This window comes from the organism of the source record quoted next, unplaced genomic scaffold (genome assembly GCF_019419815.1).
Source record: "Pyrus x bretschneideri cultivar Hongxiangsu unplaced genomic scaffold, Pyrus_bretschneideri_v1 Contig23, whole genome shotgun sequence".
Classification (NCBI taxonomy): domain Eukaryota; kingdom Viridiplantae; phylum Streptophyta; class Magnoliopsida; order Rosales; family Rosaceae; genus Pyrus; species Pyrus x bretschneideri.
Window position 1 is genome coordinate 869677 of NW_025999535.1, and position 128307 is coordinate 997983.

The 128307-nt window shown below is 37.0% G+C and overlaps 11 protein-coding genes, 2 non-coding genes and 2 pseudogenes across 17 annotated transcripts; 10 read left to right on the forward strand and 5 right to left on the reverse strand.

The window, feature by feature from the left end:
- The first annotated feature begins 9190 nt into the window (after positions 1–9190).
- On the forward strand, positions 9191–10530 carry LOC125477951 (glutathione S-transferase-like). The gene is made up of 3 exons (XM_048585488.1): positions 9191–9410; positions 9484–9532; positions 9887–10530. Exons 1-3 carry the CDS (start codon positions 9261–9263, stop codon positions 10324–10326), a joined length of 639 nt encoding a protein of 212 aa, XP_048441445.1. The 5' UTR covers positions 9191–9260; the 3' UTR covers positions 10327–10530.
- A 21302-nt stretch (positions 10531–31832) lies between these two features.
- Positions 31833–33185, forward strand: LOC125477983 (glutathione S-transferase-like). The gene is made up of 3 exons (XM_048585562.1): positions 31833–32054; positions 32128–32176; positions 32533–33185. Exons 1-3 carry the CDS (start codon positions 31905–31907, stop codon positions 32973–32975), a joined length of 642 nt encoding a protein of 213 aa, XP_048441519.1. The 5' UTR covers positions 31833–31904; the 3' UTR covers positions 32976–33185.
- Positions 33186–33616: 431 nt separating this feature from the next.
- On the forward strand, positions 33617–34982 carry LOC125477984 (annotated as a pseudogene).
- A 10550-nt stretch (positions 34983–45532) lies between these two features.
- Positions 45533–46899, forward strand: LOC125477987 (glutathione S-transferase-like). The gene is made up of 3 exons (XM_048585564.1): positions 45533–45789; positions 45887–45935; positions 46323–46899. The coding sequence occupies exons 1-3, from the start codon at positions 45640–45642 to the stop codon at positions 46763–46765; spliced, it is 642 nt and encodes a 213-aa protein (XP_048441521.1). The 5' UTR covers positions 45533–45639; the 3' UTR covers positions 46766–46899.
- Positions 46900–49317: 2418 nt separating this feature from the next.
- Positions 49318–49388, reverse strand: TRNAG-CCC. The gene has a single exon. It is a non-coding gene; the product is annotated as a tRNA-Gly (tRNA).
- A 168-nt stretch (positions 49389–49556) lies between these two features.
- LOC103942708 (dephospho-CoA kinase) lies at positions 49557–51374 on the forward strand. Of its 3 annotated transcripts, none has more exons than XM_048585640.1 (4): positions 49557–49699; positions 49893–50038; positions 50152–50297; positions 50799–51374. In XM_048585640.1, exons 2-4 carry the CDS (start codon positions 49931–49933, stop codon positions 51232–51234), a joined length of 690 nt encoding a protein of 229 aa, XP_048441597.1. In that variant the 5' UTR covers positions 49557–49699; positions 49893–49930; the 3' UTR covers positions 51235–51374. The 3 variants fall into 3 exon arrangements, with proteins under 3 accessions (XP_048441597.1, XP_048441598.1, XP_048441600.1); XM_048585641.1 differs by having other exon boundaries at positions 49558–49699; positions 49898–50038; XM_048585643.1 differs by having other exon boundaries at positions 49565–49699; positions 49901–50038.
- LOC125468017 (dephospho-CoA kinase-like) lies at positions 49593–69577 on the forward strand. Of its 3 annotated transcripts, none has more exons than XM_048585644.1 (4): positions 49593–49699; positions 68103–68248; positions 68361–68506; positions 69008–69577. In XM_048585644.1, exons 2-4 carry the CDS (start codon positions 68141–68143, stop codon positions 69441–69443), a joined length of 690 nt encoding a protein of 229 aa, XP_048441601.1. In that variant the 5' UTR covers positions 49593–49699; positions 68103–68140; the 3' UTR covers positions 69444–69577. The 3 variants fall into 3 exon arrangements, with proteins under 3 accessions (XP_048441601.1, XP_009351169.2, XP_009351170.2); XM_009352894.3 differs by lacking the exon at positions 49593–49699 and adding an exon at positions 67675–67909; XM_009352895.3 differs by lacking the exon at positions 49593–49699 and adding an exon at positions 67675–67909 and having other exon boundaries at positions 68108–68248.
- On the forward strand, positions 58335–59848 carry LOC125478012 (glutathione S-transferase-like). Its single transcript, XM_048585645.1, has 3 exons — positions 58335–58596; positions 58692–58740; positions 59139–59848. The coding sequence occupies exons 1-3, from the start codon at positions 58447–58449 to the stop codon at positions 59585–59587; spliced, it is 648 nt and encodes a 215-aa protein (XP_048441602.1). The 5' UTR covers positions 58335–58446; the 3' UTR covers positions 59588–59848.
- TRNAG-CCC lies at positions 67524–67594 on the reverse strand. Its single transcript has one exon. It is a non-coding gene; the product is annotated as a tRNA-Gly (tRNA).
- Positions 69578–72421: 2844 nt separating the features above from the next.
- Positions 72422–74293, forward strand: LOC125478045 (annotated as a pseudogene).
- A 6856-nt stretch (positions 74294–81149) lies between these two features.
- LOC125477937 (cullin-1-like) lies at positions 81150–88342 on the forward strand. The gene is made up of 20 exons (XM_048585455.1): positions 81150–81343; positions 81976–82146; positions 82255–82354; positions 82478–82663; positions 82791–82838; positions 82918–83121; positions 83199–83276; positions 83812–83901; positions 83989–84069; positions 84156–84215; positions 85355–85384; positions 85466–85552; positions 85634–85783; positions 85911–85966; positions 86271–86373; positions 86867–87028; positions 87115–87258; positions 87371–87589; positions 87675–87842; positions 87983–88342. Exons 2-20 carry the CDS (start codon positions 82016–82018, stop codon positions 88082–88084), a joined length of 2199 nt encoding a protein of 732 aa, XP_048441412.1. The 5' UTR covers positions 81150–81343; positions 81976–82015; the 3' UTR covers positions 88085–88342.
- An 8914-nt stretch (positions 88343–97256) lies between these two features.
- On the reverse strand, positions 97257–99068 carry LOC125478028 (MLO-like protein 1). The gene has a single exon (XM_048585699.1). It carries the CDS (start codon positions 98947–98949, stop codon positions 97447–97449), a length of 1503 nt encoding a protein of 500 aa, XP_048441656.1. The 5' UTR covers positions 98950–99068; the 3' UTR covers positions 97257–97446.
- Positions 99069–100465: 1397 nt separating this feature from the next.
- On the reverse strand, positions 100466–100984 carry LOC125478103 (MLO-like protein 1). The gene has a single exon (XM_048585893.1). It carries the CDS (start codon positions 100982–100984, stop codon positions 100466–100468), a length of 519 nt encoding a protein of 172 aa, XP_048441850.1.
- An 8732-nt stretch (positions 100985–109716) lies between these two features.
- On the forward strand, positions 109717–116990 carry LOC103967396 (cullin-1). The gene is made up of 20 exons (XM_048585620.1): positions 109717–109920; positions 110552–110722; positions 110831–110930; positions 111054–111239; positions 111367–111414; positions 111494–111697; positions 111775–111852; positions 112388–112477; positions 112565–112645; positions 112732–112791; positions 113941–113970; positions 114052–114138; positions 114220–114369; positions 114497–114552; positions 114857–114977; positions 115474–115635; positions 115756–115899; positions 116012–116230; positions 116316–116483; positions 116624–116990. The coding sequence occupies exons 2-20, from the start codon at positions 110592–110594 to the stop codon at positions 116723–116725; spliced, it is 2217 nt and encodes a 738-aa protein (XP_048441577.1). The 5' UTR covers positions 109717–109920; positions 110552–110591; the 3' UTR covers positions 116726–116990.
- Positions 116991–119287: 2297 nt separating this feature from the next.
- Positions 119288–127662, reverse strand: LOC103967395 (cysteine-tryptophan domain-containing zinc finger protein 3). The gene is given in 13 exon segments (XM_009380646.3): positions 119288–119346; positions 119466–120277; positions 120504–120664; positions 120780–120794; positions 120797–120939; positions 121424–121578; positions 121660–123542; positions 123639–124096; positions 124279–125510; positions 125603–125965; positions 126092–126222; positions 126327–126399; positions 127298–127662. Coding segments are annotated over 12 exon segments (4962 nt in total). The 5' UTR covers positions 127451–127662; the 3' UTR covers positions 119288–119346; positions 119466–120082.
- Positions 127663–128307: the final 645 nt, after the last annotated feature.

Below are 128307 nucleotides of genomic sequence, written 5' to 3' on the forward strand. Positions count from 1 at the left end.
AAAATTATTATTCTTACAACAAAACCGAAGACTTGGCGTTTGATATGTGTTTATAGCTCACGGAAGTTTTGGCACAAAACCAAGTGCAATGATAATTTAGGTGGTTGCATCAAAATTAATTTTTCTATATAAACCTAGCTATTATTCTTTGGGGGAAAAATATCCTCATTCAGCTATTCTTTTCTCTTCCAAACTCTCTACGAGTGTTTCCCAACCTCCTCAACTATCATTCGAGGATCATCAAATTCTCTAAGATTTTTATCCAAAAGAATAACAAAGTTGTTCATCAAGAGAATTATTACAAGTGTAGCGTAATCCGCCATAACATGTTACGTTAATTATCTCCAAGTAACAAATTTACACTTAAGGGCGGATTTCTCACACATTACCTGGAAATCATTTCTCTTCAATCAAGCAGCAATCAACGTAAGTTTCCAACGAGGTAATATAAAAGTTAACTTTTTTTTTTCTTTCAAATAAAGAAAAGCTAATGACATTAATGTTAGACAAATAAGGAATATGGTTGGAGTCCTTGTGCAATTGTATATAATATTATTCACTAGCCGTCCTACAGCCGTCAAGCCGTCCTACAGCCGTCCTACCTTGTCCTACCTACACACTAGCCGTCCTACAGCCGTCAAGTCGTCCTACAGCCGTCCTACCTTGTCCGACCTACACACTAGGACGGCTACCTTGTCCTACCTACACACTTGTATCATGTATATATATCCTTGTAATCTTGTAGAGAAAGATAATGAGAAAAAAAGCATTCTCTTCCATTTTTCCACATTCACGTATCAATAACAAATATATTTTTTAGCCTACATACCTTTTTCTACATGGTATACAGAGCAGGTTTATAACCCTAGCCCTAATTTTTTTTTCGGCAGCTTTCTCTGCCGTTCCCATGGCTGACTCTTCTTCTTCCGATGGTGTTTTTTCCCTTCATCATTCCGACCACCCGAATCTTGTCCTTGTATCCAAGAAGTTGAATGGTGATAACTACACATCCTGGGCCCGTGGCATGCAGCTTTCCTTGAGTGCCAAGAATAAACTTGGTTTCATCACTGGCGATATCTAAGAACCTTCTTCCTCCGACGACCCTGATGCTCACGCGGCTTGGCGTCGTTGCAATGACATGATTCTCTCTTGGCTTCTGCATTCCTTGGAACCTGACCTTCAAGAATCTGTGCTTTTTTCCACCTCTGTCCAAGCTGTATGGGATGATCTTCGCGAACGCTTCTCTCAAAGTAATGCTCCACGCATCTTCCAACTCAACCGGGAACTTGCTACAATTTCTCAAGGTTCTTCTTCTATCTCCGCCTATTTTACTCGCCTGAAAGCTCTCTGGGATGAGCTTGCTTCTTATAATGATGGCTGCACGTGCTCTTGCAACGCCAAGCATGACCGTCAACAACTCATGCAATTTTTAATGGGCCTCAACGAATCCTTTGCTGCTGTTCGTGACCAGATTCTTTTAATGAATCCCCTTCCCACTGTTCGTCAGGCCTGTTCCTCGGTGTCTCAAGCTGAAAAACAACGCTCTCTGGGCATCCTCCGCTCTGTCGATCAACCTGCTGCCATGGCTGTTCGTGGCCCGTCCCGTCCCTCCTCTGCTCGTCCTCCCCTCCACTGCACCTATTGCAATTTTGATTATCATACCCGAGACACCTGCCATAAATTTCATGGCTATCCTGTTGGCCATCCCCTCCATGGCCAACCGTGGCGACCATCGCGCCGTGCCACTGCTTCCAGTTCTTCCCGCAGCCATGCACCTTCCAGTCCTCCCCGGCAACCACGGTTTTCTGCTTCCCGGCCCCATAATTTCACCCAGGCCCATCACGTGCAAGGCACCCAGGCCCCCGCCTCCTCTTCTACTCCAGCGACCCACCAAGTGCACGGGGCCCAGCCCACTTTGCATTACTTGCAGCTTGCCATGCCTGACCTCTCTGCCGAGCAGCACTTCCGTGTTCTAGCTGCTCTATGTGACACCACCACCCCTCCTCAGGCCAATGCCGTGTCACTACTGATTTTGCCCAAGGTTTGTTACCTGTCACCTCTCGTCATGGTCAATGGATTCTTGACAGTGGTGCTACGGATCATATTACTTCTTCCACCTCATGTTTGGTTAATCGTTCTCCTTCACATTTGCCGCCTGTTTCTTTGCCTAGTGGTGCTTCTGCTCCCATTACTTTTACCGGCACTCTTCCTTTAAATTCATCAGTTACTTTGAAGGATGTTTTATGTGTCCCTAATTTCCGAGTGGACCTTTTATCGGTTGGTAAACTTACAGATGGATTATCGTGTTCCATAACCTTCTTTCCTTCTTGGTGTGTTTTGCAGGACTTGGTTTCGAAGGCGATGATTGGTGTGGGTAAGCGACGTGGCGATCTGTATTACCTTGTGGCCCTTACCTCTTCTCTCCCCACCCGTCAACCTCTCTGCAACATCATTACCATCCCCTCCTCCCTCTGGCATAGGCGTCTTGGTCACCCCTCCTCCACTCGTTTGCAAGCTTTAGCATCTAGCTCTCTTAATTGTACTTTTGATTCTAGTCATCTTTGTGATGTTTGTCCGTTGGCAAAACAAACTCGTCAACCTTTTCTTTTGAGTTCAATTTCATCAACTTTCCCTTTTGCTTTAATTCATTGTGATATTTGGGGTCCGAATCGTCAATCTTCTCTTTCTGGTGCTCATTATTTCTTAACCATTGTGGATGATTTTTCTCGCTTTACGTGGGTCTTCCTCATGAAACATAAATCCGACACTCAACAATTAATTAAGGATTTTTTTGCTTATGTCATTACCCAATTCCGCACTACCATCCAATGCATTCGTACTGACAATGGTGGTGAATTTTTATCTCTTCGTAGTTTTTTCTCTGATCATGGGGTGCTTTTACAAACTTCTTGTGTTTATACCCCCCAACAAAATGGCGTTGTTGAAAGAAAACATCGTCATCTTCTTGAAACCGCTCGCGCCCTTCGTTTTCAATCCCATCTTCCTATCAAGTTTTGGGGGGAATGTGTTCTTACCACTACTTATCTCATCAATAGTCTCCCTACCCGTCTTCTCCATCATAAATCCCCATTTGAGGTTCTCTTTTCGAAAACCCCATCTTATGACCACTTCCGCGTCTTTGGTTGTCTGGCATATGCCACCTCTGTCACTCTCACCACCAAATTTTCCCCTCGGGCTCATCGTTGCATTTTTCTCGGTTATCCTCATGGACAAAAGGCCTATACCCTTTACGATCTCGACAATCACCGCATTTTCACTAGTCGAGACGTCATCTTTCACGAAACTACTTTCCCTTATGCCGTTTCTCACCCTCCTATCCCATCCTCTTCGCCTACCCTACCCATCCTACCCCCTCTGGACTTTACATATAACCCACCCCTTCCTGCCCCGACGCCTCACCCTCCTCCACCTTTCTCCCCTTCCACGCCTCCCACAGATTCCCTTGCTGCCCCATTACCCGTTCCTCCCCATGCCCCTTTACCCACGGACATCCCTAACCCCCCCCCCACTACCTACCAATCCTCCCCTTCCCCGCACCTCTTCCCGTGCCCATAAACCTCCATCCTATTTAAAAGACTACGTTTGCTCGCAGGTGATTCTGCCATCCCACCCATCTTCGACTTCGCAACCCGGTTCTACACAAGGTACGCGATATCCACTTTGTAATTTTCTCTCTTATCACCGTTACTCTCCCATGCATTTTTCTTACATTAACTCTGTCAGTCGGACTGTGGAGCCTTCCTCCTTTGTCGAGGCTGCCACTGACCCCAATTGGCAACGTGCTGTGACTGAGGAGCTTCAAGCTTTACATGCTAATGGTACTTGGACTTTAACTTCCTTGCCCCCTGGCAAAATTCCCATTGGTTGTAAGTGGGTGTACAAACTCAAACACAATTCCGACGGCTCTATTGACCGCTACAAAACTCGTTTGGTTGCTAAAGGCTTCACTCAGGCTGAAGGTATTGATTATCATGACACTTTTTCTCCTACTGCTAAGATGATTACGGTGCGTTGTCTTCTTGCTCTTGCTGCTAGTCAATCTTGGTCTCTTCATCAGCTTGATGTTAATAATGCTTTCTTACATGGACTACATGAAGAATCTATATGTCTCCTCCTCCTGGTCTTCCGCGACAGGGGGAGAATCTTGTGTGTCGCCTTCACAAGTCACTTTATGGTCTTAAGCAGGCTTCTCGCCAATGGTTTGCCAAATTCACTAGTGCCATCATTTCTGCCGGTTTTCAACAATCCAAAGCTGACTATTCATTGTTCACTAAAAAGTCTGGTATTTCTTTCACAGCTTTGCTAATTTATGTGGATGATATTGTGATTACAGGCAATGATGCTAGTGCCATTAATTCTCTGAAGTCTTTTCTCCGTGATCATTTTCGGATAAAAGACCTTGGTGATTTAAAATATTTTTTGGGTATTGAGGTTTCTCGTTCCAAACAAGGGATTTATATTTCTCAACGCAAGTATGCATTAGAGATTCTCAAGGACTATGGTTTTTTGGGAGCACGACCCATTGCTTTTCCTATGGATGACACAAAATTATCTGATAAAGGAGAACTTCTCAAGGATCCTGAAAAGTATCGACGATTAGTAGGTCGGTTAATATATCTCACTATCACTCGGCCGGATATCACCTATTTTGTGCATGTTCTAAGCCGTTTTATGCACGAGCCAAGGATATCTCATATGGATGCTGCGCTTCGTATTGTTCTTTATTTGAAGGCTACTCCAGGTCAAGGTTTATTATTTCGTTCTGACAACCAGATCAAGTTAACTGCGTTTTGTGATTCTGATTGGGTAGGTTGCCCTATCACTCGCCGTTCGACTACTGGGTATTGTGTATTCTTGGGCGGTTCTTTAATTTCTTGGCGGACGAAACGACAGAAAACCGTTTCGCTCTCTTCAGCAGAGGCGGAATATAGGGCCATGGCAGGTGCTTGTTGCGAGATAGTTTGGCTTCGTTTTTTGTTGAAGGATTTGAACATTCCTTTGGATGGTCCTTCCATTTTATTTTGTGATAATCAAGCAGCGTTACATATAGCTGCCAATCCTGTTTTTCATGAACGAACTCGTCACATTGAGATGAATTGTCACTTTATATGAGATAAGATTGTAGATGGCACAATAGAGACCAAGCATGTGGGTACAGCACAACAGTTGGCAGACTTGTTTACCAAACCTTTTGGGAAAGAAAAGTTTTCGGGTATGTTACGCAAGTTGGGAGTTCTTGACATCCACTCTCCAACTTGAGGGGGAGTGTTAGACAAATAAGGAATATGGTTGGAGTCCTTGTGTAATTGTATATAATATTATTCACTAGCCGTCCTACAGTCGTCAAGCCGTCCTACAGCCGTCCTACCTTGTCCTACCTACACACTAGCCGTCCTACAGCCGTCAAGTCGTTCTACAGCCGTCCTACCTTGTCCTACCTACACACTAGCCGTCCTACAGCCGTCCTACCTTATCCTACCTACACACTAGGACGGCTACCTTGTCCTACCTACACACTTGTATCATGTATATATATCCTTGTAATATTGTAGAGAAAGATAATGAGAAAAAAAGCATTCTCTTCCATTTTTCCACATTCACGTATCAATAACAAATATATTTTTTAGCCTACATACCTTTTTCTACAATTAAGGGAGGCCACCAAGCCCAAATGCGTTTAAATGTGCTCATAGTCTAAGAAAGTGATTCTCACACATTATTTTTCTTTGATGAAAAGACATAAATAAACAATATGCGCGGAAACCATATCTCATAGTTTTTTCCGTTTAGAAATTAGGCATGTCCTAAACAATAATTTTTTGTGTATGGAGGAGCGTGACCAGCTCCACTATCTACCTGCTTCAGGAGAAATTTTTCAATCTGCGGAACAGGAGCACATATCATTATACAAGTGGAGGGAGACTTGAAAAATTAAAATTCTCTCCCCTTATATGATTACATATGTAGTACCACTCCATGTTCTTGACATATTGAAAAATCTTTCCTACTACTTATGCTTGCTTTTTACAAAAGTCGTATTTTGACTTCAGTTGTGTGCCTAACAATTGGTCTCCTTATAGTCCAGACCTATCTCTTGATTGTAGCCTTGTGCAACTTTCTCAACCTTAAGGAAGTTAAAGGGCAGTACTAAAGGAAAGAAAGATATATTACATCCTCCGCTTTTGGCTTAGCATACAGATTTAGTTAGCTACATCATTGGCACAATGATCTCCTCATAGCAGATGCAGCCTCAATTCCTCTCTCACTCCCGATGAAAGCTAAGAGCTTGTTGGAAGACAACCGTTACTTGATAGGAAGAACCTTCACAACAATGACAAACTATTGGCTAAACGAAACAGAAAATTATGAAGTACTGAATTTGCATATAGAAGACGATGGATCCGTGTCTTACACCAACGTACAGATAAATGCTAGAAGTAGCCACAAGTAGAAGAAGAGGAAAGATTGAGACTTTCGTGGATAGCTAATGAAAGATAGAACATTTATTAGAAGGGAGAATTCCTATTGATTTCCGAATTGATTCCTAGCAGGGGCAATCATTTGAACAACTCCTAATTCTATTGATTCGGACTAGCGGATCTGAATACGGAAAGTATGGAAAAACATCTCGTAATGTATTTAACCAGCAAATAGATTATGCTCCTGCGAAAGTAATATCTTGTTCATTCACACCAAAAATATTTCTTCGTGCAGCGGTAAAAAGAAAAAAAAGTCTTTTTTTTTGGAAAAAAATACTATTTAACAATCGAGTTACAGGTCTTTAACATATTCATACTTAAAGAACGCAAAACTCGGCTTGGATCAAGGATGGGCACTTGGTCACAAAAGGGAATCTACTATTTCCACTTGCCTAAAAAGGCTACCAAGCCCAATTGCATTCAAACATGCTCATGGTTTAAGAAAGTTTCACACAATTTTTTTTCGATAAAAAAAACATATAAAAAACTTCATTTTAATCTTTGGTAAAAATGACTTTTAGATTAAAATTATGATTAAGATCAAAATCTAATTTTAGTCACTTGATACATTAATAACCTCATTTATTAATTATATATTAATTTTTTAATTATTTCTCTTTTTCTTCCTAATTTTTAATATATGAATTTTATTTCATTATACTTTTCATTTTCATTTCATTTATAGTAATATATTTTGTTGTAAACATTTAGATAAACTAATTTTTTGTTATACAATATATTTCGATGTACTTTATCTTTTTTATTTAGGAACATTATATTCATTATAATACATTTAGGTACACACATTTTGATACAAACATTTAATTACATTAATTCAATATAATACATTTCGGTACTAACATTTCAGTGCATAGATTTTTGTACATTAAATAAATTAGTTCAATATAATACATTTCGATACACACATTTAGGTACATTAATTGAATCTTTCAAGTTTGAAGAATGTTAAATAAAATTGGGAAGTGTTATTAGCACTCCAAAAATCTCATTCTACACTCATCACAAGTGTATTTTTCTTTCTAAATATAGAAAGATTGGAGTGTAGAATGAGAATTTTGAAGTGCTAATAATAATTCCCATAAAATTAATGAATTAAAAAACTCTTTTTGGTAAAAATTAAAATTAAAATTTGTATGTTAATAAATTTAAATATTTAATGGGAGACATTAATAAAATGCACATTAAGTATTTTGAATTAAGGACACATCAAGGGATTATAATCAATATGTAATTTAATACTAAATTTATTTTAAATTTCAATCTTCTTGAATGATTAAAGTTAAAAAACCCCAAAAACATAAATAAATAACATTCACAAAAATTTTATCTCGTAATTTATTCAGTATAAAATTTCGCCATATCCTAAACAATTACATGTGCAATATCTGACATAAAAATAACTTTTTGGGCATGGAGGAGCATGAGAGAGGATCATCTTTGTAGATATCATGCAGTCATAAATCATTATAAGTTTTTTTATTTAAGATTGAATATAAACAGTATCTGATAAAAACTGATCGCATGATTTACGATAAACGGATGTAATTAGAAAATTTCAGGATTCTCACGTAGAAGATCCGATAAAAATAATCTTTCCATGACCAGCTCCACTGTCCACCCTTATCGTAAAATAAATTATATTATCTGAATCCAGATATCAAGTTCTTGGAAGCACTGCTACAAACTTGCTTTTTCAGAAAGCCGTATTTTGACTGGCATTTGCTTGTTCTGAAAGTCGTATTGTTACATCCTTTTCTAAATTAAGATAACTTGACCGTAGTTAGTGACATGGGTGCATATGAAAGCCCCTTGGAACTTTTGCCCTTGACCGTAGTTAGTGACATGGGTGCATATGTAAGCGGAACTTTTGCCCTTGAATGAAAAATATAAAGATGTGATATTCAAACATTTCTTTTTATTTTTTCTATATTTTTTTGGTTTTCGATCGTCAAATTAAATGAATTGAAGAAGATTAATGGACATAAATTAATAAGAGGTATACGAAAAGTAAAAAAAAAAATGTAAATAGCACACCTCAAAATATAACCATGTTAAATTTTACATTTTATCTAATTGAATAAATTAAACACAAATAATGAATAAAAAATATATTATTCTTGAAGAGCCAACCCAAATGACATATGAGCTTACGTCAAAAGCCCTTTTTTTTTTTTTTTTCAGAAAAGCCAATCCAAATTACATATGAGTTTTTACCCTATATTTAGTGAAAAATATAACCATCCTAAATTTTACACTTCATCGAATTGAATAAATTATACACAAATAACAATAAAAAATATTGTTCTGGAAGAGCCAGCCCAAATTGCGTATGAGCTTATGTCAAAAGCTACTTTTTTCCAAAGAGCCAACCCAAATTACGTATGAGCTTTTACCCAATATTTAATGAAAAATATAACCAATAGCGTTCTAAATTTCATGCTTCATCAAATTGAACAAATTAAACATAAATAATGAATAAAAAATAGAGAATTATTTTTAGCGTTTCAAACTTTCCATATTAGAAAAATAAAATGAGATTTTTAAAGGGCCAATAACACTTTAAAAAAAATATTATTCTTGAAGAGCCAACCCAAAGCTTACGCCACCAGCCACTTTTTTCGGAAGCAGTTGGTCACCTCGATGGTCATTGGCTTATAAATACTAGGCCATATCCGGATCCAAATCACAACACATCTGTTCCTCAGTTGCTCAAACTTACTTTTCACTTCCTCCAGAGTCATGGCTGCCATCAGGGTCCACGGAAACGTTTTCTCGGCCTGTACAATGCGAGTTTTTGCTGCTCTCTATGAGAAAGACGTCAAATTCGAGCTTGTTCCAATCGACTTGGGAGCTGGTGAACACAAAAAGGAGCCCTTCATTTCCCTCAATGTAAGTATATGATTACTATGAGAACATGAAGAACAAAACTAAATCTCACATTTCTTTTCTTCATTTGATGCAGCCATTTGGTCAAATTCCAGCTTTCGAACACGGAGATATTAAGCTCTTTGGTAAGTTGTGTTTAGCTCTCTCACTCGTGATAAACTTATCTGTAAATCGGATGCTGTTGTGACAGTATCCAAATCAATCAATCACTGTCACATTCGAAGCATATTTGAATTTGTTTATTTAAGATAAAATTGTATTTAGTTCATTCACATTGAGAAAAATTTACCTATAACCGAAATGCGGGGTATCACAAACCCGTAGAGGACATTCATTTGAAAAAAAGTGAAAATACGTTGTCCGTTCTTGATTGGCTTGGAATTTGGCATCAGTTGTAGTCGTGACATCAAATTCACACACAACGTACATGAATATGAATTTGTGCATATAAGTTAAGCTGTGCACCTTCTGATGTGCAGAATCAAGGGCAATTACACAATACATTGCCCACGAGTATGCTGACAAGGGAACCCCGCTGGTGACCCGAGACAAGAAGATGGCAATTATAGCATTGGGGTGTGAGGTGGAGAGCCAAAAGTTCGACCCGGCGGCCTCAAAACTGACCTTTGAGCTAGTTATAAAGCCTATGCTTAAAATGACCACAGATGCGGCGGTTGTGGAGGAATATGAAACCAAGTTGGCTGTGGTTCTGGATGTATATGAGATTCGTCTGTCTCAGTCGAAATACGTGGCAGGCGAAAGCTTCACTTTGGCTGATCTTCACCACCTTCCCACCATACATTACTTGATGGGAACACAATCGAAGAAGCTGTTCGAGTCCCGCCCCCATGTTAAAGCATGGGTAGCGGATATCACAGCAAGGCCAGCTTGGAAAAAAGTCATTGCCCTGCAAAAGTGAAACAAGTACTAAAGATTTCTGTTGCTGCTGCTTACACAGAGTCATATATCTACAATAATAACATGTGTGTTAGTTTTCAAACGTTCGTTTGATTTTCTGTTTCCCCGAAGTAGTTGGAGGACGAGACTCTGCTACTGCTGCTGTTGTATGCTGTTGGAAGACTATAAATAAATTTAAAACGAGATGTGTACCTTTTATGCGGAAGCTTGAATCTCAACATGCTCCTACAAACACACATTGAGAAATGATTTCATTTCATTCATTGAATTATAATTAGTTACACGTGTATTTATATAAACTAGATTTACACAGGTAAAGAAAATAGTTACAATGGTAACTATTCTAACAACTAACCAACTTTTACTAAAGCTAACTTTTACTTTTACTAGATTCTTTTACAACAATAACTTGCTCTTCACACCCCCTCAAGCTGAACGAAAAAGGTTGAAGTGAAAACTTGGATCTAAGTTGGAGAAATCTTGGTCTTACAGAGATTTAGTGTGAATGTCCGCTAGTTGATCCACACTATATACAAATTGAACAGTAAGAAGCTTAGCCAAAACAAGCTCTCGGATGTAATGATAATCGATTTCAACATTCTTTGTTCGAGTGTGAAAAACCGGATTTGAAGTTAAGGCAATAGCAGAAACATTGTCACACCAAATTTGTGGCAAGGAGGACAATTTGAATCCAATATCAGTAAAGAGTTGACATATCCAAGTAATTTCAGCAGTGGTATGTGCAAGTGATTGGTACTCAGCTTTAGTAGAGGATCTTGCAACTGTGTGTTGTTTCTTTGCACTCCAACTAACAATGTAAGGACCAAGAAAGATGCAAAAACCACCCGTGGATCGTCTATCCCAAGAACAGCCTGCCTAGTCAGCATCTGAAAAGGCTTTGAGAAGTAGGGGTGATGTAGTTTTGGGAAACCATGATCCATAACCAGGTGTCCCTTTTAGATACCTGAGTATGCGTTTCATTGCTTGAAGATGAGGTTTTCTGGGAGAGTGCATGAATTGGCACACCAAGTTAACAGCAAAAGACAAATCAGGTTGGGTCCATGTAAGGTATTGTAGGGCTCCAACAATGGATCGATAGTCCTCTGGATTTGATAACAAAGAACCTGTGTGATCAAGCTTGGCTGAACTAAGTAGAGTTGCACATGGCTTTGCCCCATCCATTTTGGTTCGCTTGAGAAGGTCTAGTATGTATTTGGATTGATGAATGAAAGCTTTTGAGGTTGATATCTGAACTTCCAGACCAAGAAAGTAATGAAGATCTCCGAGATCCTTGACTGGAAATTGAAAACTCAACTGAGAAATGATGTTGTTGCAAACACTAGAAGAAAGTCATGTCACTATGATCTCATCCACATAAACAAGAACCAAAACCAAAGTAGGTTTGTGCAGCACAAAAAGACTATGATCAGAGTGTGAAGCTTTAAATCCCATGGAGAAAAGTGCAGATTGAAGTTTTTCATACCAAGCACAAGGTGCTTGCTTTAAGCCATATAAGGATTTCTTCAAGTGACAAACATGAGTGGGATTATCTTGATCAATGAACCCGGGTGGCTAAGCCATATATACATTCTCTTTCAAATAACCATGTGGAAATGCATTACTTACATCCAACTGGTGTAAAAACCAATTTGATTGTATTGCAAGAGTGATAATTATTCTTATAGTCACATGTTTAGCAACCGGGCTAAAAGTATTACTATAATCAATGCCCTCTTGTTGATTGTAACATTTAGCAACTAGCTGAGCCTTGTATCGATCCATAGAGCCATCTGGTTTCCTCTTAATCCGGAAAACCTATTTACATCCAACCAAATTATGAGTGGAGGTAGAGGGAACAAGCTGCCAAGTGCCTATATTTTGAAAAGCATTAAATCCATCCTACATTGTAGCCCTCCAGTGAGGATGTTTTGAAGCTTGAAGATATGTAGTAGGAATAAACTCAATGTCTAAAAGAGATGGCACATGATGTTTTGTGGCAGTAAATGCCTTAGGTTTGTATATCCCTGACTTGGAGCGTGTTTGCATCGGGTGAACAGATGAAACAAGAGGTACATGATGTGGTTTAGGGTTTAGAGAATGAAGGACTTGTATATGAGAAGAGTGAGGTGAGGAAGGTTGAGTAGGTGCAGTACAAGATGCAGGAGAAGAAACTGGTTCAAGTTGAGTAGGTGAGGAAGGTATGGGTGTTGGAACAAGGGGATTGGTAGGATTAGGAGAATAAAGATTGGGGAATGTAAGGTAAAAAGGTGAGTAAATTTCTGTGGTATTTGGAATGGAGGATTTAAGAAGATGTGGATCATGAAAGGGAAAAGTTTGTTCATCAAAATGGACATGTCTAGATAGATAAACCCGATGAGTGAAGGGATCTAGACATCTATAACCCTTGTGAGCTAAACTATAGCCAATGAAAACACACATCTTGCTCTTAGGTTCTAATTTGGAGTTGGTGTATGGTTTTAGCCAGGGAAAACATTGACATCCAAAGACCCGAAGGGAATTGTGATTTGGAACTTTTCTGAAAAAAATTGTTCCCAAGGAGAAGACTTGTTGACTGGAGGTAGGTGATTGATAAGATACACTGTAGTAAGAAAAGCTTCAACCCAGAATTTATGAGGAACCTGTGATGCAATGAGAAGAGTTCGAGCAGTCTCAACAATATGTTTGTGCTTTCTTTCAGCACAACCGTTTTGTTGAAAAGTGTAAGGACAACTTAATTACTGCTGAATGCCATGTAAAGACAGATGATGCTTGAATTGAGAACTGATAAACACACCCCCTGAGTCTGATCTTAAAGTGCCAATTTTATGTCCAGAAAGATTCTTAACAAGATCTTGGAATTGCACAAAAATGTGAAATACTTCTGATTTATGTTTGAGATGATACAACCAAGTATATTTGGTAAAATCATCTACAAATATGACATAAAATCGATAGCCACTAACAGAGCATACTGGAGCTGGCCCCCAAACATCCGCACGAACTAATTCTAGAGATCGAGAAGTAGTACAGAGAGATTCTTGAAATGGTAACTTGCCACATTTGCCTAAAACACAATTTGAGCAGAAAAATTGGTGAACAGTATTAGAAATAGGCAGTGTAGATTTTGATAGTAGTGATCGAAAAGTCTTGAACGTTGGATGACCCAAACGTTGATGCCAAACATGAGAGGATGTCCTTATTGCAGAATGAGCATGAACCTTCGTTGCAATAGAAGAAGAAGCATAAAATGGATAGAGACCACAGCTGACATGAGCTCTAAAAAGCATCCTCCCCGTAGTAAGATCCTTGACATTGAAGTCAAAGGGATTGAGTGTTAATGAACACCAATTGTCACGCAAAAACATATTGGCAGAAAGAAGATCATGCTTCAATTGTGGAACATGTAACACATTCTTTAATTGAAAATTTGCAGAACGTGTTTTAAGTAAAGTAGAACCAGTATGGAGAATTGGCAAACCTTGGCCATATCCAATATAGACTTTATCTGGACCAATATAGGGCTGCGGATTCTAAAGATTTTGAATATTGTTGGTCATTTGAGAGCTTGCTCCGGAATCAAGTAGCCATGGTGGAGGAGAAGAAGTGGTAGAAGATGCATATATTGCAAGTTTAGCTGGCGGAACACGTCTTTGAAAATTTAGATTCATACGGTTGGAACAATCAATAGCAAGATGTCCAATGTCTTCACAAATTTGACATGAAGAGACTGTAGAGTTGAAAGATCTGAAGCCACAATTTCCACCTCGATTGGTTGAGGTATTATTGAATCGATTGTAACAATTACGATTGTTGTAGCTTCTCTGAGAGTTGTTTATCTGAAAATTACCTCGATTATTGCTATTGTAAGAATTCTGAGAAGCATTAGACTGAGCATTGTACGCTTGAGGCTGTTAAGGTGTAGAAAGCAAAGGAGGAGCATTTGAAGCTGCTGGAATAAAGGTAAATGCCTGATACGGTTCAAAGGAACCTTAAATTTTCTTTTGGCGAGCAAGAGCTATTTCTTTGTTGAGAAGAAATCCATGTAGATCATCAATAGTAGTATTAGTAAGATGAAATTGAATTGAATCCATGAAGGAATCATATTCATCAGGCAAGCCATTAAGAATGAGGTGAAGGAGATCTGAATCATCAACTGGTGCACCGGCAACAGCGAGAGCATCAGAAATTTCGTTGATGCGTTACAAATATTTAGAGATTACGAAAGTTCCTTTCGACATCAATTGCAAATTCGATCTCAACTGTTGAATGTGAGAATGCGAGACTCCACCAAATCGCTTCTCAAGATTTTGCCAAAGTTCATGCGCTGATTGAACACCAACAGTAAAGGGAATCAAATCCTCAGAGAGAGTGGAATTGATCCAAATGACGATGTTTTGATCCTTTTCATACCAAATCTCAAAGGCTGGATTTGGAATTGAGGACAAATTTCCAGAAATATCAACAAGAAATTGAGGCGGTGGCGGTTCAGATCCATCAACAATGCCAGTGAACTTGTAGCAGCGGAAGATCGGCTCGAACAGAGAACGCCAAACAAGGTAATTATGACGCTTAAGTTTTGTTTGAATCATGCTCCCAATGTTTTGGACCCTCGTGGAGTTGATTGAAGCTTGAAAATAGGAGTTAGGGTTTGTGTTCATCAGAGAAGAATTGAGATTGGGAGGCAACGAAGAAGAAGGATTTGCGATCACCGGAGAAGAAGCAGCATGTGCGGCCACTGGAGATGAAGAATTAGAAGAATTTGCTGCCATTGATGAACAAGATTGAAGGTTTGTAGACGGAAGCTATGGTGTTTGGTAGGTAGGAAAATAAGCAAGAAAATAGCTAAAGAGGATCGAAGTCGGTGGACTTCGGTGAGAGATACTATATTGTGAAATGATTTCATTTCATTCATTGAATTATAATTAGTTACACTAGGGTATTTATATAAACTAGACTTACACAGGTAAAGAAAATAGTTACAGTGGTAACTATTCTAACAACTAACCAACTTTTACTAAAGCTAACTTTTACTTTTACTAGATTCTTTTACAACATTAACTTGCTCATCAACGCGAACAATTGCTCTGACTCTCGGTGCACGTCTAGAACCTCGCAAGTCGTTTGGTTGGTTACGGTATGTCGAGTTGCCCCTTGGTTTTCGCCTCCCAAGACCTAGAGCCGAAAGTGATAGCTCTAAAGACCTAACTAAAATATTTTATCTGTGGAAAAACTTGTGTTTTTTGTGTTTTCTTTCTTCCCCAAAGCCTCCTTATATAGTGGTTGGGAAGAGTGTACAAAGACTTAAAAACCTATGAAAATCCCAAGTATATTCTAATATGAATATCTCTTGATTTTCATCTAATTATCACATAGATAATTAGGAGGTTAACATCCTCATGTGGGTGGAATATCTTTTGATATTTATTTATCCCATAAGATAAATCCTACATATGCCTTTGAGATTATTCTTGCATTTTCATTACGAAGATTGATGCCTTTTGGTGTTTGAAGTTTGTGATCCACCAAACCAGTAATTTGTGTTAGAAATATATGGTAATATAATTAAAACACAAACGAAGGAGTAGGCCGACCTGATTCACATGGCAACCATGGAAGTCGGACAAGACTAACCTAACTGTAACAAGAAGAGCCTTCAAGTCACCCAGAACCGGAAAGGTACCAACTAGTGATAGTCCTATTGCCTTAAAGACAAAAAGCATCTTCAACATCCATAGCATAGACTATAGAGCTTGTTCATAAAAAGGGAAGTCTCATCCTCTCCATCTATCACTCCCACGCTAGCCATAACGACACCATCTCCTCCAGATATCAAGTATCCCAGCTAAGCAAATCAATCATTGGCTTTTACATAATCTCGAATTGTTCATTTGTATATATAGCTGCTGCTAATTACATGTTTTCATTTATTACTTTTCGTGTAAAATCACTTCTAGACTAGTATGTAATCTTGTATTATTCCTTGTAAAGAAATCAATGAAAGCTATTCAGCCAGACTCAAAACATTATAGATCATCCCCACGTAGCTCTCTACTGGCCTAGAAATGGTGCTGAAGCTGCATGGATTTCCTGTGTCGCCCTGCACAGTCTGTCTTCACGAAAAAAATGTTGATTTCGAGTTTGTCTCCATCGACATTTTGGGCTCGAAAACAAGCAGCCTTCTTTCTTGCCAAGAACGTAAATTTCATCACCCATAAGTTACCAAAAGTTTAACATTATATTTGGATGAATGAAATAAACTTGAAAATTGGATAAAAGTCAGAATTTGTAAATTGACATGCATCAACTCCCTTATTTGAATTCATAAATATAGATATTGAATTTCTGGATGGAAAAAAACTTAGAATTTGGGACCTTTAATTCTCAAATTTAAATTCCATGTAAATAGGTGTTATTTCTCAATTTTTATGATTAAGAGTTTAAAAACAACAAAGTCCATATTCATTTTCATTGTTCGCTTAAGTTAACCAAACAAGAAAATTCATAAATTCTAGAAAATAAAATCCCGTTATTTTAAAATTCTTTAGTAATCCTAAATTTCTTCATCCAAACATAGTGTGAATCTTTAATTTTGTATGTATAAGCTAATTGCTTTGGTTGTAGCATTTTTTTTAGGATATTTCTCTCCCCATCACATGTTGCCCTTTGGCCAGATTCCAGCGTTTGAAGATGGTGACATCACACTTTTGGGTAAGCTTCTCAAATCCTGCATTGGATATTCACTAATTTGACAATACTTATATATTTTAATTGGCTTTCATTTGTAACACCAAAATCAAGGGCGTATCGTTCATCAGACCATGTGCCCGTATACTCCTCAACAGAATGGGGTTGCCAAACACGAAAATAGACACTTGTTAGAGATGGTTTGTGCTTCGCTCATTGAAGCACATCTGCCTCTACATTATTGGGGTGAAGCATTTACGGTCTATGGCCTATCTTATTAATCGTCTTCCTTCTTGTACCATCAACTTCCATACGCCATTCAGGCTCTCATGTCTCAAACAAGCTATCCACCGACTCCAAATCTTCTCACGCGGATCTTCGAGTGTGTCGTTTTTGTTCACCTTCATCCTCCTCAACGGAGTAATAAACTTAAGCCTTGAGCCCTCCGTTGTGTGTTTTTGGGTTATGCTACTACCCAGAAAGGATATCGTTGTTATCATCCTCCGAGTAAGAAAATGTTTATCACTCAGGATGTGATTTTCCATGAACATGACATGTTTATTGGATCCTCCGCGTCCTCACTTTAGGGGGAGTACAGAGATGGTGAAGTTCTGACCTGAGATAGTGACGTTCTGACCTTTGATTACTTTCCTGTGGCTAGAAATGAGCTGCACAAAGAGCAGCCTTTGCAGTTTTCACGGTTGGAGTCCACGGAGTAACCTTTGCAGTCCATATAGCAGCAGCGCACGTTTGGTGATCAGCAGGCCAACAGACAATGGCCCAGGCCCACTAAACCGCAGCCAACAATTCAAGAGGAGCATCAGCCACGGGTCTCACGGGTTTTGGGCTTGAAAGTGAACTGCAGCCTACTATTTTTAATCGGGGTTGGCATTTAAAATTGAAAACCGAAACCGAAACACAAACCAAATCGAACGGTTTGGTTTTACGATGTTGAAACGGTTTCGATTTTGAAATCGAACCGCAACATAAAAAACAGTTTAGTTTCAGTTTTGGCTTTTGAAAACCACATCGAAACTGAACCGCACCGCAAATATTAATAAACATTTAATTAAATGTCTATATTAGATTTTATGTTTTAATTGGTTGTTTGTTAGAATCCATACACTTAGTATAGATTCAACCACACTAGAATATCATCATTCATCACTTTCTTTCGTTTGTTTACTTTAAGGACCTTTGTTATTTTATGCCATCACACCACACACACACATATATGTACAAGGGTGGACTAATCTTGTTATCAAGAGTCGAACAATGATCTAATGAAGTCCACTCATTTGAAGCATGATATCATATATTCTAGTATGAAAGTTTCGCTCACCTTTAATGAATTCAAAGTTATTCAACTTGTTTTATGTTATACCTTGTACGGGAAACATGTTTTAACATCACAACTGCATGCAACATGCTAATTGTTTACATAACAAATGTTTTTTACCTATTGTTACTAGGAATTGCTTATTAATATGTTAAATTGCAAATTGTACATTTTTTCTTAAAAATCAAACCGAAACCATTTGAAACTGCACCGAACGGAACTGCAAAAAATTTCGATTTCGGTTTTGGTTTCACTCAAAACCGCACTGAACCAAACCGTGCCCACCCCTAATTTTTAATGGAACCGAGCAACAACAGCCCACTAGTTTTCAATGGAACTGAGCAGCAATTTTCACAGGATCCTTCTCTAGATGTTATATCAGGTCAAAGCATAAACTCGTCTTCTATTAATTCTCATAACCAATCGTCTTCTACACCAAATGCACCTCCACTTTGTCGCCTTCCAGAGCGTATTAACCGAGGTATTCCCAAACCCACTTATGAGGCAAATCCTAAGTGTAAACACAAGTATTCCGTGAGTGAACCAAATTCGAATTCAAGAGTGAGATATCCATTAAACAATTATGTGTCTACCTATCACCTGTTAGAATCAAATAAGTCATTTGTATATCAATTATCTACTTATCTATTCCTAACAGTGTGCAGAAGATCTTAGCAGATTCCCGTTGGAAAGATGCAATGAACGAGGAATTGAGATCGTTGAAGAAGAATACTACTTGGGAAATAACCGACTTACCAACTGGAAAGAAATCTGTGGGATGCAAATGGGTCTATACAGTAAAATACAAAGCAAATGGAACGGTGGATCGCTTTAAAGCAAGATTGGTGGCAAAGGGGTATACATAGAAATATAGCATTGACTATACTGATACATTTGCACTAGTGTCGAAGATCAATACAGTCCGTGTTCCACTATCCATAGCAGCAAACCTAGATTGGCCTTTGCAACAGTTCGACGTAAAAAATGCATTCCTCCATGGAGATATAACCAATGAGATTTACATGGACCTTCCACCAGGGTGTAATGATCCGGATATACAGAAACAAAAGGTATGTAAGCTCAAGAAATCATTGTATGGGTTGAAGCAATCTCCAAGATCCTGGTTTGGTAGATTTACCAAGTCCATGAGAACATTCGGTTATAGGCAAAGTAATTGGGATCACACGTTATTCCTAAAATGTCAGAACGGAAAGGTTACAACTCTCATTGTATATGTAGATGACATGGTGGTTACTGGTAACGACCCAGTAGAGCAAGCAGCCTTGAAAAAGTATTTGTCTTCAGAATTCGAAATGAAAGATCTGGGTTCTTTAAAATATTTCATTGGGGATTAAAGTGTCGAGATGCAAGTCCGGAATATTTCTATCACAAAGGAAGTATGTTCTTAACCTTGTAGAAGAAACCGGCATGTCGGCGTGTAAACCGGTAGCTACTCTGTTGGCCGAAGGAATGAAGTTGGGTATCAATCAGAACCAAGTACCGGTTGAAAAAGGGAGGTACCAAAGGTTAGTAGGAAGATTAATGTACTTGGCCCATACTAGGCCGGATCTTGCTCATGCATTAAGTGTAGTTAGTCAATATATGTATAATCCCGGAGAACAACACATGAGTGCTGTTATGAGAATATTGAGTTACTTGAAAGGAAGCCCTGGTAAAGGAATTTTGTTTCGAAAAAATGGACATTTCAGAATTGAGTGCTATACAGATGCTGACTAGGCAGGATTGACGGATGATAGGAGCTCGACATCCGGGCATTTCACCTTTGTTGGGGGAAATCTAGTAATGTGGAGAAGCAAAAAGCAGAATGTCATAGCAAGGTCAAGCGCAAAAGCCGAATTTAGAGGTATGACACTTGGTATTTGTGAAATCTTAAGGCTTAAGTTTCTATTACAAGACTTGGGGGTCAAACATGGTCAGCTGATTAAGTTATTTTGTGACAATAAAGTTGCTCGTGATATTGCTCATAATCCAGTGCAACATGATAGGACCAAGCATGTAGAGGTTGACAAGTTCTTTATTAAAGAGAAGCTGGAAAGCAAAGTAATTGAGGTTCCTGTAATAGGAACTGAAGACCAAGTAGCAAATATTCTCACTAAGGCGGTTTCTAGTGACAAGTTCTCGAGGTTTCTAGACAAGTTGGGCATATATAATATCTATGCACCAACTTGAGGAGGAGTGTTGACTTGTATTAGGATTCCTACAATTGTGGGATTCCTACCATATTTGGTTTCCTAGTTTAGGATGTAATTATTTTTTCTTGTATTATGATAGGATTGTATATGATTGTATATATACCTTTGAATGAGATGAATGCAATATCATTGGAAAAGCATTCATGAGGGTCAGCTGACCCTCTGAACTCTTGTGAATCTCAATAGATAACTTGGGTGTTGCCCTTTTGAAGATTGGAATTGTCATTCACACATTCGACAAAATCGGCAATTTATCGGTCAAAACAGAATCCAAAGTCTGAAAATCGGAAAAGATTTCCCTTATATTTCGCTGAGATCACGTCAGTTATTGGGTTGCAGTCTTGCAGAGTATGAGGCCTTGTGCGATTTGAAGAGGACAACCTGAAACCCTATTTTTCTATTTTGTGAACGACGTCGTCTTGTATTATTTTGATATGTGGCATAATCTGTTGAGTCTAGGATCCTATTGGCACAATGAGTGCAATTACTTTCTTTTTTATGTAGACTGAATAATAATATTCATCCTTTTTGTAATAAAATTTCAACAAATAATATACACTATGTTTTTTTAGTTGCTTGACTTCATATTTTGTAGCTCCATTTCAATTTGTGTTGATAAATTGATGAAAGTTTTTATCTAGATTATTGAATGAGTTGAGTTTTGTGTGAGGAGTTGGTTTGTATGAGTTTATAATCATGTGTATTTGCTAATTACATTGGCTTTGGTTATACTTGTTGCTATTGCTTCAGCCTTCAATGAAGAATGCATTTTTCACTATGAATACTTTGAAAAGTCCATTGTGATATCAAATGGAAGATCAGTTGTTGAGAGATAACATAGTGGCTTATATCGAGAGCAATGCTTTTTCTTCCATTGATAATGAAGGATAATTGTAACTTGTATTGTTATTTGTTGTATAAATTACGAATGGTGGAAACATAGTTTAATTTTTAAGGTGATATGCCTCAGAAATATTTATGAATTTTTACATGTGACCCTCCAAATATTTTTTCTTGAATCCGCCACTGCCCTTTGGTCTTCGTTGGTCAACGATCGTCCTCACGTGAAGGTATGATGGGAGGAAATTTCAGCTAGGCCTGCCTCGATCAAAGTGGCTGATGGCATAAAAATTATTGGTGAACTTGAAAGCAACACAAATGTAATTTAGCAATTTCCTTGAATTATAAGCCTTCTAGTTCTTGCTAATGTTTTTCTGCCATTTAGTTTTGTCAATTTTAAGGTTATTTTCGTCCACTTGTACTATATATATATATATATGTGTGTGTGTGTGTGTGTGTGCGCGCGCCGTGTGTGTGGTGTGTGTGTTTGAATTTGTTCTATACGTGTTAATTTTCACTTAAATTTCTTTTCATAACTCAATTACATCTCAAAATTTCAAGTATTTATGTGAACAGTGAATGTCACACAATCTTCTAAACTTAAATTTCAAAACTTAAAATGTATTCATAGTTGATAAGAGCATATTTAGGCGACTTAGTTAGCTTGTTTTCTTACATTTATGTTGTTAGTTCTTAGTTATTTTAGTATTTTAAGCTATTTTCGTGTGTTTGTAGGTCCACATGGTTAAAGTGGCAAGAAAGTGCATTTTGGGTGTATTTTGGAGCAGTTTTGGGCATTAAATGGATTGCACATGCTTGGAGCAATGTGGATGGACGAAATTGAAGACCAAAGGAGGCTAGGAATCTGCTAAGGAGATGGAAGAAATTAATTCAAGACTTTGAAGAAAAGGAATCAACTACAAAGAAGGAAACATGAGTCAAACTTCCTTATTTTGACTTAGTCAATCCTAATCTTTTCCTACTTATTTCCCAGCTGCAAGGAGAGGTTCCTAATCAATTTAGGACACTTAAACATAAGTTTTAGAAGCATTAATCCTAGCCAAAGAAGGGTGATGCACTTCCCTTTCCTTTTTCCCTTCCTTGTCGTGCAAGGCAACATCTTTCCATTTCCTATTTCCTATTTTATGTCCTTGCCGCAGGGTTCTTTCCTTTTTCCTCTTGGGATTCTGATTTGTTACCCTTTTCTTGGAGGATTTGGAGTCTTAAAACCTTCCCAGATTAATTAATTAATGCCTTAACCTTTCTCCCTTTATATATACACAATCTGCCACACAAAAAGTTCTCTCCATTCATTTAGCCATCATCCGCCCCTACCACCATCCAACCTATCCATCCATCACCATAATTCATACCCAAACACCCTTGTGCTGCATCAAAGAAGGAGAAAGAAGAGAGGAGAAGCCTTGGACGTTTTGGCCATTCAAGCTTGGATTGTTGGAGCGTTTCTAGGTGTAATCTATCTTAGTTTTTAATGTTTAATTTATATTCTCTTTGTTTTGCTATAAACATGAGGAGCTAAACTTGTTTTAGCTAGAGGAGACTTTGAAACCATGATTATATTTGCAATATGAATTGATTACTTTCAGTTGTGCTTTCATAAATCGTGAATGCAATTTACTCAACTGTTTGATTAAGAACTTATTCTTGTGTGTTGATTAAGGATGCATACTTAGTTTGCATGCATGAATTTGATGCTAGAATATAAGGGAGTTTCACATAATCGTTATGAACTTATATTCATAAGTAGTGGAGGTCGCTTATAAATGATCGCGTTAAGTACATTCATGGCATAAGTATCATGATGTCATAGTTACGAATGCCTTGTCAATGCTTATGATTTTCACGAAGCTTAATGATCTTTGCTTGTGTCTCTATTATGCAGTTCATGTAGGGAACTTAGGAAGAATAATTTGGTTGCCGATGCGTTGTCCATCCAATTCAATGACTTAAGGAAAATTTGAGGGTTAATTAGTGATGTCACAGTTAATCTGGGGTGTTGAGGTTCATGGTTTATTGGAAAAGCAACTGGAAATCAATTTGTATGCAAGTGTGTCATGTGTGGAGAAGGACCCTCTAGCTAGCTTATCACCCATCAATTCACCCAAATTCGTATCCCTTTTACTTAGTTTCTGAATTTGCTTGTTGTTAGTTTAAATTCGTCAAAACCCCAATCCCCTTTACTTTGTTGTGTCAAATTAGTTAGAATCTATCATAATTTGTGTTTTTAAGTGTTTCGAGTCAAGTTAAAGTTAGAATTCGTCCAAATCATCCTTTAGAGTATAGTTTGAGTCTTTTTGATTGTTTTGTGCTGTTTTGAGTCATATAAGCCTAGTTAAGAGTCTTTGAGTTTAGTTAAGTGTTTTTAAACCTAGTTTTGTATTTTTGAGTCAGTTTAGAGTAGATTAACAATCCCTCATAATCCCCGGCCTAGAACGATCCCTACTTACATCTTTACTACAATTGTCAATAAGACGGTTTAATTTGAGTGCTATTATTTATCACATCAATAGTTGTTACTAGTACAAAAAACACTTTGCGTGACGCAGATCTTTCGTTGCACAAAATAAAAAAACGTTGCCTAAAAATTAGCCCAACGAAACCTTCATCGCACCAAGGCAGTGAAAGCGAGGTTTGCGCGACGGATAACCTACGTCGTGCAAACCCTTTTTTTTTTTTTTTATAATTTATGGAAAAAATATTTTTTACTTAATTTTGAATAAATATTGTAATTAAATTCTAAACAATAATTATAAAATGTATGAAAATGTATTACAAGATGTCTGAACAAAAAAGAAAAATTTACAACAAGTAGTCTTCTAGGTTTGATACATCAGGCTACTGGGTATCGACTGGCGAAGTGGCTGGGAGGTCGAAGGTGGAGCAAGATCAGGTGTTGGCATCGAGATTTAGAGGTCGGACATCTGTAAGACACGTACAATAATACTCATATGCTCGTCCTGGGCCCTCATCTACTCGCCCTGGGCCGCAAGCTGACCTTTTAGGGTTGTCACTTTCTCCTTCAAGGCATTGACCTCTCATGTGGTTGATCTGGAAGAGGAGTAGATGCTGATAATGCGGGAGGCACATTGGTCACACTCTGACGACGAGTCATCAACTGCGACATCTATACACTTTTTGAACCATAAAAATATAACATTAGAAACTAATCCTTTCTTGTATTTGAAACTAATCAATTAGCAGCCAAAGTAATATCATATCCTTTCTTGCATTTGTTCACATATATACAAAGCAGCATTGCAAAGGTAGAAACAATACTAGATGCACAGAAAAGTAAGAAATGTTATTTAGCATGAAAAGTAATTAGATTCAAATGCAGTTGCACCATCCTAAAATTCCTTTTAAAAACCATTTGCAATGCATGGCTTTAAACGTCAATACCTCTCAACCACATATATCTACACCTACATGTCAAACCCTCTTAAGTGCCCCCTTGATAGTTGAAGAAATGTTCAGGAATCGGTCGTTGTTCACTAGTAATGTTCGAAGCAAGAAATATGAGAAAGCAGAGCACTAGCAATTTGGAGGGAAATACAACTCAGAGAAGACCAAGTAATAATAAATTAGAGCAATTGAAAACATGAGGACTCCAAGATGTACCAAACTTTTGGATGGGAAAGTATAACTTTGCAACACAAATATCCTTGTGGTAAAGCAAAACCTCTTTATTCTAAACATGAGCTACCATGTGATAAAACGTTAGAAATGAGCCATTTCTTACTTAGACTCCAATAAATTTCCAACCTTTTTTGAATGTTTTTTCTTTCCAATGGATTTATTCTTGGCATAGTAGAAGCTTTCATGTTATGGATTCTCATTCAGCAGCAAATGTCGTGCTTAATGTATATTTAAGTGTCATTGTCTTTTGCTTTGCATTTATATAATTGAGTAGGTAATTAGGTACAGTAACTTATGAACTTTATATAGGATAACGTGGGGGTGAAAATGGCAAAGAGATTTAAGAGAATGGTTCTTGTTTCAACTTTGGTATATAAATCTAATGCATAAATCTTACTGAAGGCCACCTAAGTATTTCATTTGCTCTTATTTGAAAAGTGGGGCTAAGCTTTCTTTTGTTCACTTGCATGTTATGCATGCACTTATGCAGTCAGCAATTTTATGTTACATATGTCGATCACTTTTACCTAGTAAAGTCGTTATATTTGCTATGATTTCACTATGTTGTTAAAAGAAAAAAAAATCTTCAATTTAATCATGGAGTACATAAAAGTGAGGCAAATATATTTCCTGGTTGATTCCGTGTGTATCATGCATATATATATAGACCAATCATGAAACTACATCGAGTCTTCTTAGTGTGTAAGGTAAGTTTTAAGGAACCCGTGTTCAGTAATTTTGCCCATTTTACTGTTTATAGAATCAAAGAACACAACCCTTAACTGGTTGTCTGAATCCCACAAAGCAAAATAGATACATGTCAGTACACGCAAAGATTTCATAATGCTAAGTCCTCATACAAGTGATTCAAGTAAAAAACTTAAAAGATTAACACTGCAAAAATCAATCAAAGCAAAAATCGTATAACCATTCAATTAGCGTTGCTAAAGTTTGTCATATAACCGTTCAATTCACATTATCAAAGTTTATGTAACATTATTCATCTATTTATTCAATAACCACTAAATGAAAAATGTGGTCAATGCAACATAGAGTACAAGTAAGTACTTCTCTTCATTGTTTGACTAGTTAGTCTATAATTTGAGGGATTTTCAGTGTGCTCATGACACACCCGGCCCTAATATTCACCAAACATCAGGGTAGGCACATGATGGCCGACACCTGAAGGTGATGAAGCCATATTTGGATGCATGAGAACTAAGAACAATTTACTGACATAAATCAAACGTATAAATTTAAATACAATGCTTATGCAATTGAGGAACGTGTTAAGCGCATACAACTAATATGAGACACTAAAAAGGAATAATATAAAATTGAATGAACAAAAAGATGGGTCCTACATCGAGAGGACTCGAAGATGCCGATGCGAGAGTGCCTTGACGTCGGGATTGTACACCTCGATTCTAAGTCCTAAGGGGGCGCAAAACAAAATATGAGTGGACCAAGTTGATATATAAGTAGTAATAAAACAATTATTCCATAACGTACTAACCCCCAGGTTTAGAAAACTCATATAGCATAATAAGTAATAGGTTTTTCCAAAAACCCTATCCTGCCATAAAACCTTCATAAAACATATATTGTATATATGTTGCTTAGTAGTAGTAGCACAAGGCATATATATATATATATATATATGTATTTTAATAACTTCATTCGCCCAAAGGCAGTACATCTCCCAGCTGAAGCCACCAACCCACGCCCGGCCAAAGCCATTTCCTATATCTCCCGTCTGTAGGCATCAATCCAAATGCCCGGCCGTAACCAATATAAATATCTTCCGCTCGTAGGCCATCATTCGCCCACATCCACCTGAAGGCATATATATAGTATCAATTGCCCGTAGGTAGGACATACGCCCGTAGGAAGGACATATGCCCGTACGCAGAACATACGAATAACCACTAAGTAAGTACATAAAGACATTAACATAATATTTCTAATATATATATATATAGGGTAAATTACACTTTACCACCTCAAGTTTGGGGTCAACATCTTTAAAATATTTCACTTTCATACCTCAAGTACTATTGTATTTCAATATAATACATTTGTTACATTTTCCATCCATTGGTTCGTTAAGAACTAACGTGGCTGCCATATTTGTGCCACGTGGCTAAACACTTAATAAAAAATTTAAATATTAAAATAATTATTTAAAGAAAAGTTATAAAAATTAAAATAAAAAAAAAAAAAAAAAAAAAGACCAGATCTCCTCCCCATAATCCTCACATGTGCCCACCCTCCCGCCCCCCATCACCCACCCTTCCCCCATCCCCCATCACCCGTAACCATTTCCCTCCCCACTGCGCTTCTATCTCTGATGAAAACCTCCCCATCGCGGTGAGCTTGTGGTTGGGGTTAGCAGTGAAGAGGGTGAAGTCCCAAGTGGCGATGAGCTCAAAGCCTGTGGCGTTGAGTGGGGAGACGGTGGCTGATTCAACCTGGAACTTGGGGAGTTAAGAGGGGAAGGTGAGTCAGGAAATGAAGAAGATGATAGACATGATGGTGAAGACGGCGATGGCAACCATCATGATGCGGCAGATGATGGTAGGTTTGCGCCTGAAGGGCTCATTGGGCTATGGATTGTAGGAGGGAGGTGGTGGGCCCGTGGGTTGTAAGTACTGGGGGAAGAGCTCAGTGAGGAGGTTCTCATCGGAGATGGAGGTGCAGTGGGGAGGGAAGTGGTTGCGGGATGATGGGAGATAAGGAAGGGGTAGGTGATGGAGGGGTGGGATGGTGGGCACAGATGGGGATTCTGGGGAAGGGTATCTGGTTAATTTTTTTTTTTAATACTTTTCTTTAAATTAATTTTTTAATTTTTTTTATTAAGTGTTTAGCCACGTGGCACAAATGTGGTAGCCACGTCAGTAGCAGCTACATTAGCTCTTAACGGATCAATGGATGGAAAATCTAACGGATGTATTATATTAAAATAAAATAGTACTTGAGGTATGAAAGTGAAATGTTTTAAAGATATTGTAAGGAATTGAAATTGACTTCAAACCTAAGTTGGTAAAATGTCATATCGTATAACCTATTCGTAGTATATAGTCATCAATCATATATACTACAAAGAATGTAAAATCGATATAGCATGAAACTAATTTACTCATAAAACGTGGTCATAAAATCATGTTTTTCATGTATGCATTTCTAATAGTAAAATATACATTTTAGAAAGGGTCAACTCACAGATACTTCGTCGTCGAAGAGCCATGCAAACTAGCAAAGATGGAAACGCTACAATAAATGCACCTAAGCACATAAGGGACTCAATTAATAAAACTTTACTATAATGATTGAATTTGGGAAAACGGACGTCGGAAACGAATTCAAAACGTCGAATTACCTAAGAGGAGTCCTGAGCAAATTTCGTAAAAGTAAAAGTCAACACAGAGAATATTCCAAAGAATATTCTAGAGGATATTCTAGAGAATATTCCCTAATGGAATATTCCATCATCTAGATCTAGGTTGGGCCCATGTTAAGAGGTTGGGCCTGGAGCTGGGTTTAAGGCTGGGTTATAATGGGTTTGGGCTTGGTAACCGGCCCAAAGCTTTAGGCTAGAAGACCTGGGTATTCGGGTTTAGGTCAGGTTGACCCGGTTTCAACGAGGACGAAGGCTGGAGCTTCCCGAGCTCTGTTCAACTCAATTCTCCACCCTAGCATGCGATCTACCCACCAAAATGAAGACCACCAAGAGTAGATTAGATTTTACCCTTTTCAAGTCCAGGCGTGGCTGGGAATTGGCTCGAAGCCGTCAGACTCGCTAGAAAGGGTTAGGTAGCCTATGTGCTTCCCAGAGAAGAAAGGATGGAGAGAAAGCCATTGCGGTAGTGATGCAGTCGTCGTTGATTTGTGGGTGGGTGTGGTGTGTATGTTGGTCCTCGGGGAGAGGGAGAAGAGGTTAGTGCGAGAGAGAGAAAAAGGGAATGAAAAATATAAAAGGTGTGGCCGCTACTACTAATGGCTAGGGTTTTGTTGATTTCTAATTCCACAAAAGACTATAGATTTCAAACTTTATAAATAGTTTAGTCTTACAATCATAACAAAAGAAAACCTATTGCCAAGTTGCTTTTAGTGAACTTTTCGAGCTAGAGCGCATGGGTTTGAAGTTGAACCCTCATGCCTCTAGGATTTTGGAGAATTTTGATAATTTTTATGATTTTATAATTAAAATATTATAAAAAAATAATTAAATATATATGTATCGGTTCAATTCGATTTTTTTCAATCCGATTATTTTTAGTTTTCAATTTTTCAAACCCACCCCTACTCTTCCGCTTTCTGCTCGCTCCCTTTTGCTCTGTCTTCTCCTCCTTCTTGTCTTGCTCTTCTCATTTCACTTTTCTTCTGCTTTCTTTTTAGTCTGTCTCTTCTGTTTTCTTCTCCTTCTTCCGTGTATTGACTTTTGAACCCTCATGCCTCTAGGATTTTGGAGAATTTTGATAATTTTTATGATTTTATAATTAAAATATTATAAAAAAATAATTAAATATATATGTATCGGTTCAATTCGATTTTTTTCAATCCGATTGTTTTTAGTTTTCAGTTTTTCAAACTCACCCCTACTCCTCCGCTTTCTGCTCGCTCCCTTTTGCTCTGTCTTCTCCTCCTTCTTGTCTTGCTCTCCTCATTTCACTTTTCTTCTGCTTTCTTTTTAGTCTGTCTCTTCTGTTTTCTTCTCCTTCTTCCGTGTATTGACTTTCAACCAAAAAGTAATAATTGCCAAGTTTTTTCTCCAGCCACTTTCAACAACCCCCTTCTTTTTCTTTTTTTATTTTTCTTTCTTTTCTTCTTGTTTTTATTCTTTTCTTTTTTCTACACCAGAAACCTTTCTTCTAAGGGAAAATTAGAATGCCCTACATCTTTTTTATAGTTGTTAAATTAAACATTCATCTCTTTTAAAGATTTGATTAAAGTGCTTTGATCAATTGCCACCTTTATAATTTTCTATTTATTTAATTTTCATGTCGTTAATTTAAATGCATTTATATAGAAGCATAAGGTAGTCTAGCAACTAATTGCCTATAATATAGGAACTTAATTTTGTCAATCACCTTCTGCGCATTAAATGACATTTTTTAATAAAATAAAATAAAATTTTAATTAACTAATTCCTCATTACCTTATTATTAGTATTTAAAAAAAAATCTCTTTCTATTTAAAATGTCTCAATAAAAAGTCTTCAATACATATTTTTTGACGTATAGATATATAAAAAATATACTTAAAACTTATGTTTTGTATCGGCTTTTGGTACGCTTAGATTTCAAATGTACCGAGAAACCAAATGTATCAAAAATTCAAATGTACCATAAAATCAAATGTACCCATTGTTATGTAACCCTTTTGGTACGTTTAGATTTCAAATGTATAGAGAAACCAAATATACCATAAAACCAAATGTGCCCATTGTTAGGTAACCCATTTGGTACGTAGATTCCAAATATACCAAAAGACCAAATAAACAAAAAATTACAAATGTACCACAAAACCAAATGTCTCTATCAGATAACCCTTTTGGTACATTTATATTCCAAATGTACTGAGAAATACAAAAAATCAAATTCATTATAAAACTAAATGTGTCCATATTATAGGTAACTATACGTAGCTATATAATAAAACAAATCTTCATTATCTGTTGGGTCTTCTACATAATGAAATTTGACAAATTTTTTTTATAAATATTCTACTATATTCAGAAGAAAAAAAGAGTAAAATTATAACAAACAATAAAAAAATGCATAGAGATGGATAATAAACGCATATATATATAGGGATAAGAGGAAAAGAAAAAAAAACGAAATGTCCAGGAAAAGTCGTGAAAAACTAAAATTCTAAACAAAATTGAACTTATGTGAAAAATTGAAATTAGGAAAATGTTTGATTAAATTTTCAAAAGAAGTGTATGTTTAGTCTAAAAAATTAAAAAACGAGGCGTCTATATCAAAACGCCCCTTCCTCCAAACTTTTATTTATTTTTTATTATTTTTTCATTATTTTTTCTTTTCTTTTTCCACACCAGAACCTTTCCTCCGACTTTTCTTTTCTTTTTCTTTTTCTTTTTTAATTATTTTTTCTTTTCCTTTTTCCGCACCAGAAACCTTGCCCGTTCATTTTTTCACCCTTTGACCTTTCTTCTACCTTTCTTTCACCTTTTGTCGTTTTGACGGTTTTTTTATTCGCATTCCTTCTTTTTCAGTTAGAGATCGAAAAGGACGGAAAAAGAATGGGAATGCTGAACAACACAAACAAAAGAGGGGCATACACGTAATTTAACTGTGCAACAAAGAAAAGAAAGCTGAAAATTGAAGCGCAGATTCGTCATTTTAATAAACAGTATTCTCGCTCACATGATGTAACCAAATTTCACACTTCATCTAATTGAATAAATTAAAAAGAAGATGTAACCAAATTTCACACTTCATCTAATTGAATAAATTAAAAAGAAAATTAATGAAATGATCTGAAAACTTTGAGTTTTAACGATAAGGACAAAATAAAAGGTAAAGTGAATAATACCAAGATTGACTTTTTAATGTAAAAATATGATTTTTCGTTAAAATAAACAGTAACATAAACTTTTCGTTAAAATTCTCTAAATTAAACCCAATAACGAATAAAAAAATATATTATTCTTGAACCCAAAATATGTAGGTGCTTGCGCCAAAAGCTACTTTTTCAGAAGCAGGTGGTCCTTCTCCTCGATAGTCATTGGCTTATAAATACTAGGCCGTATCCGGATCCAAATCACAACACATCTGTTTCTCAGTTGCTCAAACTTCTTACTTTTTCACTTCCTCCAGAGTCATGGCTGCCATCAAGGTCCACGGAAGCGTTATCTCAACCGCTGCAATGCGAGTTTTTGCTACTCTCTACGAGAAAGACATCGAATTCGAGCTTGTTCCAATCGACTTGGGTGCTGGTGAACACAAAAAGGAGCCCTTCATTTCCCTCAATGTAAGTATATGATTACTATAAGAACATGAAGAACAAAACTAAATCTCACATTTCTTTTCTTCATTTGATGCAGCCATTTGGTCAAGTTCCAGCTTTCGAAGACGGAGATCTTAAGCTCTTTGGTAAGTCCGTGTTTAGCTCGCTCACTCGTGATAAACCTATCTGTAAATCGGATGCAGTTGTGACGGTATCCAAATCAATCAATTACTGTCACACTCGGAGCATATATGAATTTGTTTATATAAGATAAAATTGTATTTAGTTCATTCACATCGAGAAAATTTACCTATAACTGGGATGCGGGGTATCACAAACCCGTAGAGGACATTCATGTGAAAAAAAGTTAAAATACGTTGTCCGTTCTTGATTGGCTTGGAATATGGCATCGCAGTTGTAGTCGTGACATCAAATTCACACACAACGTACATGAATATGAATTTGTGCATATAAGTTAAGCTGTGCACCTTCTGATGTGCAGAATCAAGGGCAATTACACAATACATTGCCCACGAGTATGCTGACAAGGGAACCCCGCTGGTGATCCGAGACACTAAGAAGATGGCAATTATATCATTGGGGTGTGAGGTGGAGGGCCAAAAGTTCGACCCGGCGGCCTCAAAACTGATCCTTGAGCTAGTTAAAAAGCCTATGCTTAAAATGACTACAGATGCGGCAGTTGTGGAGGAATATGAAGCCAAGTTGGCTGTGGTTCTGGATGTATATGAGATTCGTCTGGCTCAGTCGAAGTACTTGGCAGGCGAAAGCTTCACTTTGGCTGATCTTCACCACCTTCCCACCATACATTACTTGATGGGAACACGATCGAAGAAGCTGTTCGAGTCCCGGCCCCATGTTAGCGCATGGGTAGCGGATATCACAGCAAGGCCAGCTTGGAACAAAGTCATTGCCCTGCAAAAGTGAAACAAGTACTAAAGATTGCTGCTGCTGCTTACTCAACAGAGTGGCATATCTACAATAATAACATGTACCTTAGTTATCAAACGTTCGTTTGATTTTCTGTTTCCCCGAAATAATTGGAGGACAAGACGTCTCTGCTACTGCTGCTGTTGTATGCCCTTGAGATTATTCTTCCATTTTCATTACAAAGATCGATGCCCTTTGGTGTTTGAAGTTTGTGATCCACCAAACCAGTAATTTGTGTTAGAAATATGTCGTAATATAATTAAAACACAAACGAAGGAGTGGGCTAACCTGATTCACATGGCAACCATGGAAGTCGGACAAGACTAACCTAACTGTAACAAGAAGAGCCTTCCAGTCACCTAGAACCGGAAGTTTACCAATTAGTAAGTCCTATTGCCTTAAAGACAAAGAGCATCTTCAACATCCATAGCATAGACTATAGAGCTTGTTCATAAAAGGGAAGTCTCATCCTCTCCATCCATCACTCCCACGCCAGCCATGACGACACCATCTCCTCCAGATATCAAGCATCCCAGCTAGGCAAATCAACCGTTGACTTATACATAATCTCTAATTGTTCATTTGTATATATAGCTTCTGCTAATTACATATTTTCATTTATTACTTTTCGCGTAAAGTCACTCCTAGACTAGTTATAATCTTGTATTATTCCTTGTAAAGAAATCAATGAAAGCTATTCAGCCAGACTCAAAACATTATAGATCATCCCCACTTTGCTCTCTACTGGCCTGGAAATGGTGCTGAAGCTGCATGGATTTCCTGTGTCGCCCTGCACAGCTCGCGTAGAGGTATGTCTACGAAAAAAAGTTGATTTTGAGTTTGTCCCCATCGACATTTTGGGCCTCGAAAACAAGCAGCCTCCTTTCTCGCCAAGAACGTAAATTTCATCGCCTATAAGTTACCAAAAACTTCACATTGTATTTGGACTAGAGAAATAAACTTGAAAATTGGATAAAAGTCAGAATTTATAAATTGGCATACACCAACTCCCTTGTTTGAATTCAGAAACATAGAAATATAGAATTTTTAGATGGAAAGAAACTTAAAATTTGGGACCTCCAATTCCCAAGTTTAAATTTCATGTAAATAGGTGTTATTTCCCAATTTCTATGATTGAGGGTTTGAAAATAACAAATTTCGTATTCATTTCCATTATTCTTTTAGGTTTACCAAATAAGAAAATTCACAAATTCTAGAAAATAAAATCTTGTCATTTCAATTTCCGCGTCATTTTAATATTCTTTAATAATCTTAAATTTCTTCGTACAAACATAATGGGAATCTTCAATTTTGTATGTATAAGCTAATTGCTTTGGGTGTAGCAATTTTTTTATGATATCTCTCTCCCCATCACATGTTGCCCTTTGGCCAGATTCCAGCGTTTGAAGATGGTGACATCACACTTTTTGGTAAGCCTCTCAAATCCTGCATTGGATATTCACTAATTTGACAAAACTTATATATTTTAATTTGCTTTCATTTGTAACACCAGAATCAAGGGCAATTACAGGATATGTAGCGGAAAAATTCAAGGAAACCGGATACGATCTCATTACGTACGAAAACTCAAAAGAAGCTGCATTCGTCAAGGTATGGACTGAAGTGGAATCCCAACATTACCACCCTGCAATCTGTCCTTTGAGTTCTTTGCGAAGCCTACGCTGGGAAGTAAACCGGATCAAGCACTCATCAACGGGAGTTTAGAGAAGCTAGAGAAGGTGCTCGACGTGTATGAGAGAATGCTGAGCAGCAACAAACATGTTGAATACTAAAATAGAAAGGAACGAAGTTACCTGAAAAATATAGAAGTCTTGAGTAGTGAATGATTCTTGGGATGAGTCGCGGACTAAGTCGCTCTCTTTAAGACATTTCGCGGCTCTGCCCAAAAGTGTGCAAGCAGTTCACAAACACCATGTCGTCCCCAGGATAAAACAGCCCATAACCTTCTTTTGATAAAGTTCTTCCTTGCACAGTGGAAGAACCTTCGAACTCGCACCCTCTCAATATGTTGCTTACCAAAACTATATATCAGAACATATAATGTTTTTTTTCAAAAAAAATATATATATTTTTTCATTGATTCTAAGGACTACTATATATACTATAGAAGAAAAAGACGTTGAGAATTTGAGAGATTAATGAGGGCTTGAAAGCAGGACAAAACGGAAAAAAGCAAAACATAAAGTAATTGCAAATAAAAGGTCAAAACGGTTTGAATATTTATTAACATAAATATTAGTCAAAACGTAAAGCAATTTCAAAATGAAAAAGACAAAACGGTTTAAACATGCTTAATAACCTGATCTTCTTCTCTATATAGAAAAGGAATCCCACGTTTCATATTTAAGAGGAGATAACTCCTTATCTAATTGATAAGGCCAAAATAAATTGGCTGTTATGTATATAATATTGGTAATTAAGCAAAACACAAATATATATATATATATATATATTTAAACATTTAAATAAAAACATATTTACTCCAACAATCCCCCACTTGTTTTTGTTTAAAAATTGTAAATCAAGCAACATATCATAAAGCTATGCATAAGTAAAGATGTTTCTCAACTTGAACCTGTACATAGTGTTAGTGATCCAGATTATACTAGAGCAACTTATAGTTTTGAACTCTATCTCTTACAACACCACACACATAACTTTATTAAGGTGAAGTTCAAAAGCCAACACATTACGGCCATGTGCTTGTATCCCAGTATAGTGAACGCTCTAGAAACTTGTCCAAGATTTCATAGGAAGCGGCCTCACTTCCACATTCACATAGGTAAGACTATCAAGGATATTCCTGTAGCTAGATATCCCACTCAACATAGAGTATAGACCTTACTAAGAGAAAAAATAATCTCAACCTTAAACCACTTCAGGATGTCATGCTTCTTAGGGATGGACATGGAATAATATTCCAAATTAAAATTAGCAAGACTTCACTCATATCACTTGTGACTTGTTATTACCCTTTGAACCTATTTCTTGGGATCTCCAGTCTGTAGGTTGGGTTGCTATCACAAATGACTCAATTTTCTACGAGCTTTAGTCTCATCCCTTTCGAGGTTTTCCAAACCTTTTCTCGTGCTAGTCATTTCGTCAAAGGATCGGCCAAGTTTTCTTCAGACCGTATATGATCCACTCTTACAGCTCCATTAGAGAGATAATCTCTTATAGTGTTGTGCTTACGACGTATTTGTCGTCTTTTCCCGTTATAATAACAATTTTGCACTTTAGCTATTGCCGATGTGCTATCACAATGGATCAAAACTGCTGGAATTGATTTCTCCCATAAAGGGGTATCTAATAGTAAGTTTCTCAACCATCCTGCTTCTTTGCTTGCCGTCTCAACCATCCTACTTCTTTGCTTGCCGTAGCTAGCGCTATTAATTCTGACTCCATAGTAAACTGCGCCAAGATAGTCTGTTTCTTTGACTTCCATGACATAGCCCCACCACCAATACTAAAAATATATCCACTAGTGGCTTTAGAGTCATCTGAAAGAGTATTCCAATCAACGTCGATGTAACCTTCTAGGACAGCGGGAAACTTCTCATAGTGTAATCTGAAATTCATCGTTCTTTTAAGATATCTCATAAGCCTCTCTATAGCATGCCAATGCTCCAAACTAGGTCTGCTGGTAAACCTGCATAAAACTCCTACGGCATAAGATATATCATGCCTAGTGCAATCAGTAGCATAACGAAGGCTACCAATAATACTCGCATACTCAGATTGTTTAACACTGTCACCAGTGTTCTTGAACAATTTTACACTAAGATCATAAGGAGTACATGCTAGTTTACAATCAAAATAATTATACTTTCTTAAAAAATTTCTATCTAGTGAGATTGATCTAAAGAAAACCCATGTTCGGACCTAGTTATTTTCAAACCAAGTATTACACTAGCTTCACCCAAGTCTTTCATATCGATATTAACACATAACAAAGATTTGACATTATTCACAACATGAATATTCGAACCAAAAATGAGCAAATCATCTACATATAAGCATAATATAGTACATATATTATTTTCAGACTTATAATAGATGCATTTGTCACTTTCATTTATTTTAAAACCATTCGAAGTAACCAAACTATCAAATTTCGCATGCCATTGTTTAGGAGCTTGTTTCAATCCATAAAGTGACTTATCTAACTTGCAAACTTTATTTTCTTGTCCTGGGATAATAAAACCCTCTGGTTGATCCATATATATTTCTTCCTCTAATTCAGCATTTAAGAAAGCTGTTTTAACATCCATTTGGTGCACAACAAGATCATGAATAGAAGCTAAAGCAAACAATACACGAATAGAAGTTATTCTAGTCACAGGTGAATAAGTATCAAAGAAATCAATATTTTCTCTTTGTCTATAGCCTTTGGCAACAAGTCGGGCTTTAAATTTTTCAACTGATTCGTCAGGTTGTAATTTTCTTTTAAGAATCCATTTGCAACCTATTGTTTTGCAACCAGGTGGAAGATCCACCAAGTGCCAAGTTTGATTTGACTCCAAGGAGTCCATTTCATCATTTATAGCTTCTTGCCACAAATCTGCATCTAAAGAAGTCAAAGCTTCTTGAATTGTATTAGGATCTTCTTGTAAGTTATATACATGAAAATCAGGCCCAAAATCTTTAGCTATTCGAGCTCTTTTACTTTTCCTAGGTTCTAATGCAGATTGACTATGTTCTACAAAAGTAGGTTCATAAATTTTAGAAGAATTAGAACCCCCACTATTTCGAAGATTAAAAAGAAATTTATTCTCATAAAAATCTGCATCAAGTGACTCAATTATAACATGGTTTTTCAAATCATAAAATCTATATGCTTTGCTATTACATGCATAACCAAGAAAAACACATTCATACACTCTACTAGCCAATTTCGATCTTTTTGGATCAGGTTTACGAACATAAGCTAAACAACCCCAAGTTCTGAAATACAACACATTTGGTTTCTTATTTTTCCAAACTTCATAAGGAGAAATATTTGTTTTTGAGTTAGGGATTCTATTTAACACATAACATATAGTCAACACAATTTCACCCCACCAATAAGAAGTAGCTCCAGAACTGAGTAAAGTAGCAACAGTCAATTCACAAAGAGTTCTATTTTTTCTTTCCGCTTTACCATTCATTTCAGGAGAATAAGGAGCAGTAGTTTCATGAATAATTCCATGAGACTTAAACAAATTAACAAATTTAGTAGATTCATATTCTTGTCCTCTATCACTACGAAATCTTTTAATCTTACGATTAAATTGATTTTCAACTTCAGTCAAGAAAGTTTTGAACATGTCAATAGCTTCACTTTTATTTTTCATAAGATAGACAAAATAATAATTCGAACAATCATCAATAAAGGTAATAAAATAATGTTTTCCATTTCTAGTTAACACTCTATCAAATTCGCATATATCAGAATGAATTAAATCAAGTGGTTTAGATTCTCTATTGACAGATTTATGCGAAGTTCTAGTGATTTTAGCTTGACTACAATAGTCACATTTTTCAAAATCATTCAAAGATAAGTTAGGTAAAAAATCTAAGTTACTCATGTTCTTAACCAAGCGTTTGTTAACATGACAAAGTCTAGCATGCCAAGTATTAAAAGAAGACAACATGTAAGCAGAAGTAGACATTTTATCAACATTCAATTTAAACATTCCATCAGTAGCATATCCATTTCCCACAAAAACCTTATTTTTAGTAAAAGTATATGTATCTGCTCTAAACGTTTGAGTGAATCCAGCCTTGTTGAGAAGAAAGCCCGAAACAAGATTCTTCCTTATCATCGGAGCGTGCATCACATCTTTCAGTATGATGATTTTTCCAGAAGTGAGCTTCAACTCCACATCTCCAGTACCAGCAACATTAGTTGAGTGCGAATCACCCAACAACACCTTTCTTCCCTCAGCCACAAAATAGGTCTTGAAAAGGGAACGATCATAGCAAACATGGCGAGAAGCGCCAGTGTCCACCCACCACCCTTCAGATCCATCAACTAGGTTGATTTCTGATATCATCGCAATCAATTGCTCTTCAACAAGATTTTCCTGAGAAGCAGAGTTTTCCTTATGATGCATAACAGATTGAATACGTCTTAAAATTGTTGAATACTGAAATAGAAAGGAACGAAGTTACCCGAAAAATGTAGAAGCCGTGAGTAGTGAATGATTCTTGGGATGAGTCGCGGACTAAGTTGCTCTCTTTAAGACATTTCGCGGCTCTGCCCAAAAGTGTGCAAGCAGTTCACAAACACCACGTCGTCCCAGGATAAAACAGCCCAGAAACTTCTTCTGATAAACGATAACCGCAACAAAGAGATACCAGCAGACACAACGGTCATCGCTAAATAGCGAGGCCACAAAAGGTCATCGCGAAAGTGTGTAACCACATCAAAGTCACCGTTAGCAGACGATACTCACAATACACAACGCACAAAGGCGATGACCAAATTAGCCAAAACCAGCCCCATCGCAGTGCACAAGGGTGAGGGGAACTAAACTACACAGAGAAGGATCCGATGTACAACTCAAAAACGGGGGGAATGAGGCACCCAGGCCTAGGCCTCCTCCAAAATCTGGATAGTGTGATGCCGGCGTCCACACTCAAGCCGAGCCAAGTTGCATCGAGACTAGCATGCCAAGCTCCCAGACCAAGCCGATCATCCAGAGTTGAGAGCATCGAAGTCGTGGAGGGAGACACCACTATGGAACTGAGTTGACGAGGGGGGATCCAAGCCACCTGCAACACATATCACACAAGGAAAATGAGCGCCAAATCGAAGAGAATCTTGAAAGGGCATGGTCCGGGTCAGGGTATAGGGCATAGATCCATGGAAAACTGCACCCAAAATGGTGGGAGAGAAGCAAGGGAAGGAGATGAGGAAAGGAAAGGTCGGGAATGAGGGGTCGGCGTGAGGAGGTGGGAAGAAAAACAAGAATGGAGGGGGGTAGAGGATGGCTAAGATGGGGAAGATTGGGGAAAAGGAAGGGAGGAGGAGCTAGGAAAGGGAGGCGAGAGGCTACCATCGGCCCCTAGTCATAGCCAGAGGGTGGCGGCGAAGGGGTTAACGGCTAGGGTTTTCTAGGAGAGGGAGAGCTTTTTTCTATATATGTGCGTGTGTGTGTGCGTGTTTTTTTTTTTTTTTTTTTTTTTGTATACGTGTTAACTTTCAATTAAATTTCTTTTCATAAATCAATTATATCTCAAAATTTCAAGTATTTATGTGCACAGTGAATGTCACACAATCTTCTAAACTTAAATTTCAAAACTAAAAATGTATTAATAGTTGTAGAATGGCCTTAACCCTAATTTTTATTTTTTTTTGTAACTTTTAGTTATATTATAATTTAATTTTACGAATATTTAAATCTAAACAATTTAAGTTCCAATAAGATTTTTGAAACCAAACAAGTCACACCAACTAATCACCCAACCAACCAAACTTCAATACATACATTAATCAACCAAATTTCAATACTCATAACAAATATTATTTTATTATTTTGGCATTGGACTTAGTTTTCAGCTGTTGGATTTGACAAAAACAAATATATATACCGTTAGATCAGTTTAAAATGGTTGCCCAAAAAAGGAGTTGGATTTGGAGTGTTGATAAGCAACAGTCCAAAAATAAAAATGGCCACAATTACCGTCGGACAACTGGCGTCCTTGTCACTTGGAGCCTAACCGTTGGCCACTAATTCTTGTATTTAGCTGCATTTTAAATGGGACCCATTCAAGAGTTGGGTCAGCCAAATCTGAACCCAATTTGGGTTCAAACTCAAATTTTCAGGTTTGAGTCCTAGTTTTGGGTGACATTTTTTTGGGTTTAAACTCAAATATTTTGATTGGATTCAAAAGTTAGAGTTGGTCTAAATAATGGATGTGATTCAAATGTGTCGGCTATCCTTTGGTAACTGTGTGTCAAAAAAAAAAAAAAGATTTCTTGCGACCCAAACTGGAAATTGGGATTCTCGTCCAAGAAGAAAGACGAAGTCAATCATTAGAAAGCAAGATCATCGTTTGATTTGGTGAGTTTTTTTTTCTCTAATTCTTTTGAAGTATTGCATGGTTATATCTAGTATTTGAAATATTTGTATCGGTGGAAATATTTGTATTCAAATTTGTGAAATATTGATGGATATATTGATATTAATATTGATTACATTAGATGGAAATGATGGAAATTTGCTCAAAAACTTGAAAATTTAAAATGAGATTAATTAGGGAATATCATATGACAATTTGTCAATATTTAACCAATATGAGATGAATTTAGACTTTACCCCCCCCCCCCAACCAACTCCCCTTCCATATCTTTTTCTAATTTTTGTAATATTTGCATAGAAATATCGACCATAGTAAAGAAATTTTAAACCCTAATTATATCACAAATAGGTTGATGTGTATGAAGATCGATCGACCCAGGAGAGGATCCTCACCAGATCCTCCAATCACATCCGTTCATCGTACATCATACAGTCATTTTTTGTCAAATACTATTTATATTCAATTTTAAATAAAGAAATTACAATGATTTTTTATCGTACTATGTATGATGAACGGATGTAATTGAAGAATCTCCAGAATCCACATAAAGAGGATCCGCCTAGGATCAACTAAGCAAATCAAACTAGCTACTAACTTCTAAACCATAATTTAAAAAATAGAAAATTTAGGTTTTCATTCTTATTTTTCCTATTTCATATAGTGTTAGAAACATTACATTTGGTATATTTCTATTTATGGCTAAATTTTTTATCATATATTTTTATTTTTTAATTTGTACCCATTTTTAATTTGCAAGCCATTTTTTTTAAGCTGTACCAATTTTCTTTTCAGCTTTAATTTGTACCCATATATTAATTCTTTTTTGTGCCCATATTTTTTAAACTTTTATTTGTATTTGTACACATATTTTTTTTAATTTATTTGTACCCATTTTTTTTATTTTGCTAAATGTACCCGTGCTAATTATATGTATTTATTTTATGCATTAAAATATATCAATAGTTCTTTTTTAAAATATGTTAATAATTATGTGAGTACAATATTTTTATTTTTGTTATAATTTTTGTGAAAAACAATATTACTCTGGAATTGATTTTGAAGTATTTGTTATATTTTAAAAAATATTATTTGACTTTGTTTAAATTTCATAATTTGTGGGACATTAAATGCATAAATGCATGAGTTCAATCTCGTAAATGAGGTAAAGGACCTCGATCAAAATATTTGAACAAATAAGGTTTCAATCTAATAATTAGGTTGTAACATCCCACATCGCCCAGGGGACTGATCCTTAAATGTATATTCCCATCCTACCTAGCACGAGGCCTTTTGGGAGCTCACTGGCTTCGGGTTCCGTAGGAACTCCGAAGTTAAGCGAGTAGGGGGCTAGAGCACTCCCAGGATGGGTGACCCTCTGGGAAGTTGCTCGTGAGTTCCCAAAAACAAAACCGTACGGGAATGGTAAGCCCAAAGCGGACAATATCGTGCTACGGTAGTGGAAGCGGGCCCGGGAAGTGATCCGCCCCGGGCCGGGATGTGACATTGGTATCAGAGCCTATCCCTGGTCGCGTGTGTGCCGACGAGGACGTCGGGCCCCTAAGGGGGGTGGATTGTGACATCCCACATTGCCCAGGGGTGATCCTTAAATGTATATTCCCATCCCTACCTAGCACGAGGCCTTTTGGGAGCTCACTGGCTTCGGGTTCCGTAGGAACTCCGAAGTTTAGCGAGAAGAGGCTAGAGCACTCCCAGGATGGGTGACCCTCTGGGAAGTTGCTCGTGAGTTCCCAAAAACAAAACCGTGCGGGAATGGTAAGCCCAAAGCGGACAATATCGTGCTACGGTAGTGGAAGCGGGCCCGGGAAGTGATCCGCCCCGGGCCGGGATGTGACATTGGTATCAGAGCCTAACCCTGGCCGCGTGTGTGCCGACGAGGACGTCGGGCCCCTAAGGGGGGTGGATTGTAACATCCCACATCGCCCAGGGGATTGATCCTTAAATGTATATTCCCATCCTACCTAGCACGAGACCTTTTGGGAGCTCACTGGCTTCGGGTTCCGTAGGAACTCCGAAGTTAAGCGAGTAGAGGGCTAAAGCACTCCCAGGATGGGTGACCCTTTGGGAAGTTGCTCGTGAGTTCCCAAAAACAAAACCGTGCGGGAATGGTAAGCCCAAAGCGGACAATATCGTGCTACGGTAGTGGAAGCGGGCCCGGGAAGTGATCCGCCCCGGGCCGGGATGTGACATAGGTTGATTAGAGACTAGAACCAAAATGACCTTTAAAAGATTAACGCTGCAAAAATTGTATAACCGTTCGATTAACGTTGCTAAAGTTTATCGTATAACCGTTCGATTAACATTACCAAAGTTTACGTAACATTATTCGTCTATTTATTGAATAACCACTAAATGAAAAATATGGTCAATGCAACATAGAGTACAAGTAAGTACTTCTTTTCGTTGTTTGACTAGTTACGTCTATAATTCGAGAGATTTTCAATGTGCTTGGAACATAAAGTGGTATGCCACATGTTATTTTATAAGTGAAAGAAAGTTTTTGTTTTTTCAAATATCCCTTCAATTGTATAATGACATATGACGTACCACGCCGTATTACTGGTACATGAAAAAGTCTCTCCTATAATTGTGGGTAACAGCTTCTCTCTTAATTTCATTAAGGATGCTTATTACTATTAGTTAGGCTGTTTTCTTCAGTTGCTTTGATCTTCTGATCCGTTATCTTGGTTTAAAACATCCGTTATGATTTCAATTGTCAATTTATTTTCTGTATAAACTAAGTCATAACACTTGGCGTTTAACAATTGCTTTTTCTTAACATCAAATTAAATTTTCTTACAGTAAAATCGAAGACTTGGTGTTTGATATATAGTGTTTGTAGCTAACGGAAGACTTGACACAAAACAGATTATAATGGCGTTCTAGATTGTTGTATCAAAATTAATTTTCCTATATATACCTATTATTCTTTTGGGGGAAATATCCTCATTCAACCATTCTTTTCTCTTCCGAACTCCCTATGAGTGTTTCCCAAACCTCCTCAAAAATCACTTGAGCATCATCAAATTCTCTAAGATTTTTATCCAAAAGAATAACAAAGCTGTTGTTCATCAATCGGATTATTACAAGTGTAGGGTAATCCGCCCTAACCTGTTACGCTGATTATCTCCAAGTAACGAATTTACGTTTAAGAGCGGCTTTCTCACACATCTTGAAATAATTTCTCTTCAATCAAGCATCCATAAACGTAAGTTTCCATCGAGGTAATTAAAGTTGCTTGCATTTTTTTCTTTCAAATAAAGAAAAGCTAATGACATTAAAGGAGGCCACCAAGCCAAAATGTGTTTATATGCACGTTTATATGTGCTCACTAGTTTAACAAAGTAATTTTCACACATTATTTTTTCTTATAAGAAAACATATATAAACAACATACGCGAAAACCGTATCTCATAGTTTACTCCTTTAGAATTCGGCATTGTCCTAAACAATCATTTTTGTGTGTATGGAGGAGCGTGACCAGCTCTACTATCGACCCTAATCGTGAATTAAATTATGTAATTAGATTAAATTATTTGAATCTAGATGGCCAGTTCTTGGAAGCACACGTCCATCAGAGATTTCCAGTGTTTAGACTACGGGCACATATGTCATTTGTTATTATACAAGTGGATGAACATTTGAAGAAAAAAAAATTTATCCACTTCCATAATAGCATATAGTGTACCACTTTATGTTTCGAACACATTAAAAAATATCTCTTGCTACATATGTTTTCTTAAAAAGTGATTTTCGCACATTATATTTTTTTTAATTAAAAAACATAAAAAAACAACATGCACTAAAACCGTATTTATTCCATACCCTAAACAATTATATGTGCAATATCTGACAAAGAGAAAATAATTTATTCGGTATGGGGGAGGAGCATGACCAGCTCCACTGCCCACCCTAATCGTAAATAAAGGAATTGGATCCACTCCAGATTTTAGTGTCCAGAGCCTAAGGATTAATCTATCTGGATCTCTGATTGATATGTAAAAGAAATCAGAGCTGTTGATTTGTATATAGTGGACCAGAAAAATAAGTTAATGAAGATCGTTGGATTCAATTTGTGCGGTCCGAATTAATTGATCCTTAAGCTCCAGACACTAAAATCAAGAACGGATTCAATTTCGTAAATAAAATTGAATTATATTTTTTTTATCCAATAAATTGAATTATATTATCTGAATCTAGACCTCAAGTTCTTGGAAGCACGGCTACAAACTTTGCCTTTTTTAAAAGTCCTATTTTGACTTGCAGTTGCTTTATAAGAAAGTCGAATTTGGACTTCCTTTTGCATTTTAAGAAGACTGGAGGGTAGTGAGTGACATGGGTGCATACGATATCCCCTTGAGCCAAGTCAAAATCAGTAATTGAAAGCTTCCACCCAAACTACGTATTAGCTTGCACTAAAAGCTACTTTTTTCAGAAGCACTCGATCCTTCTCAGCAATGGTCATTGTCTTATAAATATTAGACCATATCAGGGTCCAAATCACAACGCCTCTTTCTCAGTTGCTCAAATTTCTTACTTCAATTCCTCCAGAGTCATGGTTGCCATCAAGGTCCACGGAAGCGTTATTTCAACCGCTGCAATGCGAGTTTTTGCTACTCTCTACGAGAAAGACATCGAATTCGAGCTTGTTCCAATCGACATGCGAGCTGGTGAACACAAAAAGGAGCCCTTCATTTCCCTCAATGTAAGTATATGATTACTATGAGAACATGAAGAACAAAACTATCAAGTATTCTTTTATGGTCAGTAAATCTCACATTTCTTTGCTTCAATTGATGCAGCCATTTGGTCAAGTTCCAGCTTTTGAAGACGGAGATCTTAAGCTCTTTGGTAAGTCTGTGTTTAGCTCACTCACGTCGTGATAAACTTATCTGTAATTGGAATGAGATATCATTGTGACGGTATCCAAAATCAATCCATCACTGTCACAGTAGGATATATATCAGTTCATTCACATCAAATTCACACAGAGCATATATGAAATATGAATATGTTTATATAAGATAAATTTGTTTTTGATTCATTCACAATGAGAAAAACTTACCTATATCTGGAATGCGGGGTATCACAAATGAAAAAGAGTTAAAATACATGTCCGTTCCTGATTGGCTTGGAATACGGCATCGTTGTTGTAGTCGTGACATCAAATTCACACACAACATATATGAATTATGAATTTGTGCATATAAGATCAGCTATGCACCTTCTGATATGCAGAATCAAGGGCGATTACACAATACATTGCCCACGAGTATGCTGACAAGGGAACCCCTCTAGTGATCCGAGACTCGAAGAAGATGGCAATTATATCATTGTGGTCGGAGGTGGAGGGCCAAAAGTTCGACCCGGCGGCCTCAAAACTGACCTTTGAGCTAGCTTTAAAGCCTATGTTTAAAATGACCACAAACGCGGCAGTTGTGGAGGAAAATGAAGCCAAGTTGGCTGTGGTTCTTGATGTATATGAGACTCGTCTGGCTCAGTCGAAATATTTGGCAGGTGAAAGCTTCACTTTGGCTGATCTTCACCACCTTCCCACCATACATTACTTGATGGGAACACAATCGAAGAAGCTGTTCGAATCCCGCCCCCATGTTCGCGCATGGGTGGCGGATATCACAGCAAGGCCAGCTTGGAACAAAGTCCTTGCCCAGCAAAAGTGAAACAAGTACTAAAGCTTGCTGCTGCAGCTTACTCAACAGAGTCATATATCTACAATAATAACATGTACGTTAGTTATCCAACGTTCGTTTGATTTTCCGTTTCCCCGAAATAATTGGAAGACTAGTCTCTGCTACTGCTGCTGATGCCTTTTTGCATATGCTTTTACAATCTGTTTTTGGTGTTTGAAGTTTGTGTTCCACCAAACCAGTAATTTGATCTCAACTGACTAAAACTGAGATTCGAAAATATAACCGGGCTGCAATCAGAGCAATGCCTATGTTTCGGCATCTAATAAACAGATGAAATTAGGGTTCCATCATAAAACCAATTAGTAATATGGGGAGTAGCCCAAGATCATATATAAGCACATAGCAAACATTGTCCCTCACCAATGTAGGACAACTCTCAACATGCTCCCGCATGTGTGGTCGATTTTCAAGGCTACACGCGGACAACAACTGGGTGGGCTGCAATCAGAGCAATGCCTATCTTTAGGCATCCAATAAACTGATGAAATTGAGCTTCCACCACGTGATGGAGGACCAGCTGAAGAGCCACGTGATGAAATCGGGGTTTCACCATAAAACCAATTGGCAATATAAGAAGTAGTCCAATAGTACCATATAAGCACATAGTAAACCTTATCTCTCACCAATGTAGAACAACTCTCAACATAAACTTGATGCAGTCAGTAAATTGGAGACAACCCAATTCAATAAGATAACCTATATATATTGAAAGAACTGTAAATACAATGCGATATATTGAAAGAACTGTAAATACAATGCGACTTATTGTGCTAAAAGCTGATTAACTTGGTTCGAGGGTTCGAATTCCACGGAACTACACCCCAAGTCTTTCTTCAGATCCCTCTGTTTCATCATCCCCCGCACTTTCTCAACATCATCCCATCTTCCCATCTCTGCATACAAATTAGACAGCAAATACATTTTGTGATCTGCACTTTGGTTCACATAAGTATTGATTGCAGATTGAATATGCAGTGATTGTTGAATTGTTTCTGTAATGTACAGAGTAGATTCTTCAGTCCTTATTTTGAAATGCATAACTATATAGTATGCAAGTATGAATGTGGCTTGAATAAGACTTAGTGATCACTTCTATAAATCTTAAAGACTGGTTATCGTGTTTCATACTCAAGTGGGAGAATGTAAGATTGTGAGTATAAAACATGAGATAGAACCGGTTATAGTGTTTAAGATTGATATGGAAAAGTCTTGGTTAAAGCTATTTGGTTATCCTCAATGTTTTGGGACAATAGAATTGAATGAAGTTCAATTGGTTTGGGAAAAGAACTTAGCATTGGAACTCTATTAGGTTTCATAATTCTTTATGGTTAGTATAGTTTGAATCCTAAACTACTTCTGATAGGGAATAAGTCAGAGTACTACTATATATATATATATATCAAACAACTGCTCTTGCAATTCGCTGGCTTACTTTGTCCAAGACCTAACGATTGGAAGAGCTATTATTTTGCAAATGAGGAGAAGGTTTTGAGCACAAGAAGCTACAATGGCTTCATCATCAGGATTGAATAATGCAGGTATGTTCAGGGAATCGAACCCAAGGAACGTAAAATCTGCCTACCGATATCTACCAACCCCGAGTGACTGCAAGCACTTAGAACTGCAACCAAAGTCACTTCGTCTATTCTGATCCCTTCTCGTTTCATCCTCTTAAACCACCGGATTGTCTCCTTACCATATTTGGCAGAGCTACCATATTTGGCAGAGCTAGCCGTTTAATGAGTGCATTGCAAGTAAAAGTGTTCTTCTCTCTCTTTCATGGTATTGAAAACCGCCAATCCCCCTTCAAGCCTACCACATTTTCCATATATGTCAATCAAAGAAGCTCCCAAGATCACATCTAATTCCCATTCGCTCCTCCTTACAAAGTCATGTATCCAAACCCTATCGTCATCTCATCTGAGAACCGAGAGGGAAGACGACGGCAATTCGGTAAATTCTGAGACTACAGTCCTTAGGGTTTAAGGCTAAAACCCTTTCCTTTTCCTGAGCTTTCTAAAATGCTCATTTCATAAGCACACTTTTACTGAAGACGCATTAGAAATATGTTGAAATTTTGTACTTGATGGAACGGAAGAACTTCCAAGGCCGTGTGTCTAAAATAGTTAAAATTATTACGTCGTTTTATGATGACATGAGCTGGTCTTAAGTTTTTACTTGCTTCTAAAGTAACCCCGCTATTTGATCAAGCTAAGAAACATATAATATAGTTTTGCGATACTCATATTATTTCGCTAAAAAAACTTAAACAATACAGTCTTCCAAATATGTAATGCTTTCAAGTGATTTTCTAAGAATTTCTTGAGTTTCAAGTATCAATTCCGACTGGCATATAGCACTAATGAGCAAAAGTGTTCCTTATAAGCATTTTGAAATGAAAGTAGAAACAGAGGCTTACAAGTATGTGATTAAAAAAGCTTTCAAGTGCTTTTCTAATAATGTATTGGTTTTGAAGTATCAAATTTCAGATGAATGGTCACATAAAAAATAAAAATAAAAAGTGCGCATCCAGGGAATCGAACCCTGGTCAGTACCGTGGGAGGGTACTATGATACCACTACACCAGATGCGCTACTTGTTAAGTGAATCAAACAACAGGCTAATAAACTCTGTTTCTGCTCTTTTTCTTGGGCTGCATCCCGGCAGCAATTGGCAGGTACCGCGTGCCAGACCTGTACTCGTCCCCTCAATATCTCCTTGCGCGAACAGTACCGTGCCTCTGCTCTTCAAGTTTCCGGCGCCATCCGGCCACGTCCAGTTCGCCGCCGACTTGGTTCTCCTCCTCGTCGTCCGATCTTCAAAGGGCAGGCCACCCGCCACCCAGTTGGGCGGATCGAAGTCGGAAAGTCTCATACCACCACCTGTTTCAAGCGCTTTTTCAAGGTAGAAAAGTTCTTGTCTTTTACAGTGAGAACTAAGAAAAAAGCAATCGAAACTATGAAATAATTACAGGGAAGAGCAAAGGCTCTTCATTTCTAGGAACCCAAAATTCCAATCCATTAAAATATCGAGTATTATGCTTAAAGTTTGCTAATTTACTTTAATTTTGTAAGTAATTTTGCTTAAAATGTTGTAGCATAGTAGGATCAATTGCTAACAGAAAGAGCAGAAAGAATGAGGATAGTGGGGTTGACAGGTGGAATTGCTTCCGGGAAGAGTACCGTCTCGAATCTCTTCAAGGAACGTGGCATTCCAGTCGTTGATGCCGATCTTGTTGCTCGAGTGAGTGATGATCAGACTACGAAATTTATGCTTTTGACAATGTCATGGAAGAATTTGATGGCAATGTGTTGTTTTCGGCTGTTTCGCGGACTGAGTAATTTTTTCGGTTTCAGGATGTGTTGAAGAAGGGCACTGGTGGCTGGAAAAACGTTGTTTCAGCATTTGGAGAGGACATTTTGCAACCTGATGGAGAAGTTGATAGGCCTAAACTGGGACAAATTGTGTTCTCTAATCCAGAAAAGCGCCAACTTCTTAACCGGTAGGTACTACCCCTTTGCGAGTAGCTCTAGTTCTTGTTTGCGATTTTATTGAGTACCGCTCTGTTAAACATTTTGCTATATGATTCTACATTATCCCTAGTGCAGTTGAGTAAATCAAACTCGTTTCTTAATTTAGTCACCATTGGATTTCCTGGCTTCTTGTTGGAAAGATAAGTGTTGCATTATATGTAAAACCTAGAGAAGCCAAGGAAAGAAACATCCCTTATGGTTGTGCAATTATACCATATAGGCTCCATAGTACTCCCTCGAGTTTTGACGCGTCAAAGTCAAAATTCACATGTGATTTCTTAAAAACTGCAGAAATAATGCCGATTCCTTTTACTAAAAGGAATCGGCTATAATCTCTAGTTTTGTCCTGTTACATTTTGTCGAATTCAAATTATTTTGGTCCCACTTTATGAGAGATTTAGTTAGGTGTAGTTTACCGCACAAGTTACATCTCATATCAGCTATAATCTCTAGTTTTTATCTTCTTGTAGACTGCTAGCTCCTTATATATCGTCTGGAATCTTTTGGGAAATTTTGAAGCTATGGATGAAGGGATGTAAGGTTATTGTTCTTGATGTTCCTCTGTTGTTCGAGGCCAAGATGGACAAATGGACAAAGCCTATTGTTGTTGTATGGGTTGATCCTGAAACGCAGCTCCGGAGACTCATGTTGAGGGACAGAACAAGTCAGGAGGATGCTGGAAACAGGATAAATGCTCAGATGTCACTCGATATAAAACGGGCCAGGGCAGACATAGTGGTTGATAACACTGGATCACTAGAAGATTTAAGAGTACAGTTCCGCAACGTCTTACTTGAGGTCACAAAGCCCTTGACATGGACCGAATTTGGGCTTTCTAGACAAGGTGCCTCGTCGGTTTTTGTCTCCATTGTCGTAGGTGTTCTTATATTCAAGAAAGTTTTATAAAACTCATAGTTTATAGCAACCTTGGAATTGTACTTGTTGAGAACTTGATCCGTCATTCATAGAACAAGAAGCTTCACCTTTTATTTTGTAGCAACAATGAAGAATGATTCAATGCATTTTCCTAAGACTATTGCACTTGAGGTTCAATTTTTTTAGTTTTTGTAGGTTATATTTCTTTTTAATAACTCGGTACGTGTCCATACCCCAGTTTCACAGACCTTCTATTCCTATCTCTCTCCTGACACAACATAGAGATAGGAGGATAGGAAGAGAGGGTGACGATTGAAATGTTGAGGGTGTCATGTCGAAAAGGAAGTCGAGTCATTTTACGTGATTATATGGACTGCATTAATTAGGATGTTGTAGTGATTAAGTTAATTGATTTCTTTTCTGAGATTGGATGTGTATTATTTGATAAAGCAAGAATGATTGGAGTGCCAAGTTGTGTCACAAATCACTCTGGTGCTCATGACGTAGCTAATCCATTGTTTCATATAAAGTGCAGGTAAGTGAAACCTCTTTACCGTTATTGTCTGCTATGATGACATGGAATTTTTTGTATCGATATGGTGTACGAGTCTTTATGTAGCATCAATGGCAGATCTAGGATTTGAACTTTAAGGGGTTTCAATATTAAACGTTTAAGATTTTTAGATAAAAACAAAGCATAAAGTGGCTACAAAAAAAAAAAAAAAAATGTTTGTTCAAGAAATTTCATCAAACACTTGGAAGGCTTCCTGTTGTCAACCGAACCATGTTGCATGTCAGCAGATATAGACAATTTGATGAGTGCTATTGAAAGTTTTTGTTGAGTGTTGTCAATACAAACTATTGAGATATGTCTATCAAACATTACATTAAGCATTTTGTGGGCACAAAAAGAATCCATACCAAACATTCAAAGGGTTCCCGAAGGACATTCACATGCGTGTTTTTTGGCCTCCGGTTGGTTATGAGACCACCTTGGTCCTAAGTACATCCGCCCTTGTGTAGAATGTTAATTCTTTCAATTGATATTGTGTCAATATTGTTGAAAATGTATTAATAATATGTTGATACTTTTTGTTGGCGATTAAAATGATGTTATAAACACATGACTAATGACATATCGATATTACATTCTTTAATAAAGGATGAACTTTTGTCCTTAGCCGGATTATATATGATATCTCTACTTCTAAAATAATCTCTCATCAGAAGTGCTTCCGCTGTTTAGTGATAACCATTTGATCTTTTTCGATTGTCTCTGAGAATGTTTTTATTGTTATCTTTTGTGTGTGTATATAAGCATGATTCTCTCATCTTCAAATCTTCTCACTTCTCCTCCCCTTCTCTTTTATTTTCTTACTATCTCTATCAACACAAGATGTTCACGTGACTTAATTTCAATCCTTCAAAATCATACTCTGTATACTAATAAGATCCTTTCCATATCCTTTTGGTGACAATCCTGAAGATCCGTGAATCGTATTTGTTCATCGTACATGGTGCGGTCAATTTTTTTCAAGTACTATTTGTTAAATTTCAGGTAGACGAGCCATGGGCCCACTCCAACATCACCGATAATGTCCCCACTTGGCCACCTACTCAATCCGTTAGGTGTGGCGTTTTAATCCAAAAAGCCTCGGTGTTAGTTAGAGTGCAATAATTCTATGAGCTTGTTTCAAGCTTCTAGCCGATGTGGGAACAGAATAATTCTAACACTCCCTCGCACGTGAAACCCTATTTTATGAGTCACATGAAGTTCCACACATCGGCAACCACGTGGAGCCAAGTTGGGGCTCACCCCTTTGCGTGGGACCAATGGAGACCCACCTATTCACGTGGCATCTCTTGGTTTACATGGAGCCAAGTCGGGGCTCACCCATTCACGTGCGATCAAAGGGGACCCACATGTTCACGTGGCAGTATGGGCCTGTCCCCTGGCTCTGATACCATCTTAAATTTCAGGTAGACAGGTCATGGGCTCACTCCAACAACACTGATACTATCTCCACTTGACCACCTGCTCAATCCGTCAGGTGTAGGGTTTTATCAAAAGGCCTCGGTGTTAGTTAGAGTGAGGGTAATTCTATTTAAATGGCTTGTTCTCAAGCCTTTTGGCCGATGTAGACAGAGGAATTCTAACACTCCCTCGCACGTGAGATCCCATTTTATGGGTCACACGTGGAGTTCCACACATCAGCAACCACGTGGAGCCAAGCTAAGGCTTACCCGTTCACGTGGGGTCAAGTGGGACCCACCCGTTCACGTGGATGTACGGGCTCGTCCCCTGGCTCTAATACCATATTAAATTTCAGGTAGACAAGCTACTCCAACAACACCGATATTGTCCCCACTTGACCACCTGCTCAATTTGTTATGTGTGAGATTTTATCACAAAAGGTCTCGGTGTTAGTTAGAGTGGGGTAATTCTATTTAAAGGGCTTGTTCTCAAGCCTTCTGGCCGATGTGGGACAGAGGAATTCTAACACTGTTTGTGTTTAATTTTAAATAAAAATATTTAAAATGATTTATGACCAAACGATATACGATAAACGGACACGTTTCACAAATTCCAGAATCCTCACAAATAGGATCTAACTTGGATCCGGATTCCTCTGTATATATTGCTTTTGCCTTTTGATTTACAGGGACGACATATACAGCTGGCAATCACAATAATTGTTAACTATAGTTATTTGCATTCTTTTCCATACTAAAAGCTGCTTGGCAATTATATGAAAGGAATGCATTTTATTTACTGTAATTGTGTAATATGTACTACACATTTGAAAATTCCACTCATGAAAATCATTTTCTTTGTCTGGATTTTTTCTTTTTAATTTTAATTTTTCTGTATCTTTAAATTGATTGCTTGCACTGAAAACAGTGCTCTAAAAATTGGCCTAGGTGCTGGGCGGTGGAGCTCCGACCCAATTTAGACCAAAACGTTCAGTTAGGCTGGGATGACTAAGGTGGCCACCAAGGCACTCGCTAGGCGCCCTAGGTGGGCTAGGCGACAGTCTAGATGGTTTGAATCTAGCTGCAAATCCCAAACTCGCTACAATTTTCGCAACCGGATCTACAACTTCATATCTCGTATGTAGCAGCAGAGCTCCGACGAATTTCTACAGCTCGTCTCTGTGAAGATAAGGGAAGAAAGAGTGCAAAGAGAGAGAGGGAGAGAGAGAAAGAGAGAGAGTATTAAACATTTCAATCTGTGGCAGCGCAAGTTGGATTTGAGATCCAATTTTAAGGTTTTGAAAGTGAAAGGGCGAAGAAGAAGAACGAAGATGAGGGATGAGAGAGAGAGAGAGAGAGAGAGAGAGAGAGAGAGTATTAAACATTTCAATTTGCGTTGGTGCAAGTTGGATTTGAGATCCAATTTTGAGGTTCTGAAAGTGAAGGGGCGAAGAAGAAGAACAAAGATGATAGAGGAGAAAGTGCCGAGAGAGAGAGACTAAAAGATTCAATTTTGAGTTTCTTAAAGGGCAAAGAAAGAAGAAAAAACGAAATTTTCTTCTTGAGTTTCTGAAAGGTCAAAAGCTGGTGATGGGTCCATCTTGGGTAATGTGAAAAAGGTAAGGTGGACAGCTACTTTCATCAGATGGTTTATTATGAGAACCACCCACTTGCATGGGCGTGGGCTTTTTATATTTTAAAAGTTTGGCATGTACATTATATGTATATAAATGTTATATAAATTATAAATTATTAGATTTTTTTTTTTCTAGGCAAGCATATTAGAAATGTAAACATTCATATATGTATGTTCTTCTATAAGAAATAACATATTATTCAATAATTATTTACATCTGATATGGTAAATTTAATTAATTCATATAATATATAAGAAATTTACCTAAATCCGCCTAGGTGCCCGCCTAGCCACCTAGGCGCTAGGCGCCAGCCCACCGCCCGACTAACGCCTAGTGTTTTTAGAACCTTGCATGAGAATATGAGGACTTCTATCAAACGGATTCACTACTACCCAATACCCCAATTCAAAAATATAATTTCTTTTTGGGTAAGTTTTTCTCTACATGATATTGTATTACTGAGACAGAATGTCACAGAGTACAATAATAAAAAACCTGTTACATATAAGTTGTTTTCCTGAAGATAATCCAAAACCCCAATTAAAATGTTCATTGAAAGCACAATGGCAATGGCCCAGAGCAAAGGAAGTTGCCAATTGCCATAGTCTTTTCCAACTCAATTACTTTTATTTTACAAACCACCAAACTTTGTACAAGTGTTGTTGACGCAATATTGCAGAAGGACATGTTCATTGTGAACAACACAAATACTTTAATGAAATCCTTGCGTCTAGCACACCAGAGACCTCTCGCAAACCCATCGCTTTCGCAACCCAAATGGATTCATATGCGCTTCTAAAAAGGTCATGTTCACACATTATATTCCTTCGATTGAAAAAAACATGAATAAACAACAAGCGCAGAAACCGCGTCTCATATTTTATTCCGTTTAGAAACTCGGCATATCCTAAAAAATATATGTGCACTATCTAACAAAAAAGAAATAATTTTTTGAATGGTGGAGGAGCATGACCAGCTCACTGTCCACCCGGGCCTACTCTTAAATTAAATTAGGAAAAATTAGAGTTATAGTTCCTTACAGTTTTTTTATATTATTTAGATTAAAGATCTATACTTTTTAAAATTTGATTAAAATGCTTTGACCAATAACCATCCTCAAGCTAAATTACATATCATTATTATATTTTTTTAAATTAAAATAATTTTTGAATTTATCATTTTATCTCCATGATGCACTTTTCCTTATTTAGTAGAGATATTAGTAGTTAAACTATATTTTCTTTTATTCGAGATATGTTTTTTCAATGAGTTTTTGTTTTTTTGTTATGCAAACATTTCATATTATTTCATTTTCCAAATGGTTTTTCTCTTTCTTTCAATTAGTTGGTGATCAGCATAAAAACTCTGTGAAATTTTTCAATTTTTTTGTGATTTTTTTTTTTTTTTTGCTATTTTTTTAAGTATAGTTTTTGACAAATTATTATTAGGTACAATACATTACATATATATTATCTGCGGGTACATTTTAATTTACAAAAATCATTAATTGGTACATCTATTTGCAATTTTGGTGTGTTTGTTTTGATACATATTGTTAATGTCACGCCCCAAACCCGAGGTTGGTGGGACCCCACGCCTGGTGCACAAGTAAAAGTAAAACTATAAACGTAAAACAAAGGTTCTCTTATACAAGTAATTATTACAAAATTCTTGCAGAGTGCACAAAAATAAGAAAACTCTTAAATCCCTTGTCTAACCCAAACTCAACTCGTTTAGCACCTGCCTTGTCAAATAACTCATCTGAAAAATAAAAGGGTGAGGGGTGAGCAACAACCACGTCGCTCAGTGAGTAGAATATGTAATATGTTAGTCACGCGATGCCATTTTAGTCACTATAGAAAATACAATAATAATATCAAATCATTATGCACGTAGTGCCATATCATATCATCCATTTATGTGTTCATTATATCCTTCATAAATAGTAACTCATCACGTGACTCCTATTGGCCATTCTGCCCTAATGTCTCTGTGTGCAATTTACATTTATCCCTCGGATTAATACAACACTAAAGTTCTCATGTTCCATGAACAATTCCACATGTCACTATATTAATAATTCCAAAAGCATTTTCACAAATCCAACATCTTTGACTTCAAATAGAGGTATTTGAAAATAGGTATAATTTGCAACACATTACATAAACCACACACCTTGATATTCCTAGCTTTGACAAGATAACCCATCTAACAATCTCCACACACCAAACCCCTAATTTTATCGGATGTTCCTGGATGCTTGCAAAGGATCTCCATTTTTTGATCTTAAAACTTCACAGAAACCTAACCAAAAACGGATTCTCACAGTTAATATTGGTACATTATTTTTATTTTGGTACGTTTTATTTTGTACACATTGTGTTTTGGTACGTTTATGTTATTATCAATTGTCACATCCCGGCCCGGGTGGGACGACTTCCCGGGCTCGCTCCACTACCGTAGTACGATATTGTCCGCTTTGGGCTTACCATTCCCTCACGGTTTTGTTTTTGGGAACTCACGAGCAACTTCCCAGTGGGTCACCCATCCTGGGAGTGCTCTAGCCCTCTTCTCGCTTAACTTCGGAGTTCCTACGGAACCCGAAGCCAGTGAGCTCCCAAAAGGCCTCGTGCTAGGTAGGGATGGGAATATACATTTAAGGATCCCTTCCCTGGGCGATGTGGGATGTCACATCAATCCTATTTTCTCTTAACATACTAAAAGAAAAACTTATTTTGGTACGTTTGATTTTGTGGGATTTAAAAATATTTTAAACTATTTTGGAAAGAAAATATCTTAAATCGTAGATAATTATTGTTAAATTGTAGCATTATTGTGAAAATAAATTGAATCTAACCAACCTTTTTTTTTTTTTTTTATAATTATCTCTCATGGATGAGAGTGTGATTAAAATGTTAGATTATAGGAAATTTGTTACAATATAATGTGCATATAGCACCAAAATTATGGCAAAAAAAAGTTTAATCAAATCACTAAAAGGCATGGATGTTTGATCTAAAAGATTCAAAACTGAGGCTTATATCAAAAGATCCCATTAAATTATGTAATTAAATTAAATTATATTATCTGAATCTAGATCTCAAGTTTTCGGAAGCACGGTTACAAATTTAAGGCTTGTTTGGATGTACTTTTAAAATGACTTAAAACATTTTTAAAGAAAATGTTTTTGAGTTTCAAAAGCACTTGAAGTGCTTTTTACAAGAAGCACCAGTTATGTGCTTCTTCCAGGAAACACTTTAAGTGATTTTCCAGGATTTACAAGCATTTTAACTAAGGATTTTCCAAAAATATTTTCACTAAAAGCATTTTCAATCATTTTAAAAGAATTTATAAACGAGCTCTTAGAGTAGTAACTAGTAAGCAACATGGGCTCATGTGCATCTGAAAACCCCTTGGAGCTTTTGCTCAATACTTCGTGAAAAATAAAACCAATAATATTAATTTCACACACTTTATCGGATTGAATAAATTAAACAAAAATAATGAATAACTCATTCTTTCCCAACCAATCAATTATTTATCTTATAAATACTAGGCAAATCAGGATCCAAATAACACCACCTGTTCCTCAGTTGCTCAAATTTCTTACCTTCTCAATTCCTCCAGAATCATGGCTGCCATCAAGGTCCACGGAAGCGTTTTTTCGACCCCTACAATTCGAGTTTTTGCTACTCTTTATGAGAAAGACATCGAGTTCGAGTTTGTTCCGATCGACATGGGAGCTGGTGAACACAAAAAGGAGCCATTCATTTCCCTGAATGTAAGTATATGATTACTATGAGAACATGAAGAACAAAACTAAGTATTCCTTTCATGGTCAGTAAATCTCACATTTCTTTGCTTGATTTGATGCAGCCATTTGGTCAAATTCCAGCTTTCGAAGACGGAGATCTCAAGCTCTTTGGTAAGTTTGTGGTTAGTTCACTCACGTCTCGATAACCTCATCTGTAACTAGGGATGCCACTCTGACGGTATCCAAATCAATCAGTCACCATCACAGTAGGATGCATGTTAGTTCATTCACATCAAATTCACACAGCGTATATGAATATGAAATTGTTTATATTAAGATAAATTTGCATTTAGTTTGTTCACGTCTAGAGAAATTTATCTGTAATTGGGATACGGGGTATCACAAACCCATAAAGGACATTCGTGTGGATAAAAGTAAAAATACATGTGTCCTCGATTGACCTGGAATACAGCATCGCAATTGTAGTCGTGACCTTCAAATTCACACACAACATATATGAAATACGAATTTGTGCATATAAGATCAGCTGTGCACCTTCTGGTATGCAGAATCAAGGGCAATTACACAATACCTTGCCCACGAGTATGCTGACAAGGGAACCCCGCTGGTGATCCGAGACTCGAAGAAGATGGCAATTATATCATTGTGGTCGGAGGTGGAGGGCCAAAAGTTCGACCCGGTGGCCTCAAAACTGGCCTTTGAGCTAGCTATAAAGCCTCTATTTAAAATGACCACAGACGCGGCAGTTGTGGAGGAAAATGAAGCCAAGTTGGCTGCTGTTCTTGATGTATATGAGACTCGTCTGGCTCAGTCGAAATACTTGGCAGGTGAAAGCTTCACTTTGGCTGATCTTCACCACCTTCCCACTATACATTACTTGATGGGGACACAATCGAAGAAGCTGTTCGAATCCCGCCCCCATGTTAGCGAATGGGTAGCGGATATCACAGCAAGGCCAGCTTGGAACAAAGTCATTGCCCTGCGAAACAAGTACTAAAGATTGCTGCTGCTGCTGCTTCTTACTCATTAGAGTCATTGATCTACAATAATAACGTCTGTTATCAATCAAACATTCGTTTGATTTTCTGTTTCCCCGAAGTAGTTGGAGGACGAGACTCTGCTACTGCTGCTGTTGTATTTCTGAGGTTGTTCTTCCATTGTCATTACGAAGGTTGATGTCTTTTGGTGTTTGAAGTTTGTGTTCCACCAAACCAGTCATTTGTGTTAGAAATATATGGTTATATAATTAAAATACAAACGAATGAGTGGGCTAACCTGTAACAAGAAGAGCCTTCTGTTAGAATATGATCATGACCATAAGTCCAAAGGCCTGCTACTTGTTTGCTTCGTATAGAAAAGTCTCACTCTAAAGAGATATACTTCATCCTTATTTGTGAAGGATTGAATGAAAGTATGAAAACTGGTTTTAACATTTTGTATACATTAAGGTAACTTGTTCAGTATTAATATAAGGATTCTAATAAGAGAATTACATGGGTTGATTTTATATAAATAGTGGTCTCTATTCTCACAAAATCCGTGCTCAATATTGAACTAAGACCTATTGTTAGTTTGAGTATTATTGGTTTTGACTAAGAGGACAAGGTTTGCTACTTGTTTACTCCGTTTAAAAACTCAGCATATCCTAAAAAATAATTTTTTGGGTATGGAGGAGCATGATCAGAAGAGATTTTTCAATACACTCGGAACACATGGTGGAACTCCACATGTTATTATATATTGGAGGAATTTTTTTTTTTCAAGTGTCCATTCAATTATACAATGACACATGGTGTTCTGTTCTTGTCCAAAGCACACCGAAAAATCCTTCCACGAGGAGCTCTAGTGTGTCCATCGACTCCATCCTAATCGTAAATTAAATGACGTAATTAAATTATATTATTTGAATCTCGATAAGATTAACATTAATCCAAAAATTAAACAAAATTGGACTATAACTAATAATGGCTCATAAATTTGGAGTCATATTAAGTCTCTATGGTACAGGTAGATAAACATAATTAATCTTAGATAGATTATCAACAAAATATGTAATAACTAGAAAAAAAAAAGGACAAGTGATATCGGTAGATAAAAACCAAAAAAAATCGTGAAGAAAAATGATATTGGGGGATGAAACACTAGAGAAAATGCTAATTCGATAGAACTTCAAAATTATATATTATATATAAAGGAGAAAGAAGCAAAAAAAAAAAAAAGCTGACTATGCATTCTTTTTTTTAAACCATCAAATGTATATTGATCATCCTTATGGAAGGAGGAGGAGAAGAGGAATATTACGGAAGATTACTAGACAAAATAACACAGGAAGAGAAAGATATTGTGAGGGAGAAACAAGAAAAGAGAATTGAAACAAGAAAAGAGAAATGAACGGTTTGGGGAAGGAAAAGAAAAAAAGAGAGGTAAATCCCTAATTCTATAATTAAGGATAAGATTAACATTAATCACAACTTTAAAAACAAAAACAAAAAACAGTAATTACTTAATTAGTCAATTTAAGGGTAAATTTGGCAAGAGAATACAAATAAGCTTATATGGATAAAAAAATCACTGAACCTAACTCAAAAATTAAACAAAATTGAACTATAACTAATAATAGCTCATAAAATTGAACTCATATTAAGTTTCCCTTCAAAAGTCGTATTTTGACTTGCACTTGCTTCCTCTGAAAGTCGTATTTGGACTTGCTTTTGCATTTTAATAAGACTGGAGGGAGTGAAATGGGTGCATATGGAAACCCCCCAGAAAAAACCTCGGGAAGCTGGTGAAACAGCCGACACCATAAGCTTTTGCCCAAAACTTGAAAAAATAAAACCAATAGCAAGCTGAATTTCACAGTCCATTGAATTAAATAAATTAAACAAAAATAACAAATAAATAAAAATGTATAGGAAGAATAAAATGACAGTTCGCTTATCATTTTTCAACTAACATATTATTCTTGAAGAACAACCTATAAATAATAATTGAAAACTCCCACCCAAACTAATTAGCTTGTGCCAAAAGCCACTTTTGCAGAAGCAGTTGATCCTTCTCAATGATCATTGGTTTATAAAGACTAGGCCATATCAGGATCCAAATCACATCACAGTTGCTCGAATTTCTTACTTTCTCAATTCCTCCAGAGTCATGGCTGCCATCAAGGTCCACGGGAACGTTTTTTCGACCGGTGCAATGCGAGTTTTTGCTACTCTCTATGAGAAAGACATGGAATTAGAGCTTGTTCAGATGGACATGAGAACTGGTGAGCACAAGAAGGAGCCTTCATTTCCCTCAATGTAAGTATCTGATTACTATGATAACAAGAACAACAAAACTATCAAGCATTCTTTCATGGTCAATAAATCTCACATTTCTTTGCTTGAAGTGATGCAGCCATTTGGTCAAGTTCCGGCTTTCGAACACGGAGATCTTAAGCTCTTTGGTAAGTCTGTGTTTAGCTCACTCACATTGAGATAAAACTTATTTGTAATTGTGATGCCATTGTAACGGTATCCAAATCAATCAATCACTGTCACAGGGGAATACATGTCAGTTCATTCACATCAAATTCACATGGAGCATATATGAAATATGAATTTGTTTATATGAGGGGGTGTAATCAATTTGAATTTCAGATGATTTTGGTTTATTAATCCTCCTTGTATTATTAGTGTAATGAATAAACTTGTATTATGATCAACTAATTATGTTGTTAAAAACCATTGAACGAAGATATTGTTATCTTTCTGATTCTTCATATTGGTATTGACTCATTCATTGTTTTATTGTTTTTTGTTTTAATTGAAATTGAAATCTGCATCTACATTGAGAGTTGTCTCTTCACTGATGAGTTGTTTAATCTATATATACTTTTCATTCATGATGAAAAAGCTATATATATGACTAAGTTGGTTCATATCAGTGTGTATTAAGTGAAAGTAGATTGAAATCAAGAACTTTTGGTTCTCCTTTTGAGATTTCAATTGTCTACAGTTTCAGTTAATCTTGCAAGTGTGCTTATTCTCATTGGAGAAGTAATTACAAGAAGTGGAGGCGAGACATTGGTTTATTGCTAACTCTCAATGATATGGGGTCTATGGGAATTTGAAGTGATGGCAATCTGCATGGATGGGTCTCAGGCATTGATAGATAATTTGTTTCGTTGATTTGGAGCCGAGGAATTGCAATCGGGTTAGATGAATATGAATCCAATGATGGTAACTTATTTCACTGTATCATGCATGATTAATTGTTTTCTTATATGCATGATTATATTGTGATGTGTTTGAACATGATGAATTAGGGCTTTTGCTATTTTGATTATGCCTGTTTAATTATTTGTATATATACTATGAGGGCATGATTAAACTCAAAATCCCTATGGATGTCAACTTGTGATTTATGTGGGATGTCTGAAATCATCTTTTGCTGCATAAATAAATTATTGTAACATTTAGTCTATGTATGCTCTTTATTTTTCATTAAAGAGTTTATGGTTCTGATTAAATTAGTCTTGGTGGAGGATAAAACTTGTTCATATACAACACCAATCGTTCTCTTTTGTCTGTTTGGTTTTGGGACATATATGATGAATATCAATTTGGAATGGAATCAATCTGACTGCACGAGTACTCCATGAATTGATGTTGTCTGGGCAAGTATGCTTAATGACCAAGCGATTCTAATATTAAACCAATGGATTTGGATGCCATTGTTTGTATTTATGATACATATAGTTACAATGCATTGGTCTGGTTTGAAATATTATTTTAATATAAAAAATAATAAAAAATAAAAAAAGGCAAAATTAGATTATACAAGTATCCATAATGATGACTTTAAAATTAAGAGTGTAATTCATATCCCCAGTTTAGGTTAGACTACATATAATTTGTTTTGTGGTTTTCCGTACATATGAATGATGGAGTTTGGAATCTTTGGGTTCGATAAATGTTAATCTTTGCAGTGTATAACCGAAAACATGTGCAGGTTCTTGTATTTATTCCTTGTAAGGAATGATATAAATTGTTTTGGTGAAGTCTTGTTGGCAAGAATGCATTCTATTTCGCTGTGATAGTAGAACTCATCGATTGGCAAGATTTGGTCTGGAATTTTCGTTTCTTGTTTGCTTCCGCTGCTCTTAATGAAAATTTGCTAATTAATTGGTATGTATCCTTTAATTCATATCTGATGCAATCTCAAAGTTCATAAGATATTAATTTTGAAATTTTGACAAATTATGGGTTTTCTATTGATTGGAATTGTTTGAGATTTTGAAGCGTCAATTAGTATTTTTGCAATTGATTTTTGGACTAGACTGAATTATGATACATGTCGATCTTGTTAAAGATTTATTATATGTAAATCATATTGTTAAAAAGTTGAGATCTTGATTATCTCGTTTTAATCGAGATAACTTGTGCTTCTATGTCCAAACAGTATCAAATTTTAGTTGATCTTGCTTGATGGATATTAAACTAGTTAGGATCAAATTGAATGCAAAAATATTGTGCTTGCAATTCAGATTTTGATCATTGTTGACACTAGTGAGTTTGGGTTTATGTGAGATAAGTTTTTCCGAATGGATTGTGACTATTTTTTGATACATAGACTGTTTGTATAATGGTTTAGGTGTATATGACTAAACTGAGATTATGCAATTGGTGAGGAATCGGGAACCAATTGGTTCATATCTCCGGTTTCTTTATTGGCTATGCAGTACATTCTGCTTATGCTTAAGTGGGAGAATCATATGTTTGATTGTAAGCATAAGGCTAAGAGTATTTAGGCCGGGCATTATAATTCATTTGGATGCTTAAAAACCAGTTTATGGTTTTATTGAAGCAATTGGTTGAATTATTTGTGTTACTTAATTTGTTAAGTAATGAGAAGGGTCCTATTATGTCGGTTAGCATTCAAAAGGAAATGAATTTGGTTTCCATATGAATTATGATTAGTCATTCATTGTATTGGAATGACTTTTAGTTAATATAGTTGCTATTAACTTGTACTTAACTTGTTTGTGTTAAGTATGGCCTAGATGAGTGGGAGCAAATTTGTTTGGTTTTGCCATATTAGTTCACATAATTACACAGTGCAAATTAAGTATGTTGTGACTTTTGAGTTAATTCTGCGATGTAACAAAAAAGATTCTTAAGTTCAATACTTTAAAATGCATAGGTGTGTTTATTCATACAATTATGAATAATTTTAAGTTGACAGCTTACTGTCAAGAATGTTTGGTATTTTTTATATCAATTTTGGGCTATAAGAGTGGGAGTAGACGTCTTGGTTTACTCTTGAGCTTAGATACATTGCTATGAACATGAACTAGACATTGTGATTTGTAAGTTAAATCTGTATTTTGTGTTGCAGATGCAATTATAAATTCATTGTTTTGGCTTATGTAAGCTGGTTGTGTCTATGTACTAGTGTGTTGATGAATGACTTATGTGATCACCTTTGTAATAATTTGAAATGATTATCTGTTGTGATGAATCATACTCAAGTGCGAGAATGTAAGAGTATGAGTATGATTCTTACAAGTCTTGGGATAATTGATATTATAAAGAAGTCTAAATCATGTTGACAAGAGTTAATCCAATCATATTGGTATATTGAGGACTCATGTGTTTGCTCGTTTATAGGACTCATACTGATATAAGGAATGCAGTCTTGTATTCCTTGTGGGATTGTTATAGAGCGATCCAGTTCTTGTAGTATAAAACCACAAGCCCCTACTCTCACAAAGCACGCTCTTATTGTTCCAATTACCTATAACTTGGAGAGCATTGAGTTTTGCAGAGAGGAGAAGGTTGTGTGCAGGTTTTCATGGCTTCTTCATCCATGAACATTGCTGCAGTTCTTACACTTATATTACATACATAATTTAAGGATTGTGATTTAGTTGATTAATCCTTGTGTTCTTGGCTAGTGTATTAATCTTTTAAGTCTAGTTTATTCTTACATTCAAAGGATTGTAGAATCCTTATAACTTTCAAATACATTTTTAAGAATTCTTATAGACTTTGATTAAAGATTTGAATGAATTTTGAGAGAATTTTTTGTTATTTTAAAAATTATTTTTTTAAACAAAAAAATTAAGAATAAACTTGAAAAAAATAATGGAGAACTGTGGCCAGGTCTCTGAGTAACCCCAATCCTCCATGATCCTCCACCAGTAGAAAAGGATCAAATACAAATTAAGCTTCCCAAAGTCTACCTTCCGCTGTAATCATTCATTCGTAAAAGCGCTTCAGCTTTTGACCTTTTAGAAAAGTGATTCCTCTAATTCACGAGAGAGGAGAGAGACAGAAAGAAAGCGAGAGAGAGAAAGAAAAAGAGAGAAGAATGGATGCTGCAAAGGTAGGAGAAATGAAGGAGTTCATAAGCAAGTGCAAGTCAAACCCTTCAATTATTCACGCCCCCTCTCACCTTCTTCAAGTCCTATCTCCACAGGTATCCACTTTGCTATCTTTGTATACGACAGTATATAATGCTATATTTTTCCCCATATATATAATGATATATTGATTGTATATTGAGAGGATGGGATGGGCGGGTGAAATGGCAGAAGGAATGAAGGATGGGTTTCTCGGAGAAAATTGAGAGTGAAAAAGAAAGCTCGAGGTGCAAAGTGGAAAGAGGGAAAGAAAGCAAGGGGTTGAAAAAAAATTCTACGGATGGAGGTAGGATTTGTTATGCTTAACATTCCTACTCACATCCTTCAAAATCTCTTATTGAACGACATCCTTCAAATTTTATAAATTTTTCAAATACTTACAGATTTGCATGGATTCTACAAAAATCTGTTAAAATTCTAGTTGACTGCACTAGGATTCTAAAAATCTTATAAAATCTAGTCTTTTCAAATCCTTTAATTAGCTACCCTCTATTTGAATGGACTCTTAAAATCTTTTAAAATCTAGTTGACGATTCATTCACATCAAGAGAAACTTACCTATAATTGGATGCGGGGTATTACAAACATGTCTAGACATTCATGTGAAAAAATTAATACACATGTCCATTCTTGATTGACTTGGAATAGGGCATCGCAATTGTAGTCGTGTCATCAAATTCACACACAACATATTGAAATATGAATTTATGCATATAAGATGTGCACCTTCTGATATGCAGAATCAAGGGCAATTACACAATAGATTGCCCACGAGTATGCTGACTAGGGAACCCCGCTGGTGATCCGAGACTCAAAGAAGATGTCAATTATATTTCTTGAGTTTCAAGTATCAATTTCGACTGGCATATAGCACTAATGAGCAAAAGTGTTCCTTATAAGCAGAGTCGATCTTGAGGGTGTGCAAAAGGTGTCACCGCACAAGGCCTCCAATTCGGAAGGACCCCAAATTTTCATTACATGTATACAGATGCATATAAAATAGATTAGATGAAAAAGAAACATTATCCATGGTTCTAGCACTAGCGGTTTATCCCTTCTTCCTTATAGCCCATGTGCTAGGTTTGAATCCCTATGATATTGCTTTGCTATTTTAAGCTTTTGCAAATTTGTAAACTTAAAAAACAAAAACGCATCCAACATGTATCGAACTCAAGACCTTTGAAGGTAAGGGAAAAAACCTAGACGATGAAACAACTTATTTATATTGCAATAACTTGTAATATTTTAGTTTTATAGATGAAAAAAATTGAAAAAATAAATAATAAAGAAATATAACATTAAAAAATAAATAAAGGACCTCCATCTAAGTTTTAGACAGAACTACTAAATACTTAGGACTGGCCCCGCTTATAAGCATTCTGAAATGAAAATAGAAACAGAGGCTTACAAGTACGTGCTTAAAAAGCTTTCAAGTGCTTTTCTAAGAATGTATTGGTTCTGAAGTATCAAATTTCAAATGAATGGTCACAAAAAAAAAATATATATATATATAATAAATAAATAAACGTGCGCATCCAGGGAATCGAACCCTGGTCAGTACCGTGGGAGGGTACTATGATACCACTACACCAGATGCGCTTCTTGCTAAGTGAATCAAGTAAAGGCTGATAAACTGTGTTTCAGCTCTTTTTCTTGGGCTTACCGCTACATGTGTAGCAGCAGCATTTGGCAGGCGTGTCAGACCTGTGCTCGTCCCCTCAATATCTCCTTGCGCGAACAGTACCGCGCCTCTGCTTTTCAAGTCTCCGGCGCCATCCGGCCACGTCCAGTTCGCCGCCGACTTGGTTCTCCTCCTCGTCGTCCGATCTTCAAAGGCCAGGCCACCCGCCATCCCGTTGGGCGGATCGAAGTCGGAAAGTCTCATACACCACCTGTTTCAAGCGCTTTTTCAAGGTAGAAAAGTTCTTGTCTTTTACAGTGAGAACTAAGAAAAAAGCAATCGAAACTATGAAATAATTACAGGGAAGAGCAAAGGCTCTTCATTTCTAGGAACCCAAAATTCCAATCCATTAAACTATCGAGTATTATGTTTAAGGTTTGCTAATTTACTTTAATTTTGTAAGTAATTCTGCTTCAAATGTTGTAGCATAGTAGGATCAATTGCTAACAGAAGGAGCAGAACGAATGAGGATAGTGGGGTTGACAGGTGGAATTGCTTCCGGGAAGAGTACCGTCTCGAATCTCTTCAAGGAACGTGGCATTCCAGTCGCTGATGCCGATCTTGTTGCTCGAGTGAGTGATGATCAGACTATGAAATTTATGCTTTTGACAATGTCATGGAAGAATTTGATGGCAATGTGTTGTTTTCGGCTGTTTCGCGGACTGAGTATTTTTTTGGTTTCAGGATGTGTTGAAGAAGGGCACTGGTGGCTGGAAAAACGTTGTTTCAGCATTTGGAGATGACATTTTGCAACCAGATGGAGAAGTTGATAGGCCTAAACTGGGACAAATTGTGTTCTCTAATCCAGAAAAGCGCCAACTTCTTAACCGGTAGGTACTACCCCTTTGCGAGTAGCTCTAGTTTTTGTTTGCGATTTTATTGAGTACCGCTCTGTTAAACATTTTGCTATATGATTCTACATTATCCCTAGTGCAGTTGAGTAAATCAAACTCGTTTCTTAATTTAGTCACCATTGGATTTCCTGGCTTCTTGTTGGAACTATAGTGTTGCATTATGTGTAAAACCTAGAGAGGCCAAGGAAAGAAACTTCCCTTATGGTTGTGCAATTATACCATATAGGCTCCATAGTACTCCCTCAAGTTTTGACGCGTCAAGGTCAAAATTCACATGTGATTTCTTAAAAACTGCAGAAATAATGCCGATTCCTTTTACTAAAAGGAATTGGCTATAATCTCTAGTTTTGTCCAGTTACATTTTGTTGAATTCAAATTGTTTTCGTCCCACTTTATGAGAGGATTTAGTTAGGTGTAGTTTACCGCACAAGTTACATATCATATCAGCTATAATCTCTAGTTTTTATCTTCTTGTAGACTGCTAGCTCCTTATATATCGTCTGGAATCTTTTGGGAAACTTTGAAGCTATGGATGAAGGGGTGTAAGGTTATTGTTCTTGATGTTCCTCTGTTGTTCGAGGCCAAGATGGACAAATGGACAAAGCCTATTGTTGTTGTATGGGTTGATCCTGAAACGCAGCTCCGGAGACTCATGTCGAGGGACAGAACAAGTGAGGAGGATGCTGGAAACAGGATAAATGCTCAGATGTCACTCGATATAAAACGGACCAGGGCAGACATAGTGGTTGATAACACTGGATCACTAGAAGATTTAAGAGTACAGTTCCGCAACGTCTTACTTGAGGTCACAAAGCCCTTGACATGGACCGAATTTGGGCTTTCTAGACAAGGTGCCTCGTCCGTTCTTGTCTCCATTATCGTAGGTGTTCTTATATTCAAGAAAGTTTTATAAACTTATAGTTCATAGCAACCTTGGAATTGTACTTGTTGAGAACTTGATCTGTCATTCATAGAACAAGAAGCTTAACCTTTTGTTTTGTAGCAGCAGTGAAGAATGATTCAATGCATTTACCTAAGGCTTTTGTACACGAGGTTCCATTTTTTGAGTTTTTGTAGGTTATATTTCTTTTTAATAACTCGGTACGTTTCCATACACCAGTTTCACAGACCCTCTATTCCTATCTCTCTCCTGACACGACATAGAGATAGGAGGACGTCATGAGATAGATAGGAAGAGGGGTGACCATTGAAATGTTGAGGGTGTCGAGTCCTTTTACGTGATTATATGGACTGCAGTAATTAGGATGTTGTTTGATTAAGTTAATTAATTTCTTTTCTGAGATTGGATGAGTATTATTTGATAAAGCAAGAATGATTTGGAGTGCCAAGTTGTGTCACAAATCACTCTAGTGCTCATGACCTGGCTAATCCATTGGTTCATATAAAGTGCAGATAAGTGAAACCCCTTTACCGTATTGTCTGCTATGATGACATGGAATTTTTTGTATCGATATTGTGTAGGAGTCTTTATGTAGCATCAGTTGCAGATCTAGGATTTGAACTTCAAGGGGGTTCAGAGTTAAACGTCTAAGATTTTTAGATAGAAACAGAGCATGAAGTGGCGCATAAAAAAAAAAATCTGTTTATTCAAGAATTTTCGTCAAACACTTGGAAGGCTTCTTGTTGTCAGCCAAACCATGTTGCTTGTCAACAAATATAGATAATCTGATGAGTGCTATTGAGAATCTTTGTCGAGTGTTGTCAACACAACCTACTGAGATATGTCTAGCAAACATTACATTAAGCATTTGGTGGGCACAAAAATGACCCATACCAAACATTCGAAGGGTTTCCAAAAGACCTTCACATCCGTGTTTTTTGGCCTCCAGTTGGTTATAAGACCACCTTGGTCCCAATGACATCCGCTCTTGTGTAGAATGTTAGTTCTTTCAATTGATGTTGTGTCAATATTGTTGAAAATGTATTAATAATATGTTGATACTTTTTGTTGGCGATTAAAATGATATTATAAGACATATCGATATTACATTCTTTAATAAAGGATGAACTTTTGTCCATAGCCGGATTATATATGATATCTCTACTTCTAAAATAATCTCTCATCGAAAGTGCTTCCGCTGTTTAGTGATAACCATTTGATCTTTTTCGATTATCTTTGAATGTTTTCGTTGTTAGGTTTTGTGTGCATATATGAGTAGGATTCTCTCATCTTCAAATCTTCTCACTTCTCCTCCTTTCTCTTTCATTTTCTTTTTATCTCGATCAACACAAGATGTTGACGTAACTTAATTACGATCCTTCAAAATCATACTTCGTATATATCGTTTTTGCCTTTTGATTTACAGAAACGACGTATACTGCTGGCAATCACAATAATTGTTAACTATTAGCTGTTTGTATTCTTTTCCATAGTAAAAGCTGCTTGGCCTGCTCTAGAATTAGACGAAGGGAAGGCATTTTATTTAGTGTAATTGTATAATATGCACTACGCATTTGAAAATTCGACTCGTGAAAATCATTTTCTTTGTCTGGAATTTTCTTTTTTTAATTTTAATTTTTCTGCATCCTTAAATTGATTGCTTGCATGAGAATATGAGGACTTCTATCGAACGGATTCACTGCTACCCGACATCCCGATTCAAAAATATAATGTCTTTTTGAATAAGTTTTTCTTTATATGATATTATATTATTGACATAAAATGTCACGGAGTACAATAATAGTTAACCTGTTACATCCAAGTTGTTTTCCTGAAGACGATCCAAAACCCCCATCTAAAAGTTCATTGAAAGCACAAACGCACAACGGCAATGGCCCAGAGCAAAGGAAGTTGCCAATTGCCTGTTGTCTTTTCTAACTCAATTACTTTTACTTTACACACCACCAAACTTTGTACAATTGTTGTTCTTGAATATTGCAGGAGGACATGTTCACTGTGAACAACGCAGCTTTTTCCGGATCAAAAAACTGTAGAGGGCAGCTTTAAGTCCAGTGGATTCTAGCACTTGCTGGATCAAAATAATTATATGACATGAATGTATACAGCTGGTTACAAGATAGATGTTCCTTCGTATCGTATAGCTCAATCTAGATTAGTCCAAAAATAGTGACGAACATTTGTAACTTTGCTTTCTAGATTACTCACTTGAATCTTTATTCCTATCTCTCTCTCGTTACATGACTTGAAAGTATGCACCTGATTATAAGAAGAATCTCCTCGAGTGCATACACGCTTGTCCATTTGTTACTAGAATCTTCATTCATAGCTCTTCTTCCTGGATTACTTGCAAGGAACTTCTAGGCCTATGAAGTTCTGAGCAGCATCCTTTTGAGGGTAGGTAAGCTTAGGGCCAATCCGAGTCAATTATATCAGTGGCTGTAAAAGTCGAGTACAAATCCTTTTCAGATCTAAAAAAACGGAGTCTAAGGATCAAATGATTCGAACCGTTGAAATTTGATCAAACAGCTACAATTATTATAACTTTTAAAGATGCCCTTATTTGTAACCGTTAGATCAAATTTTAACAGTTCAGATTATTTAATCATTAGGATCCGTTTTAGATCCGGAGAAGATCTGTACTCATAAAAGTCGATGATTAAATCCTTGAAAAAGAATAAAGACCGTCCGATTTTATTTATAATAGCAAAAGATGCAATACAAAGCTGATCATCCATCAAAAGGTTCTCATCCCTCCTCACGGGCAGAGATTAGATTGACATCTGGAACTGTATGTTGTGGGTCAATGGATGTCACTGAGCCGGACTATCTATCATATGAAAAAGTTAAAATGAATATCCATAAGTGATTGATTTGATATATTCCTATACAATGATATTTTCATTTGCCGATTTATAATCATATCGTTAAAAAATGCATATTAGTGCGTGATTGTTTTGCAATCAAGCCTTCTGCGTGACCTTCATAACCTTCAGATAAAAATATGAAATTTAATCAGTAAGCTTGTGAGTTTGTGAAGTTGAATTCAGTTGGTTGAGATGTAGTGGGGTCTTCATGGGAGGGTCACGTGAGTTTGATGACGTGTCAGATCTGCAGTGGTCCATTGGTGTGTGGAAGTTGACGTGGCATCCAGACCATGGCCAAACCAAATGCTTTCTTCCCACTCTTTAAACCTCAGCACACATTCCCTCAAAGCTCCCCACCTTCCTTATTCCCACTTCATCAGTCTCTCTCTCTCTCTCTCTCTCTCTCTCATCAATGGCAACAAAACCAGCTGAAGAAGCTCCTGGAACCTTAAAATACCAGGTAATTAGTACAATATTTTTGTCCTTTTTCTCATTATTTTTCAAGTTTTTTTCATCACAAATTATAAGTTGATCATCTCCTCCGTTCTGCAGACATGGGTTTTGAAAGTCTCAATCCACTGTGAAGGATGCAGGAAGAAGGTCAAGAAAGTCCTTCAAAACATCGAAGGCACGTTTATACATTCTCCTTCACTTCTCCGCTCGTTCCTCTGACCATGCGTTTTTTTTTTCGTTATACTTTTCTTTTATCTCTGGCACAAAGTTTAAAAATTAAACACGAAATGGTATCAAACGTATCGTAAAACGAAATGGTATCAAACGTTTCGTGATATTTTGTCTGGTTGCGGCGCATGTGTTCACTCGTATGCGTTCGTGTTTTGATTAATTGACATGATCAGGGGTTTACACGACGGAGATTGATTCGCAGCAGCACAAGGTGACTGTGACGGGCAACGTGGAGGCGGAGACCCTACTGAAGAAGCTGTGGAAGTCAGGGAAGCATGCTGAGCTTTGGCCAGAAGTTAAGAAAGCGAAAAAGTCCGGGAAATCAAAGAATAATAGTAATAACAATGAGAAGCAGCCTGAAGATCATAACCATGAACAAGATGGTGATCATGATCAACCGGATAAAACCGACGGCGGTGATGATGCTGACGACGGCGGTGAGTCCGACGCAGAGGGTGGCGAGAGTAATGAAGCTGGTGGAGAAAGTGGTATTAGTCCTACTGTTGGTGCTGGTGGTGGAAATAGTGCAAGTACTGGGGCCAAAAAGAAGAAAAAGAAGAAGAAGAAGAAAGCGCAAAATGGTAATTCCCCCACTGGCGGCGGTGCCAACCTCGGCGAGAAAATTTTGGACATGATCCGCCTCCTGCGGGCAGTATTGAGCCGTATATGGCCGGTGGGCCAGACATGACTCAGCCGATGGCCTCCATGAATCTTGGCCCACCAGTTCGGCATACGTACCCCGGCCCGTACCCAACATCAATGTACTATCCACCTCCAACGTACGGGCTAAGTTACAATACGGCGTACCCTAACAGTACAAGTACCTCATACTTTGCTCCTGATCCCATGCATACCACTACGTATTCTCAGCCGGGCATGTCCCTTTTCCTCTGCCGTCCTATTCTATCGATAATGATGATGATAAGTTCGTTGACGATGAAAATGGAAGTGGGTGCTACGTTATGTGAAGATTATTATTACGAGCGGTGTACGTAGAAGTAGCGTATATATACTTAGTATGTACGGTGTGTACTTGGGGGAGGAAGGGAGGATAATTTTGATGTACTTACAGTTCAAAGGGTAAAAGTATGGGAAATAAAAGGGGTTGTAATATGAAGCTTAGCTTTATTTACTAAGTTTGGTTTTGCGTAAGAAGGCCAATAGCTTAATGTTTGGTTATTTGTAGGACCTAAATCCTTCTTTTCACTCAGCCTGATGTGTAAAGTAGATTTTTGCTTTATGAAATCTTTGTTTCTATGGCAATGATAAGCTTTTTCAAGTTGTAATTAGAAATTCTGAGTGCATGATATTCGTCTTTTTAGTTCAAACTCATAGTAAGACTAGATTAGGATTTCAGCAACTTGTTATATTTTATTTGAAGGGGAACATCATGTAGCAATAACAGATCGATATATTTTGACATATTATGAACACCTTGTTGATTCAATAACAATAATTCGTCAGTTTAAAATATGGTAACAAATAAAACGCAAAGGTATAATTCTTAATCAAAATGCATGGTAGCTATCTTCCATGTCTCTTTAATTAGTTAATGTGACAACAAATTAGATGGTTCCAACAATTTGATTTGGTATGTAATGCTTTAGAAAAAGCAACATGCATATCTCCGTCTTTTGGTTAGAAATTAAAGTGTTTATGTAGATAGTACAGATTTTTATTTCTGTTATGCGTGTGATGGATGTAGATGTACATATATATTGTAGTATAATACGAGTCTCCGGCCCACTCACTTTGGATTGATAGCTATCGTGTTCCTGTGTGGTTGTCTTAAGCTTTTTATCTCTTTATTCTTTTGAGTCGCACAACAGGGCAAAAGATTTAAGCATGCATGGCATGGGGACCAAAGACCAAATATCTAACAAATAAACATAATCTAGAGGATATCCAGCATAGAATAAATTGATATCCCTCTCAACTCATGGTGCAATTTGCTCAACCAAAATAATCCTAAGTTGACCAAGGTTTAATGAGAAATGATTTCTAAATGTGATCCAATATTTTAGTAAATAAGATATTGAGTTTCCATACATGTATTCCTAGTTCAAAATTCTCTCCTCTTCTAAATTATTGTAAGATTTTTATTGTCGAGTGTATATTGTGGGACCTTTTGAACGAACATAAATGAAAGTCTGGCCATAGTGATCCGTAAGTTTTGGGCTATTTAACAAACGATATTATTTATATTAAGGGTTAGTGGATGGGTTTAGCCTCACATTAGGCTAGCAATAATGTGGTTCAAATTCGCTTTTGACGAAAATCAGCGATAATCGAATTTAAGACCTCTCATTTGTAAGGAAAGAGAATATCACTAGCTCGTAGTACTAAGTGGTCTCGTGCTATTAAGAACTCAAAAGATTAAAGGCTAGTCGAGGATAAGAGGCCGTTGACTCCCAAGAACTTTTATCAACGCTTTCTTAATTTGGTTCAAGGGAGAACCTTAAAAATATATGCCCAATGTCTCTGTGATTAGTGATCACTTTATCAGGCCATCTGTGTACATAGTTCGAATCCCAACCTTGAGCTTGAGGGAGACTTCATCGCATGCAATCGGAAGTGAAGATAATAGTTGACGTTGTTTTAATATTGATTACTATTCATAAGTTGCATGCATCATTACTAAAAGTTCTTGTTCACTTCGGATGTAAAGATTGAATGATATGATCTTTTCGGCTGCCTTTAGATGAATCTTTCTGTTTTTTTTTCATCAAATGATATGATCTCTTTGATCTCTTCGGCCCCCGCTAGTCGAATATTTCTGTTTTTTCATCAAAACCCTAAGTCCCCCACCACCAAAAACAAAACATGCACGAAGAAAGAAAAATGATGGAATATATTTGAAGGTGTTGGTGTTAAGAGTGAAACGTATGTGGACGACAATTGCTGCTTTATTCATTATAAAGATGAGAAGGAATGATATATAAAAGAGAATATGCAAATAAATTCTATATACTATGTTTTCATAAGATATTATTCATATGTTACACCAAATTATATACACATATCTTATACATCAAACATGAAAATGATTTGCTAGAATGTATAACTCAGTTGGTTAAGACTTAAGAGCATTCATCTTTGCATTAACAGTTATGTGTTTGATTTTTCCTTCCCAAAAATATCTAATATATATACACAAACGTTGTACAAGAAAAACATAAAAATTTATATGGGCTTGTTTAGAAGTACTACTCCATAAAACGCTTTTGCTCACTAGCGTTTTTTGTAGGAAACACTTTTCAATAGTGCTTTTATAGAAAAACAGTTTGTTGTTTAACTAGCAACTAAATAGGTGCTTTTACTCTTTACATAAGTGCTTTTGATATAGCTTAAACCTGGTGTTTTATTTTTATGTGGACACTAAAGCTTGATGGTATAATAATAGCATCACTAACAAATGGTAGGCTGAGGCATTCATTGGAAGAGAAATTCTAACAGGTTGACAGCAACACTAGTGCTAATTACAGCCACCCAATCGTTTATATTTTGTGGGATATGTGCAGGTTTTATGTATATTAGATGGCATATTTTCTAAAAAGTTGGGGACCCTTGGCCTCCCGAGGTCACAATTGTATAGCAAGTAGTTTTCCACAATTTGCCCAATCGGATAATGAATTTTGATTCTTGACCTAGCCAACCGACCATAAAGGGCAAAGATCTAGAGCACCACTATTTGGCTAAGCCAGCCCTCGTCGAACGATTCTTATGTCCGGACCCCCGCATACCGTATCATACTTTATTCGAGTGAGATTAGTTTGAGACGGGTGAGACCAAATACAAGCCACTAACTATTGCAAAAAATAATTGGAAGAAGAAAAGGAAGTACATGTTTCTAATATGGACACTGTTTAAAATATTTGTGGTGCTGGAAATACGAACAGTGTTTATGATATTGATATAGATGGAATTACCGATATGCAACTTTATGGAAGATCGATAAATTATCGATATCAATTTCGGTTGCCTTCAATAGACGTTATGGAAATTTGCAATGGGAGGTGTATATCAACTAATTCAGACTTAGAGAAAATTAGAGAAAATTTTCACCAATAAAATTCAAAAGTTCGAAATATGTAGTGGGTTTTAGCAAAATTTATGTACTGAATGAGTAATATCATCGATATTAGTTGAATTTCCTATGTCTTACTAATATAGGATGAAGTTTGCATTTCACCCCCTTTCCATTTCAATCCTTAATTTTTTGGATATTCGAAGGAAATATCGATAATTTTGTGGATATTTTAAACACTGAATATGAACCGAATCCAAAAGGGCAAAATTGTAAACCTAAAAAGAAAAACGGAAAATGGTAAAATTGTAATCAGATCAGTCCGGTAAAATTGGAATAAGTGACCCGACCCAGTGAAAAAAGCAAGTGTTCTACATCTGACCCAAACAAAATTCTGAAGCCCGTTTGAAAGAGTGGGCAGTATTCCGAGTTTGGCATGGTCTGGAGGAGTGCATTCTGATGTCTAGGCCCACTAGCTTCGGCCCGTAAGCCCAATAGCCAATATCAGCTTTTTTATTTATTTTATTTATTCAACAACTGTTGCCCATAAGAATTGAACTTGGCCAATGACTTTTAGCTCAAATAGTAAAAGAGCATTAATGTCTGTTTTCGAGGTTTTAAATTTGATTTTTTTACTCCAATATCGCTTGTGTAAACAAATTAAAAATAAAAAAAATCGAATTCAAAACTTCTCGCAAAGTGAAAACTTACTAGAGTAGGCTCAATTTGATGGCACTAAATATGCTAAAACAATTGGATAAGATACAAGAGGTGTGGATAGGCAGAGCAAGCTCATTTGGTGCTATAAGAGCATCTTCAAGAGAGATGTCAAATCCTAGGTGCAGACGCCACTTAGCATATTTGATATAAAAAACTCTTCCAACCAAAGTGTTATTTGCTGACCAAATTTGAAGCCTTTGTGATTAGGAGTCAAGTTTGACATCAAGGTCAAATTTATTTTTGATTAGTTTAATGGTTGGCCTCTTATTCCACAAGCATTTCAGCCAATAATAATTTTATTTCAACCATTTTTTAAATAAATACAACCATTTAAAGCTTTACACTACTAAAAAAAAAAATTGATAATTTGGTTAAAGAAATATAAAATTTGATATAAGATTTCAGATTACCACATCAACTATCAATTATAATATAACTTTTATAATTTGACATTTTGATTAAAAATGTTGTAAGTGTCATTTTATGCCCAGAAAGATCCTCGCCGGATCCTCTCTCAATTTATGCCCAAAATCTTCCCACTATTTCTTTCCACCATTTCATCATGAGAGTTTGATGTGAGCACATCCGCCAAACGTGGATTGTCTTTAGCACACTGAGTGGTAAAGCATCTTAGTTTGACAGCTCACCATGAACGTTTTGCTCATGTGGAATCTAACTTTGTTAAAAAGTCTATTCGGATTTGAAGGCGGCATATCTTTCAAATTCTTTTCACAACATGAATGGGAGTTTTATATGACATCACTTCAATTTATTTCGAAGAAAAATACTTGCTATTTTACGTATTTGGAGTCATTCTTAATGCAGTATAACTCGTTAAAAAACATGTAACTCAAGTGGTTAAACATATTTATTTTTGAACTTGAGATTCTAAATTTGATTCCCCTTCCTAGTATCACTTGTATGAAAAGCATAAGAATCGAACTCGAGACATCTAACAAAGTAGAGATTGTTTGGGGTTGCTATGTTTTTTTTTTTCTTTCAAAAACTGCTTCTCCTGTGTCTTGAGAATAAACATATGTGAATAAAAGCAGGTAAGTGTTTGGTGAACTATAGTGATAAAAGTACTTTTAGCAAAAAAAATAAAAATAAAAAAATATTGGGGGTAAAATGGTCAATATGAAAGTATCATTGGTATTGTTCACTTGCCTCCAATAAGGAAAAAAAAGGATTTTTTTAGAAACATGTGTAGAGCTACTTATATTTTTTGCTGTTTTGGACCCGTGATTTTATAAAAAATACTTATTTTTTTCATTTATTAAAAATAACTAAGGCTCCAACTTGCTTTTAAAAAATTTTAAGCACCCCAAACCAATCTTAGTTTGATAGCTCCCCCATCAACATTTTGTTCCTTTTGATTTGAAACATTTGGAATCTACGTATCAGGTAAAAGCCAATTCGGAGTTGATAGGGGCATCTTACAAAAAAAATTCACCCAAAACACTTGATTTCTTACATGTTCGGGTCATTCCAATAGGCAAATTACATTTAACACGTGCTCAATATTTGTTTTCGTAATTTACAATCAATCATAATCTGGTGGATTTAACATTCGAACTTTGAGAGATTTTTGTGTTAAAGTACAAGTTTTTAATTGAAATAGAGTGCGATGTAAGACATTTCGTCAAACACTTGGTGAGTTTGTTGTCGTCAGCCAAATCGTGTTGCACACATGTCAACATATACGAAATCATGCCGAAGCAATCTGATGAGTGATATCGGAAGAATTTATTGAGTGCAGTTAAGGCAACCTACTGATATATGTCTAACAAACATTACATCAAACACTTGGTAGATAGAAAAAATCTGTACCAAATATCCTAAGGGTTCTTTAAAATACTTTAAAATGCATATTTTCGAGACTCAAGTTGTTCCGGACCACAATATACATCTGCCACTAATCACAATAACATATGTATAAAACAATCACTTACAAATATATATTAAAAAAAAAAGTATTTGTATGTAACTTGTAATTTTCCAGCTATCAACAGTGTCATGCTCCCCCACCTGCACAATTTGTTACTATTAAACATCTCCTCGCCTTCCAAAAATAATGAATATTGTACAATTATACTAGTCTAGTTGGGTCACCACTTCAATAATTCACAGCATAGAGATCCTTTCTCGATCTTTTTCACTAAAATCATCGAATTAAGTGATTCGAACTTTTAAAATTTCATTCAACGGTCCACCTGTTTTGATTTTTAAAAAATTATAATAATTTTTTATTATGGGATAAAATTTCAAAAATCCGAATCACTTGATTCAGTGATCATGATGGAAGAGATGATCTCTTTCCCTTTTATTTGGACCCCAAAATACAAAATCATGATCTTTTTAATTATCTAACCCACGTGATGACGTGACAATAGTGGGCACGTCAGCATGTTCCTACCATATTGTCTTCTATAAAAACCAAGGCAAGGCCATAGGCAATTCTAATCTTACCCTCTTGGCCAAGCAACAAACACATACACTACCTACAAGAATGAAGACCCAAAACATCTGTGGGGAGAGTTCTCTGTGTGAAGAACCGACGAGGGGTTTCCGGGAGACGCTCCGCCAGGGTTATCAGGCCGCTGTGGTGGTTATGTATAGGCATGGAGCTCAGAATAATGGTAGGGGTCTTTTGGTTCCCAAAACAATTGAGAGAAGGTGGAGCTACCCTGCAGAAGACCCCATTAGAACTCTCATATTCTTGGGGTCTTGGGGCCACACCTAGACTTTGAATACTTGTTATAAACCATGTCAAATATGATGTAGAATTTGGGGTGTGGATCAAAATTTCTTGAAATTTGAAAACATGTATGATATACTATTAGTGAAGTATAATTTACGTGTGATTAAATAATGATCATATAGATTTGACTCTTCTGCTTCAATATCACTTGTATAAAAAAAAAATAAAAAAAAATTAAACTCGAAACTTCTCACAAGGTAAAAAACCAAAAATCACTAAACTAAAGCTCAAGTTGATGGCACTAGATGACAAAAACAATTGGATAAGATAAGAGAGGAGATGTGGATGGGCAACCAAAGGTCATGTGGTGCTATAAGGCCCTCGAATAAGGATCTTCTTTGTGAAGATCCTGGAGATCTTCAAATTATGTATGTTCATCGTACATCGTATGATCAGTTTTTGTCAGGTATTGTTTATGTTTAATTTTAAATAAAAATATTTAAAATGATTCATGATTGCACGATATACGATGAACGAACATGATTTGTTGATTCTCAGGATCCTCACAAATAGGATCCGGAGAGGATCCTCGTTCTAAGGCCCTCCACTAGCGTATCAAGTGTGTTGTAGGTTTTTTTTTTTTTTTTTTTTTTTTTTTTTTTTTTTGAAACCGTGTTGTAGGTATTTGTGTAGAATGGTCATCTCCCCTTTAGGGACGGTAGGTGCCTTGCACGTAATTATCACCGAAGAGTAAATCTCCCACTATTTTCCTCTCCGCGATTTCCAGGGATTGGATTTGTGGATTTTCCCTAGCTCTCCCCGCTCTCCGTCCGACGCTCTCTCTCTCTCTCTCTCTGCGATTTGGGTTTCCCGTCGTTTCGAATTCTTTGCGAAGGTACAATCTTTCTTCCTCCGCAACTTCTTCCCATTGTTTCGAATATTGTAAGCCCGTACGCAGCGGCAGTCCTGTTGTTCTTCGTCTGCTTCGATTCTACGGTTTCCTTGTTGTTCTTCGCTGTGTAATACTGCTTTCGTGCTTGTTTGTGGTATAGGATTATGGGTTTTGTTTCTATTTTTTTTCAGCGATCTGTTTGTTCTTAGGGGTTTATTTGGTTGGCATTGTTTATATGTTCTGTGCGGGATAATGATTCCCAATTTTTGTTTGTTTATTATCTATCTAGGGGTTTCCCGTGTCATCACTTGTTCATCATCTATTTAGTGTTGTTTGTTAATGATTTAATCTGGGGTTGTTCTCCATGACTTTAATGGCATTGCTATACTGCTTTGTTTACCATGGTTTGTTCGTCGTTACTTATTGGCGCCATACATTTTTCGGTTGATGTTATGGAATATATGGTTGTTATATATTTGCCAATCATTTGGCATGACTATTGGGGGTTACTCTGTAATCATTTTCAAATTATAACACGAATGTACTTGCACATAAACAGTATGTGTGCTCGAATGTACAAGTGGGCTATATGGTTAACCTTTTGTTGTGTTTTTTTTTGCTCTCTATGTTGATAGAATTGTAGTGGGAGGGTAACGAAACTTTTGTTTCAAACAAATGGAGCGCAAAGTTATTGAGTTGGATCAAGGATGGGACTGTATGCAGAAAGGGATCACGAAGCTGAAGAAGATCCTAGAGGGGTTATCGGAGCCTCAGTTCAACTCAGAAGAATATATGATGCTTTACACGTATCCTTTAGTTGTTTTGTATATATTTTTTAAACGCTTTGTGTTTCTTTTATTTGCTCCTTGTTGGTGCGTTTTCCGAGGTGAACCTTTCCTTAACTTTAAGTACAGAACCATCCATAAAATGTGTACTCAAAAGCCCCCCAATGATTACTCTCAGCAGCTATATGACAAATATCGGGAGGCATTTGAGGAATACATTACTTCAACGGTGAGGGTCGAGGAACATCCTGAGATGTTTGCTTATGGTTTCTTTCTCCTGATCATTAACTAAAGCGACATTCTTTCATTATTTTCTGAACTTCAAAGTCTTATTTGGTTGTTCATCTATTAGGTACTGCCTGCTCTTAGAGAGAAGCACGATGAGTTTATGCTGCGGGAGCTTGTTAAAAGATGGGCAAACCATAAACTAATGGTTAGGTGGCTATCACGCTTCTTTCACTACCTTGATCGTTACTTCATTGCAAGAAGGTCACTTCCTGCACTAAACGAAGTTGGACTAACCTGCTTTCGTGATTTGGTTAGTTATTGGATCATTTATATGTTTATACATACTTTATGCAAAAATACCTACTCGCCTTTATATGCTTTGTTGTTTTTCGAAAGGGGATTCAGTAATCTCAAATGTATTTAATATGTAACCTCAGGTTTATCGGGAGGTCAATGCTAATGCCAGAGTTGCTGTTATTGGTCTTGTAAGTTTATTGCTTCATGATCAAGTCTATGTTTATGTATATGTATCCTGGTCATGATGAATGTTGTATGACGAATCAGATTGATAAAGAACGTGAGGGAGAGCAGATTGATAGAGCACTATTGAAGAATGTGGTAGATATATTTGTTGAAATTGGAATGGGTGAAATGGAGTCTTATGAAGAGGACTTTGAAGCACACTTTCTACTAGATAGTGGTGAATATTATTCTCGTAAAGCAGCAAATTGGATTTTGACAGATACTTGTCCGGAGTACATGTTGAAGGCAAGTTTTCATGTGTTCAAACAGCGTGTGGATTTTCAGTGTAGTTTTTGTCTAACACCTCTTGTGGAATTATACAGGCAGAGGAATGCTTGAAAAGGGAGAAAGAGAGAGTTAATAACTACCTTCATTCAAGCAGTGAACAAAAGCTTGTGGAGGTTAGTTAATGTGTAATACTACATTTTGAGAATCCAGTTAGTAGATAGTATGTGTGTATATTGGTAGCTGTGTGGTAGCTGTGATATAGAAAGGGTTTGTGTGCGTTGCTATTTGTGTGCCCCTGTATATTATAGGATCTTCCGTGAATGTTGGAAATAAGTGAATTTTTCAGAGGAATCTTATGAAACCCGTGGGCCAATTGTTGATATTTGAATCATTTAGAGGTGTGTTAGCATTAATGCATTAGGAGTTTATAGGATGTACCATTCGAGAAAATCTATCAACATTGTGCAACATGGAATGTGGCAAGGAACATACTGATGCATTACATAATGCATAAAAGGTTTAAAAACAACCTGATACATTGGACGTGGTATGATTTGCCTAATGTTGTGACCCTGCTTCTATAATTGAAAAGGTGGTGTAAACAGTTTTGGTTTGATAATTTGTATTATTTTTAATCTCATTTGTCTTGTATCATGATGTTGTTTTCTTTCAAGTTCTTCTAAATTATAGTTGTACTCTTGCCTGTAGAAAGTGCAACATGAGTTGTTGGTGGTTTATGCTACTCAACTGCTTGAGAAGGAGGGTTCTGGATGTCGTGCTTTGCTGAGATTGGATAAGGTATCTTGTTGCCTGGCAGTTTATGATCCTGTTGGCAATCTATCTTCTATTGTATTTCTAAGACTATGTCTGCTTGTCTGTGTCTAGGCGGACGATCTTTCTAGGATATTTACACTTTACAACAAAATACCTAAAGGCTTGGACCCTGTTAGTCTTGTATTTAAACAGGTTAGTTTGTTTTTTGTTTGTGTTCTTCCTATCTCCTTCAGATGCTCATTTATTACAATAGTACTAACATACTTGATGGTTTGCAGCATATTACTTCTGAAGGTACAGCCTTGGTTCAACAGGCTGATGATGCTGCAGCTAACCAGGTTCAGTATCTTCTCGTGTTTAGGGTTTGCTGCAAAAAAGTATCTCGTTGTGTTTATGCTGAAAGTGACATATCACTAGTGTCTTGGTGTTATTGCTGCCATATATTTATCCTGAAAGATATATTGAACTTAAGTATAGGTGTAATTGCTGGATATGTTTTGGATCTATTTACATTTATTCTGCTTACCGTTCTATGTATGCATGCTGGAGTGTAATTGCCAATCACTAAAATTCCTGCGTGTTGCCTCTATTTGATGCGTCTCGTAGATGTCTTTGAAGTCATTGGCCCCATATCTTGGCTACTTCAAAAAATTAGGTTGCAAGTGTGATGTGTGAACAATAACTAGGTGTTTGCATAGTATATGTATTTTATTACAGTCAAGGGTCCTAATTAAAAGTGATTTGGAGGCTTTTAATCAATAAATGACATGAATGATGACGTAGATTATGATTAATAGTAAAACACTAATCTAAAAAACCTTATAAAATAAGACTGAAAATAAATGTGAAATCTGGAAGAGAGGGAATAATGTGAGAGGGAGGCACATAGGCTTGTTTCTCTGCATTTTTTAATTAGTACCCTTGGATGTTATAAATCTAAAGATTGAAAAAAAGTGTAAAAATACTATCGAAATGTTTGTCCCTTGATCCTAACCCACATATATACACATATATGAAACTTGCTTTTGTACTAACATGTTTTTTCATTGTATAATTACAACTTATGATTTGAGTAAGTGATGTTTGAATTGATGTTATTGCATGGTTGCTTGATGCACATTTAATTACTCATCTTGAAGCTTTGACTCAAATGCTTATTAAGTTCAAATGGATCATGGCATTATATGTGCTAATCTATTGAGGCAGAAGAGAATAAAATGTTGCAGGAATGGGATGATTGTTTTAAGTCGACTTTATTTATTTTTGGCTAGAAACTTAATGTCCTGACAGTAAGCTGTCCTTTCTTGAATGCTTGTTGACTATGTTGTGCCAAGGGCTCTTTATCAGTGGTATTATTTGATTCTGTATTATGTGTGCATTGGTGAATCCAATTAAGCATCCGGGGAGTGAACTAAATACGTGTTAATCCTGCTTTTTATGATTATGGTGTTAATTTGTATCGAAATTGCTTCTGCAGGCTTCAGGTGGAGCTGGTACACAGGAACAGGTAACTAATTTAATCTCTATTATTTGATAATTTTGGCAGTGATTGGCAGTCCGTGGTTGACGTATCTTTTGTGGTTTTCAGGCTCTTATAAAAAACATAATTGAGCTGCATGACAAGTATATGAAATATGTTGATGAAAGCTTTCAGAACCACACACTCTTTCACAAGGTTAGTGTTGCAGAATTCGTGTTATTTACATTGGTCCTGTTACATTATTTAAAAGGTCCCTTTCTATTGTTTGTTTAATAGGCGTTGAAAGAGGCTTTTGAGGTATTTTGCAATAAATCCGTTTTTGGGAGTTCAAGTGCTGAATTACTTGCTGGATTCTGTGATAATATCCTCAAGAAGGGTGGCAGTGATAAATTGAGTGATGAGGCTATAGAAGAAACGCTTGAGAAGGTATTATTTTATATAGGGTTTTTCATATTATGAATTTTCATTTATTGTTGGTGATGTGTTTGGTAATTCTTATCGAACTCATTTGGTCTTTTGATTAATTTTAAGATTGTCTTTTAACTTTCTTCAGGTTGTTAAGCTGCTTGCTTATATCAGTGACAAAGACCTTTATGCAGAATTCTACAGGTAAATCTATTATTTTTCCTCTCAGTTTATACCATATGTGGTTTTGTGTGTCTTACAATTTAAGTTCTTGTCAGATACTTTCCAGTTAGTGTTTTAACAAGGCATTTACCAGTTACTATGTGAAAACCCATTGGTTAGTAGTACAAAGTCTTGGGTCATATAAGTGATATGAGTTCTTTTAGCCAGTGGGTCAGCAGACAACATGGTAAATGATCATGAAGAGCTAACAGTGTCTTTGTACTTCAACATATATGTGTGTGCGTGTCGGCTCAGTAGACAATAAGTAATTGTTTTCAATACACAGGAAAAAACTAGCCTGTCGGTTACATTTTGATCACGAAGGAAGTATTCTGACAAAGCTGGAGCAGCAATATGGTGGACAGTTTACGTCAAAAATGGAGGGAATGGTGAGTGGGCCTGTTTTCTTCACTGGGAATGTTTCTGACTGTTACTCTACCATTAATAGAGATGGTTCCCCCCTTTTTTTTTTTTTTTTTTTTTTCCTGTCAAACTATGGTTAATTTCGTATGGAAATGTTTATATATCGAGCAAGAGAGTTAAAAACCAAATTGGGGAACAAGCCTTTCCAGTGTCTACAAAGTAAGCTACCGGTTACCGGGTCACTTCATTACAATTACGTGCAACATAAGAAAACATGATATACTCCAATTATCTAGCTATCTGATGCACATCCTGCAAGTACTCTCATTATCTTCCTCCGTTTCCAGAGATATTTGTCCTTGAGATCAAAGGGTATTTTTAATACTAGGATTGACATAAGTTGGATTGGAAAATTATTTTTATTGATCATATTTGAAGTAGAAAATTGTTTCTATTGACCTATGCTGAAATATGAACTTACCTATTGACCTGAATTAAATTTCCTATATTATCTTTCAGGTCACAGATTTGACAATAGCTCGAGACAACCAGAAAGGGTTTGAGGAATATCTTCAAAGTAACCCTGCTGTAAATCCTGGGATGGACTTGACAGTCACTGTACTTACAACTGGCTACTGGCCAAGTTATAAATCGTTTGATCTTAACCTTCCTGAAGAGATGGTAATATTTAGTTTGTTGAAGTTAGCACATGTTCCCAATTGCGGAGTACCTGATGCCCATATGTTTGTTATATATTTGTGTTCCAGGTTAAGTGTGTTGAAGTTTTCAAGTCATTCTATGAAACAAAAACAAAACACCGGAAACTTACATGGATTTACTCATTGGGCACGTGCGATGTTACTGGCAAGTTTGACACCAGACCCATTGAATTGGTCGTGTCAACCTATCAGGTTACTGCACTACTTTGCTTAATTTATTTTGGCCGTTGGCAGAATGTCACCTTTTCAAGATTGTATTCGAGTATGGGGACTATATTTTGTTGCCTTTTTTTTCTTTTCACAGGCTGCTCTCTTGCTCCTCTTCAACAGTGCTGATAAATTGAGCTATTCAGAAATACTGACTCAGTTGAACCTTACTCATGACGACTTGGTTAGATTGCTTCATTCGCTCTCGTGTGCCAAGTACAAGATTCTCACCAAGCAGCCAATTACAAAGACCATCTCAACGAATGACAGCTTTGAATTCAACAAGAAGTTCACAGATGAAATGAGAAGAATTAAGGTCTGAGATCCCTATACTTTTTTCCACTTCATTCTTGTTCTGAGAGTTGAAGATTAATTAACGTGTGCTGTTTTGTTATACTTAGATTCCTCTCCCACCCGTGGACGAAAGGAAGAAGGTGATTGAAGATGTTGACAAAGACCGGAGATATGCCATTGATGCTGCTATTGTTAGGATCATGAAGAGTCGAAAGGTTTTGGGTCATCAACAATTAGTCAAGGAGTGCGTTGAGCAGCTGGGAAAAATGTTCAAGGTACTACATTATGTTTGTCATTGAATGCAATTTTCAATTTACGTTCGTGTTCTCATATCCATATCTATATATATTCCGCGTTTCTCTGTTCCCGTTGAATCTGTACTGACAACGGTTATGGGCGGACTTGAAATGCGCAGCCGGACATCAAAGCAATTAAGAAGCGGATTGAAGATCTCATCACTCGGGACTACCTGGAGAGGGACAAGGAAAACCCCAACATGTTCAAGTATCTTGCCTGATTCGGTTGCGTGGGTATTTACTAGGGACTAGTTGAAAACCCTAATCAGAAAGCTCGAACCATAGTTTCTTCTTCTTCTTCCGACCTGAGAGCCGAGAGATCTGCTGTAAATTGTGTGCAGCTCTTTTAGAAATGCTAGGATTTTGGAAGGAGTGGAAGATTTTTGTGCAATCCGGTATTAACGCCATTTTTGTGCAAGTGACCCATACCCCTACCATTATTACTACTATTTATTAATGGCAAATATTATTAAGATTTTTGTGTTCGTGGTTGCTTAACGAGGTTTCCAAGTCTAAACCAGTGTACTGCTATACGTTTTCAAGAATTGTAAACCGCTATATATTATGAATTCATATTTTCTTATGTCTTTTTTTGAAAATGCTATTAAAATGATTGAAAGTGTTTTTTATGGAATTGATTTTGGATTTCAAAAACATTTAAGTGTTTTTAGAAAGAAGTATTATATATGTATTTCTCGTAAGAAGCACTTAAAGTGAAAAAAGTGTTTTCATTTATTTTAAATAACTTCGAAATGAATCCTTATTATAATTGGAAGAAGTGATTTTCAAACTTTTTTTCCTTCCTTACACGTAACAACACGTTTATTTACAACATTTGAATTATAAAATTTGATATAAGATTTCAGATTACCACATCAACTATCAATTATAATATAACTTTTATAATTTGACATTTTGATTAAAAATGTTGTGAGTGTCATTTTATGCCCAGAAAGATCCCCGCCGGATCCTCTCTCAATTTATGCCCCAAAACTTCCCACTGTTTCTTTCCACCATTTCATCATGAGAGTTTGAGGTGAGCACATCCGCCAAACGTGGATTGTCTTTAGCACACTGAGTGGTAAAGCATCTTAGTTTGACAGCTCACCATGAACGTTTTGCTCATGTGGAATCTAACTTTGTTAAAAAGTCTATTCGGATTTGAAAGCGGCATATCTTTCAAATTCTTTTCACAACATGAATTGGAGTTTTATATGACATCACTTCAATTTATTTCGAAGAAAAATACTTGCTATTTTACGTATTTGGAGTCATTCTTAACGCAATATAACTCGTTAAAAAAAAAAAAGTAACTCAAGTGGTTAAGCGTATTTATTTTTGAACTTGAGATTTTAAATTTGATTCCCCTTCCTAATATCACTTGTATGAAAATCATAAGAATCGAACTCGAGACATCTAACAAAGTAGAGAATATTTGGGGTTGCTATTATTATTTTTTTTTTTTTTTTTTCAAAACTGCTTCTCCTGTGTCTTGAGAATAAATATATGTGAATACAAGCAGGTAAGTGTTTGGTGGACTATAGTGATAAAAGTACTTTTAGAAAAAAAAAAAATTGGGGTTAAAATGGTCAATATGAAAGCGTCATTGGTATTGTTCACTTACCTCCAATAAGGAAAAAAAATTAAAAAAAAGGTTTAGAAGCATGTGTAGAGCTACTTATGCTTTCTTCTGTTTTGGACCCGTGATTTTATAAAAAATACTTACTTTTTTCATTTATTAAAAATAACTAAGGCTCCAACTTGCTTTTAAAAAATTTTAAGCACCCAAAATCAATCTTAGTTTGATAGCTTCCCCATCAACATTTTGTTCCCTTTGATTTGAAACATTTGGAATCTACGTATGGGGTAAAAGCCAATTCGGAGTTGACAGGGGCATCTTACAAAAGAAATTCACCCAAAACACTTGGTTTCTTACATGTTCGGGTCATTCCAATAGGCAAATTACATTTAACACGTGCTCAATATTTGTTTTCGTAATTTACAGTCAATCATAATCTGGTGGATTTAACATTCGAACTTTGAGAGATTTTTGTGTTAAAGTACAAGTTTTTAATTGAAATAGAGTGCGATGTAAGACATTTCGTCAAACACTTGGTGAGTTTGTTGTCGTCAGCCAAATCGTGTTGCACACATGTCAACATATACGAAATCATGCCGAAGCAATCTGATGAGTGATATCGGAAGAATTTATTGAGTGCAGTTAAGGCAACCTACTGATATATGTCTAACAAACATTACATCAAACACTTGGTAGACAGAAAAAATCTGTACCAAATATCCTAAGGGTTCTTTAAAATACTTTAAAATGCATATTTTCGAGACTCAAGTTGTTCCGGACCACAATATACATCTGCCACTAATCACAATAACATATGTATAAAACAATAACTTACAAATATATATTAAAAAAAAAAAAAAGTATCTGTATGTAACTTGTAATTTTCCAGCTATCAACAGTGTCATGCTCCCCCACCTGCACAATTTGTTACTATTAAACATCTCCTCGCCTTCCAAAAATAATGAATATTGTACAATTATACTAGTCTAGTTGGGTCACCACTTCAATAATTCACAGCATAGAGATCCTTTCTCGATCTTTTTCACTAAGATCATCGAATTAAGTGATTCGAACTTTTAAAATTTCATTCAACGGTCCACCTGTTTTGATTTTTTTAAAAATTATAATAATTTTTTATCATGGAATAAAATTTCAAAAATCCGAATCACTTGATTCAGTGATCATGGTGGAAGAGATGATCTCTTCCCCTTTTATTTGGACCCCAAAATACAAAATCATGAACTTTTTAATTATGTAACCCACGTGATGACGTGACAATAGTGGCCACGTCAGCATATTCCTACCATATTGTTCTTCTATAAAAACCAAGGCAAGGCCATAGGCAATTCTAATCTTACCCTCTTGGCCAAGCAACAAACACATACACTACCTACAAGAATGAAGACCCAAAACATCTGTGGGGAGAGTTCTCTGTGTGAAGAACCGACGAGGGGTTTCCGGGAGACGCTCCGCCAGGGTTATCAGGCCGCTGTGGTGGTTATGTATAGGCATGGAGCTCAGAATAATGGTAGGGGTCTTTTGGTTCCCAAAACAATTGAGAGAAGGTGGAGCTACCCTGCAGAAGACCCCATTAGAACTCTCATATTCTTGGGGTCTTGGGGCCACACCTAGACTTTGAATACTTGTTATAAACCATGTCAAATATGATGTAGAATTTGGGGTGTGGATCAAAATTTCTTCAAATTTGAAAACATGTATGATATACTATTAGTGAAGTATAATTTACGTGTGATTAAATAATGATCATATGGATTTGACTCTTCTGCTTCAATATCACTTGTATAAAAAATAAAAAAAAATAAAAAAAATAAACTCGAAACCTCTCACAAGGTAAAAAAAACAAAAAGTCACTAAACTAAAGCTCAACTTGATGGCACTAGATGACAAAAACAATTGGATAAGATAAGAGAGGAGATGTGGATGGGCAACCAAAGGTCATGTGGTGCTATAAGGCCCTCGAATAAGGATCTTCTTTGTGAAGATCATGAAGATCTTCAAATCATGTATGTTTATCGTACATCGTATAATCAGTTTTCATCAGGTACTGTTTATGTTTAATTTTAAATAAAAATATTTAAAATGATTTATGATCGCACGATGTACGATGAACGAATATGATTTGTTGATTCTCAAGATCCTCACAAATAGGATCCGGAGAGGATCCTCATTCTAAGGCCCTCCACTAGTGTATTAAGTGTGTTGTAGGTATTTGTGTAGAATGGTCATCTCCCCCTTAGGGAGGGTAGGTGCCTTGCACGTAATTATCACCGAAGAGTAAATCTCGTCTAATCATTTTTCATTTGAAAAAAAAAAAAAATCAAATTTAAGTTACCTAATTTCTATCGATAAGTATCACACGAAATTAAACTACTGTGTAAAATCAAAGAGTTAATTCACACTGAGCAGTAATGTGTCTTAGTTCGACAGCTCCCCATCAAAGTTTTGCTCATTTCGAATCTAAGTTTGTTAAAAAATGTATTCAGATTTGAAAGGGGCATATCTTTCAAATTCTTTGCACAATATAACTAGTTGAGGAGCATGTAACTCAAGTAGTTAAGCGTATTTACTCTTGAACCCGAGATTCTAAGTTTAACTCCCCGCCCGAACATCGGTTGTATGAAAAAACATAAGAATTGAACTCAAAACGATTCTAAAAAAATAGTGACCGAATATCACTAAATTAGGTCATGAAATGCCCCTCCCTTTCCCACTCATTTCTTTCCACCATTTCATCTTGTGAGTTGGAAGTGAACATACCAGCTATAAGTGGAATATCTTAACACAGTGAGTAAAGCATCTTCAGGTTGATAGCTTCCCATCAACATTTTGCTCCTTTTGATTTGAAACCTTTGGAATCTAAGTATTCGGATGTGAAAGGGGCATCTTACAAATTTTTAGCACAACATAAGTTGGAATTCTATACGATATTCATTCAGTTTCTTTCACCGAAATCACTTGGTTTCTTACACGTACAGAGTTATTTTTATAGACAAATTACATTTAAACAAGTGCGCAAATATTGTTTTCGTAATTTATGTCAATCAGACTATAACTTACAAATATAAAGAAAACTACTTACATCCAGTGTTTAAAATATTCATGAAATTTTTGATATTTCGGTCCAAATATTTGAAAAATTAAGGATCGATATGGAAAGGAAGGAGGTGAAATGCAAACTTCATCCTATATCAACAAGATATAAGAAAATCAATGAATATCGACGATATTTATCGATTCACTACAGCAATTTTGTTGCAACCCTGTTGCAGATTTCAAACTTTTGAACTTTATAAAGAATTTTTCTCTAATTTTGACTACATTTGAATGAGTTGACATATTCATCCCATTGTAAATTTTCATATTTCCCTTGAAGACAACAACCAATATCGATATCGGTATTTTCACCTATATCAATACTTTAAACATCGCTTACATGTAAGTAGCCAACTTTATTCGGTTCTAGCTATCAACTAAGTAGCCAACCAGCTATCAACATTGGCATACGACAAAAGCACAACGAGCACACATTCCTCTAGAACATGGCATTGGATTCAACATGTGTCATATGCTATGAGATTGAGATTCACTCTGGATTTATGTGTCTAAAGTTACGAACTGAGAGACATGGATCACTTAATTTCAACCATATGACCTCCATTAGCCTATTTCATTAACCCACTTCACAAAAATTAAAAAATTAAAAAACTAAGATCTCTCTTTCTCAAACGGTTTGAATCTCTCGATCCAGAGACTCAAAGACAAAGATTTCGGAGTGGATTTCATGCCTATGATATGACCCCATGATCCACACCAGCACAACTTGTTCCTATTAAACATTTCCTCATGTCTTCAAAAAGAATCAATATTGTACAATTATACTGTTCTAGTTGGGTCACCACTTTAATAATTCACAGCATCTTTTATTTTCACCTCAAAAAGGAAAATCATCATTTTTTTAATTACCTAACCCATTTGACAATAGTGGCCACGTCAGCATGTTCCTGCCATTTTGTTCTTCTATAAAAACCGAGGCAAGGCCATAAGCAGTTCTAATATCCAACCCTCGTGGCCAAACAACAAACACAGAGACTACCTTCAAGAATGAAGCCCCAAAACACCTGTGGGGAGAGTTCTCTATGTGAAGAACCGACGAGGGGTTTCCGAGAGATGTTCTGGCAGGCTTATCAGGCCACCGCGGTGGTCGTGGCCAAGCAAGGAGATCAAAGAAATGGTAGGGCTCTTTTTGTTTCCAAACCAGTTGAGAGGAGGAGGTGGAGCTGCTCTGCAGAAGACCCCATTAGAACTCTCATATTTTTGGGGTCTTGGAGCCACACCTAGGCCTTGAGTACCTGTTATAAACTATGTCAAATGTGATGTGGAATTTGGGAGATGGATCAAAATTCTTGAAATTTGAAAACATGTATGATAGACTATTGGTGAATTATAATTTATGTGTAATTAAATAACTATTATATGGAAGGTGAACATTCGGGCACCGGAAAAGTTCGAGTCGTGAAAGCAATTTATTTGCAAAGTAAGGTAAAGATGCGTACGAAAGACATTTTCTCCGACTCTTATAAAACGAGAAGTCTTGTTGGCTTATAGTCGACCTTTTTAAATAATTACCAAGATATCAACAACTGTCATGGTCATATGTGATATGTTTTGTATTTGACAAATAAATTATGACAATGGATTGAGTTAAGAGCCCTATGCTTTGTTTCAGTTTCATCGACTTTCTAAGAAGAACTCTAATGAACTATGTTAAGATAATTAATTTTACAAAAATATTATAATTGGTACTGTTTGACTCCTTATATATAAGATATATTTATTTTATTTAGAGGATTGCATGCTTGTACTGCTATACGTTTTCAAGAAATGTAAACCGCTATATATTATGAATTTATATTTTCTTATGTCTTTTTTGAAAATGTTATTAAAATGATTAAAAGTGTTTTTGATGGAATTGATTTTGGATTTCAAAAATATTTAAGCGTTTTTAGAAAAAAATATCATATATGTGTTTTTTACAGGAAGCACTTAAAGTAGGAGAGGTGTTTTCAGTTGTTTTAAATAGCTTCGAAACGAATCCTTATTATATTTGGAAGAAGTGATTTTCAAACTTTTTTTCCTTTCTTACACATAACAACATGTTTATTTACGACATTTGAATTAAATGAATCATAAAATAATAAAAAATACACAAGTAGACATGCGTGTGCAAAGAAATAAATGAACGCGAGGAAATCGTTTCTAATAATTTATTAATTTGAAAGAGGGTGAGAGTTTCTAGTAAGACCATCTCCAATGGTTGGGCTAAAAGCCAAATATTTTAGCCCGAAAAATTTAGCTTTTAGCCCAGAAACAACTTTTCTGCTCCAATCATTCTAGCCTAAAATTTTAACCCGGGATTATTAAAAAATGAATTTAGGCTATTTTTTTTGTTAAATTAAATTTTTAAAAAATAAATAAATATGTAGACTATCGTAAATTAATTTTATGAACATTTTAATCTAAAAAAATTTAAATTCCGATAAATATTGGGTGGAGTCCACTCCGATTTTTGGGCTAAATTTTGGGGGGAATTTGGCATTGGTTTAGCATTTAGCATTTAGCCCAAATTTTCCCCTTGGGTTGGAGTGGGTTTGGGGGGAAATTTTGGGGGGTAATTTGGCTTTTAGCCCACCATTGGAGTTGGTCTAAGGTAGCCAACCCCTTTCCCCAAGTTTTTGGATTTTTGAGCAAGAAATGCAATTGGCCAACATTGACAAAAAAAACCAAAACCTACTTTCATATATTGACAAGATATAAGAAGATCAATGAATATTGATGATATTTATCGATTTACTACAGAAATTTTGCTGCAACCCTGTTGCAGATTTCAAACTTTTGAACTTTTTAAAGAATTTTTCTCTAATTTTAACTACATTTGAATGAGTTGACATATTCATCCCATTGTAAATTTCCATATTTCCGTTGAAGACAACAACCAATATCGATATCGGTATTTTCACCTATATCAATACTTTAAACATTGCTTACATGTAAGTAGCCAACTTTATTCGGTTCCAACTATCAACTAAGTAGCCAACCAGCTATCAACATTAGCATACGACAAAAGCACAACGAGCACACATTCCTCTAGAACATGGCATTGGATTCAACACATGTCATATGCTATGAGATCGAGATTCATTTTGAATTTCTGTGTCTAAAGTTATGAACTGAGAGACATGAATCACTTAATTTCAACCATATGACCTCCATTAGCCTATTTCATTAACCCACTTCACAAAAATTCAAAAACTAAAAAACTAAGATCTCTCTCTCTCAAACGGTTTGAATCTCTCGATCCGGAGACTCAGAGACACAAAGATTTCGGAGTGGATTTCATGCCTATGATATGACCCCATGATCCACACCAGCACAATTTGTTCCTATTAAACATTTCCTCATGTCTTCAAAAAGAATCAATATTGTACAATTATACTGGTCGAGTTGGGTCACCGCTTCAATAATTCACAGCATCTTTTATTTTCACCTCAAAAAGGAAAATCATCATTTTTTTATTTACCTAACCCGTTTGACAATAGTGGCCACGTCAGCATGTTCCTACCATTTAGTTCTTCTATAAAAACCAAGGCAAGGCCAAAAGCAGTTCTAATATCCAACCCTCGTGGCCAAACAATAAACACAGAGACTACCCTCAAGAATGAAGCCCCAAAACACCTGTGGGGAGAGTTCTCTATGTGAAGAACCGACGAGGGGTTTCCGAGAGATGTTCTGGCAGGCTTATCAGGCCACCGCGGTGGTCGTGGCCAAGCAAGGAGATCAAAGAAATGGTAGGGCTCTTTTTGTTTCCAAACCAGTTGAGAGGAGGAGGTGGAGCTGCTCTGCAGAAGACCCCATTAGAACTCTCATATTTTTGGGGTCTTGGAGCCACACCTAGGCTTTGAGTACCTGTTATAAACTATGTCAAATGTGATGTGGAATTTGGGAGATGGATCAAAATTCTTGAAATTTGAAAACATGTATGATAGACTAATGGTGAATTATACAAAAACTATGTTAAGATAATTAATTTTACAAAAATATTATAATTGGTACTGTTTGACTCCTTATATATAAGATATATTTATTTTATTTAGAGGATTGCATGCTTGTACTGCTATACGTTTTCAAGAAATGTAAACCGCTATATATTATGAATTTATATTTTCTTATGTCTTGTTTGAAAATGTTATTAAAATGATTAAAAGTGTTTTTGATGGAATTGATTTTGGATTTCAAAAATATTTAAGCGTTTTTAGAAAAAAATATCATATATGTGTTTTTTACAGAAAGCACTTAAAGTGGGAGAAGTGTTTTCAGTTATTTTAAATAGCTTCGAAACGAATCCTTATTATAATTGGAAGAAGTGATTTTCAGACTTTTTTTCCTTTCTTACACATAACAACATGTTTATTTACGACATTTGAATTAAATGAATCATAAAATAATAAAAAATACACAAGTAGACATGCGTGTGCAAAGAAATAAATGAACGCGAGGAAATCGTTTCTAATAATTTATTAATTTGAAAGAGGGTGAGAGTTTCTAGTAAGGTAGCCAACCCCTTTCCCCAAGTTTTTGGATTTTTGAGCAAGAAATGCAATTGGCCAACATTGACAAAAAAAACCAAAACCTACTTGCATAGATAATAGGGTGTATTCCACAAACTTATCTCAATTTTTATCCGTCAGATCGTATAAATTAAAAAAAATCAAATGAAAAAATTTGACAAGAGGCTGTGAGCATAAAAATGGATGTGTTAATAGTTCCACTCAGATGATATTGCAATCCAGTCCACACAACCTTAAATTAGAAACTCAAGCAGAAAAACAAGACAAGCAAAACATCCAAGATCCAAACTTCTATTTGCTATAACTTCAATTAATTCTAAAAAAAAAAAGAAAAATATATAACTTCATTTAATTATCTTCATTTACTGTCCTCCTTCTTAGTTGCCTTGTTCATAAACTTGGCCATCTGAATTCGCACAGAACCAGCTGCAGAACCCTCATGGGAACTTCCCTGTCCAGAATCAGAAGCATCGTTTTCATTCGCAGCCTGCATTGCCTTCTTCTTCTTCACCTTCTGCGCCCAACCCACAAGCCCCACCTGCACATGGTCGTCGAAAATCGCCTTCTTGAAATGAGTCCCCATCTGCGTAACAATGGCGTAAAGCGGCAGCGTGCTGTAACTGCAGAGTACCTGTATGAACACCCCGATGATCAGCCTTGGCACAATGTACTTCACTTGCCCCATGATGCAGGAATCGAACCCGTACTGAAGCCAAATCCAGAAAAAGAAGGCGATTTCGAAAGCGTTCTGGAACAGTATAAAATGGATCAAGAACAGAACAATTCTGGGTTTTCCGAACCAGAAATGATCGTCTGACGGCTGCACAACGAGGTCCCCTTCGACTGCTATATGTTTCTCTGCAACTTCGTGTGCCAATTGGGTGATGATGTGCTCGAGCTTCGTCCCCACGGCGAGCAGAAGCAAGAAGGGGACGAAGGCGATCCAGAAGTAAGTGTGCCAACCGTTGATGTTCATCAGCAGGAAGATCACCACAAAGATCCACAGATACCAACTGATGCCAACAACTTTCTTGAAATCGTCCTCCAAAGACCGCATCATGTACTTGTGGAAATTGAATTTGGGGTTTCCGCGGCAATGCGTGTTGATGAATCCGAGCCGAAGCGTGATGTAATCGGATTTAGTCACGGATGCGTAAAACTGCTTGATGAACGAATGAAACCAACCGAGAAAGACCGAATTTTTACCCATGCCCAGAAAATGGTCACGGATAAATGCGTGCTGGTGGACATGGGTAACTTTTGTAACTTTTTTCTTCTTGAGAAGTTGCTCCGCGTCGTAATTCTCCTTCGCGATCGCATCCTCCCACACTTTCCATCGGCGAATCTGAATCCCTCCGAAAACCACAGTCAAAACGCAGAAGGTGACGTGGACGATGGCGAGGACGAAGATGAAGATGTGCAGATGGTGCAGAGCTTCGAGCGACAGCAACGGCACCTTGTGTTTTTTAGCGCAGTACCCGATCTGCGACGACTCCTCCTCCGCGAAGAGCCGCCGCATTCCGCCCAAATGGGAGGTGGGTTCTGCCTTCTCAGCCTCGCCGGGGAGTTTGCACGGCAAGAGATGCGCCATCACGTCCTCCGAGACGCAGAACTTGGAGATGAGGTTCTGGAAGACGGTGAGGAGCAGAGAGATGAACCCCATAAGCATAAGCTCCTCCTTGATTTTCTGCAAAGCTTCGTAGAGCGACGTCTGGTTCTTCCTCTTCAGGTACTTGCCACCGTAGTGGAGGAAGCGCTCGGCGGCAAGAGAAAGGGCGACGATCACTGTGCACACCGCCGCGACCACCCATGTCGGCGTGAACTCTAGCGTCTTCCCCTCTTCGCTTTCACCACCACTCATCTTTCTATCTTTTTGTCTTCAGTTCTGTGCCTCTTGATTTATTCAGTTCCCACTAAAATATGCAATCACTGTGCTTACTTTAATCGTACTGCCAACCAAAATTGTTGACTAAATTGAAAAAGTTACGCTACTTTTTTATGACCGAAAGAAAATTAGGAAGAAAATGAGTGGATTTTTTGGAGTTTTTTATGCATTACATTGAAGATGAAGAAGCAACGGTTACAATTTTGCCATGTATTTATCTTAATAATTTGATTTGTGATGGATCCGTGTATCAATTTTTTACATATTTTGTAACCGCGTGCTTCGTAATATATTTTAATAATTCGAATAGCTCATCTTTTAAAATTGTATTTATAGATTATTCTTAATTTGAATAGTTCATCTATTAAAATATTTATGTGTAGTGGAAAAAACTTGAGGAATACAATTTTACAAAGAAATCTTAAATTCTTAATTCAATCGTCATATAATTTCAGAATCAGGTGATTTTTTATAAACATCACATAATCTTAGACGGAAGATTTAAAAAATAAACAGCCTGAATTGTTAAAATACAATATGAAATAAACTTCACAAAATATTTATAAAAAATTTATATAAAAAGATAATGCCACAAATCCATCGGTTTAATTTTGGTTATTTATTTATCAAAATTTTGATTATACATTTAAGAGTCGGTCCAAAGGACAACTCATAGCTTACTACTGTCAGCCCTTTGAGACCAACATACGTGGGGGTTACTATTCACAATATACAAAGAAAATTAAAAAACAATGTGGAGGCGAAAGTAAGGGCCAATTAAAAAATAAAAAAATATGGGGGCCGAAGGTATGGGCTGGATTTATTACGATGTTTAACCGATTAATTGATATCAAACGGGACTCAACCGTTGCAAGTTGAGCGTCTTTTTCCAAGAAGGATGTAGGGTAGGACATTTTGTTGAGAGTTGTCCTGTATTGATGAGGGATAAAATTTATTATGTGCTTATATGATCTTAGGTTATTTCTTATATAGTCAATTAGTTTTATGTTGGAACCTCAATTTTATCATGGTATCAGAACGGGTTGTCCTCGTGTAAAGCCAAACGGCCACACGCGCTCCAAATCACCCAGTTGTTGTTCACGTGTAGGCTTGAAAATAATCTGTCACACGTGCTGGGTGTGTTGAGAGTTGTCCCACATCGGTGATGAACATGATTTGCTATGTGTTTATATGATTTTGGACTATTCCTCATATAATTAATTGATTTTACGATGAAACCTTAATTCAGTGCACTTTAATCACAAAATCCATATACCAGCCCAAAATTATTGTTCGATTCAGATCATAGGCGAATCCGCAAGGGAGGGAGTTGGTCGCTTTTTGGACATTGAACCAAACTGTGTTGTGTCGAACGTGGATAAGGACTTGAAAACCGTCAACCAAACCGAACTAACCCGATCACCATAAAGTCTTCAATTACACGTTTAGTAATTGAAGTGAGTGCATAACCTTACCAACTAACAACTATCCCTCAGAATGATTCACGTGGCAGGCTAATGCAGAAGCTGACGTGGACGATGGCGAGGACGAAGATGAAGATGTGCAGATGGTGCAGAGCTTCGAGCGACAGCAAAGGCACCTTGTGTTTTTTGGCGCAGTACCCGATCTGCGACGACCCCTCCTCCGCGAAGAGCCGCCGCATTCCGCCCAAATGGGAGGTGGGTTCTGCCTCCTCAGCCTCGCCGGGGAGTTTGCAGGGCAAGAGATGCGCCATCACGTCCTCCGAGAAGCAGAACTTGGAGATGAGGTTCTGGAAGACGGTGAGGAGCAGAGAGATGAGGATGAACCCCATAAGCATAAGCTCCTCCTTGATTTTCTGCAACGCTTCGTAGAGCGACGTCTGGTTCTTCCTCTTCAGGAACTTGCCACCGTAGTGGAGGAAGCGCTCGGCGGCAAGAGAAAGGGCGACGATCACCATGCACACCGCCGCGACCACCCATGTCGGCGTGAACTCTAGCGTCTTCCGCTCTTCGCTTTCACCACCACTCATCTTTCTATCTGTTTGTCTTCAGCTCTGTGCCTCTTGATTTATTCAGTTCCCATTAAAATATGCAATCACTGTACTTACTTTAATCGTAGTGCCAACAAAAATTGTTGACTAAATTGAACAAAGTTCCTGACCGAAAGAAAATTAGGAAGAAAATGAGTGGATTTTTTGGAGCTTTTTATGCATTACAAGATGAAGAAGCAACGGTTACAATTTTTCCTTATATGTTTATCTTAATAATTTAATTCGTGATGGATCCGCGTATCAATTTCTTACATAATTTGTGAAAGCATATTTCGTAACATATTTTAATATTTTGAATAGTTTATTTTTTTAAATTTTATTTATAAATGATCTTTACAAAAAATTAGATAAATTTAAAACTATTAAAATATTTATTTGTAGTGAAGAAAATTGAGGAATACGAATTTACAAAGCAATCCTAAATTCTTAATTCAATTTTCATATAGTTTCAAAATTAGATGATTTTTTATAAACATAATCTTAGACGGAATTTAAAAAATAAACAGCTCGAATTGTTAAAACACATTGTGAAATAAACTTCACAAAATATTTGTAAAAAAATTATATAAAAAAGTAATGCTACGGATCTATTAGGGAAAATGACAAGTCACCCATTTCAGTTACTGTAAAATAGTCTGTTATCTCTAAATGTACTTAGCTGTGCTAATGTTTGTGATTAGTTAGAACTGTTATAAGGTAGGTAGTTAAGGGGTATCTTTGTAAATAGCCAAAGGCTATATATATGTCTTCACAGTGTACAAACTAATTAATTCAGAAATACAATTGGAAAGCTTACAGAGGAAGTTTCCAGTTTCTATATGGTATCACGCCATTTCTGCTTCACAGCGTCGATCCTTCCGCTCCCTCGACTTGATCGATCGATCGATTCTTGATCGATCTTTCTGTTCTTCTCCTCTGATTCTTCAGTTTCTCTTCTCCGATCTCTCTTGCATCAACGTCTTTGCAAGCTATGGCGGCGCAATCATCTTCGCCACCACCTGAATCGTCTTCTCCGTCGGTTCAAAACCCTAATTTCTCTGGAAATCCAAGTCCTCTGAGTTCCTACACCTCCCTTACGATCCATAACATCGGCAGCATGGTGTCGATCAAGCTGAAACGATCGAACTATTTGCCATGGCGTGCGCTGTTTGGCCCAATCCTACGGCGTTACAAGCTTCTTGGAATCATTGATGGTACTGATGTATGTCCATCGCCTTTCCTAACTGATCGCAGCATTAATCCTGCCTTTGAGGAATGGTACGAAAAAGATCAAAATCTCTTGATCTGGTTCAATTCCACACTTTCTGAGGAAATCATCCCCTTCACGGTGGGTGTTTCTTCGTCTCGCGAACTCTGGTTGAAGCTTGAACAGAGATTTGGTGGAATTTCAGAGGCTCATATTCATCAATTACGGTCGCACGATATACGATTTATGATTTATGATCGCACGATATACGATGAATGAACATGATTTGTTGATTCTCAGGATCCTCACAAATAGGATCCGGAGAGGATCCTCATTCTAAAGCCCTCCACTAGCGTATCAAGTGTGTTGTAGGTATTTGTGTAGAATGGTCATCTCCCCTTTAGGGACGGTAGGTGCCTTGCACGTAATTATCACCGAAGAGTAAATCTCGTCTAATCATTTTTCATTTGAAAACAAAAAAAATCAAATTTAAGTTACCTAATTTCTTTCGATAAGTATCACACGAAATTAAACTACTGTGTAAAATCAAAGAGTCAATTCAGACTGAGCAGTAATGTGTCTTAGTTCGACAACTCCCCATCAAAGTTTTGCTCATTTCGAATCTAAGTTTGTTAAAAAATGTATTCAGATTTGAAAGGGGCATATCTTTCAAATTCTTTGCACAATATAACTAGTTGAGGAGCATGTAACTTAAGTAGTTAAGCGTATTTATTCTTGAACCCGAGATTCTAAGTTTAACTCCCCTCCCGAACATCGGTTGTATGAAAAAACATAAAAATTGAACTCAAAACGGTTCTAACAAAATAGTGACCGAATATCACTAAATTAGATCATGAAATGCCCCTCCCCTTCCCACTCATTTCTTTCCACCATTTCATCTTGTGAGTTGGAAGTGAACATACCAGCTATAAGTGGAATATCTTAACACAGTGAGTAAAGCATCTTCAGGTTGATAGCTTCCCATCAACATTTTGCTCCTTTTGATTTGAAATCTTTGGAATCTACGTATTCGGATGTGAAAGGGGGGCATCTTACAAATTTTTAGCACAACATAAGTTGGAATTCTATACGATATTCATTCAGTTTCTTTCACCGAAATCGCTTGGTTTCTTACACGTACAGAGTTATTTTTATAGACAAATTACATTTAAACAAGTGCGCAAATATTGTTTTCGTAATTTATAGTGAATCAGACTATAACTTACAAATATAAAAGAAAACTACTTACATCCAGTGTTTAAAATATTCATGAAATTTTTTATATTTCGGTCCAAATATTTGAAAAATTAAGGATCGATATGGAAAGGAAGGAGGTGAAATGCAAACTTCATCCTATATCGACAAGATATAAGAAGATCAATGAATATCGACGATATTTATCGATTCATTACAGAAATTTTGCTGCAACCCTGTTGCAAATTTCAAACTTTTGAACTTTAGAAAGAATTTTTCTCTTATTTTGACTACATTTGAATGAGTTGACATATTCATCCCATCAATCATGGCTAGCATATAAGTCGGAGTCACAACTTATTCATATCTCATCAATCATGGCTAGCATATAAGTCGGAGTCACCTATAGTGACCTGTACGACTTATCCATATCTCATCAATCATGGCTATCATATAAGTCGGAGTCACCTATAGTGACCTGTACAACTTATCCATATCTCATCAATCATGGCTAACCAATAGCTCAAAGTATACATGCACACGAGTCGGAACCACCTAAAGTGGTATGTACGACAGGACTGAGTGTAAATAAATTCGCTCAAGTGCTACGATCACGTGCAGACTGTGCGAATAATCGCAGGTCACCTACGAGTCGGAACCACCTAAAGTGGTATGTACGACAGGATTGTGCACCTACCTTGGATCCAAGGTGAGCGTAAGGTGCGGAAGGTGAACATCATGTGAAGGACTGTGCCCTGGCCACGGGCGGGAGCACTAACACCGGGGTGCAGGTTTATGAGCTATACTATATCTCAACACAATCGTACTCACTACCATCACTAACATCAACATGTACTCACTTGAAACTTACCTGGGTGTCCTGCGTTCACCTTTGCACTTGAAAGCATTCCCAATAATTATATTCAAGTAATATACATATGGATATACCATGATGCAATCTAATACTCAACCATGTTGTAGCACGGTGTGAAATGTACAATCAATAACGCCCTACTCCCGAACTACTTATTTTCAGGGATAATTATCCATGACAACCCAATTAACACTAATTAACTAACTAATTCACAAAACTAAAACTTGCCTTTACTAATTTCCTTCGCATTACTCAATTTCCCAAATAAGGCTTTTGTCTCAAATATATTATGGCTGCATCTAACGTCTCGTTAGACTGCCTACGTACCCTAAACAAGGATCAAGCCATTCGTAGTTCATATAGTACTTTAAGCATTCACGATAATTATATATGAAAGTAATATACCTAATCAATTTAAAAGTGCCGATAGAACTCTCAATAATATGTACGATAAAAAGGAAAAGATGCACTCACCTGGAGTCCACGCTATGATTCTCTAGCGCATGCATCGAGGCGTCCTGAATGATTGGTCCCTGTGACCAATTATCAAATCACATCTAAGAATTCTTATCTGTAGAATACGTAATTCACATAAAACACAACCTCAAGGGCATTCTAAAATAGTTTGAGACCCATTGACCACATGTCAACAGTCGATCAAAGATTGATGGTAGGGTCTACAACCCTGTATAACTCGACCCGGAAGATCCGCATATCAGATTTCCAATCCGTAACTCCCAACGATCCACAATATGTTTCTAGAACAACATATTAAAATTTCATTACGATCCAACGGTCGGATCTCCGCCAATTGCCTAAAACAAGTGGTCGTGAACATTTATTTTACTAACTTACAAATCCAATCAGGAAGATCCGTACGTCGGATTCCCGATTCATAAATTCCTATGATCTTTAAATATTATGTAATATAATGTATCCAATTTTTGTGACGATCCAACGGTCAGATCGTCGATTCACATTTTTATCAAGTAACGTATCGTAACAAATTTAGGTTCTAATGATCAACCTACGTCATTCAAATAACAAAACTGAATTCAAGACATTCGACATAGCCTAAAAATAACATCGCGGCCCACTGGCCACGTGCCGCCGCGGGTGGCGGCTGGCCGCCCCGACTCGCCGGAAAATCCAACTATTTCCAAAAATTCTCAAACTTCACAGAAATGAAGATCTTAGTGAGTGGAGCAACTTTCATACCTACCACGAAGTCCAAAAGTGGACGGAAGATGGTCAATTTTGCCCACAAAGCCGGCGGGTGCCTAAAACTTCTCGGTGTCGATTTGTCTTCTACAGTGGTCCAACGGGGTCAAGGTTGGTTGGGTTTTTCTCCTGGGATGATGGGCTATAAAGCCCAAGTGGTGGCACTGGCATCGGCCATCACTTTGCCGATTTGCCGGAAAATCAAAAAGAGTGGAGCACCGTTGATTTTCGTCGACTTTCGTGGCCTCAAACCGCCACATACCATGGCTAATCAAGGTGGTTCTTGGGTGGGTTTTGTAGAGGGGAATGAGAGCTTCAAGATGGTGGTGGTGGCGGCGTCGAAAAACTCCACCGGAGTTGGCCGGAATCGACATTGGAAAATGGGTGGTCGCGAGTTGGAAAAACCCACAGGAAAGTTGGGATTTTTTTTTTTTTTCTTTTCTTCTTTCTATTTCTGATTGGGTCTCACCCTCTCCCTCTAATTTAATTGGTTCCTTCCTATTTGTGCCTAAAATCAGATTGGCCACTTTCCCACAAGGTGGGAATTCAAATAATTTATAACTAAACTTTAAATAGCCATTTTCAAACGTCCATAACTATACCGTTATAATCCGGACTCGTAAACGGCTTTCGCCTAAGCGTTCACATCCACGAGTACTACGAGAATATGTTAAAAGAATAAGTCATACGTCTCTCTAGACGATGGTCAACATAAGTGAAAATCTTTGCCTCTATGGCATTTTCGTAAATTCAGACTTTTAAAATAAAATAAAAACGTAAAATTTGGAACGGGTTGTCACATTTAAAACTATTAAAATATTCATTTTTAGTGAAGAAAATTGAGGAATACGATTTTACAAAGAAATGCTAAATTCTTAATTCAATCGTCATATAGTTTCAAAATTAGGTGATTTTTTATAGACATAATCTTAGACGAAAGATTTAAAAAATAAACAGCTCGAATTGTTAAAACACATTATAAAATAGACTTCACAAAATATTTGTAAAAAAATTATATAAAAAAGTAATGTTACGGATCCTTATGTTTAATTTTGGTTATTTATTTATCGGAATTTTGATTATATATTTAAGCGTCGGTCCAAAGGACAACTCATAGCTTACAACTGTCAGCCATTTGGGACCAACATACGTGGGGGTTACTATTCAAAATATAAAAAAAATAAAAACTTAAAAAACAATGAGGGGCGAAAGTAAGAGCCAATTAAAAAATAAAAAATATGGGGGCCGAAGGTATGGGTCGGATTTTTTACGATGTTTAACCATTTAATTGACACCAAACGGGACTCAACCGCTGCAAGTTGAGCGTTTTTTTCCAACAAGGATGTAGGGTAGGACATTTTAATCACAAAATCGATATACCAGCCCAAAATTACTGTTCGATTCAGGTCATAGGCAAATTCGTGAGGGAGGGAGTTGGTCGGTTTTTGGACATTGAACCAACCAGTGTTGAGTCGAATGTGGATAAGGACTTGAAAAGCGTTAACCAAACCGAACTAACCCGATCACCATAACGTCTTATTTAGGCCCAAAATAATATTTTTGGGCCGAGCTTAGAGTCATTCTTGGCCCAGTAACATTCATCTAGAATTTTGTCATGGGCTATCCAGTCAAGGTTGGCCGAATCTTATTGCGAGGATGATTGGTTTAAGATAAGGGTGAGGTGGTCAAACCCGAGTGCAACAAGGAGTCTTAAAGCTGAAGATGCTTAGAATTAGGGAATGAATCTGGTTCGTTAAAGAGCCTGGTTCAAAGTCCTACAGAGGTTAAGATTGGGTGAAACCTGATCAGATCGAGCTAAAGAGTTCTAATCCGAGTGCATCTCTAGTTTGACCATGAAGAGGGTTCGCTGCTATAAATAAAGAATGGAATGCATCATTCAAGCCCCATTCAAATCAACACACAAAGTGCCATGCGCAAAGCTTCTCAACAACCTTGAGATTTTTTCCTCTCCCCCTTTCTTCTCGCCAATACATCTTCAGTTTGGATAAACAGCACTGTGAAGGCAACCGACGACATCTTTAGTTTGGATAGACAACACTAGAGCCGTAGAATCAGCCGACCGATGAGCACCTTTAGTTTAGATAGACAACACTGCTTCAAGATCGACTGGTTATTTATCCAAGTCTCGGTCAACAAGGATTTGCGAGTCCTTGTTGGTAGAAGTCATCTCATCATCATTCTCAACAAAGTGAGGTGTTACAGGTTACTAGGCTCGACACATTGAACGCCGAGTTTTATTTTATGATTGGATATTCACAAGTACATTTTAGAGTTCAGCATTCCGACGGCCGAACCACATTTACCATCAAGACATTTATCTCTTTTGAGTATTTGTGTCCATATAGTCTGATACTAGTTCGGCGTACTTATACTCTCACAAATATAATTACCGAGACTGAACCGAGTGTAGACGATTTGTGAACTTCGCATAACTAGTAGCCTTGTCTTCAGGCTCTAGAACCCGAAGGCCGAGACGTCTTCCTTCCTCGACTGCAGTCACAAGATCGAGAAGTCAGCAGTGCACCCAACGCGATATCAACATATTTTACTCCCCAGCAGAACTCGACTGACGAGTTGGCACGCCCCGCACATAACCAAATGACGTAGTTAGCTTATTAATTACTCAGCATGCGCTACGTAAACTTAGTAATTTTTAGGGTCAACAAGTCTTCAATTACACGTTTAGTAATTGAATTGTGTTCAATTTTACGATCCGAATCCAACACGTTTAGGTAACTGAAACATTCAATAGTCGTATCTCTTCCTATGGGTCGGATTCTCATGCGATGGTCAATTAGTCGGCTCAAAGTGAGTGCGTAACCTTACCAACTAACAACTATCTATCATAATGATTCAAGTGGCAGGCTACTAGTGTGCATTCAGCTTGGAAAGATCACGTATAAGAGCACGTTTACTTGTTATAGCCTTTGGTTACTAACACCAAGGGTACAAGGGAATGAATAAAAAGGTGAATCCTACATGAATTTCGGTATGAAATACCTAAAAATTAAGGGTATCTCCTTAACGTCCATACATACCCTGCAAGTAGGGGTGCAAATTGAATTGGAAAGTTCCAATCCGAATCGAAAATTTCCATTCCGAATCCGAAAATTTTCGATCCTGAAAAATTTCCGAAAGTTTCCATTCTTAAAGCGTAAAATGTACATAAAGTCCATAAGCCTTAGCACACAAAGCCCATAAAATGTTCGGGCTTTATGTTCCGTAAAATAAGGTTCATGGGATGACCCATATTTTTGTGGGCTTTATGAATTGATGTTCGGGCTTTGGGCTACGGAGTCCAACAATATAAGACAATTCTTTCTATTTTTTATATATATTTATTTTTTTATCTATTCTTAGTACGATTCTCTGGTTTAAAGAACAAGATAAAACTTCCAACAAAATAAATATTTATATAAACAATTTGACAAGAACATAGTAGTTAAAGGATTTTGCTAATTGGTTAATTTTTTTCTTAAATTTAATGAAAACAACAAAATATTATTTTCTATAGTCTTCGAAATCGCTTTTGTTGGGAAGCATTATGCTGGTTTTTGTAAGAAGTGATTACACCAAAAGCATGTCGAATTTTTTATTCAAAATTCAAGTGATTTTTCTAAAGGGCACTTATACTTGTTGGATTTTGTTTTTAAATAACTAAAAAGTAATTTAAATAGTGTTGAGAGAGGAGAAGAGGAAGACTCTAAATAACATGCAATGATAGACAATCTCCCACTTGTTTCTACTTGCGTTTCAAGACTAATAAAATTTTCAGCAAGTCATACGAAAATTGACCTTAATCATTAAAAAAAAAAGACTTCTAGCTATTTTAAGAGCAGTTTGAAAAAGATTCGTAAAAAAATAAATGTAGACATTATTATTAGAGTAATGCTAATAAGGTCATCTATTGAAACCATATTTTATAAACTATATGACGTAATTGTAAATTAAACTGTTACTTAAGTATTAAGTAACGTGACAAGTGCTGAAAAGGTGTTTAAGCTTTGCATGACGGCGTGAGTTCAAATCATGTTGGTGGTTAATCTAACCTCTAATCTAACAAAATATATCGTTTAACAAAAAAAAAAAAAAGAATAATGTACTTATATCGTCTCAATTATGACTAACGCATTATTTAATTTACAAATATAGTCTTAAAAATTCCTACTATTTTCCCCAGAGCCTATTTTAGAATTTGGCTAACTATTTTCGTCCTGGCATTTTTTCTATATAAAAATGAAGAAAAGCCTGATTTGCGATCAGTCTCCTTCTCTCGTCCTCGTCCTCCCACTATTTTCCTCTCCGCGATTTCCAGGGATTGGATTTGTGGATTTTCCCTAGCTCTCCCCGCTCTCCGTCCGACGCCCTCTCTCTCTCTCTGCGATTTGGGTTTCCCGTCGTTTCGAATTCTTTGCGAAGGTACAATCTTTCTTCCTCCGCCACTTCTTCCCATTGTTTCGAATATTGTAAGCCCGTACGCAGCGGCAGTCCTGTTGTTCTTCGTCTGCTTCGATTCTACGGTTTCCTTGTTGTTCTTCGCTGTGTAATATTGCTTTCGTGCTTGTTTGTGGTATAGGATTATAGGTTTTGTATCTATTTTTTTCAGCGACCTTTTTGTTCTTAGGGGTTTATTTGGTTGGCATTGTTTATATGTTCTGTGCGGGATAATGATTCCCAATTTTTGTTTGTTTATTATCTATCTAGGGGTTTCCCGTGTCATCACTTGTTCATCATCTATTTAGTGTTGTTTGTTAATGATTTAATCTGGGGTTGTTCTCCATGACTTTAATGGCATTGCTATACTGCTTTGTTTACCATGGTTTGTTCGTCGTTACTTATTGGCGCCATACATTTTTCGGTTGATGTTATGGAATATATGGTTGTTATGTATTTGCCAATCATTTGGCATGACTATTGGGGGTTACTTTGTAATCATTTCCAAATTATAACACGAATGTACTTGCACATAAACAGTATGTGTGCTCGAATGTACAAGTGGGCTATATGGTTAACCTTTTGTTGTGTTTTTTTTTGCTATCTATGTTGATAGAATTGTAGTGGGAGGGTAACGAAACTTTTGTTTCAAACAAATGGAGCGCAAAGTTATTGAGTTGGATCAAGGATGGGACTATATGCAGAAAGGGATCACGAAGCTGAAGAAGATCCTAGAGGGGTTACCGGAGCCTCAGTTCAACTCAGAAGAATATATGATGCTTTACACGTATCCTTTGGTTGTTTTGTATATATTTTTTAAACGCTTTGTGTTTCTTTTATTTGCTCCTTATTGGTGTGTTCTCTGAGGTGAACCTTTCCTTAACTTTAAGTACAGAACCATCTATAACATGTGTACTCAAAAGCCCCCCAACGATTACTCTCAGCAGCTATATGACAAATATCGGGAGGCATTTGAGGAATACATTACTTCAACGGTGAGGGTCAAGGAACATCCTGAGATGTTTGCTTATGGTTTCTTTCTCCTGATCATTAACTAAAGCGACATTCTTTCATTATTTTCTGAACTTCATAGTCCTATTTGGTTGTTCATCTATTAGGTGCTGCCTGCTCTTAGAGAGAAGCATGATGAGTTTATGCTGCGGGAGCTTGTTAAAAGATGGGCAAACCATAAACTAATGGTTAGGTGGCTATCACGCTTCTTTCACTACCTTGATCGTTACTTCATTGCAAGAAGGTCACTTCCTGCACTAAAGGAAGTTGGACTAACCTGCTTTCGTGATTTGGTTAGTTATTGGATCATTTATATGTTTATACATACTTCATCCAAAAATACCTACTCGCCTTTATATGCTTTGTTGTTTTTTGAAAGGGGATTCAGTAATCTCAAATGTATTTAATATGTAACCTCAGGTTTATCGGGAGGTCAATGCTAATGCCAGAATTGCTGTTATTGGTCTTGTAAGTTTATTGCTTCATGATCAAGTCTATGTTTATGTATATGTATCCTGGCCATGATGAATGTTGTATGACCAATCAGATTGATAAAGAACGTGAGGGAGAGCAGATTGATAGAGCACTATTGAAGAATGTGGTAGATATATTTGTTGAAATTGGAATGGGTGAAATGGAGTCTTATGAACAGGACTTTGAAGCACACTTTCTAGTAGATAGTGGTGAATACTATTCTCGTAAAGCAGCAAATTGGATTTTGACAGATACTTGTCCGGAGTACATGTTGAAGGCAAGTTTTCATGTGTTCAAACAGCGTGTGGATTTTCAGTGTACTTTTTGTCTAACCACTCTTGTGGAATTATACAGGCAGAGGAATGCTTGAAAAGGGAGAAAGAGAGAGTTAATAACTACCTTCATTCAAGCAGTGAACAAAAGCTTGTGGAGGTTAGTTAATGTGTAATACTACATTTTGAGAATCCAGTTAGTAGATAGTATGTGTGTATATTGGTAGCTGTGTGGTAGCTGTGATATAGAAAGGGTTTGTGTGCGTTACTATTTGTGTGCCCCTGTATATTATAGGATCTTGCATGAATGTTGGAAATAAGTGAATTTTTCAGAGGAATCTTATGAAACCCGTGGGCCAATTGTTGATATTTGAATCATTTACAGGTGTGTTAGCATTAATGCATTAGGAGTTTATAGGATGTACCATTCTAGAAAAGCTATCAATATTGTGCAACATGGAATGTGGCAAGGAACATACTGATGCATTACATAATGCATAAAAGGTTTAAAAACAACCTGATACATTGGACGTGGTATGATTTGCCTAATGTTGTGACCCTGCTTCTATAATTGAAAAGGTGGTGTAAACAGTTTTGGTTTGATAATTTGTATTATTTTTAATCTCATTTGTCTTGTATCATGATGTTGTGTTCTTTCAAGTTCTTATAAATTATAGTTGCACTCTTGCCTGTAGAAAGTGCAACATGAGTTGTTGGTGGTTTATGCAACTCAACTGCTTGAGAAGGAGGGTTCTGGATGTCGTGCTTTGCTGAGATTGGATAAGGTATCTTGTTGCCTGGCAGTTTATGATCCTGTTGGCAATCTATCTTCTATTGTATTTCTAAGACTATGTCTGCTTGTCTGTGTCTAGGCGGACGGTCTTTCTAGGATATTTAGACTTTACAACAAAATACCTAAAGGCTTGGACCCTGTTAGTCTTGTATTTAAACAGGTTAGTTTGTTTTTTGTTCGTGTTCTTCCTATCTCTTTCAGATGCTCATTTATTACAACAGTACTAACATACTTGATGGTTTGCAGCATATTACTGCTGAAGGTACAGCCTTGGTTCAACAGGCTGAAGATGCTGCAGCTAACCAGGTTCAGTATCTTCTTGTGTTTAGGGTTTGCTGCAAAAAAGTATCTCGTTGTGTTTATGCTGAAAGTGACATATCACTAGTGTCTTGGTGTTATTGCTGCCATGTATTTATCCTGAAAGATATATTGAACTTAAGTATAGGTGTAATTGCTGGATATGTTTTGTATTCTGTTTTGGATCTAATTACATTTATTCTGCTTACCGTTCTATGTATGCATGCTGGAGTGTAATTGCCAATCACTAAAATTCCTGCGTGTTGCCTCTATTTGATGCTTCTTGTAGATGTCTTTGAAGTCATTGGCCCCATATCTTGGCTACTTCAAAAAATTAGGTTGCAAGTGTGATGTGTGAACAATAACTAGGTGTTTGCATAGTATATGTATTTTATTACAGTCAAGGGTCCTAATTAAAAGTGATGTGGAGGCTTTTAATCAATAAATGACATGAATGATGACGTAGATTATGATTAATAGTAAAACACTAATCTAAAAAATCTTATAAAATAAGACTGAAAATAAATGTGAAATCTGGAAGAGGGAATAATGTGAGAGGGAGGCATATAGGCTTGTTTCTCTGCATTTTTTAATTAGTACCCTTGGATGTTATAAATCTAAAGATTGAAAAAAGTGTAAAAATACCGGTCGAAATGTTTGTCCCTTGATCCTAACCCACATACATACACATATATGAAACTTGCTTTTGTACTAACATGTTTTTTCATTGTATAATTACAACTTATGATTTGAGTAAGTGATGTTTGAATTGATGTTATTGCATGGTTGCTTGATGCACATTTAATTACTCATCTTGGAGCTTTGACTCAAATGCTTATTAAGTTCAAATGGATCATGGCATTATATGGGCTAATCTATTGAGGCAGAAGAGAATAAAATGTTGCAGGAATGGGATGATTGTTTTAAGTCGACTTTATCTTTTTTTGGCTAGAAACTTAATGTCCTGACAGTAAGCTGTCCTTTCTTGAATGCTTGTTGACTATGTTGTGCCAAGGGCTCTTTATCAGTAGTATTATTTGATTCTGTATTATGTGTGCATTGCTGAATCCAATTAAGCATCCGGGGAGTGAACTGAATACGTGTTCATCCTGCTTTTTATGACTATGGTGTTAATTTGTATCGAAATTGCTTCTGCAGGCTTCAGGTGGAGCTGGTACACAGGAACAGGTAACTAATTTAATCTCTATTATTTGATAATTTTGGCAGTGATTGGCAGTCCGTGGTTGACGTATCTTTTGTGGTTTTCAGGCTCTTATAAAAAACATAATTGAGCTGCATGACAAGTATATGAAATATGTTGATGAAAGCTTTCAGAACCACACACTCTTTCACAAGGTTAGTGTTGCAGAATTCGTGTTATTTACATTTGTCCTGTTACATTATCTAAAAGGCCCCTTTCTATTGTTTGTTTAATAGGCGTTGAAAGAGGCTTTTGAGGTATTTTGCAATAAATCCGTTTCTGGGAGTTCAAGTGCTGAATTACTTGCTGGATTCTGTGATAATATCCTCAAGAAGGGTGGCAGTGATAAATTGAGTGATGAGGCCATAGAAGAAACGCTTGAGAAGGTATTATTTTATGGAGGGTTTTCCATATTATGAATTTTCATTTATTGTTGGTGATGTGTTTGGTAATTCTTATTGAACTCATTTGGTCTTTTGATTAATTTTAAGATTGTCTTTTAACTTTCTTCAGGTTGTTAAGCTGCTTGCTTATATCAGTGACAAAGACCTTTATGCAGAATTCTACAGGTAAATCTATTATTTTTCCTCTCAGTTTATACCATATGTGGTTTTGTGTGTCTTACAATTTAAGTTCTTGTCAGATACTTTCCAGTTAGTGTTTTAACAAGGCATTTACCAGTTACTATGTGAAAACCCAATGGTTAGTAGTACAAAGTCTTGGGTCATATAAGTGATACGAGTTCTTTTAGCCAGTGGGTCAGCGGACAACATGGTAAATGATCATGAAGAGCGAACAGTGTCTTTGTACTTCAACATATATGTGTCTGCGTGTCGGCTCAGTAGACAATAAGTAATTGTTTTCAATACACAGGAAAAAACTAGCCCGTCGGTTACTTTTTGATCGGAGTGCCAACGAGGACCACGAAAGAAGTATTCTGACAAAGCTGAAGCAGCAATGTGGTGGACAGTTTACGTCAAAAATGGAGGGAATGGTGAGTGGGCCTGTTTTCTTCACTGGGAATGTTTCTGACTGTTACTCCACCATTAATAGAGATAGTTCCCCCCCCTTTTTTTTTTTTTTTTTTTTTTTTCTGTCAAACTATGGTTAATTTCGTATGGAAATGTTTATATCTCGAGCAAGAGAGTTAAAAACCCAATTGGGGAACAAGCCTTTCCAGTGTCTACAAAGTAAGCTACTGGTTACCAGGTCACTTCATTACAATTACGTGCAACATAAGAAAACATGATATACTCCAGTTATCTAGCCATCTGATGCACATCCTGCAAGTACTCTCATTATCTTCCTCCGTTTCCAGAGATATTTGTCCTTGAGATCACAGGGTATTTTTAATACTAGGATTGACATAAGTTGGATCGGAAAATTATTTTTATTGATCATAGTTGAAGTAGAAAATTGTTTCTATTGACCTATGCTGAAATATGAACTTATCTATTGACCTAAATTAAATTTCCTAAATTATCTTTCAGGTCACAGATTTGACAATAGCTCGAGACAACCAGAAAGGGTTTGAGGAATATCTTCAAAGTAACCCTGCTGTAAATCCTGGGATGGACTTGACAGTCACTGTACTTACAACTGGGTACTGGCCAAGTTATAAATCGTTTGATCTTAACCTTCCTGAAGAGATGGTAATATTTAGTTTGTTGAAGATTAGCACTGCAAATATATAGATTGTGCTTGGAAATACACATGTTCCCAATTGCAGGAATACCTGATGCCCATATGTTTGTTGTATATTTGTGTTCCAGGTTAAGTGTGTTGAAGTTTTCAAGTCATTCTATGAAACAAAAACAAAACACCGGAAACTTACATGGATTTACTCATTGGGCACGTGCAATGTTAGTGGCAAGTTTGACACCAGACCCATTGAATTGGTCGTGTCAACCTATCAGGTTATTGCACTACTTTGCTTAATTTATTTTGGCCGTTGGCAGAATGTCACCTTTTCAAGATTGTATTCGAGTACGGGGACTATATTTTGTTGCCTTTTTTTTCTTTTCACAGGCTGCTCTGTTGCTCCTCTTCAACAGTGCTGATAAATTGAGCTATTCAGAAATACTGACTCAGTTGAACCTTACTCATGAAGACTTGGTTAGATTGCTTCATTCGCTCTCGTGTGCCAAGTACAAGATTCTCACCAAGCAGCCAATTACAAAGACCATCTCAACGAATGACTGCTTTGAATTCAACGAGAAGTTCACAGATAAAATGAGAAGAATTAAGGTCTGAGATCCCTATACTTTTTTCCACCTCATTCTTGTTCTGAGAGTTGAAGATTAATTAACGTGTGCTGTTTTGTTATCCTTAGATTCCTCTCCCACCCGTGGACGAAAGGAAGAAGGTGATTGAAGATGTTGACAAAGACCGGAGATATGCTATTGATGCTGCTATTGTTAGGATCATGAAGAGTCGAAAAGTTTTGGGTCATCAACAATTAGTCGTGGAGTGCGTTGAGCAGCTGGGAAAAATGTTCAAGGTACTACATTATGTTTGTCATTGAATGCAATTTTCAATTTACGTTCGTGTTCTTGTATCCATATCTATATATATTCTGCGTTTCTCTGTTCCCGTTGAATCTGTACTGACAACGGTTATGGGCGGACTTGAAATGCGCAGCCGGACATCAAAGCGATTAAGAAGCGGATTGAAGATCTCATCACTCGGGACTACCTGGAGAGGGACAAGGAAAACCCCAACATGTTCAAGTATCTTGCCTGATTCGGTTGCGTGGGTATATACTAGGGACTAGTCGAAAACCCTGATCAGAAAGCTCGAACCATAGTTTCTTCTTCTTCTTCTTCTTCGGACCTGAGAGCCAAGAGATCTGCTGTAAATTGTGTGCAGCTCTTTTAGAAATGCTAGGATTTTGGAAGGAGTGGAAGATTTTTGTGCAATCCGGTATTAACGCCATTTTTGTGCAATTGACCCATATCCCTACCATTATTACTACTATTTATTAATGGCAAATATTATTAAGATTTAATAGTGAAAATTAAAACAAGCGGTCTTATGAGCTTGTTCACTTTAAATTTATTTTCGTCATTTCGTGAAAAAGTTAACATTCTCAGGAAGTGGAGGGTTTGGCTTGACAAAATACCTTTAAACGTTCACGTGACAATGTAATGAGGATATTGATAGATTTTTCACGAAATGATCCAAATGATTTACGGTGGACATGGTGATCACTTTTATCAATTTTTATTGTCAGGGACCAAAATGAGATTAGCCAATCTCAGGGGACTCTTACGGCTAAAAAGTCTTCAGTTTATGCTTCGTAAGTTCTGTTCTTTTGGTTACCTAGTGACTAAGAATAAATGACAACTTATCGCTTGATTCGATATTAAAATTTGTGTATTTATTCTTTAATATTAACGGTTGAGTTTGAGACATTAAAAGCATTCGTTGGTCACCAGGTGACCAAGGGACAGGTAATTTAAGGGTGAGGTTTGTTGGTCACAAAAATTGTGAACTATGACTCACGATTTTATTGACATTTTAGCTAGTTTTTGTTCCCGCTAGAATTTTTCTTAATTTTCTACTTTTGAGGTTAGAACTAAAATAATAATAATAATAATAATACTTATTAAACAATATAAAATTGTAAGATTTTTTCCAAATGGCGTATGTCAATCTTCCTAAAAACTCAACAATTGCCATTTTCACAAAAAAATGATTTACACACTACTTTTTGGTTTCGTTAGAGTTTTTCTATTTAAACAAAGCTCTCTCTCGTTTTTTTTTTTTTTTTTTTTTTTTTTTTTTTGGTTAAAAGATAGATTTGTTAGATTAGGAAACCGAATAGATTCAAACCCACGCAACGATGCAATGACTACACTCATTTCCACCATTATGGTAGAGAACTATTTGCAACACAACTCTCTATCTAAATTCCTCTCTTAAGATTATTTTTTTTTTTAAATTTTAATTTATGAAAAAACAAAAAAGTACAGATTACTTGAAATTTTTATATAATCTCTCTCTACACAACATAAACCCTAACACCCTTCAAATGCTCATCCATCCCCGGAGCATTGCTAACGGCTCACCGTGCAATCAAAGCTGCGATATTTGGAAGTCCCATCGACGCAAAGCCTCCAAAAGAACCCGATGGCTCGAATCAGATCCAAGCTGGAAAATTCTTGAAATGGCGGGCGTGGCGTGGCGGCGTTCAAGGTCAAATTGGTAACAAACGTGGTCTTTTTAGAAAACTGTTAAAATTCAAATCTGTTATAAATAATGGACAAAAATGATTGACGACGAACAAACTCGTGAACCACTTCTATTGATTTTAAATCTCCGAGACCAAAGTGAGAAATTATGCCAATCTCAAAGGCTTGCTGCTCCCAGCGACATTTTGAGCAGCATTCAATAGTTGAATATTTGAAAACGGTTGTAACACAGGTATCCACTTCCAGCTTCTGCCATGAATGTCAAACTCAAAGCTTTATTGACAAAACCCGGATAAATTACTATCGCTGTCGCTACGGGCAATCAACGATTGAAATAATTCTAAACGTTATTGTGTAAACCTAAACAATCGTTTAGTGACTAGATATTCAGAAACTATACACTACCCACATCCGGCAAAACTCGAAACAAGAATATCACATCGAACTCAGTTGTCTACTAGATAGAGAACCGCCCCCGCCCGCTGCTCAACCTGCAAGCAGAGACCCCGTCCGCTTAGCGAAACATTATATGCTCCTATAAATTCAAGATTTGGACTAAGGGTAGTGATCAGTCATTGCATTCTTATTAGAGTTGATATTGCTTTTTCTAGTCCTTCGACTGAATTAAATCCAAGGAGAATCAAGAGAAGAGACGGAAACAAATGCAAAAGGAGAAAACGGGAATGTGAAGATCACTACCCTAGAATAATTGGGTTCAAAATCGTCTCCTCTCACTCTCATGCATGCAAAAGTAATCATAATTATCTGAAGTCTGGAGAACAGATTTAACATTACAAAAGCATTAGAACCTTACCTGTTAGATCTCAAGGACCGACCTAATAATATCCAACCGATCCCCTTCTCTTTACAGACGGAAACACGTGCAGATGCTTCAATAATTTGTATATATACATTGTCGCCACTGGAAGGAGAAAGTGAAAACAGAAAGCCGGTTGGAGACGAATGAACGTAGAATGAATCATCAAACTTTCACAACAATAACAGCTAACAAACCTTTGAGGAAAGAAACTCAGGCAGGCACAGCAGGTTGGAGCTAACATGCATGACCGTGACAATAATTCGCTGATAATGTATTTTTTTTTTCTTTTTCTGATTTCGTGTCTACTAACGCAAAGAGGATATCCTAACTACAACAAAAGTGAAGACAACCTGCACATGTATCAAAATCAAATTCAGACAAAAAAGTGCAAACAATTAAAATGGTAACTGAAAAGAAAAAAAGGTTTGATGGGGAAAATAAGAGAGAATCTATTAGAAAAACAGCATACCTACGGTTTCCATCGTTTTCACCCTTTTCTACAGTATTGATGTGGTCTCAACCTGTTGAATCAGATCAGACAGTTTGCGAACATACTGGCAGCTGCCAGAGTCTTCTCCAGACAGTTCAAGATAACGGATTATCAAGATAAGTTAACAGTCTGAACAATAAGGGATTCCAAAGCTGTAAGTTCTGGTTTTGAGAGCCAAAACAAATCCCCTATTGATTTTAGAACTCGTTTTCTTGTCCTTATATACAACTATTATATATCTCCTCCCATTCTTGATGAAGTAAATCCACCTTCAGAAGCTGCTCAGAACCTTTTCAGCGGAGCTGTACTTGACGATGGGTTCACAATACCTCAAAATAAATAAATTGAGATCTGAATGACCTGTTTGGTCTCCGACAGCACTTGCAAGCAGATTCAGGACCACAAAATAAAATGACTAGGAGTCGTCTACTTGAAACAAGAAGAGAAACAACCAGTTCCTCAACAGAAGTTCCAAGCAGTTCAGCAGAAGTATCAAGGACAGCCTCTTTTTACTCCCTTCTTAAGGCATGAGACCAAGGATTCACCAATAGATAAACCTTCCTAGGGTTGAATCATCCCACAACTACTTGCCTCTTTTACCGGCTGATAGCATCCATTGCGAGCCGTACCAAATGTAGCAATCCCTCTACGTCTTGGAAGTGAAAGTCAAGAGCCCGTTTAATGGCAGAAATACCTTCTGAACGCTTAGCATCTCCAGTGTTTGTATTAGCAGCTGCAAATGCAAGCCGCGATTTCCTCGACGCTTCCATTGCAAAATTTACATCCTGAGTCTGCAAGTAATCATATTTACAAAATGTTCATTCGTTGTCCACACTTCTCTATTGTGAAAGGAGATTACCCATTCTTAAATAAATTGATAGTCCATTCTTGTTCATGCCCTTCTCTGACCACGTTATACGTACTAAATATCTAAAATAAATTAATTGTGATGAAAATTTGTGCAACAGTACAAGAGTAACAAATTGAAGTTTCAATATAGGATCTATATAAACTTACAAAATTGAGTATCCGGAGGAAATTGGGACGGCTTCGGGCAGCAATAACATGGTTTCCAGCAACTTGGGGAGAGCTAACACCCTTGGGTAAGGCAACCTTGTCAACCGTTGAGGGGTTGTTTAGGTTATCAACATCAGAGGCAGAGGAAGAAGGAGATTCACCTGATAGAAAAGCAGCAAGGATATCAAATTAGCAACAATTCAAAACAAGGCTATTAAGAGCCTTGCATCTCCTCTAGAACCAAGTAACAGCTCACTTAGACACTGGTCAATTTACCAGGAGGAACCAATGTAAAGCTGTTTGCAACTCAAGACGATCTCTGCTTGCACTGGCATGCGAGCAGTATACCGCCCTCATATAGGCCACCTCCATGCATTTGTAGGCCAAAGCAGCAGCAGCCATATCCTTGGCTTTCTCATATTCATGAGCACAAAACCTACAGATAATTTAAATTAATAAGGAAAAGCAGAACAGGCATGAAAGCTCCAGAACCCATAAATATAAAGCCCGCAAAGAACGCTTAAAAAAATGGGATGGCTCCTCCACGTGCTACTACAGTACATGCCAATAACTATTCTAATGACCAAAGATGACAAAATCAATCATGAGAAGATCGCTCCCTACATCTTAAGAGCTAATGCTATGCAAAAGTACACTGTCTCTGTGACCCCTCCCAACCCAATCCAAAAAGGCTTTAGATGCAAGTCCAAATACATTAGGGTAAAAACCATAAAAATATAGTTGAAAGTACTACCTAAAATTGCGTACAACCATATTATGGGTCCCAACTCACACATGCAGGGTTCCGCGAAGGGTAGACAAGGACTCACAGCAAGGTTGCAAAAGTCAACACAACTCACCCAAAACCAGTGCATGTGCCATGAGAATAGAAGTATTAATACAGCTCAAACTTGACTTACTTGCAAAGTTTTGCGGTGCTACTATACATTTGCATGCACTGAGTCATGTCATTATGCTTGGCACTATCAATATTCTCCAACAAAGATGCAGCATGAAGAAATTTGACAGCCGCTTGGAAGTAAAACCCCGTACTTTCGGAAGTTGACCCGGCGTTCTGCAAGGATTAGTATTACACATAATTATCGCAGAAAGAAGAACAGAAATATCTAATCATGAAAATATGATAGGTTAAAACCTTGACGCGATCAGCAAGATGTTTTAGATCTTTAGCTTCTTTCAGAGCACTTGTAACAGCCTGGCTGCCGGAGTCCCTTCTAACTGGACTAGGGGCATCAATATCCCTGGCCCTGTGCCCATTCTGTAAAAGATGCCTTGAACTGATATGCTGAGTTCCATTCTGATTATCAACCTTTCTGGTTTGTATTTGCTTCAGAGCATCATTACCTTCAGAGGCATCAACTTGTGAGCTATCTGCTCCATTACCTTTTTGAGAACCCACAGCTGGTCGGGGACAACGGGTTGTGGTCTCATTTTGAGCTCCACCAGAAGTTGGCAAGGGTAGTGACTTCCCCCTAATTGAGCCTGCATCCACTCGTTCAGTTTTTCCGGAAGGAATCTTTGATAACCTTTCACCATCACAATCTTGCAGCGAATTCTGCTTGGGAGTAGAAATTGCATCTTTTTTGCAAATGATTTCTGGCTTAACATCTGGGCCATCATGCCCCCCGAAATTTGACTGACCTTCCCTTTTACTGCTCTCAATGGAAGATTTCCCAGTAACATCTTTCTTGCTGACATATTTGTTCTCAGTTTGACCAGATTTAGACCCACACTTGTTTTTACCATCCCAGGGTTTTATTCCATGGGAGGGTGAATGATCTTTCTGTTCACTGAGAACTTTAGAATTCTTGGCCTCACCAATGTCCAAATCAGATTCAAAGCTCCCGTTCTTGTCCTTTAACCATGAAGAAGAGTATCCCTTCCCTGACTTTCTTGGGTGAGATCCATTAGAGTGATAATGCTTTCCATTCTCTCTGTATTCACCACCAAATTGATTAGAAGCCAGTTGTTTAGGACACCCAGTATCTTGACCTGAATTACCCAAAGCACCATTCATAGAAAGACCATTCGTGATATCGGGCGATGGGGCGACCTGCCCTCTACCTTTACCACCAGATATGTGATTAGAATCTCTGTCCTGGAAATCAAGCACAGAAGACTCATGAGACCCATGATAAGCCACTGTGGAAACTTTGTCCTTCCTCGCTGTTGCAGATCGATCACTCCCACCATCATCTTCGCCATCTGAGCATCTTCTTGGGCTAGCTATGGCAAAATGACCAGCATTTTGTGACTCATCCTTTCCAATGAGGTCCCTGCGTACTGATGTAAGCTTATCGGGATTCAAGATTCTCATAGGTGAAGATGAGACGGATTCTACAGGTGAACCTTTAACTTCCTGAAAACTGGATTTGGTTTTCTGGGAACCAGAGATTTTGGAGGAGCTTGAAGTTGCAGCCATAGGAACCTGTACAAATCCCAAATCTTTTTTCAAGGAATCCATACCATTCCTACTCCGGAGAGTTAAACTGCTACCTATATCTTTTCTATGTTGTTGGTTCTTTGTATGGCTGCTCTTTTTGTCTGTTCTACCACTTCCCTTGCTTGCACTAGACTCTTTTCCGTCAGATTTAGAAGTCCTTGCCTTCTTTTCTTTCCTGCGGTCATTCTCACTAAACTCCTCCTTCACAGTAACTGAATGATCCTCAACATAACACCCTGTAGCTGGAAGGGAACCCATGTCGGAGGATTCCTTCACTTTTCTCTTTTTTGATCTACCTTTAGAATCACAGTTTCCCACATCTAAGGATCGACTTTTTAAGAAAGCTTCATCCTTTGTTTTTGTAATAGAAGCAGCATGTGACCTATTCTTAATTTGATCTTTCCCTGCTGCAGCACCACTTGAGCTAGGACCTACCTCCCCAACTGCCCAATTGTAGTCTGATGTCCATCCTTCATCATTAATATGTTTAACTTCAGTCTTGATTTTCTTGGAAGCTCGAGAAGAATCTGGAACGGAGTCTCTTCTGCTCTTTATCTTTAAATTCTTGATGTCACCTGTTTGACATGCTTTATTAGTAAGTAAATAGCATTCAACATAATTAAGGATGGCTTTAAAAGCACAAAGAAAAAACACTGCTTCATATGCCATACCTCCCCCAGTAGAGGGCTCTAAATCTCTATGCTTCTCCCTGTACTTGTGCTTCCGTTTCTCCACTGCCATGTCACTGGACTTGCTTAGCTGCTGCAAATCAGGTTCACTTGGCAGTGGAGACTGATTCACATCATTCAAGCTTCTACTCTTCACTGATGCCTGCATAGTTTTCTTCATGGAGTTTGGAAACTGAATGGAACCATCTTTATTAGTTGCATTTGGCAATTCTTTTGCTCCATTTTTTTTCTTTCCACTACTAGGCATGCCAGGCAAACCAAAATTTTCAAGGTTTTGGTCAGGGTTCGGAGGCTTAGGCAATGCCACTCCTTCCATTAAACCAGGATTTCTGGGCAGATTACTTTGACTCTCAGGAGCAGAAACTTGGTACTGTGCAATTAAAGCTTTCGTCTTTTCTGTTGTTTCCTCCTCGTTTACATTACACCGATTCATCCCAGGCCTAAATTTGAATCAAGAGATCAAGCTTCAGAGAGAGAGAGAGAGAACAGAGAGGCAGAGATTGGAATGAACAGTCATTACACATTATAAAATGGCATATCAGGTTTTGTGGATATAGTAATATACCATGTAATGTAATGAACGTAGTGATAGGTTAGAAAATGCCACTAGAAAGGAACTTACAGCCAATTAAGCATGCTACACAGCCACTTTTCAGGTAGGCTCTCCGGGTTTGTACCATATGGAAGAAGCCGCCATTTCTGACACTTGTCACAACACACCCAACTATCTTCTATCAGTGCAGGAGCCCCTGTAGCAGGAGGCCCAGCAGACATGGGCCCATTTCCAGAACGTGGGAGTATATTTGAAGCCGTCATAGGATGTGAGTCTGCCATTGATGATGGTTTATCAAATTTATTGCCATTTTGTCTCTCCCTTGATGTACTGTTAACTGCAGGGGTGCTTTTTGCAACAGCATCAGTGTCCTTAAGCTTCTCTTCAAAGGGAAGTTCAAATAAATTTATTTGGTTATTTTCATCTATATCCCCAAACAGATCTCTATATGTATCCCTACTTTGATCAGTATTAGAACTGTTCGCATGCGTGCTCTTCATCTTGGGCACTGAAGAAGAACAAACCCTTGAGCTTTCTTTTGGCATCTCAGCAACTGGTGTCCTCTGACTTTCCTTCGGTTTCTTTTTTTCCCCGGGTAGCGGATACTCCTTCCCAGAATATAGTCTTGTATCATCCACCTCATGCAATCCAGCCTTCTGATTGACTTTCTGCTTTGAATGGTCCATGATTTCAGTATTTAAAGCTTTCCTCCCCTTGGAAACATTTAAGTCACCTTTTACCAATTCATAAGTTTTCTCTCCTCTGCAACAGCCCTCTTTCTTTGGATGAGCCAAAACATCATCGCTTAAATTTACTTTTCTATCTTCCTGAACCTTTCCAGCCAAATTGGCTTTTCGCTTTTCAACCCAGCCATCCTCTTGGTTGGACATTCGCTCCATTGGTTCGTCTTCTGCAGGGAAGACCTTGTCCCTCACTAAACTTTTCTTATCAATTTCATTGCTCTTGATCATGTCATTGACAGTAGAAAATGAATTAGATAGAAGCGGGAGCTTCAAGGTTTTAGAAACAAACTCCTCACAAGCAAACATGTCAATGTCGTGTTCCTTCGTTGACAGAAGCCCAGTTCCATCCTTATTTCTCCCACTTTTTGATTCTACTGATAAATCATTTCTTTCGACTGATTTTGTTTTCCTCGCTCTTGATACTTTCCCACCACCCTGCATGGTATGAGTTCCATTCGCTGTACCCTCTTTTAGGAGCTTTTCCTTTGCAATTAAGTAAATGAGGTCGTCATGAAGAGGTGACATCACATCCTCAAGCACCGGAAGGGATGTCATAATCTGCTCCAGAGCGGTGCCAAAATAAATGTTTCAGTTTAAGCACACTATTTCTAAAGCAGAAAACATCTGAATATTAAAGGGAGATGATTCACCTGAAGAATACTGGTGGGAGATTCAAATGGGGCATCTCGAGGCTCATGAGATATCCCTTCACTCTCTGAAGGGCTATCATCTAGTGAGGAAGACGGTGTGGTATCAAGGCCAAGCCCACTGTAGATAGCATTTTTTCGTGTCGACAAGTTATCTGATCCAACTTTAATTCGCACCTTCAATGTTTTCTGGTCTGATGAATTGATAGCTTTCTTGTTTGCAGATTCATGCCGAGGAGCGTACTGGTCAGGTTGAACTAATGAGGGTGCCTTTGGTACAACAAGCGAAGTGGAACCGGTAGAAGCAGTTCCTACTCCCACTGACTGAGGTGTATTATAACAAACTGCATTGTTACGTTGACCAGACTGTGCGGAAAAATAATGAAAGATGCTCAAGTAAACTGAGAATTGTCAAAGAAACCAATAGAGACAAAGATTTATCTGTACAGAACTAGATATAAGTCGGAAATTATATGCTGATAAAGTTGACACCTCAAGTTTCAAATTGTTGGGAGATTTCAGTAAGCTGTAGTTGTGAACTTTTTGTGGAGTCTTCGGATGAGACCACACTGGAGACCGCTGATAGGAAGTTAAAAAAGAGCCATACCCACCCCACTTTGCCCCTGTTTCAATGTATTGATTGCCAACTCATTACTTAAAGAGAAGGAACTCCAAATTAATGCATCTCTCAAGCACGAGATAACGTAATTCCCTTCTATTGACTTACCCAAATTCTCCGCAGATACCTCACCTTCAAATTCTTTCTGGAAGTGTCCCAAAACATCCTGAATTCTATCATCCTAATACCAGAGAGAGCAATATGAATCATTGAAACGCAAAGCTCGACAAAGAGACGTAAAGTAATAGTAAGAGCTAGAAACAAGGCTTATACTTCAATAACACTTTTCATAGGATTCGGGCATCTTTAAGATTTAAGATACTACAATGTCGAGCTACCAAATATTAATTACCTAAAGCAATCACACTTCATGACCCTACAAAAATACTTAAAACAAATATCAAAACTGGGGTTTTGAGATTCTGAAGGTCACCCATTGCATTTGAAGTTAACATAGATAAATTCCACAAAACTTGATTTCTAACATTCAGATTTTACTATCCCGCATAAATCATAACTACACAGTAGACCAATATGGATCCAGAGACTCCAAAACTGAATCGTATGCAAGGGAAATTCTATGGCACGTTAAACCGTTATCATAACCAGTAAGTTCAGCGCAAATACCAATTATCACATGGTCCAACCTCTCAAAACAGCATTTTCATGCCCGTCCATAAGTCAAAGAGGGATACATACTCACATTACAAAGTGGATGAATAAGATATGTTAGCAACGCAATTACATGACAAGAACATGAGCTAAGTAACGAAGTCCTAAACTACAGTTTCCGCTCCCTCAAAGCAAATATAAAGCCTTTTAAACTTCTTAAACTCAAGTAAGAGATTTCTACACCAATTTAATTCAATAAAAAGTTCTCATTCCATTACGTGCCCTTCTTAACACAACCAAAGTAAAATTCAAATTCAATCAAACTCCATTAGCTCGGATCTAGCAAACCGATACAAGTCAACCCGAAAAGTTTCTTGCAATTCAAAACCAATAAGCAGCAAAAACACATGTACATACAAATCTACATGTATATATACATATGTGTTTATTTATGTGCATACGCTTACGATGTAAGAGAGAGCATCGATGTTGGGATCGTATTCATTGATGTGGGAAGAGCAAGCTTCGCCTTCTTCAAGCTCAGTATCCTCCATCTCTCTCCGACCACCAAACCCTAATTCTACCCCCTTCCTTGCATCCCTACTCCCCACAGAAATCATCCACAAATCTCTCCCTCTCTCTCAAAATCTACAACTACTAATCAAACCACGACCCATTCAACACAACCCAAAATCCCAAATCAATCAAATTCTCACCGATCACACAACCACCCTCAGAAATCAATAACCCTAAATCCCAAAATTCAAAATCTTCCAAATTTCCCAAATTAAAAACGAATTTACAAAATTAAACAAACCCAATTGGGTTTCTGAAAGCTTCGATTTCGCCAACAGCAACAATCTTATGCTTTTCAGAGACGCTTTCTGCGTGTAAATTCTATTCAGCTGAAAATTTGATCAGCAGCACTCTCTCTCTCTCTCTCTCTCTCTCTCTCTCTGGTTTTTGGTGTTTACAGCAGCCGGTTTCTTAATTTCTGATTTTTCGTTTTTATAATTATTTTTATTTCTTTCTACCGGAAGCAAAAAAAAAAAAAAAATCACTTATTTTATATATTTATTTTGGGAAATAATTTTATTTGTTTTATACTTTTGGGCGCCATGTGGAAAAAAATAAAATTAATCACTTATTTTACATATTTCCTTTTATTTGCGTTTTGGCCCCTCTATTTTCTGTTTTTTATGTAATGGCTCTGTCGTGAAAACCCGAGGATTTATAGTTTGAGATACAAGCATATGCGCGTGCAAGCACGCTTCCTCTTGTTTGGCCCTTGAGAAAAAGAAGAAATTACCTTTATTAGGCGTCGATAAAATATATTTTATAGAAATTTATCTATATGGATTATTTTTCACATTGGAGTTTAGATCGACTTTTTATAATTACTTGAACGAGAGTTGTTAATGAAATCTTAAACTTAACGTTAATGAGTAAGAGCGTTACAAAGTTATTTAAAAAAAAA

What these genes read in the sequence shown, in the direction of transcription:
- LOC125477951 (XM_048585488.1), top strand. Translation starts at nt 9,261, where the DNA reads ATGGCTGCCATCAGGGTCCACGGAAACGTTTTCTCGGCCTGTACAATG. An exon ending in AGCCCTTCATTTCCCTCAAT is followed by an intron (nt 9,411 to 9,483) that starts GTAAGTATATGA and finishes CATTTGATGCAG; the next exon opens with CCATTTGGTCAAATTCCAGC. An exon ending in CGGAGATATTAAGCTCTTTG is followed by an intron (nt 9,533 to 9,886) that starts GTAAGTTGTGTT and finishes TCTGATGTGCAG; the next exon opens with AATCAAGGGCAATTACACAA.
- LOC125478103 (XM_048585893.1), bottom strand. Translation starts at nt 100,984, where the DNA reads ATGAGTGGTGGTGAAAGCGAAGAGCGGAAGACGCTAGAGTTCACGCCG.
- LOC125477983 (XM_048585562.1), top strand. Translation starts at nt 31,905, where the DNA reads ATGGCTGCCATCAAGGTCCACGGAAGCGTTATCTCAACCGCTGCAATG. An exon ending in AGCCCTTCATTTCCCTCAAT is followed by an intron (nt 32,055 to 32,127) that starts GTAAGTATATGA and finishes CATTTGATGCAG; the next exon opens with CCATTTGGTCAAGTTCCAGC. An exon ending in CGGAGATCTTAAGCTCTTTG is followed by an intron (nt 32,177 to 32,532) that starts GTAAGTCCGTGT and finishes TCTGATGTGCAG; the next exon opens with AATCAAGGGCAATTACACAA.
- LOC125478012 (XM_048585645.1), top strand. Translation starts at nt 58,447, where the DNA reads ATGGCTGCCATCAAGGTCCACGGAAGCGTTTTTTCGACCCCTACAATT. An exon ending in AGCCATTCATTTCCCTGAAT is followed by an intron (nt 58,597 to 58,691) that starts GTAAGTATATGA and finishes GATTTGATGCAG; the next exon opens with CCATTTGGTCAAATTCCAGC. An exon ending in CGGAGATCTCAAGCTCTTTG is followed by an intron (nt 58,741 to 59,138) that starts GTAAGTTTGTGG and finishes TCTGGTATGCAG; the next exon opens with AATCAAGGGCAATTACACAA.
- LOC125478028 (XM_048585699.1), bottom strand. Translation starts at nt 98,949, where the DNA reads ATGAGTGGTGGTGAAAGCGAAGAGGGGAAGACGCTAGAGTTCACGCCG.
- LOC125477987 (XM_048585564.1), top strand. Translation starts at nt 45,640, where the DNA reads ATGGTTGCCATCAAGGTCCACGGAAGCGTTATTTCAACCGCTGCAATG. An exon ending in AGCCCTTCATTTCCCTCAAT is followed by an intron (nt 45,790 to 45,886) that starts GTAAGTATATGA and finishes CAATTGATGCAG; the next exon opens with CCATTTGGTCAAGTTCCAGC. An exon ending in CGGAGATCTTAAGCTCTTTG is followed by an intron (nt 45,936 to 46,322) that starts GTAAGTCTGTGT and finishes TCTGATATGCAG; the next exon opens with AATCAAGGGCGATTACACAA.
- LOC103967396 (XM_048585620.1), top strand. Translation starts at nt 110,592, where the DNA reads ATGGAGCGCAAAGTTATTGAGTTGGATCAAGGATGGGACTATATGCAG. An exon ending in AAGATGCTGCAGCTAACCAG is followed by an intron (nt 112,792 to 113,940) that starts GTTCAGTATCTT and finishes TTGCTTCTGCAG; the next exon opens with GCTTCAGGTGGAGCTGGTAC. An exon ending in AGCTGGGAAAAATGTTCAAG is followed by an intron (nt 116,484 to 116,623) that starts GTACTACATTAT and finishes TGAAATGCGCAG; the next exon opens with CCGGACATCAAAGCGATTAA.
- LOC103942708 (XM_048585640.1), top strand. Translation starts at nt 49,931, where the DNA reads ATGAGGATAGTGGGGTTGACAGGTGGAATTGCTTCCGGGAAGAGTACC. An exon ending in ATGCCGATCTTGTTGCTCGA is followed by an intron (nt 50,039 to 50,151) that starts GTGAGTGATGAT and finishes TTTCGGTTTCAG; the next exon opens with GATGTGTTGAAGAAGGGCAC. An exon ending in AAGCGCCAACTTCTTAACCG is followed by an intron (nt 50,298 to 50,798) that starts GTAGGTACTACC and finishes ATCTTCTTGTAG; the next exon opens with ACTGCTAGCTCCTTATATAT.
- LOC125468017 (XM_048585644.1), top strand. Translation starts at nt 68,141, where the DNA reads ATGAGGATAGTGGGGTTGACAGGTGGAATTGCTTCCGGGAAGAGTACC. An exon ending in ATGCCGATCTTGTTGCTCGA is followed by an intron (nt 68,249 to 68,360) that starts GTGAGTGATGAT and finishes TTTTGGTTTCAG; the next exon opens with GATGTGTTGAAGAAGGGCAC. An exon ending in AAGCGCCAACTTCTTAACCG is followed by an intron (nt 68,507 to 69,007) that starts GTAGGTACTACC and finishes ATCTTCTTGTAG; the next exon opens with ACTGCTAGCTCCTTATATAT.
- LOC125477937 (XM_048585455.1), top strand. Translation starts at nt 82,016, where the DNA reads ATGGAGCGCAAAGTTATTGAGTTGGATCAAGGATGGGACTGTATGCAG. An exon ending in TAACCTGCTTTCGTGATTTG is followed by an intron (nt 82,664 to 82,790) that starts GTTAGTTATTGG and finishes ATGTAACCTCAG; the next exon opens with GTTTATCGGGAGGTCAATGC. An exon ending in ATGAAATGAGAAGAATTAAG is followed by an intron (nt 87,590 to 87,674) that starts GTCTGAGATCCC and finishes TGTTATACTTAG; the next exon opens with ATTCCTCTCCCACCCGTGGA.